The 125,536-nt window shown below is 40.3% G+C and overlaps 2 protein-coding genes across 4 annotated transcripts; one reads left to right on the forward strand and one right to left on the reverse strand.

Moving 5' to 3' along the window:
* Positions 1 to 22,042: 22,042 nt before the first annotated feature.
* On the reverse strand, positions 22,043 to 59,420 carry RNMT (RNA guanine-7 methyltransferase). 2 transcript variants are annotated; one of them, XM_054461243.2, is made up of 12 exons: positions 59,265 to 59,420; positions 55,303 to 55,431; positions 54,126 to 54,584; positions 51,470 to 51,605; positions 48,916 to 49,041; positions 45,784 to 45,896; positions 44,359 to 44,540; positions 43,405 to 43,569; positions 40,214 to 40,331; positions 34,139 to 34,240; positions 32,446 to 32,479; positions 22,043 to 26,656 (listed from the first exon to the last, which is right to left on the reverse strand). In XM_054461243.2, exons 3-12 carry the CDS (start codon positions 54,540 to 54,542, stop codon positions 26,619 to 26,621), a joined length of 1,431 nt encoding a protein of 476 aa, XP_054317218.2. In that variant the 5' UTR covers positions 54,543 to 54,584; positions 55,303 to 55,431; positions 59,265 to 59,420; the 3' UTR covers positions 22,043 to 26,618. The 2 variants fall into 2 exon arrangements, with proteins under 2 accessions (XP_054317218.2, XP_054317221.2); XM_054461246.2 differs by lacking the exon at positions 55,303 to 55,431 and having other exon boundaries at positions 59,265 to 59,360.
* Positions 59,376 to 118,533, forward strand: FAM210A (family with sequence similarity 210 member A). Of its 2 annotated transcripts, XM_063653351.1 has the most exons (5): positions 59,418 to 59,665; positions 98,090 to 98,225; positions 103,895 to 104,395; positions 111,641 to 111,752; positions 116,853 to 118,533. In XM_063653351.1, exons 3-5 carry the CDS (start codon positions 103,923 to 103,925, stop codon positions 117,084 to 117,086), a joined length of 819 nt encoding a protein of 272 aa, XP_063509421.1. In that variant the 5' UTR covers positions 59,418 to 59,665; positions 98,090 to 98,225; positions 103,895 to 103,922; the 3' UTR covers positions 117,087 to 118,533. The 2 variants fall into 2 exon arrangements, with proteins under 2 accessions (XP_054317222.1, XP_063509421.1); XM_054461247.2 differs by lacking the exon at positions 98,090 to 98,225 and having other exon boundaries at positions 59,376 to 59,665.
* The last annotated feature ends 7,003 nt before the right edge of the window (positions 118,534 to 125,536 follow it).

Consider the following 125,536-nt stretch of genomic DNA (forward strand, 5'->3'; position numbering starts at 1 on the left):
TTGTTGAAGATGAGTTGGCTGTAAATACGTGACTTTATTTCTCAGTTCTCCATTCTGATCCGTTGGTCAATGTATCTATTTTTATACCAATATCCTGCTGCTTTGGTTACCAAAAACATAGAATGGATGATTACATTCATATCGCATAAACCCCTTGTGGCTTTCCATTGACTTTAGAAAAATATCCAGACTTTTTCCACCGCCTACAGGGTCTTACATTACCTGGTCCCTGCCTATCTCTATGCATCCATTATATAACATTCATCACTTTACTCAATTAACTCAAATAACTTACTCTCATTTTCTGAAATTGCTGCCTTATTGTTGACTTAAGCTTTTGCATTTGCTATTCTCCTACATTGGGGCATTCTTGCCTTATATGATTATTCGGGTCTGAGCTCAAATGCTACCTCTTGAGATCTTCTCCAACAATCAAACCTATTTTCTTTCTTTCTTTCTTCCCTCCATCCCTCCCTCCCTTCCTTCTTTTCTCTCTCTCTCTTTTTTTTTTTTTTTCCCAAGATGGAGTCTTGCTCTGTCGCCCAGAGCTGGAGTGCAATGGTGCAATCTTGGCTCACTGCAACCTCCACCTCCCCAGTTCAAGCAACTCTCCTGCCTCAGCCTCCTGAGTACCTGGGATTACAGATGCGCACCACCACGCCCAGCTAATTTTTGTATTTTTAGTAGAGACAGGGTTTCACCATGTTGGCCATGCTGATCTCAAACTTCTGACCTCATCATACACCTGCCTGAACCTCCCGAAGTGCTGGGATTACAGGCATGAGCTACCGCCCCCAGCTTCAAACCTGTTTTCTACTCCGCCTCCACTAAGTCTTTTTTATCAAATCATTCTGATGACTTTCTTTATGCGTTGTCACTATCTAAATTTACCAGTGGTCATTCTGTACCCTGGCCCACCTGCTGGGCTTGCCCGATAATAGCTGTTTTCATGAGTCCACAGGAAAAATTTATTGTTTTCATCATTCGTCTACTCAGGGTGGCACTCTCAATTTCTGATGGTTATTTTATTACTGCCCTCTCTATTTTATGTACTGTCTCCTTCTGAAACTGCTCTGGTGTAGACTCTGGAGCTATTTCTATTTACGCCACCCCAACCTCCAACTACTTCAATGGAAACTGTAGTTTATAGTATTCTGTCTCCTAGTTAAGCTGTATATGTGAGCTATGGGTAATTTTTATTTATTCTTCTTGTTAGCCTATGCGGGGGTTTTTTTGTTTGTTTCTTGTTTTGTTCTTTTTTTTTGAGACAGAGTCTCACTCTGTCGCCCAGGCTGGAGTGCAGTGATGCAATCTTGGCTCACTGCAACCTCTGCCCCCCGGGTTCAAGCGATTCTCCTGCCTCAGCCTCCCAAGTAGCTGGGATTACAGGCGCCCACCACCATGCCTGGCTAATTTTTGTATTTTTAGTAGAGACAGGGTTTCGCCATCTTGGCCAGGCTGGTCTTGAACTCCTGACCTTGTGATCCACCCGCCTCGGCCTCCCAAAATGCTGGGATTACAGGAGTGACCCACTGCACCTGGCCACCTGTGTGTTTTTTAGAACATATGTGGACAGATTGAAATTGCCATTAATTCTACAGGTTATGCCATTAACTTTAAAAATACATGTTAAGTTAATGGCCTAACCTGTAAAATATATTTTAAAAATTAAAAGTTAAATATATTTTAATATATATTTTGTACCCAAACCAAACACTGTATCATTTCAAATGATATTTAACAAATTATACTAATATTTTCATAATTTAAAATAAAGGCATTTGACTTAGTAAATGAAAAAAACTAGAAAAAAATTATCCATCTATATGTGAAAGACATTATAAACAACATTTATAGGACTTTAATATGTTGATCTAAATTAAACATACATAACTTAAAATTATATTCTATCATATAAGAAATTTGAAAGACTATATACAGTCATCCCTTAGTAAACATGGGAGATTGGTTCTAGGACTTCTCAAGTATACCAAAATTCCTGCATACTCAAGTCCCGGAGTTAACTCTGTAGAACCTGTGTACATGAAAAGTCAGCCCTTTGTATATGTGGGTTTCACATCTCGTGAATACTGTATTTTCAATCCATGTTTGGTTGAAAAAAATCTGCAGAAAAGTGGATCCTCACAGTTCAAAGCTGTGTTGTTCAAAATATTTCTGTTTAAGTTTTCTAAAAAAGAAAAATCTGGAAAAGTTCTAATACCGTTCAGTCAATACAGTGTAAAATTAATTATCTGTCATGTACTGTAAAATCCCAGAATGAGGGCTTTATGTAAATAAAAATAATTATTCTTGGAATGCCTCTTTGATAAATCATGAGTAGTTCACCAAGAGATCTCAATATCTGGTGCTAAATTTAAATCCATTTTCATCCACCTGATGCTTTAAGTGTTCACTTTCAAATGCTTCCTAGTAAAGGTGCAAGATTGTATAATTTCTAAAGGTTTCTTGGAGTTCAGATGACCATAAATACATAGTCAATACACACAATATAGTGAGGTTAGGAAATTTGGGTTTGTATTCTCACAGGTCTGGATGGAAGTTCAGCACCAACACTCATTCATTGAGTTTGGGCCATTTAGCTCCATTCAACTTTGTTTTTTTCATCAACATCATTAAAAAAATAATAATAGGCCGGGCATGGTGGCTCACGCCTGTAATCCCAGCACTTTGGGAGGCTGAGGCAGGTGGATCACGAAGTCAGGAGATCGAGACCATCCTGGCTAACACGGTGAAACTCCATCTCTACTAAAAATACAAAAAAAGAAAAAAAAATTAGCCAGGCATGGTGGCGGGCACCTGTAGTCCCAGCTACTCAGGAGGCTGAGGCAGGAGAATGGCGTGAACCTGAGAGGTGGAGCTTGCAGTGAGCCAAGATCACGCCACTGCACTCTAGCCTGGGGGACAGAGCAAGACTCCGTCTCAAAAAGAAAAAGAAAAAAAAAAGAAAATAATAATAATACAGCATTTATTTTGTATTAATGCTGGCAAGAGTTAAAAGATGATGTAATTAATGGTATATGCTTTAAAATATTAGCTATCACTATTATCATCACATAATGGAAAAGGCCTGGCACAGTGGCTTATGGCTGTAATGCCAGTGCTTTCAACTGCTGAGGTGGGAGCACAGCTTGAGGCGAGAAGTTTGCAACATGCCTGGACAACATAGCAAGACCCCTGTCTATACAAAAAATTTTTTGAATTAGCGAGGTGTGATGGCACGTGCCTTTACTCCTAGCTACTTGGAAGGCTAAGGCAAGAGGATTGCTTGAGCTGAGAAGTTCAAGACTGCAGTGATCTATGATTGTACCACTGTGCTCCAGCCTAGGTGGCAGAGAAAGACCTTATCTCTTAAAAAAAAAAAAAAAAGAATAGTGAAAAATTTTACCATGTGATTAAAAGTGATATATTCGCTTTTGTGAGAAGAGCAATGTATTTGCATATAGTGGTAACTTCATTTTATTACCAGTTTAGGAGAAGTGATACATGCCAAAAAGAAAGAAAGAAAAAAATCTTAGGAAAAAACTCTTAAAAATTCCATTCAATTTACTGGTATGAAAGGATTGCCATTGCTGGAAAAATTAATAGTTATAAATAATATGAAAAGTTGTCTGGAGAAAAGCTGCCAGACATGGTGGCTCACACCTGTAATCCCAGCACTTTGGGAGGCCAAGGCGGGCAGATCACCTGAGGTCAGAAGTTCAATACCAGCCTGGCCATGGTGAATCCCCGTCTCTGCTAAAAATACAAAAAATTAGCCAGGCGTGGTGGTGTGTGCCTGTAATTCCAGCTACTCAGGAGGCTGAGGCAGGAGAATCGCTTGAACCTGGGAGGCGGAGGGTGCAGTGAGCTGAGATCACGCCATTGCACTCAGAGCCTGAGCAACTGCAGGAGTGAAACTCCGTCTCGAAGAAAAAAAAGAGTTACAAGCCATGTTGTGACATTTCTGCCTTTACAATTCTTTCTGCAGGCTTATTACCTCCTGACAGCTAACCTTTATGTAAGTGGCCAATTGCTCTTTGCTGACTACCCACTGAGTGTTTGCTTTTACAAAGTAAATTGTATCCCACCGATAAGGGTGGTAGGCAATCTACCTTTAAATCTGAGAAGCCATGGTTGATGAGGGAAAGTGATATAGTTTGGATATTTGCCCCACCCAAATCTCATGTTGAATTGTAATCCCCAGTGTTGGAGATTGGGCCTGATGAGTGGTGACTGGATCATAAGAGCAGATCCCTCATGAATGGCTTGGGCCATCCCTTTGGTGATAAGTGAGCTCTCGTTCTAAGTTCACGTAAGATCTGGTAGTTTAAAAGTGTGGGGCACCTCCCCACCACTATCTCTCTCTTGCTCTTGCTTTTGCCATATGATGTGCCAACTCTCACTTTGCCTTCTGCCATGATTGAAAGCTCCCTGAGGTTTCCCCAGAAGCTGAGCAGATACCATTGCCATGATTTCTGTACAGTCTGCATAACTGTGAGCCAATTAAACCTCTTTTAAAATAAATTGCCCAGTCTCAGGTATTTATAGCAATTCAAGAAAGGCCTAACATAAAAAACTGGTACCAAGGAGTAGGGCATTGCTGTAAGATATCTTAAAATGTGGAAGTGACTCTGGAACTAGGTACAGGGCAGAAGTTGGAAGAGTTTGGCGGGCTCAGGAAGGTCAGGGAAAGTTTTCAACTTCTTAGAGACTGGTAAAATGGTTGTGACCAAAATGCTGATAGTGATAAGAACAGTGAACTCCAGGCTGACAAGGTCTCTTATGGAAATGGGAAATTTATTGGGAACTGGAGAAAAGGTCGTGAATGTTAGGCCTTAGCAAAGAACCTGCCTGCATTGCATTCATGCCTTAAGGATCTGTGGAAGTTTGAACTTCAAAATGATGATTTAGGGTATCTGTTGGAAGGAATTTCTCAGAGAGAGAGAGAAATTTCTGAGAGAGAGGAATTCAAGCAGATTGTGGAGCAACGACTTGCTAGAGAAATTTGCATTACTAAAAGGGAGTAAAGTGCTAATAGCCAAGAAAATAAGGAAAAGGCCTTGATGGCATTTCAGAGACCTTGGCAGCAGCACCCCCCCTCCCCATCACAAACTCTGAGGCCTAGGCGGGCTGAATGGTTTCATGGGCCAGAGCCAGGTCATTGCTGTACTGTGAAATCTCAGGACACTGCTACCTGCATCCAGGCGACTGCAGCTCCAGCAAGGGTTTAAAGGGGCCAGTTCAGGCTGCCACTTTGGAGAATGCAAGCCATAAGCCTTTACGGCTTTCATGTGGTGTTAAGCTTGCGGGTGCACAGAATGTGAGAGTGAATGAGGCTTGGCAGCCTCTACCTAGATTTCAGAGGATGTATCAAAAAGCCTAGGTGTCCAGGCAGAAGCCTGCTGCAAGGGCAGAACTATCACAGAGAACCTCTACTAGGGCAGTGACAAGGGAAAATGTGGGATTGGAGTCCCCACACTGAGATTCCACTGGGTACTGCCTAATGGAGCTGTCAGAAGGGGGCCACCATCCTCTGGACCCAAGAATCATAGATCCACCAGCAATTTGCACTCTGTGCCTGGAAAAGTCACAGACACTCAACTCCTGCCTGTGAGAGCAGCTGGGAGGGCTGCACCTTGCAAAGCCACAGGGACAGAGCTGTCCAAGGCCTGTGGAACTGATATGGTTTGGTCTGTGTCCCCACCCAAACCTCATCTTGAATTGTAATCCCAACATGTCAAGGGAGGGACCTGGTGGGAGGTGACTGGATCATGGGGGTAGTTTCCCCCCTGCTGTTCTCATCACAGTGAGTGAGCTCTCACAAGATCTGATGGCTTAAAAGTGTTTGGCAGTTCCCCCTTACGCTGTCTCTCTTGCCACTAAGTAAGATATACCTTGCTTTCCCTTCACCTTCTGCCATGATTGTAAGTTTCCTGAGGTCTCTCCAGCCATGCAGAACTGTGAGTCAATTAAAGCTCTTCCGTTTATAAATTACCCAGTCTTAGGTAGTATGTTTATAGCAGTGTAAGAAACGGACTAATACAGGAGCCCACCTCTTGCACCAGTGTGCCCTAGATGTAGGACATGGAGTCAAAGGAGATGACTTTGGAGCTTTGTGATTTAATGACTGCCCTGCTTGGTTTCAGACTTGTGTGGGGCTTGTTTTGGCCCCACACAAATCTTTTGGCCAGATCTTCCCTTTTAGAACAGGAATGTTTATCCAATGCCTATACCCCCATTGTAAATACCTTCTTTTTTATTTTACAGGCTCACTGCTGGAAGGAACTTGCTTTGTCCAAGATGAGACGTTTAACTTTGGACTTTTCAGTTAATGTTGCAGTAAGTTAAGACTTTGGGGGACTACTGGGAAGGCATAATTTTATTTTGCAATGTGAGAAGGACATGATATTTGGGAGAGGTCAGGTGCAGAATGACATAGTTTGGATATTTGTTCCTGCCCTAATCTCACGTTGAGTTGTAATCCCCAATGCTGGAGATGGAGCCTGGTGGGAGGTGTTTAGATTATGGAGGCTGATTCCTCATTACTGGTTTGGGCCATCCCCTTGGTGATAAGTGAGCTCTTCCTCTGATTTCACATGAGATGCAATTGTTTAAAAATGTGGGTCACTTCTCCCTTCACCAACTCTTTCTCATTTGCTCCTGCTGTCACTATGTGACACAGTGCCTGCTCCCACTTCACCCTCTACCATGATTTAAAGTTCCCTGAGGCTTCCTGAGAAGCCAAGAAGACACCATGCTTACCACACAGCTTGAAGAACTGTGAGCCAATTAAAACTCTGTTCTTTATCAATTACCCAGTCTTGAGTATTTTTTTACAGCCATACAAAAATGGCCTTATAAAGAAAGTATGTCTAAATTTCCTAAGTACCTATGGATTTGTGCCTCAAGAGGCTGCTTCAGTCCTGCTTGTTCATATGTTGTTAGGAAGCTTAAAATGCCTCATTTAAGTGGTTACATTTAGGGTGAAAAGAGGAATGAATTACTCTTAGTTGTCTGGTAAAAACTGTAGAGGCAGTTGAATGATGCATTTGGTGAGTGGCAGCAAATGCATATCAAGATTGCCCTGTCTATAAGTTGATTCTAAAATCATGAAGGAAATGCAAAGAACCAAGAAACAGATATGGAGGCCTTACACAATATACTATCAAGATTGATTATAAAAACATAATAATTAAGATAGTATGCTACTGGTGTAAGAAGAAACAAGCTGAACAGTGAACACAATGGAGTCCAGAAATATACCCACACATATATGATCACCTTACACATGACAAAGGTAAAACCGGTATAGCAAGGAAGGGATGATTTTTCTCAACAAATGGTGCTGGTCTGTTCTGATGTTGCTTGCAGAAAAAAAATGATGCTAGGCCAACTGGAAATTCATAAGGAAAAACTTTTAGCTTAAACCCTACCTCACACTATTAACAAAAATCAATTCAGTAAGATTTCATATTTAAATATTTAAAACAAGAGTTTAGAAGAAAACATAGAGGGCTGGGCACGGTGGTCACCCCTGTAATCCCAGCATTTTGGGAGGCCGAGGTGGGTGGATCACAAGGTCAGGAGATCGAGACCATCCTGGCTAACACACGGAAACCCCATCTCTACTAGAAATACAAAAAATTACCAGGTGTGGTGCCATGTGCCTGTAGTCCCAGTTACTCGGGAGGCTGAGGCAGGAGAATCGCTGGAACCTGGGAAGTGGAGGTTGCAGTGAGCCAAGATCATGCCAAGGCACTCCAGCCTGGGTGACAGAGCGAGACACTGTCTAAAAATAGTAATAATAGAGGACTGAGCCAAGACGGCCGAATAGGAACAGCTCCAGTCTACAGCTCCCAGTGTGAGCGACACAGAAGACGGGTGATTTCTGCATTTCCATCTGAGGTACCAGGTTCATCTCACTAGGGAGTGCCAGACAGTGGGTGCAGGACAGTGGGTGCAGTGCACCATGCGTGAGCCAAAGCAGGGAGAGGCATTGCCTCACTCGGGAAGTGCAAGGGGTCAGGGAGTTCCCTTTCCTAGTCAAAGAAAGGGGTGACAGACGGCACCTGGAAAATCGGGTCACTCCCACCCTAATACTGCGCTTTTCCGACGGGCTTAAAAAACGGCGCACCAGGAGATTATATCCCACACCTGGCTTGGAGGGTCCTATGCTCATGGAGTCTCGCTGATTGCTAGCACAGCAGTCTGAGATCAAACTGCAAGGTGGCAGCGAGGCTGGGGGAGGGGTGCCCGCCATTGCCCAGGCTTGCTTAGGTAAACAAAGCAGCCGGTAAGCTCGAACTGGGTGGAGCCCACCACAGCTCAAGGAGGCCTGCCTGCCTCTGTAGGCTCCACCTCTGGGGGCAGGGCACAGACAAACAAAAAGACAGCAGTAACCTCTGCAGACTTAAATGTCCCTGTCTGACAGCTTTGAAGAGAGCAGTGGTTCTCCCAGCATGCAGCTGGAGATCTGAGAACGGGCAGACTGCCTCCTCAAGTGGGTCCCTGACCCCTGACCCCCGAGCAGCCTAACTGGGAGGCACCCCCCCAGTAGGGGCAGACTGACACCTCACACGGCCAGGTACTCCTCTGAGACAAAACTTCCAGAGGAACAATCAGACAGCAGCATTCGCAGTTCACGAAAATCCACTGTTCTGCAGCCACCGCTGCTGATACCCAGGCAAACAGGGTCTGGAGTTGACCTCTAGCAAACTCCAACAGACCTGCAGCTGAGGGTCCTGTCTGCTAGAAGGAAAACTAACAAACAGAAAGGACATCCACACCAAAAACCCATCTGTACATCACCATCATCAAAGACCAAAAGTAGATAAAACCACAAAGATGGGGGAAAAAGAGAGCAGAAAAACTGGAAACTCTAAAAAGCAGAGTGCCTCTCCTCCTCCAAAGGAATGCAGTTCCTCACCAGCAATGGAACAAAGCTGGACGGAGAATGACTTTGACAAGTTGAGAGAAGAAGGCTTCAGATGATCAAACTACTCCGAGCTAAAGGAGGAAATTCAAACCAAAGGCAAAGAAGTTAAAAACTTTGAAAAAAATTTAGACGAATGTATAACTAGAATAACCAATACAGAGAAGTGCTTAAAGGAGCTGATGGAGCTGAAAGCCAAGGCTCGAGAACTACGTGAAGAATGCAGAAGCCTCAGGAGCTGATGCGATCAACTGGAAGAAGGGGTATCAGTGATGGAAGATCAAATGAATGAAATGAAGCGAGAAGGGAAGTTTAGAGAAAAAAGAATAAAAAGAAACGAACAAAGCCTCCAAGAAATATGGGACTATGTGAAAAGACCAAATCTACGTCTGATTGGTGTACCTGAAAGTGACGGGGAGAATGGAACCAAGTTGGAAAACACCCTGCAGGATATTATCCAGGAGAACTTCTCCAATCTAGCAAGGCAGGCCAACATTCAAATTCAGGAAATACAGAGAATGCCACAAAGATACTCCTTGAGAAGAGCAACTCCAAGACACATAACTGTCAGATTCACCAAAGTTGAAATGAAGGAAAAAATGTTAAGGGCAGTTAGAGAGAAAGGTCGGGTTACGCACAAAGGGAAGCCCATCAGACTAACAGCAGATCTCTCGGCAGAAACTCTACAAGCCAGAAGAGAGTGGGGGCCAATATTCAACATTCTTAAAGAAAAGAATTTTCAACCCAGAATTTCATATCCAGCCAAACTAAGCTTCATAAGTGAAGGAGAAATAAAATACCTTACAGACAAGTAAATGCTGAGAGAGTTTGTCACCACCAGGCCTGCCCTAAAAGAGCTCCTGAAGGAAGCACTAAACATGGAAAGGAACAACCGGTACCAGCCACTGCAAAATCATGCCAAATTGTAAAGACCATCGAGGCTAGGAAGAAACTGCATCAAATAATGAGCAAAATAACCAGCTAACATCATAATGACAGGATCAAATTCACACATAACAATATTAACTTTAAATGTAAATGGACTAAATGCTCCAATTAAAAGACACAGACTGGCAAATTGGATAAAGAGTCAAGACCCATCAGTGTGCTGTATTCAAGAAACCCATCTCATGTGCAGAGACACACATAGGCTCAAAATAAAAGGATGGAGGAAGATCTACCAAGCAAATGGAAAACACAAAAAGGCAGGGGTTGCAATCCTAGTCTCTGATAAAACAGACTTTAAACCAACAAAGATCAAAAGAGAAAAAGAATGGTAAAGGGATCAATTCAACAAGAAGAGCTAACTATCCTAAATATATATGCACCCAATACAGGAGCACCCAGATTCATAAAGCAAGTCCTGAGTGACCTACAAAGAGACTTAGACTCCCACACAATAATAATGGGAGACTTTAACACCCCACTGTCAACATTAGACAGATCAACGAGACAGAAAGTCAACAAGGATACCCAGGAATTGAACTCAGCTCTGCACCAAGCGGACCTAATGGACATCTACAAAACTCTCCACCCCAAATCAACAGAATATACATTTTTTTCAGCAGCACACCACACCTATTCCAAAATTGACCACATAGTTGGAAGTAAAGCTCTCCTCAGCAAATGTAAAAGAATAGAAATTATAACAAACTATCTCTCAGACCACAGTGCAATCAAACTAGAACTCAGGATTAAGAAACTCACTCAAAACTGCTCAACTACATGGAAACTGAACAACCTGCTCCTGAATGACTACTGGGTACATAACGAAATGAAGGCAGAAATAAAGATGTTCTTTGAAACTAATGAGAACAAAGACACAACCTACTAGAATCTCTGGGACACATTCAAAGCAGTGTGTAGAGGGAAATTTATAGCACTAAATGCCCACAAGAGAAAGCAGGAAAGATCCAAAATTGACACCCTAACATCGCAATTAAAAGAACTAGAAAAGCAAGAGCAAACACATTCAAAAGCTAGCAGAAGGCAAGAAATAACTAAAATCAGAACAGAACTGAAGGAAATAGAGACACAAAAAACCCTTCAAAAAATTAATGAATCCAGGAGCTGGTTTTTTGAAAGGATCAACAAAATTGATAGACCGCTAGCAAGACTAATAAAGAAGAAAAGAGAGAAGAATCAAATAGACGCAATAAAAAATGATAAAGGGGATATCAACACCAATCCCACAGAAATATAAACTACCATCAGAGAATACTACAAACACCTCTACGCAAATAAACTAGAAAATCTAGAAGAAATGGAAACATTCCTCGACACATACACTCTCCCAAGACTAAACCAGGAAGAAGTTGAATCTCTGAATAGACCAAACACAGGCTCTGAAATTGTGGCAATAATCAATAGCTTACCAACCAAAAAGAGTCCAGGACCAGATGGATTCACAGCCAAATTCTACCAGAGGTAAAAGGAGGAACTGGTACCATTCTTTCTGAAACTATTCCAATCAATAGAAAAAGAAGGAATCCTCCCTAACTCATTTTATGAGGCCAGCATCATCCTGATACCAAAGCCGGGCAAAGACACAACCGAAAAAGAGAATTTTAGACCAATATCCTTGATGAACATTGATGCAAAAATCCTCAATAAAATAATGGCAAACTGAATCCAGCAGCACATCAAAAAGTTTATCCACCATGATCAAGTGGGCTTCATCCCTGGGATGCAAGGCTGGTTCAATATATGCAAATCAATACATGTAATCCAGCATATAAACAGAACCAAAGACAAAAACCACATGATTATCTCAATACATGCAGAAAAGGCCTTTGACAAAATTCAACAACCCTTCATGCTAAAAACTCTCAAGAAATTAGGTATTGATGGGATGTATCTCAAAATAATAAGAGCTATCTATGACAAACCCACAGCCAATATCATACTGAATGGGCAAAACCTGGAAGCATTCCCTTTGAAAACTGGCACAAGACAGGGATGCCCTCTCTCACCACTCCTATTCAACATAGTGTTGGAAGTCCTGGCCAGGGCAATTAGGCAGGAGAAGGAAATAAAGGATATTCAATTAGGAAAAGTGGAAGTCAAATTCTCCCTGTTTGCAGATGACATGATTGTAGATTTAGAAAACCCCATGGTCTCAGCCCAAAATCTCCTTAAGCTGATAAGCAACTTCAGCAAAGTCTCAGGATACAAAATCAATGTACAAAAATCACAAGCATTCTTATACACCAATAACAGACAAACAGAGAGCCAAATCATGAGTGAACTCCCATTCACAATTGCTTCAAAGAGAATAAAATACCTAGGAATCCAACTTACAAGGGATGTGAAGGAACTCTTCAAGGAGAACTACAAACCACTGCTTAATGAAATAAAAGAGGATACAAAGAAATGGAAGAACATGCCATGCTCATGGGTAGGAAGAATCAATATCGTGAAAATGGCCATACTGCCCAAGGTAATTTAGAGATTCAATGCCATCCCCATCAAGCTACCAATGACTTTCTTCACAGAATTGGAAAAAACTACTTTAAGGTTCACATGGAACCAAAAAAGAGCCCGCATTGCCAAGTCAATCCTAAGCCAAAAGAACAAAGCTGGAGGCATCACGCTATCTGACTTCAAACTATACTACAAGGCTACAGTAACCAAAACAGCATGGTACTGGTACCAAAACAGAGATATAGATCAATGGCACAGAACAGAGCCCTCAGAAATAACGCCACTTATCTACAACTATCTGATCTTTGACAAACCTGAGAAAAACAAGCAATGGGGAAAGGATTCCCAATTTCATAAATGGTGCTGGCAAAACTGGCTAGCCATATGTAGAAGGCTGAAACTGGATCCCTTCCTTACACCTTATACAAAAATTCATTCAAGATGGATTAAAGACTTACACGTTAGACCTAAAACCATAAAAACCCTAGAAGAAAACCTAGGCATTACCATTCAGGACATAGGCATGGACAAGGACTTCATGTCTAAAACACCAAAAGCAATGGCAACAAAAGCCAAAATTGACAAATGGGATCTAATTAAACTAAAGAGCTTCTGCACAGCAAAAGAACTACCATCAGAGTGAACAGGCAACCTACAAAATGGGAGAAAATTTTCGCAACCTGCTCATCTGACAAAGGGCTAATATCCAGAATCTACAATGAACTCAAACAAATTTACAAGAAAAAAACAAACAACCCCATCAAAAAGTGGGCAAAGGACATGAACAGACACTTCTCAAAAGAAGACACTGATGCAGCCAAAAAACACATGAAAAAATGCTCACCATCACTGGCCATCAGAGAAATGCAAATCAAAACCACAATGAGATACCTTCTCACACCACTTAGAATGGCAATCATTAAAAAGTCAGGAAACAACAGGTGCTTTAGAGGATGTGGAGAAATAGGAACACTTTTACACTGTTGGTGGGACTGTAAACTAGTTCAACCATTGTGGAAGTCAGTGTGGCGATTCCTCAGGGATCTAGAACTAGAAATACCATTTGACCCAGCCATCCCATTACTGGGTACATACGCAAAGGACTATAAATCATGCTGCTATAAAGACATATGCACATGTATGTTTATTGCGGCACTATTCACAATAGCAAAGACTTGGAACCAACCCAAATGTCCAACAATGATAGACTGGATGAAGAAAATGTGGCACATATACACCATGGAATACTATGCAGCCATAAAAAATGATGAGTTCATGTCCTTTGTAGGGACATGGATGAAATTGGAAATCATCATTCTCAGTAAACTATCGCAAGAACAAGAAACCAAACACCGCATATTCTCACTCATAGGTGGGAATTGAACAATGAGAACACATGGACACAGGAAGGGGAACATCACACTCTGGGGACTGTTTTGGGGTGGGGGGAGGGGAGATGGACAGCATTAGGAGATATACCTAATGCTAAATGGAGAGTTAATGGGTGCAGCACACCAGCATGGCACATGTATACATATGTAACTAACCTGCACATTGTGCACATGTACCCTAAAACTTAAAGTATGATAATAATAAAATTTAAAAAATAAAATTAAAATTAAAAAATAAAAATAGTAATAATAAAAATTTAAAAACAGAAGAAAATACAGAACATTTCATGACCTTGGAGCAGACAAACATTTAAGCAAAATATGCTCACTATAAAGAACATCGGTAAATGTACTACCTTAAAATTAAGAGCTTTTTTCATCAAACATATTCTCACAATATATTCAACAAACGAACTGTACACAGAACACAAAAATATATTTTAAAAAATCAACATGTCAGTATAAAAAAGACAAGCAACCCTCAGCCTCCTAAAGTGAGCAAGCATTTGAACAGCTATTTCACACCAGGACAAAAACCAATAATCACCTGAAAAGTGCACAACCTCATTAATAATCAGTGAAATGAAAACTAATGCCAAAAGGTACCAGTACATGCCTACCAGAATAACATGAAAGACTGACACCACTAAGTTTGCTGAAGATGTTGGACAATTGGAACTTTGGAAAGTTGTTTGGCAGTATTCATTAAAAATGAACATGATGTATGTACTATGACCCTGCAATTCCATTCTTAATCTATCTAATGTTGCTATAAAAGAATATCTGAGGCTAGGTAATTTGTAAAGAAAAGAGGTTTATTTGGCTCATGGTTCTGCTGTCTGTACAAGATGCATGGTACAAACATTTGCTCATTTTTTTTTTCCAACTTTTATTTTAGGTTCAGGGCATACATGTACAGGTTATACGGATAAATTCCATGTCATGGGGTTTGGTGTACAGATTATTTTGTGAACCAGGTAATAAGCATAGTACCTGATAGGTAGGTTTGTTTGTTTTTTGATTTAAGAGTTGAGGTTTAGCAGGTGAAAGAAAAAGAAAAGAGAACAGCTCTCTCTCTTGCAAAAGAGAGGGGAGCCAGAATGGGACTTCCCTGATAGGTAGGTTTTTTGAGCCTCCTCCCACTCCCAACCTTAAAGTAGGCCTTGGTATGTACTGTTCCTTTCTTTGTATTCATGTGTATTCAATGTTTAACTCCCGCTTAGAAGTGAGAACATGTTTTCTGTTCCTGTGTTAATTTGCTTAAGATAATGGCCTCCACCTCTATTCATGTTGCTGCAAAGAACGTGATTTCATTCTTTGTTATAACTGCATAGTATTCCATCGTGTATATGTACTACATTTTTCTTATCCAGTCCACCATTGATGGGCATTTAGGTTATTCCAAGTCTTTGCTATTATGGATAGTGTTATGATAAACATGCACATGCATGTGTTTTTATGGTAAAACAATTTATATTTCTTTGGGCATATATCCAGTAATGGGATATACCCAGTAATGGGTCAAATGGTAGTTCTTTGAGAAATCTCAAAATTGGTTTCCACAGTGGCTGGACTGATTTACATTCCCACAAACAGTGTATAAGTGCCCCCTTTTATCTGCGGCCTCATAACATCTTTTTTTCTTTTTTAACTTTTTATCAAAAGTCATTCTGACTAGTGTGAAAATGATATATGATTGTGGTTTTGATTTGCATTTCTCTGATAACTGGTAACGATGAGCATTTTTTCATGTTTGCTGGCTTCTTGTATGTCTTCTTTTAAGAAGTGTCTGTTCATGTCTTTTGCCCATTTTTAATGGGGTTGTTTGCTTTTGCTTGTTAATTTGTGTAAGTTCCTTATAGCTCTGGATAATAGACTTTTGTTGGGTGCATATTTTGCAAATATTTTCTCCCATTCTGTAGGTTGTCTCTTCACTCTGTTGATAGTTTCATTCACTATGCAGAAAGTTTTTTGTGTAGTTACCATCTGTCAGTTTTTGGTTTTTTTTTGTAATTGCTTTTGGCATCTTCATCATGAAATCTTTGCCAGGACCTATGTCCAAAATGGTATTTCCCAGGTTTTCTTCTAGGGTTTTTGTAGGTTTGGGTTTCACATTGAAGTCTTCAATCCATCTTGAGTGGATTTTTGCATATGGTGTGAGGAAGTGGTCCAGTTTCAATCTTCTGCATATGGCTAGCCAGTTATCCCAGCACTATTTATTGAATAGGGAGTCCTGTCCAAATTACTTGTTTTTGTTAAATTTGTTGAAGATCAGGCAGTTGTAGATGTGCAACTTTGCTTCTGGGTCCTCTGTTTTGTTCTATTGCTCTATGTGTCTGTTTTTGTACCAGCACCATGGTGTTTTGGTCACTGTAGCCTTCTAGTATAAAGTTGGGTAATGTGATGCCTCTAGCTTTGTTCTCTTTATGATTGCCTTGGCTGTTCAGGCTTTTTTGTTTCCATATGAATTTTAGAATACTTTTTTTTCTAATTCTGTAAAAAATGTCGTTGGTCATTTGATAGGAATAGCACTGAACCCGTAAATTGCTTTGGGCAGTATGGCCATTTTAAGTGTTGATTTTTCCTATCCATGAGCAAGGAATGTTTCTCCATTTGTGTTGTCTCTGATTTCTTTCAGCAGTGGTTTGTACTTCTCATTGTAGCTATCTTTCACCTTCCTGGTTAGCTGCATTTCCTAGGTGTTTTAATTTTTTGTAGCTATTATGAATGGGGTTATGTTACTGATTTAGCTCTCAGTGTGGATGTTGGTGGTGCATAGAAATGCTACTGATTTTTGTACATTGACTTTGTAACCTAAAACTTTGCTGAAGTTGCTTATCAGATCAAGCAACTTTTGGGCAAAGACTATGGGCTTTTCTAGGTATAAAATCACATCATCTGAAAACAGAGATAGTTTGACTTCCTTTTATATTTGGGTCCCTTTTATTGCTTTCTCTTGCCTTATTTCTCTGGCTAGGACTTCCAGTACTATGTTGAATAAGGGTGGTGAGAGTGGACATCCTTGTCTTGTTCTGGTTCACAAGGGGAATGCTTCCAGCTTCTCCCTGTTCAGTGTGATGTTGGCTGTAGGTTTGTCATAGATGGCTCTGTTATTTTGAGGTATGCTCCTTCAGTGCCTAGTCTGTTGAGGGTTTTTAACATGAAGGTATGATGAATTTTATTGAAAGCCTCTTCTGCACCTATCGAGATGATCATAAGATTTTTGTTTTTAATTTCTGTTTATGTGATAAATCACATTTATTGATTTGTGTTCATTGAACCAACTTTGCATCCCAGGGATAAAGCCTCCATTTTTGTGGTGGATTAGCTTTTTGATGTGCTGCTGGATTTGGTTTGCTAGTATTTTGTTCGGGATTTTTGCATCTATAGTCATCAAGGATATTGGCCTAAAGTTTTTGTTGTTGTTGTGTCTCTGACAGGCTTTGGTACTGGAATGATGCTGGCCTCATAGAATGAATTAGGGAGGAGTCCCTCCTCCTCAATTTTTCTTGGAATAGCTTCAGTAGTAATGGTACCAGCCCTTCTTTTTTATTTTATTTTATTTTTTTTGAGACGGAGTCTCGCTCTGTTGCCCAGGCTGGAGTGCAGTGGCGTGATCTCGGCTCACTGTAAGCTCCGCCTCCTGGGTTCACGCCATTCCCCTGCCTCAGCCTCCTGAGTAGCTGGGACTACAGGCGCCTGCCACCATGCTGGCTAATTTTTTGTATGCGCCTGCCACCACGCCCGGCTAATTTTTTGTATTTTTAGTAGAGACAGGGTTTCACCGTGTTAGTCAGGATGGTCTTGATCTCCTGGCCTCGTGATCCGCCTGCCTCGGCCTCCCAAAGTGCTGGATTACAGGCGTGAGCCACCGCCACTCAGCCCTTCTTTATCTGTCTGGTTGAATTCATCTATGAATCCACCTGGCCCTGGACTTTCTGGTTGGCAGGCTTTTTATTACTTATTCAATTTTGTAACTTGTTATTGATCTGTTCAGTGTTTCAATTTCTTCCTGGTTCAATTTTGAAGGGTTGTGTGTTTCCAGGAATTTATCAGTTTCTTGTAGGTTTTTCAGTTTTTGTACATAGAGGTGTTTGTAACAGTCTCTGAGGATTTTTTGTATTTCTGTGGGGTCAGTGGTAATGTCCTCTTTGTCACCTATGTGTTTATTTGGATCTTCTCTTTTTCTTTATTAGTCTAGCTGGAAGTCTAACAGTCTTATTTATTCTTTCAGGGAACCAACTTCTGGTTGCATTGATCTCTTGTATGGTTTTTCACATCTCAATTTCATTCGGTTCAGCTCTGATTTTGGTTATTTCTTGTCTTTTGCTAGCTTTGGGGTTGGTTTGGCCTTGTTTCTTTAGGTCCTCTAGGTATGATGTGAGGCTGTTAATTTGAGATCTTCCTAACTTTTCAATATGGGTGTTTAGCACTGTAAACTTTCCTCTTAACACTCTTCACTGTGTCCCAGATTCTGCTATGTTATATCTTTGTTTTATCATTCATTTCAAATAATTTCTTGATTTCTGCCTTAATTTCATAGTTTCCCCAAAAGTCATTCAGGAACAGGTTAATTTCCATGCAATTGTATAGTTTTGGGTGATTTTCTTAATATTGATTTCTATTTATATTGCACTGTGGCCTCAGAGTGTAATTGATACGTTTTTGCTCTCATGTTTTTTTCTTTCTGAGAATTGTTTTATGGCCAATGTATAGTCAATTTCAGAGTATGTGCCATGTTCAAATGAGAAGAATGTATATTCTGTTGTTGTGTGGAGTGTTCTGTAGTTGTCTATTAGGTCCATTTGCTCAAGTGTTGAGTTCAGGTCTTGGAATATCTTTGTTAGTTTTCAGCCTCAAAGATCTGTTTAATACTGTTAGTGTGGTGTTGAAGTCTCCCACTTTTATTGTGTGGTTATCTAAGTCTCTTTGAAGGTCTCTAAGAACTTGTTTTATGAATCTGGTTGTTCCAGTGTTAGGTGCATATTTAAGATAGTTAACTCTTCTTGTTGATGTGAACCCTTAATCATTGTGTAATGCCCTGGCCTCTTTATGTTTGTTGGTTTAAAGTCTGTTTTGTCTGAAATTAGAATAGCAACCCCTGTTCTTTTTTAATTTGCTTCATACATTTTTCTCCATCCCTTTATTTTGAGCCTATGGGTGTCATTGCATACGAGGTGGATCTCTTGAAGACAGCATACAATTGGGTCTTGCTTCTTTATCCAATTTGACACTCTGTGTCTTTTAAGTGGGGTGTTTAGCCCATTTATGTTCAAGGTTAATATTGATATGTGCAGATTTGATCCTGTCATCATGCTGGTAGCTGGTTGTTATGCAGACTTGTGTGGTTGCTTTATAGTGTCAATGGGCTATGTCCTTAAGGGTGTTTATGTGGTGGCTGTTAACAATATTTTATTTCCATATTTAGTACTCTTTTAAGGACCTCTTGTAAGGCAGGTCTGGTGGTAATGAATTTTCTTAACATTTGTCTGTCTGAAAATAATCTTCCTTCACTTATGAAGCTTAGTTTTGCTGGATATGAAATTCTTGGTTGGAATTTCTTGTCTTTGAGAATGCTAAATATAAGGCCCTAAGCTCTTCTGACTTGCAGGGTTTCTGCTGAAAGGTCCATTGTTAGTCGGATGGAGTTTCTTTTGTAGGTGACCTGCCCCTTCTCTCTAGTGCCTTTAATATTTTTTCATCTTGACATTGGAGAATCTGATGACTATGTGTCTTGGGGATGGTTGTCTTGTATAGTACCTGGCAGGTGTTCTCTGCATTTCCTGAATTTGAATGTTGACCTCACTAGTGAGGCTGGGGAAATTTCCGTAGATGAGATCCTCAAATATGCTTTCCAAGTTACTTGCTTACTCTCTTGTCTCTTTCAGGGATGCCAATGAGCCATAGGTCTTTTAATATAATCCCATATTTCTCAGAGGTTTTGCTCATTCTTTTTTATTCCTTGTTCTCTATTTTTGTCTAAGTTTCAAACAACTGGTCTTCAAGCTCTGAGATTCTTTCCTCAGCTTATCTATTCTGCTATTAATAAATCTGATCATATTATGAAATTCTTGCAGTGAGTTTTTCAGCTCTAGCAGATCTGTTTGGTTCTTTCTTAAAATGGTTATTTATTTTGTCTTTCAGGTCTCATATTGTTTTATTGGATTCCTTCAATTCCTTGGATTGGATTTTGACTTTCTCTTAAATCCCAATGATTTTTGTTCCTATCTAAATTCTGAATTCTGTATCTGTCACTTCAGCCATTTGAGCCTGGTTAAGAAGCATTGCTCGGTTACTAGTGTGGTTGTTTGGAAGGAGGGAGACAATCTGGCTTTTTGAGTTGCCAGAATTCTTGCATTGGTTTTCTCACCTGTGTGTGCTGATGTTCCTTTAATCTTTTGAAGTTGCTGGTTTTTTTTTTTTTTTTTTTTGATAGGGTTTTTTGCTTTTATCTTTTTTTTTTTTTTTTACGGAGTCTTGCTCTGTTGCCCAGGCTGGAGTGCAGTGGCGTGATCTCAGCTCACTGCAACCTCCACCTCCCGGGTTCAAGAGATTCTCCTGCCTCAGCCTCCTGAGTAGCTAGGATTACAGGCATGCATCACCACGCTCAGCTAATTTTTGTGTTTTTAGTAGAGATGGGGTTTCACCATGTTGGTCAGGCTGGTCTCGAACTCCTGATCTTGTGATCTGCCCACCTTGGCCTCCCAAAGTGCTGGGATTATAGGTGTAAGCCACTGTGCCTGGCCTGCTTTTATCTTCTTTGATGCCCTTGAGGGTTTGACTGTGGTGTAAGTGGCAGCACAGTGGGGGTGTGCGTGTGTCAGCAGAGGTCGGGTACTGGTGGGAGCAGGATAGTGAGACCACCCGTGGATGCCGGCAAATGGTGCAGGGAGGTTGTGGTGGGAGGAGGCTGTGGGTGTGTGGGTGCCCACCGGTAGGGGCCAGTCTGCTGGAGCTCTCTAGCAGTTAGGTATGGTCTGCCTGTAAAGGAGCTTTGTTGGCCTTTACAAAGCCAACACTCTGGTTGGGCATCTGTGGCTGCGCTGCAAATGGGCACGACCAGGCAGGGACCCCCAGAGAGGCCAGCAGATTAGAGGAGCAGGGGCACTCAGGTAGACTGGCCTTGTCCCAAGGGCAAGACCACCCTGCTCTGTCCAGGTCTGACAGTTGACAAAGCCAAAGTCACCCAGAGGAGTGTGGTAAGCCCTAGAGGATGGGTGTCCTTGGTTGTGCTCTGCCGTAGCCATTCCCACGCCAAACTCTCTGGGTTTTGCAAAGGCTGGAGTCCTTTTCCTGCCACTGCTCCAAACAACTCTGTCAGCTTAAATGTCCCTAGGGGTTGTAGGGTTTCCTGCAGTTAGGATTCTGGAGGTCCATGGTGAGAGTGGGTCACTCGTCTATTTAACTCACCCCTTACCCAGGAGCCACTGGGGACCAGGAACAAATCCTAGTGCTCACCTGCCCTGGGCAGGCTTCCCAGCTTCCTTCCCCTTGAGCCCAGTGTATTTTCCTTCTACCCACTCTCAACACCTTCATTCCAAAGATCTGCTCAGAGTGTGCCAGTTTTGATGGTCTGGTCTCTTGGTGAGAGATGCTCTTCCTGGCCCCATCTAGTCAGCCATCTTAGCTCCCTCCCCAACTCTTTTAGATTTCTCCAAGCATTATTGTACTGATCTTCAATGTTCTGGTATTCCTCTGTTTCCACTTCCTGGTTCTGGAGTGTACTGGTATCTTCCCTACACATCTCCCAACACCTGCAGGTAACAGGGTGACAGAGCAAAGGCAAAGGAGCAGTAGAGAGTAACCGAGCAGCGGACATGTAGGGATAGAAGACAAAGGCCCGGTGAGATCCTGCAACACTTGCTTCTGATGAGGGCCTCAGGCTGCCTCCACTCATGGTGGAAGGCAAAGGAGAGCTGGTGTGTAGAGATCACATGGCGAGAGAAAGCAAAAAACGGGGGAGGTGCCAGGCTCTTTTAAACAACCAGGTGTCATTGTTGTTAATCGGCAACAACAATTAACTAGTCCTTGGGAACTAACTGAGCAAGAACTCACACTCCCACCACTGTAAGGCATTAATCTATCCATCAGGGATCCACCCCAATGACCCAAACACCTCCCATTAGGCCCTACCTCCAACACTGGGGATCAAATTTCAACATAAGATCTAGAAGGACAAACATTCAAATTGTAGCACATTCCTAAGCAGAAGTATGTACCTATGTGCACCAAAATTCATGCACTAGAATATCTGGATCAGTACTAGTTTCTAAATGGTAAATGAACCAAACAGCTGTCAGATAAATAGTATGTGGTTTATTTACACAGTGGAATATTATACAACCATGAGAATGAAAAACCATGTACAAATACATGCAACAAAAATCTCACAAACATAATATTGGTGAAAAGAAACCAGATACGAAGAATGCATAATTCCATTTATATATCTCCCCAAACCAGACAGAACTAATCTATGTGCTTAGAACTCAGGATAGTGGTTTCCCTTGGAGAGGTAGTTAACTGGAAGGGAATCTGACGGGGGGCTTCTGGGGGTGCCGATTGTATGCACGTACTCCATTTGTGAAAAATCATTGATGTGTTTCTATAGTCACACTTTAATAAAAAGTTAAACAAAATGATTTGCCTCTGTCTGGATACTCGACTCAAAACTGAAAAAAATGTCTCCTTCGCTCTCAGCCTCTCACTTTGGCTACACTCTCGTACTGGCATTCTCAGCTCCTGCCACTTGCAAATGGTGAGGGTGGGAAGAGAACCCCTCTCCCTGTCATGCAGGGTAAACTAGATTTGCTACAGGTTGGGCTGCTAAAGAAGGAAGTCTACCAAACTGAAATTCAAGTCTTATCTCTGCTTCCCGCCAGTGCACTCAAGTGCTGTCTTGCTCTCTCTAACCCCCTGTCAACAAAGCCCCTTACTAGAAATAAACACTCTTCCCAGGGAACATCTAAGTAAGTATCAACGTTTTGAACCAAAAGAATGCAGCTCTAACAGTTAACATCTCAAGCTGCAGGTGGTGGACGGGTGAGGAGTCATCTGGGCTGACACTCGTGGAGGTATATAACAAGCACTTCGAGGACAGGCCCGACTTGAGGAGGGGGTGTGAAAATCCTGGCTCTCCTTTGGGCAAGTCTGTATCCTCTATGACTCAGTTTCCTCATCATTAAAATGGGAATAATGGTGCTGAGATGTTATAACAATCAAAATGAGTTACCACAGGTGAAGAATTTAGCAAAGTGACTGACTTAGGTAGGAGGCTAATAAACATTAGCTGTCAGCTCAGCTTTGTCCAAGGTATGCTGCCCCCAAAAAATCACAACCCAGGAGAAGTCCAGGGAGCAGGGGACTTTAGGGCTTGCTCAAGTCTCCACAGCCAAACTGTGGAGAGTACCCTTGGGTGTCCTGCGCTTCCTCAATATCGTGGTGAGGCGCAGGCACTAAGGAGTGGAGTGACTTTAGGCCTACATGGGAGCAGAGGACAAACTGACAAGCACAAGAGGGAGGGAAGAACTGACAGTGCCCTGGGATCCAGTCCTGTATGTATCTGCTAAATATCATTACACAAGTGTAGTAGCCTTTGCACTGGTTGCCTTCAAAGAATTAGGAATGTCGTTCTGTCAGAGGGTGGGGAATGAAAACACTTGTCAAGTGTGCAGTGTTTGATATAGCAGCAACTAGGGAGGTTCTAACATCACACACTTGTACTTCCTATTTGACCAACAGGCTATCAAGTACCACAGGCATTTTGGTACAACTTCTATTATCGGGGCCTGGTCCCTGGATTTGGCCTCTATTTTGCAGACCCTAAAGACCCTCTGTGGTGACTGGCTCGAGATAACCCAAATGCACAAGGCCTGAGGTAGACAACAGAAAGTCAGTTTTTCAACAAAAAACAATGTTTGGTAGCTAGAATATTCACACTGGCATTTTCACCCTGCAGGCAGACCTATACAAGTAGCCAAACCTTCATCACAAAGATACCTGAAGAGTACTTGAATACAAATCAAAATGACATAATGGCACTAAGCTAGAAAACAGGCTGAAAAAGAAATTCCCAAGAGAGTTAACAAAACTGGATACCTGGCCATCTCATGGCTGAGCAAGCTTTGTCTTCTTTTCTATGATGCTGACCAATATACTCCCAACTCTGCTCTGATCCTCTACTAACATGTGAAGTCAGACAGCGGTCATGCTCCCTCAATTTCCAAGTGTGGATGGGGGAGCAGGCTGGGAAACTCACTGTGCTGGCAATCTACCTTTCAGTCATTTCAAGAATGCATTAACATAAGTGAGTCTCCACCCAATGTTTTCTCCGGCTGAAGGCCAATTTCTTTGGAGAGTCACCCTGGACCCAGAGAACCTGGCTGGGTACTGAACGCACAGCAGGGCCAAGCCTGATGGTGCAGTGACTCTGCCGAGAGTCACTCTCACAGAATTGCAATACTTTCCACAGGTTAGAACACGGCTCCCTCAGAAGTGGTTAAAAACTGAAAGCTCCTCTCCCTGAACACAAGCCACTAGTGCTTTCTCAAGTATATTCTAGGCCCAAAGAATTCAACATCAGCATTCTTGGTTAAATCACAATCCAGCCATGTTCCCAGATCAATCATCACAATCCCCAGTTCCATCATTCCCACCAATAGCTGGTTAGGTCTTCATTGCTAATTCCATTCTCAGAGGATAAACTGCATGGCAGGTCTGGGAGTGCCCCACTTCACTGAGCTTGTGGCAACAGGTGCTCTTCCCGGCCCAGCGGTGGAAAGCAATGCCCCCCTCATAATAGTTACCATAAGTCCTGAATAGAATACCGAACATTTAGACTGCAAGGTGTGTTGAGGAAAAGTCCTACTAGCTCCCTTCCACCTTGTTGATCCGAGAGGATAGGCAGGGGATGCCTTTTCTAGTCCTCTTCCTAACAGCTCTTAAGTCAATGTCCAGAAACTTAATTGTAACAAGGAGACACAGGGGCTTGGGGCAGGGGGGAGGAGGGTGTGGGGTGGTGGAGGAAGAACTGGTAAGGCAAGAGACAGGCAAAGCTCAAGGAGGAAGGTGGTGCCTGAACACAGTGCCTGCAGGTGTGGCTCCAGGAAGCCTCCCCGACACCAACAACGGTGGGCTCAGTCCCCAGAGCATCTTCTCAGATCTAACCTTGCTCTCTGCTCCTTTCTGTTCACTGAAGGCCTTAGGAACTCTACCTTTCTGTTCTCCCTTCTTTGTATTACCATTGGCTACTCCATCGTTTGGAGGATTCTTCTCTCCCCCAAATTACCCATGGCGTGGAAGAGGTTTCAGGCTAAAAGTACCTGTATTATTATTACCTGTTAATTAAGACCAGTAAATGTGAACAGAGGAAATAATGATGATGCTTTTCCTGTACCTACAAAGCTATCAATATACTTCCTGGCACTGCCCTAGAATGAAAACGAATCTGCATATGTGACAGGAAGACTTCCTTTCCCCCCTTCACTGACACCATTTACAAACCTTTCCTAGCTAATACAGCCACCAGAGTCAGATGCAGTATTACTTATTTCCCAAATGACTTAAGGCAAAAAGACTTATTTTTGTAAACTGGTAACACTTTGTGGAGATTCACAGGCTGCAGAAGGAACTGAAATAAGGAAACCCATATTTTCTTGCCAAAAAGTTTGCAACTCTAACACCAAGAACAGTTAATAGATGTACACTAATGAAGACACTATGTTTTTAAAACAAGTATTGTGAATTACTACAGAAAGCAATGTTTTTGTAAATCATGGCTTAATAATTTAAAAAAGAATACTCAATTGCTCTGCTTCATTCTTGAAGTTTTTCACTACATCTACATCTAAAAACTGGCAAGTTTTCCAAATGGTGGTGTAAAGTAAGGACAACAGTTCACATAAGTACCAGTTTTGGAAAAGCAGTCAATTACACAAGTGACAACTTTAACAATGGCTCCTATGGTGCAAAGTGCTGAGGTTGTAACAGAGGAACAAATATTGCTTATTTCTGAAGTGGGTACACGGCATCAGATGGTGAGAATATTCCTATTGCAGTTCCATGTATAAATTTGGAAAAAACGTGCAACATGTTTACATGGGAGGGATTTTCACTGAATTTTGAGAAAAATAACTATGGCACCATTTGTTCAATGAAGAAAGGTAAATGTGTCTAATCACAATCTTGATAACTGGAAACATTAATTGCTATGGTAGCAATTTCTCAAAAGAAAGCCCCAAAATTTCAAAATTCTATGCTGCCACTTAAAATGTTCTAACCAGCTCCTGAATTGCAGCATATTAACGATTATTTCAAAATGCAATAAATTGCTAAAATTTTAGCTAAGTAACTTTTATGAGCATCTGAAATTGAGTTTTAAACTTATAACTTTAGCAATACATATTGAACACTTACATTCAACTGTATAGACCATTAAATGTTGAAAAATGCTATATAACAAAACCATAGAAATGAGCACACTATGAAAATGATCTCTGACCAATTCTACAACTGCAATAAATTGAATACCGTAAACACACACAGGACAAATCTGAGCACTGTGGAAAGAGTTTAGTTGTTTTAACAAGTCATATTATATTTTTATGAGCTAAGATCATAGAAGCAAATGCAATTCTTAGAACATTACCTAAAAATAGATTTTTAAAGACAGAGGTCCCAACTCATTCTTATATACACATGCAAAAGTTCATCTGTCACAGACAGCAAATGTTGAATTTCTACATTGGAGTTTCTGGCAGTATCCTGCATTTAGAATTAAAATCAACAAACAGAGAAATATCAAATATATCGAGATGAGTTTTCAAATTTGTGCAGGACAGAACACGGCCCCTCTGGGACTACTGCCTATGTGCTCACTGCTGTTTCTCAAAGGCAAACACCAAGTAAATACCTAAAGAGGAAATAAATAAGAGTTTAGTTTCTCATATGATTACAATAAATAAAACAACCTGTCTTGTTCATAATTTGGTGAACATTCTTAGGCTCTCAAGCAGCTTCTGAAGAAGAAAATCCCCGTTAATTCTAAGAGCTCCTCTATTATTTGAATCATTTTTAGGCAGACATGGGATGGTATTTGTTTACTTTAAAACAATTATCTACTTACTATAATACTCAGTGACATTGCAGCCCATGGGAAAACCAGTTCAACAGCTCTAAAAATCAGTTTAAGGTAAGAAAAATAAAACTAAATTAAAAATAACAAATTAAAATTATAATAAAATTAAATTTTAAATAATAAGTATAATAAAACTAGAATTAAAAATATTAAAGATATTTTAGAAAACTAGAATTAAAGGAACATACATAACATGACATGTTAACAATTCACCCAATTATCCAATTACTGTGTTGTAGGGCCTTGTGAAGAAAGTAAGCCAAAAGTTCTACGACAATTAATACTTGAGATATTATTTCTATTTCTGCATGTATTGGCCCCAAGAGCTCTCTCCCTGAAATAAGGTTTCCTGCTTTGACTCAAAGACAGCTAAATTAATTTAGGATTCCTTGTTCTGAATCAAGTTGAAACCTATTAAAGGCATACCTAGCTTTATTTAGCTTTACCAATTGGTGTTTTTTACAAATTGTAGGTCTGTGGCAATACCATATCAAGCAAGTCTACTGGCACCATTTTTCCAACAGCACATGCTCGCTTCGGGTTTTTATGTCACATTATGGTAATTCTTGCATTATTTCAAACTTTTCCATTATTATTTGTCATGATGATCTGTAATCAGTGATCTTTGCTGTTATTCATGTAATTGTTTTGGGGTGCCACAAACTTTATAGAGGTGACTTTATAAGATGGAGAACTCATAAATGTCATGTGTGCTCTGACTGCTCCACTAATCAGCTGTTCCCTCATCTCTCTCCCTCCCTCTCCTTGGCCTCTCTGTTCCTGGAGATATAACAATATTGAAATAAGGCCAGTTAATAATCCTACAATGGTCTCCACATGTTCAAGTGAAAGGAAGACTTGCACATCTCTCACTTTAAATCAGAAGCTAGAAATGATTAAGCTTAGTGAAGAAGGCATGTAAAAAGCTAAAATAGGCAAAAAGCTAGGCTTGAAATCAGCCGTTATGAATGCAAAGGAAAAGTTCTTAAAATAAAAGTCTACTCCAACAAACATACTGGAATAAGAAAGCAAACAGCCTTACTGCTGATTTTCAGAAAAAGTCTGAGTGGTCTGCAAAGATCAACCAGCCACAACATTCCCTTTATCCAAAGCCTAATTCAGAGGCCCTAACTCTCTTCAATTCTATGAAGGACGAGAGAGGTGAGGAAACTGCACAAGAAAAGTCCGAAACTAGAAGTTGGTTCAGGAGGTTTAAGGAAAGCAGCCACCTTCATAATGTAAAAGTGCAAGATGATGCAGCAAGTGCTGATGTAGAAGCTGCATCAAGTTATGCAGAAGATCTAGCTAAGATCATTGATGAAGGTGGCTACACTAAATAAGATCTTCAATGAAGACGAGACAGTCTTCTATTAGAAGATGCCATCTAGGACTTTCATAGCTAGAGAGAAGTCAATACCTGGTTTCAAAGCTTTGAAAGACAGGGTGACTCTCCTGTTAGGGACTAATGCTGCTAGTGACTTTAAGGTGAGGCTAATGCTCATTATCCTTCCAAAAATCCCGAGGCCCTTAAGAATTATGTAAAATTTGCCCTGCTCATGCTCTATAAATGGAACAAAGCCTGGATGACAGCATATCTGTTCACATCACGGTTTACTGAGTATTTTAAGCCCACTGTTGAGACCTACTGCTCAGAAAAATAAAATTCTTTTCAAAATATTACCGCTCATTGGCAATGTACTTGGTCACCCAGGAGGTCTGATAAAGATGTACAAGGAGATTAATGTTATTTTCATGGCTGCTAATACAACATCCATTCTGCAGCCCATGGATCAAGGGGTACTTTTCATTTTTAAGTCTTATTATTTAAGAAATACATTTTGTAAGGCTATAGCTGCCATAGACAGTGATTTCTCTGATGGATCTGGATGAAGTAAATTAAAAACCTGATGGAAAGGATTCCCCATTCTAGATATCATTAAGAATTTTCATGCTTCATGGGATGAGGTCAAAATAACAACATGAACACAAGTTTAGAAGAACTGGATTCGAACCCTCATGCATGACTTCAAGGGGTTCAACACATCGGTGGAGGAAGTAGCTGCAGACGGGATGGCAACAACAAGAGAACTAGAATTAGAAGTGGAGTCTGCAGATGTGACTGAATTGCTGCAATCTCATGATCAAACTTGAATAAATGAGGAGCTGCTTCTATGGATGAGCCTGAGATAGAATCTACTTCTGGTAAACACATTGGGAACATTGTTGAAATGACAAGGATTTCGAATATTAATATTACAAAAACTTGGTTGATAAAGCACCAGTAGGGTTTCAGAGGAGAGACTCCAATTTAAAAATACGTTCTACGGTGGGTAAAACGCTATCAAACAGCACTGCATGCTACAGAGAAATCTTTTGTGAAAGAATGGTCAATCAATGAGGCAAACTTCATTGTCTTAACTGCCACAGCCACACCAATCTTCAGTAACCACCATCCATCAAGAGTATTTCCGCCATGGAGGAAAGACCCTTCGCCAGCAGAAAAGATTCAGATTCACTGAAGATTCAGATGATCATCAGCATTTTTTTTTTACCAATGAAGTATTTTTAAATTAAGGTATGTACATTGTTTTCAGACACAACACTACTGCACACTTAACAGACTACAGTAAACATAACTTTTATATGCACTGGGAAACCAAAAAATCTGAGTGACTTGCTTTATTGTGGTGGTCTAGAACTGAACTTGCAGCATCTCCAAGGTATGCCTGTATATCTTCTAACAAAATACCAATAGATTTTAGGGCAAGAAAATACCTGAAAAGGTGACAAATCCTGAAAACATCACAAGGATGTTTGGGGCATGTGCTAGGATACTCAACAGTGAGTCAAGATCAAGTCCATCTAAGCTGGAGGCCTCACTCCTTGAGATGACTTTTTTTGAAGGGAGGGTAGATGAACACAGCTAACTGCCTGATGGCCTCCCAAGACTCCAGCTTCTTGCTCTTCCAACCCAACTTGTACATTAATACCATAGCAGTTTTTCCAAAATACTACTTTGGTCATGCTACTATCTGCTCCTTATTTACCGGTTCCCAATTTCTTTTCGTTGAAATGAAATGTGGCTAGTAGCACAGTGATAGGATAGAAAACAGGCAGGGTGTTCATCAATTCTGTGGTGTTGCCAGAAGGTAAGGAGACAAAGCAGTCCCCAGCACTTCCAGCACATCAGCGTGCACAGCATGTCAGCACTCACAGCTGGCCAGTATCACTCATGCTGTCCCCCACTCTGTGTGACCTTTGTGCAGTCCAGCCCTGCCAAATCCCACCCCCCACACGCCCATACCAACTGCAAACAACCCCTCAGTCCTGTCCTGTCCTCATTTAGGGTCATTTGAAACCACTAACATGCTAGAGTCTGATTTTCAATACATAATAGCAACTTTCTTTCTAACTTGAAACTCCTAAAAAGTCCCACTTCTTGTATAAAATGCCTTTTATGGAGGCATTTCAATTGGGATTTAAAAAAATCAAATCGTGAACCACTTCCACTTCCAGAAATAAATCAATAGCAATTCTCTCCTTTCTCATTTAAAGCCATCTTCTAGAGGAGCAGTGGCTCTGGTGATAGCTTAATGATCAGACCAGTAGAAGTCTAAAATGTACCCTGGGCCTTTTAGACTCGTGATGGCATGCAAAATACACTCAACCCACGAAGCCCTCTAGCTTAGAACAGAGCAATTCATCAAACAGCCAAACAATCCTGGGGTGCCACACCCGAGGTGCAATTTGGCCACTGCTCTCTTCGCATGTCCAGCCCATCTCTTCCAATTGTCTGGGGCCATCTAATTTTTCATTTGTACATGATGACTAAAGTCCACACTTAATAATATAAAAATACAGTTCTAAGCCACAGCCAGTACCGCCATCATGACTCGTGATCAAAATTTACACTCTACTTTGGGACCAGCAGGATGTCTAAGACAGGCAACCAGTCTCCACTGCAGGGAAAAAGTAATAAAATCCACAGTTTATGCACATGCTCACCAGTGTGTCAAGCATGATCGTATGTGTATAACATCCTCCAGTCTGATTTCCAGTAATAGTACCAATGTTCAGAGACAAATAGCCTCAAAATACTGGTCTTGCTTGACTCCCTTCCTCTTCTTCTCTATCCAACTCAGGAAGTCTTACTAGATTTTCCTTTTGCCAGGCTTCCATGAAACCATAGTTAAAATGACAGATCACTTAGGTAAGCTAACCACAGGTTAGCTCTGTGATCTTAGCTAAGTTGTTAGTTTTCTCATCTGTGAAAGGAGACATAATACTCTACTCATAAAGTCATTGTGAGGATTAAATGAGTTACAACATGTGAGTTATTACAAGGATTAAAAACGTTACACGCACCTGCACGTGTTCAACACTCAGTAATATCAATATTATTACTACATCCCAGATGTCATTGGTTTAGTTTTCATTAAGCTCTCTTTCACCTTTGTTCCCCACTACAGTATCATTAGCACTTAAAAGTTTGCCTAGTAGTGTTTATTTGTGCCTGTTCCTTCCATTACAGTGTAGACTTCTAGAAGGTAGATTTAACATCTTTATTTTACTTTACCTCTCACAGAACTTCATGTAAATCAATAATGTTTATCAAATGGATTGTCCTTAATGACCACTTGTGCCTCAACATCATCAACAACCATGTAAGGGGATTCCTACAGTAACAATGAGGCTCTGCGACCTGACTTCCTCAACACCCACTGCTGAAGAATCACAGGCCTTCACAGATTTGCTGTGCTTCTGGCTTCTCTTCTGAACACAGAAACTTCACTTCAGAATATCTTCGCACCACATTTGTCCCCTATCGTGCACACCTCTAACACAACCTGCTCATGGATGTTTCATTGAATGTTCTAGTATTATTGCGCCTTCACTGTCACATCAGAGTGGCCAAATAAAAAAAAGACATGCAAGTATTCTATAAGCCAAAAGTTCCACTAGAAATCTGAGGTAAACACTTCAAATGGAGATGGCTACTTAGTAACAAATAGGCAACGAGAATGTTTACACATGCTCACTAAAGTTTATGCTGAGGAAGACCCTGTGTACAGCATATCTTCTCTTGGCACTACACAGCTGTGCAAGAAAGGAGGATTAGACATATGTAGAGATATATGTATTTGTGTGTGTGTGTAAACACAAATACAACCTAAAATGTCAGAAAAACTCAAAGTTTTCAGATTTTTTTTTGAGAGAGTCTCGCTGTGTTGCCCAGACTGGAGTGCAGTGATGTAATTACAGCTCACTGCAGCCTTGACTTCCCAGGCTCAAGGAATCCTCCCACCTCAGCCTCCTGAGTAGCTGGACTACAGGCACATGCCACCATGCCTGGCTAATTTTTTTGTATTTTTGGTAGAGACAAGCATTTGCCATGTTGCCCAGACTGGTCTCAACTCCTGGGCTCAAAGAATCTGTCTCGGCATCACAAAATACTGAGATTACTGGTGTGAGCCACAGTGCCCAGCCTTTTTTCAGGTTTTAATGACCACTTTGAAACAGGACCTTTGAAATTATCAGTTAATCTATGCTGATGATATACTCACTTGTAGCTTCCCATTCTGATTTACTTAAGGTTCCCTAAAATTACAAAAGAGAAAAAGAAAATTTTAGTTCAATATAGAAGTAAACATATGCTTATTTCTAAATAATGGGCAGAGATGGCCAAAAGACCCTAACTTCACTGTAAATACACATTCGATTCACTGTTAATCACATTGTGACCTGAGCATATAAAAGAAATCAGTGAGATTAACTTTGAAAGTCATCTTCTCACACTTTTATCCTCCTGCCAAATTCTCATCCAAAGGGTGAATGTGTGTGAAGAGGGCATAGTGTGTGTGTGTATGTGTAACTGGAAAATGCATCTATCTTGTATTCTTTTTTTTTTTTTTTTGAGACAGAGTCTTGCTCTGTCGCCCAGACTGGAGGGCAGTGGCGCGATCTCGGCTCACTGCAAGCTCTGCCTCCTGGGTTCACGCCATTCTCCTGCCTCAGCCTCCCGAGTAGCTGGGACTACAGGTGCCTGCCACCACGCCTGGCTAATTTTTTGTATTTTTAGTAGAGACGAGGTTTCACCGTGTCAGCCAGGATGCTCTCAATCTCCTGACCTTGTGATCCGCCTGCCTCAGCCTCCCAAAGTGCTGGGATTACAGGCATTGAGCCATCGCGTCCGGCCTATCTTGTATTCTTTCTTTTTTTTTTGAGACGGAGTCTGGCTCTATCGCCCAGGCTGGAATGCAGTGGCGCAATCTCGGCTCACTGCAAGCTCCGCCTCCTGGGTTCACCCCATTCTCCTGCCTCAGCCTCCCGAGTAGCTGGGACTACAGGGGTCCGCCACCACGCCCGGCTAATTTTCGTATTTTTAGTAGAGGCGGGGTTTCACTGTTAGCCAGTATGGTCTCGATCTCCTGACCTCATGATCCACCCGCCTCAGCCTCCCAAAGTGCTGGGATTACAGGCGTGAGCCACCGTACCCGGCCCTATCTTGTATTCTTAATTTGGAAAATGAAAAAATAAAAAAGGCCTATCTTGAAACATGAAACAGCACTGGTGGAAAAAATACGATTTTTGTGTTTTTTCAAAGGAATAACAAAATAAAGTACATATTACACAAAGCAAATAAATTATATTTATGTAGCTATCAAAATATTAAAGATATGTGTTGCTTTGCACACACCATTAACTATAATAACAAGATCTAGTGGCAGTTCTAGTGATGTGATTTTTCCAGACGTGATAAATGAAAACAATATTCTAAGATATTAGCAAAAATGTGCTATGAAAATATCTGTAATTTCTACTGATGACAAAGTCACAGCAGCAGCTAATACCACTGTGGTACTATTGTAGTAATCATTTTAAAAATGTAAACTTTTACACAGAAATTAGTATAAGTGAACATGTAATTTTTTCCCATTTAAATTCCTGGACTGCTGAATTCTATGTATGAAATGCTGTGATTCATTGGTGCCTACATTAGCAGGGAACTTGCACACCAAGCCTATAATTTTTTCACTATCCTCACTGCCTTAGATATAGCACTCCATTCTCAGTCCATTGAAATAAATTTTATTCCATATTCTGTGGTTATAACAAGTCAACATCACTTAGTGGAAACAACTGATTTGTAAGTCAGTGAGCCCAAGTATTGTAAACAAGTGAAATAATTTCCTGTCTCCATATAAGCATGTTATTTTTTTCATTCTCTATAAAATACTTTCATAAATTAAAACTTACCAAAGGTAACCTTACTTGACTGTTCTTCATGTACTTTGCTGCATGTTCATAGTCATCCACCTTCTCAGAGACAAGTTTAGAACTCTCATTTGCAGGATACGGCTGGGGAAACAAATGAAAGCCCTAGTTACAATAATTGAAATTTACAATTCAGAATTAAACACGCTAAATCACTGAAATAACATAATTAGGAGAATAATCCGTAAGTACTACTTCAGGAATACAAACTATACATACTTTTGAAATACAGAAAAAAACAAAAAGGAAGAATCCTCTCTTAAACCAATTTTTTATTTATTATACTAGGGTATATTATTCTAGGGTACATATGCAAAACATGCAGGTTTATTACATAGGTATATATGTGCCATGTTGGTTTCCTGCACCCATCAACTCATCATTTACATTAGGTATTTCTCCTAATGCTATACCTCCCCCAGGCCCCCACCCATGACAGGCCTCGGTGTGTGATGTTCCCCACCCTGTGTCCATGTGTTCTCATTGTTCAACTCCCACCTATGAGGGAGAACATGTGGTGTTTGTTTTTCTGTCCTTGTGTAAGTTTGCTTAGAATGATGGTTTTCAGCTTCATCCATGTCCCTACAAAGGACATGAACTCATTCTTTTATATGGCTGCATAGTATTCCATAGTGTATATGTGCCACATTTTCTTAATTCAGTCTATCATTGATGGACATCTGGGTTGGTTTCATGTCTCTGCTACTGTGAATCAGTGCCGCAATAAACATACGTGTGCATGTGTCTTTATAGCAGCATGATTTATAATCCTTTGGCTATATACCCAGTAATGGGATTGCTGGGTCAAATGGTATTTCTAGTTCTAGATCCTTGAGGAATCGCCACATTGTCTTCCACAATGGTTGAACTAGTTTACAGTCCCACCAACAGTGTAAAAGCGTTCCTATCTCTCCGCATCCTCTCCAGCATCTGTTGTTTCCTGAATTTTTAACGATCGCCATTCTAACTGGCGTGAGATGGTATCTCATTGTGGTTTTGATTTGCATTTCTCTGATGACCAGTGATGATGAGCATTTCCTCATGTGTCTGTTCGCTGCATAAATGTCTTGTTTTGAGAAGTGTCTGTTCATATCCTTTGTCCACTTTTTGATGGGGTTGTTTTTTTCTTGTAAATTTGTTTAAGTTCTTTGTAGATTCTGGATATTAGCCCTTTATCAGATGGGCAGATTGCAAAAATTTTCTCCCATTCTGTAGGTTGCCTGTTCACTCTGATGATAATTTCTTTTGCTGTGCAGAAGAGTACATCTAATTTAGTTTAATTAGATCCCATTTGTCTATTTTGACTTTTGTTGCCATTGCTTTTGGTGTTTTAGTCATAAAGTCTTTGCCCATGCCTATGTCCTGAATGGTATTGCCTAGGTTTTCTTCTAGGGTTTTTATGGTTTTATGTCTTACATTTAAGTCTTTAATCCATCTTGAGTTAATTTTTATATAAGGGGTAAGGAAGGGATCCAGTTTCAGCTTTCTACATATGGCTAGCCAGTTTTCCCAGCACCATTTATTAAACAGGGAATCCTTTCCCCATTTCTTGTTTTTGTCAGGTTTGTCAAAGATCAGATGTAAACTAGCATCTTTTTTTTTTTGAGACAGAGTCTTGCTCTGTCTCCCAGGCTGTATTGCAGTGGCAGGATCTCCACTCACTGCAACCTTGGCCTCCCGAGCTCAGGTGATCCTCCACCTCAGCCTCCTGGGTAGCTGGGACTACATACACAAGCCACTGTGCTGGCTAATTTTTAAAAAATTTTTTATAGGGACAAGGTCTCAGTATGTTGCCCAGGCAGGTCTTAAATTTCTGGTCTCAAAGAATTCTCCTACCTTAGCCTCCCAAAGTGCTGAGATCACAGGTGTGAACCACCACATCCAGCCTTATGGTCAACTTTTATCACAATCTTAGGATATTCACAGCTGGAAGAAGCTACATAATTTAATCACCACCAAGAACCATTTAGCAGCAAACACTTGCACCTTCTCTACGGTTAGCCAAAGGCTTTGTATATATAAATACAGAGCTTAAAGATGTCATAAAAAGAGCTAAATATTAAAATGATGGCAATTTAACAGCCATGAAAAGCATAAATAGCAATTACAAATAATACACAAATAAAAAAGTCAAGTCAACATAGAACCCTGTTTAATAATCCAGCCTCCAAAATACAGACACTTCCCATATTTACCTAAGACTCTGGAAAAGGGTCAGAAAAACATGCTGCGTTTTTAAGGGTATGCTGGCCAAATGTTTATCCAAGTTACTTCAAGTGCTATTTTTAATCCATTTTAAGTGATATCCCTTTATAGTATCTGCATTTTGCCTTTTAATACATGTAAATCAGGCCTGACTCGGTAGGTCATGCTGTAACCCCAGCACTTTGGGAGGCCGAGGCAGGCAGATCACTTGAGCTCAGGGGTTTGAGACTAGCCTGGGCAACATTTCAACATCCTGTCTCTACATAAAATACAAAAAGTAGCCAGGTGTGGTGGCACACGCCTGTAGTCCCAGCTACTCAGAAGGCGGGGGTGAAAGGATCACTTAGGCCGGGTTTGGGTGAGGCTGGGGGGGAGGGGTCGGGGGGAGGGGTAGCAGTGTGCCAAGATGCCAAGATGGTGTCAGTGCACTCCAGCTTGGATGACAGAGTGAGACTCTGTCTCCCCCACTCCCTCACCAAAAAACAAACCAGATACATGCAAATCAAAACACAATAAATTACATAAAACATTTAATAGAACCATCTACTCTACAAAGTTTATATTTTTAATAATTCATTTATAATTCTTTATAATTGTCTTATTGCAATAAACCAGCTAGAAAGGAAGCACTTTAAACTTACAACTCCCTAATAAACTTTTAAGAAAGTGAGCTATGAATATCTGCTTTGCAATCTTCTTTGTCTCTTTTCTTTATAAACATCCTGCAGCAAGTTTAGGCATTAGAAATTAACCTATTTATTTGCTGTTTTAAAAGTATTCAGCTATTTGGGACTGCTGTATCATTAGCATAAACCACTTTACTTTCTATCACATCCCAACACAGGGCTGTAAGACAGAACAGACTATCAATCAGTTTTTTTTGAACTTTAATTCCACATATTGTAGTTTTACCGTATCACAAAGCTTCAGAACTTCATTTTTGAATGCCTGCCAAACTATTTTGTTGTAAACTTGTTCTTCAACTTATCCTCCATGTGATTATCTGCTTATCACTGGACACCCAGTTTCTCTTCTCTACTGATCATTTTCAAAGACCAACCAATACATGAATATAAAGCTGTAAAACATCATTATTTTTTTAAATTTATTTTTTGAGACGGAGTTTCAGTTTCGTCACCCAGGCTGGAGTGCAGTGGTGTGATCTTCGCTCACTGCAACCTCCACCTCCCGGGTTCAAGCGATCCTCCTGCCTCAGCCTCCCGAGTAGCTGGGATTACAAGTATGCACCACCACACCTGGCTAATTTTGTATTTTTAGTAGAGACGGGGTTTTACCATATTGGCCAGGCTGCTCTACAACTCCTGACCTCAGGTTATCTGCCCACCTCGGCCTCCCAAAGTGCTGGGGTTACAGGCATGAGCCACCATACCAGGCCCAAAACTTATTAAAACATAATATATCTTAGTGTCTTCTCTAAAAGGAGTTACTTTTCCAGAACTGTCTCTAGAATACCTTTGCTGGTGAAAAAAAAGAAAACAGGTGTCAGGACCTACAGTTCCATGGCCTACGTCTTTTCATTTTTTCTTCTCTCTGTTCCAACGCTCCAGGAAAGCAGAAAAGTTGTACTGGTTCTAGTGCTGAACCCAGATAAAAGCTGGATGCTTCAGGAAAAGACTTTTTGGGGCAAATATCAAGAAACAGATCCATTTAAACCTCTGACCTGGTCGAAAGCAGTGGCATCCGACTGCTCTTTCCACCTCTGGCCTGGTCTCAAAGTCCCTCCAAACCGTCCCCCATTATGCCACCCAAGTAGCATCCTAACTCTTATCTGGTCATGTCCTTTCCTGCTCCAAGTCCTTTACACGCCCACCAGAGTGACTTGGTCAAGAAGTAGGAAAACCAAATGATTTTTCAAACTACATGCTATTACTGCTTCTGTCCCCAGACAGCCATGGTAATAGGTCATATCCCCAAGTGCAGTACTGGGAGAGAAGGAAGACTGCTGAAGAACTGTGAAGGCCATTAGTACTACTTCCTCAAACATCCCCTGTGCACTCCGGTTTCTCTGCCTGTCCTCTACCAATCTTCTTCCTTCCCAAAAGGCCCTTTATAAACTCACTGCACTTGGAATGCTTCAATACTGCAGTTCCCACCATGGAATGCATTATTCACTGAAATAACATGCCATAAAATTCTTGTTATCCCATACCCTACTATACCTAAGTACACTTTGACATACATTACACAAGTGAATTCATTACCCATATGCTAAGAGAAAGGCTAAATAACTGACCACTGTCATGCAAAGCACCATCAAATAAAGGCAGTATGCTAAAGATATGCTGTATATGTGGGATGGGGGGACTTATCCACACATAGTTTTGCTAGTTTTCTCCTCTTCCTTAAGACAAACAAAACAAGCCTCCCTTCCTAATATAAAGCCCATAAAAACATTCTTAGATCTAAAGTATAGGAAATATAACTAATGAGGAATATGACATTTTACTGATTATGTCTCTTAAAAGACAATTTAGAATTTACAAAAAGTCCTCCCACTCAACATTGTGGGAGTGGCTGGGTGCAGGTGCAACTTCAACAGGAGACTTGTTTGAGTATCATCTACAAAAACTGAAGAAAATCTAAAGGTTAGTATGGCCTTGAGCAAGTCATTTATCCTCTGAGCCTCAGGCTGCCCACTAAAAAAATGTGAAAACTGGCCAGGTGCAGTGGCTCACACCTGTAATCCCAGGACTTTGGGAGGCCAAGGCGGGAGGATCGCTTGATGAGGCCAGGAGTTTGAGACCAGCCTGGGCAACATGGCAATACCTCATCAGTACAAAAAGTTTAAAACTGAGACAGGTGTGGTGACACACGCTTGTAGTCAGTTACTCAGGAGGCTGAGGTGGGAGGATCACCTTCCACAAGGTGAAGGCCTCAGTGAGCTGTGATCACATCACTGCACTCCAGCCTGGGCAACAGAGCGAGATCCTGTCATTAAAAAAAAAAAAATAGGAAAAAAAAAAAAAAGTGAAGTTACCGTTCTGCCTACTTCATGGAGGTAATTATAAGGATAAATAAGTCAGAGTATGCTTAAAGTACTTAAACTGAATAAACTCTCTAAAGAAGTTTAATGTCCATTTGATGAATATGATTCTACTGATCAGTAATAAAAATGCTCACTGAATATTTTAGGTCTGTCCAACCAAACATTGTCTGGTAAGGAGAAAAAGGAAAAACAATCAATGGCTGTGTAATTGAAGCTTATATAGATACCTTTACTGCTGCATTAGGACAGGAGAGGTCTCAGCAACAACACAGTCTAAAAGACTGGAACCCTGCTAAAGAATTACCATACAATAAAATTATGTATGGTTTGAGCTTGTCTGGACACTGGCGAGGAAGGTTCTAAATTACTGTCATAACCAAAAGACACTGTTGTAAAGAACTGGTTCTCACCTTGGGGCAATTTTGCCCACCAGGGGACATTTGGCAATGTCTGAAGAGTTTTCTGCTTATCATAACTGGGGACAAGAGTGTTACTGGAAGGCATCTAGTGCGTAGAAGCCAGGAATGCTACTGAATATTCTACAATGCACAGCATCCCACGAGCAAGGAATTATCCAGAACAAAATGTCAACAGTCCTGAGGCTGAGAAATCCTATTTTAAAGCAGTACTATCTAGAAAACAGAATTTGGTAACAGCAGTACTCATTCTTTCATCAAGTATTTACTGAGCACTCACCATGCAGTTTCTGTATCAAGCTCCGTCCTAGGTGCTGAAGAGCGTAATACACATAACTATTTCATGTTCAGATGGCCTTGCAAGGATCTCAAGAACAGCCAAACAAGTTCACCATGACTGGAATTTGTACATCTTTTCTAAATACTCACCTCCAAGGCCTGCATTCGTTTTAACAGCATTTTATTTTCATTGTTCTTAATCTTTTCTTCGTAGAATTCCAGAAATGTTTTTTTGTAGACTAGTTTCATATTGTATTTCTTTGCCATTCTGTCCAAAAAAGAATACTTAATGAAAAAGCTTCCACATGTTTGTAATTCCTCAACTTACTTTTGTACAGCAATGACATCTTCTGGACTTAACTAAAAAAGCTATCACTTCCTTGATAAATTCACAATAGAGTAACACAAAATGAATCAAGGGTAACATATCACACCTAAAAGAAACACGCATTCTAAATCTCAGGGGTTTCAGAAGGCTCTGTTAGTAAAACATAAAGGTCAGGAAGCAAATGAGAGTCTCCGGAGCTATGAGATGCGGAAGAAGTGTAGGAAACTCCTTTCTACTGATTCCATTTCACTTTACTTGATCTCTCACAGCTGCACTGCAAACAGCTGCCGACTTCCTTCTTAAAGATTCACTTTCATCTCTTGACTTCTCTGGCAAGATAAACTCTTAATTTTTCCCCTACATCATGAACTGCTTCTTTGCAGGTTTTTCTTTTTTCCTTTTTACTTACACGGTTTTTTTTTACCCAACTTCTAAACTTCAAGGTTCTGAAGAGTACAGTCCAGAGCCCTACTCACTTCCACCCCCCAGCTATTGGTAGTTCAGCTGTCTCTCATCACTCATGGATTCTACTGCTTATTAGAAATCTTCACCTGCATGTGTCACTAGCACTCTCTAACTTCCCACATCTAAAGGTGAACATCACTGCTCTTTTTCTGCCAATCTTTGCCATTTCAGTAAATCCATCTAGTGATCCATGCCATCTCCCCTTCTCTTTTACCCACTGTGCTCAATACACATCACTAAGTCCTTTCTATTTTACCTAGAAAACATCAATTTCAAGTAGGTCCACTTCTTACCTCCTGCATTTGGCACCATCCTGCTGCTTCAGTCACCATCACCATTCAGTGGTACCAGTCCATAAACTCACTTTGCTTGTCCCCTGCTTCCATTCTTACTCTCCCTCAATGAATTTTCCAATCGCAGCCAGATTAAGCTTTCAGAAATGCAGACCTGAGTCATGTCACTACCTTCCTTAACACGCTCCACTGGGCTCCAGTGCACTTAGGACACAGAACATGGTCTCGAAGACATTCATCTGTAAAGGAATGCTGCCTCATTTTGAGACAGCCCCCGCTATCAGTCAGGATGGGCCTTCTTTCAACATCTTGGACTAGCCTAGCTTTCCCACTGCTGGGCCCTCACACACGCTGTCCTCTTGTCAGGAGCGTTCTTCCCTCCAGTCCTCAGCTGCCCACCTACTTTTCCATCCTTTAGATCCTGACTCAAACATCACTTCTTTACAGGTACCTTCCTTAAATCTTCAATTATATTAGGTCCCTCTGTTAGACTCTCAGGTATTTTTTTTCCTCACTGCATTTGCCAAGTTTATAATTATGTATCTATAGACAACAAGAGGGAGGCTGGAGATGACTTCAGGCAGCAGTTAAAGGAAGAGTGGAAGGAAGGGGAGAAACCCTGAAAATTAGGTGGGAGGGCTCGTGTACAGGGTGGCATTTGAGGGGATAGGGTAAGGGCAAACACTAGAGGGCCACTGAGGTTTCTATGTAAGAGGTATATGTAAGGCAGGATTCTGTTACTTCAATTAATCCTCCTTGGAAAGGCAACATGAGCAAAATTAAGTCTTTTATTCCAGGCAGTTCATTTTCTTTTGTAGATCTCTAAAATAAGCCTTTAGAAATGAAATCAAGTTTTACACCTAAAAAAAATCATGATTCAAAGAATTGAGGCCCGATTTGAATAAGTTTTGCCACACAAAAAGCTTATTTCTGTTAAATTTCTTAATGAAATGGCAAAAAGGCATCTCAAAACCCCCACACATTTTCAGATTCTATTTCATCCAATACTGTTTCAATAAATAATCTTTTAAAAAGTTAGATATTAAACTGATGACTTAGGTTTACTATCATTAGGCAATTAAAAAAAAAAAAAGACCGCTAGGTCTTGTTTAGCATTTAAAACAAATCTTTTGTTTTATTATCTTTTTGATTATACTAAAATCACCAAACTGTTAACTAAAATCTCAAGCTAACATATTAAACATACTCAATAACATTCCACAATTAATTTCTTTTTTAAATAAAGTTGAAGAGCAGTAACATTTCCCCAGTTTATTAGTTTTAAAAATTAAAAAGCAAAATGTAATTGATATTTTTAAATTTTGTAAACGGTTTATATTTATAAAATTATGCACAGTATTTTCCTCATGTTCAGTCACAGTGCTACTTGGCTTTCTTATATTATTGAATAAGCTATTACAGAACTCCTGAAAATACTGTAACCCTAATTTTACAGACTGACTGAGTTACAATTAAAATAATCACCAAGCAGAAGTAAGCAAACGATATACCTCTTCTTTTTCTCAGTTAATATTCAAAACAAAAGATTTTTGTTTCTAAAAAGTAGAAAATCAAGTTCAATCAATCATGACATGGCCTACATTTAAGCTGACTTTAATTATACTCTCCCCACCAGGGAAACTCTGGAAACCAAGGTGTATCACAAGGCCTTGAAGCCTTACCTGGTAAGGCCCAGTTACCCCCACCTTTTCCTGTGTCTACAGTTTGCGAGGACTCCTAGGAATTCAGGCACATGGGAGAATACATTCCTGAATCAGGATTTTATCATCAACATTGCCTGTGAGACATAGGCAATTTCAAAGTTATAGTGAAATGCAAACAACTTTTAATACTCATCTCTGTCAATAGGAGGATCTTTGATTTATGAAGACTCATTGTTTATCATCAAAGTTACCAGCAGTCACTAAAAAAAAAAAAACTTTTGCTATTTGCAGTGTCAGGCATTTTGTGCCATAAGCTGAAGGCAACTGGTTCCCTTTTTCACCCATAGGATTAAAAAATTCCAGGAATGAGAGAAAACTAAGTTAGGCTATATGAGACCCATGGCAATAATCCCCTAGATGTGAGGCTCGTCTTTTTTGTTTATTTTTTTTAAAAAAACACACAAAAAAAACAAGATTATACTTTTTCTTTGGCCCTTATTTAAAATAAAGAGTAAAATAAATATTGCTTTTCCCCCATTTTCTTTCCCTTAAGACAAAAAGAAAAGAGTGAACAGATTAATGACTTCTTACTCATTTAGCAATGGAAAATAGACCAAGAATTCAGGAACATCCACAACACCTTCCAAGTTGAAGTCATATTTGCAGCCAAATAAAGGATAATCTCCTTTCTTCTGAAATTTCACAGTATATATTTCATTTCCAAATGATTCTGTTTCTGAAGCTTCAAGGCGTCTTCTATCAAGGTTATCCCCCAAACAAAATAAAAAGATTAAAATTGTGATTAGTGTAGACTTATTTTGATCAGATTATGCATGTGAAAAACTACATGATGCACACTTGATTAGCTTTTTAATTAGATCTGGGCTACCTTTTTTTTTTTTTTTAAAGTGACAAGGTCTTAATCTGTCATTCAGGCTGGAGTGTGGTGGTGTGATCATAGCTCACTACAGCCACCAACTCCTGGGCTCAAGTGATCCTCCTGCCTCAGCCTCCTGAGCAAGGACTAGAGGGGCGTGCCACCATGCTGGCTAATTTGTAAATTTTTTGTAAAGACAAGGTCTCACTATGTTGTCCAGGCTGGTCTCAAACTCCTGGCCTCAAGCAATCCTCCTGCCTTGGCCTCCCAAAGTGCTAGGATTATAGGCATGAGCCACTGCACTGATTTGAGCTACTTTAAGAAGCAATATACTAAAAGATCACCAACAGTCACACCAATAAAATTAAGCTGGAAGTAGGTATCACTCTCATGACAGCTGGTTAATCTCTGTGCCTGTCTATCTGACCTGCAGTTTGTCTATCACTATAACTTCAGTCTCTAACTTACACATAAAGATGAACTTTTAAAAGTTCATCTGTAAATTTGTCTATTGAATTTAAATTTTGAATGTCTACTCAAATATCTTATGAAAGTGTTCAACACTTATAAAATTAAAATAGCGTATTTTAATAAAATCTACCTCTGATAAACATTTGCTACTTAATACTGAATATTTTATAAACCACAATATATTTAAAAGTACTTACATCAATTCAAAGCTATTGGGAGTAGTACCAATAAAATAGCCCCCAGGGCTAAGTCTCTCACACGCATTTCTCAGCATCATGTCAGCCTGCTCATACGACTCAAATGAGTAATGACAGACAAACTGACAACTGCAGATGTCAAAACACATTTGTGGGTCACGAAATTTGTCAATCAGAAGTTCCTGAAACAAATTAAAATGAGTTAAGATTATGAGGGAACTACAACAAAGATTAAAAACTTTTCAGTAAATTAACTTCTAGAATGTAAGGTTCTTCCTTTCCCTCACAATCTTCAACCTATCCTTTCCCTTGTACAATAAAGGACACATAGAAATCATGCATATATTCTAGTTTAACAGAATAATTTGATTCCCACTTTCACAGTATTTAAAAACTGAGGAATTCTGAAATCATGTTTAAAATATATTAGTCAATTATGACATTTCAAGTTGATCCTTTCATCAGTTTACTTGACAGCTAAAATAAAATGACATTCAACAATAACTTGAGTTAAAAAACATCTGGCGTTTGGCATTTTTTACAAAATGCAAAAATGTTTGAAAGGTATTACAACTTTCTGGCAGTATACTCCCACTTATCTTTTTCACTTTCAAATTTCAAACAAAATGTGTATGATTAAAGGTATCTGTAACAGTTCAATGAGCCAGCAAGTCAATGAAGAACAAAAAGTTCATGGTGAGACTTTCACTCTTGAAGCAGTTCTTTTTAAGAAATTCAGAAACAGGTGGAAGGTAGGAAAAAACCAAACAGGCTCTGATATGTTGGGAAACTAATAAATTACAAGGTGAACAAAACATAGGATAAGTTCAGTTCTATTTCAAAATACTGGAAAATAAATGATGTCCACACAGAAAAGCAACAGCTAATTTCAATTCAAATTATTAAAAGCAAAAAATTACAAGTATTCAGTGAGTCATTCAAGGGAATTTATCACAATAGAATTTCCAGTCGAAAGTGAAAATGCATGTCCCAAGGTTTTTAAAGTTTCAAAACACATTTTAAAAAATGAGTGTCCAGGCACCATGGCTCATGCCTGTAATCTCAGCACTATGGGATGTAGGCAGATCACCTGAGCTCAGGAGTTTGAGGCCAGCCTTGGCAACATGGCAAAACCCCATCTTTACAAAATATATAAAAATTAGCTGGGTGTGGTGGCATGTGCCTGTAGTCCCAGCTACTCAGGAGGCTGGGAGGCAGGAGAATCACTTGAGCCTGGGAGGCGGAGGTTGCAGTGAGCTGAGATCGCGCCACTGTGCTCCAGCCTAGGTGACAGAGTGAGACCCTGTCTCAAAAAAATAGAATAAATTTTTTTTAAAAAGTAAAAATTGAGTTGATTTTTAAAACAAATTATTTACCCAAACTAAAAAATGTAAAAAATACGTTGACCAAAGAAAGAAACTGTACCTTTGAGCTGTCAGCAGTTATAAATTCTGCACTGAAAATATATTCACTATCACGACGATTTTTCATGTCCTCATACCGCTGCTGACACTGTTTGACAGAAACATCGGCAATATCTGGAAGGATGGAAGGGTATTAGTAAGTATCAATACAGAATGCCAGAAATCTAGACATTGATCTCAACTGACAAACTCTGGCATAAAAGTCGGCCTCAGTACCAGTGAAAAGGTTTTATTTCCTTTAAAAGAAAAGAAAAGGGCTTTGTTCCGACGCAAATACCCTATCAGTTTTCAAGAGGAACTAAAAGCGTCTTGATAGGTACGGATGCTAGAAAAGTTCTATCATGATTTTTAAATGCTTATTCAAAGTAAAAAGGAGAAAGTTTTATTCCAATCTGAATTATAAAACCTAACACTATCAATAAGCCCAGTTTTGGAAATACCAAGGGTATATTTTTATAATAAAATGTTATTTGCCCTTTTCTTTTTTGAGACAGTCTTGCTGTATTGCCCAGGCTGGAGTGCAGTGGTGCGATCTTCACTCACTGCAACCTCTGCCTCCAGGGTTCAAGTGATTCTCATACCTCAGCCTCCCGAGTAGCTAGGATTATAGGTTGTGTGCCACCATGCCCAGCTAATTTTTTGTATTTTTGGTAGAGGATGGGGTTTCACCACATTGGCCAGGCTGGTCTCTAACTTCTGGCCTCAAGTGATCCACCCTCCTTTGCCTCCCAAAGTGCTGGGGATTATAGGCATGAACCACTGTGCCCAGCCTGCCCTTTTCCCTGTTTAAAGATTCACACTGATAATACAAAGGCAATGGGATCTTATCACAAATACAAAGTAGCAGCACTAAATGGTACTGGCGGTACTTCATGTATTCTTCACCACTATACAATATGCAGGGGGAGAAAAGCAGTTTCATTTAAGAATGCCCTTGATAAAATGGTGACAGTTAATTTTATTAAACCTGGGCTTTTGAATACACACTTTTTAAAATGTTGTGTGATGAAATGGGAAGTAACAAAACATTTCTGCTACCTAACAAAGTTTGATGGTCATCTTCAAGAACAGTACCGACATGACTGTTCTGAGTTTTGAGCTGTACTGGCCACTTTTTTTCTGAGAAAATCATTTTGACTTGAATGACTGACAAACTACGGTTATGCAGACTTGAGTACCCGGCACATATTTTCTTGAAAATGAACAAAGTGAATCTGTCACTTAAAGTTCCCCAACCCTTGGGCCACAAACCAGTACAGGTCCATGGCCTGTTAGGAACCAGGCTGCACAGCAGGAGGTGAGTCGCAGGCAAGCTAGGTTGCATACTCCTCATGAGAATCTAACACCTGATGATCTGAGGTAGAATTCCATCCCCCCCGCTCCTGTGGAAAAACAGTCTTCCATGAAACTGGCCCCTGGTGCCAAAAAGGTTAGGGACCACTGATTTAAAGGGAGACAAGGGACAGTGTATTTGTTGCCAAAAATAAAATTGACTTTCAAATAAGAATTACAACCCTGAAAAACTCGTATTGATCACTGTGGGCTGGACTTCTTCCCAATACTTTTCTGATTGGCAGTGATATTAAACACGTGATTTTTTGATTCTCAACAATTAGATCTGCATAACTTTAGTGAACAGTATTTTCCAAGTACTATAAAATCATGCAGGAAGTGCAAGACAGATTAATGGATTTTAATGTTATACAGTATAAAAAGTTCATCAGTAAGGTTTCAGATTCCATTGTAACTACTCTTTAAGAAACTACCACTTATTGAGTTTTGATGTAGTAACAGACGAATATCTACAATTACCAAAAAAGGCTATTAAAATACTTCTTTATTTTACAGCTACTTATCAACCAAAATAAAATCACAACATATTGGATGCAGAAACAGGTGTGAGAATCCAGTTGTCTCCTGTAATTTCAAACTCTAAAGGGATTTACAAAAATGTAAAAGCCAGCCTTGTTACTTTCACTTTAATGAACTAAAAAATATTTTCAAAATTCTCAGCTTTAATTTCTAATATAGTAAATATCAGTAGCTACTTACCATAATTACATACAAAAAAGCTTTCTGGGGTCCTCAATAGTTTTTAAGTGTACAGGGCTCATAAAACCAAAAAATCTGAGAACTGCTAATTTGGGCAGTACTTCAGAAGTGGGAGTATGTATCTCTTTTAACTCACCACATCAGAAAGACGCTGACGTCTGCTTGTCCCACTTCAGTGTTAAGACTAACCACTGGACTAAGGTGATTGATTGATTCATTATGTTACTATCGACTTTTCCCTTAATGGCTTCAGTAGCAAAAAAAAAATGATTGCCTAGATCTATTATTTCATAAATGAAAAAAATAATGATTTTCTAATTCTATAAATCCTCTTTGATTTATCTGATTAAAAAAAAATGAACTGCCCTTTTCAACCATCTGATTACAAATGTTTGATTTCCTCCCCTTAATTTATAAGTTTCAGAATAGTTTCTTAGCAACCTTCAAGGGTGAACAATGTGTTTTTCTGATTTGATGTGTCCAACTGCTATTTTTTTTTTTTAATGTTAAAATTATCCTATTTTTGCCAATGGAAACCTTTTCAAGTCTGCCCTTTAGACATGACTCCAACCATCTTTGATAGCTTCCTTCCTTTTGGGAAGGAAACGTTATCCCAGGCTTATTAATCTTAGTATGAAACTATCAGGAAAGTCTTGTAACTAATTTTTTTTTTGAGATGGAGTCTTGCTCTGTCACTCAGGCTGGTGTGCAGTGGTGCGATCTTGTCTTACTATAACCTTCCCCTCCAAGGTAAAAGTGATTCTCCTGCCTCAGCTTCCTGAGTAGCTGGGATTACAGGTGTGCACCACCATGCGCAGCTAATTTTTTGTATTTTTAGTAGAGACAGGGTTTCACAATGTTGGCCAGGCTGGTCTCAAACTCCTGACCTCAAGTGATCCACCCACCTCAGCCTTCCAAAATGTTGGGATTACAGGCATGAGCCACCGCGTCGGGCCGTAATTAATTTTTAAAAAACCCATCTCATGCACAGTCCCAGATATCTTGCAATTAGAGACAATCCTTCTTATTTTCCATTTATCTGACTACAAATTATTCTTTCCCATACCATTATTTATCTTACCAGTACAAACTAGCTTGTTAATTCTTCCTTTTTTCCATTTCAGCAAATCTCCACCTTTACCACATCCCAGGTCCAAAACAGTGATATCACGTTTTTTCTTCTGTCGTACCTTTTCCAAAAATTCTCCTAAAAGAGAGAAATCAGTCACAATAAACTACCTCTTCTTCAATTTTACTGAAGTATAAACTGTTACCTCTAATAACCTACTATCTTTTGCCCAATATGTAACATAAACTATTACACATCCATTTATGTAATTTGTAACTTTTGATAAGTAACTAAAAATATGACTAAGAGTTGATTAATCTGATCCTCTATCATTGAAGAGTATGTGTCTGGTGTTTTGGAAAATAAAGGCAGCATTTTGAATGTTACTTTCAAAAATGAATTTTAAATAGCAGATATTTAAAATTCTAATATAAGACAACACAACACTTGTTCAGGATGAGATAAAAAGCTAAGTAAGGATGAGAAAAACTAATTATTCATAATTTTTTTTGTAGCTTTCTCTTTCCATAGCTAGGTGTTTAACAGTAGACACGTAAGTAAATCAAAGTTGTTATGCAATGATAAAAGAGCCTGATTATCAAAGATGTCAGGCTTACCACCAAGAGAAATATAAAAACTAGAAAAAAAAAAAAGCACTATGTCTTTTAGTTTTAGCATCATCAGAATTTGGTAGACCCCAGTCTACTAAATGACGTTAACAGCCAACAGATAACATCAGTAGGCACCCAAACATCAATAGGCAAATTGTTCAAACGTCAATTAAAAGCATATTAATATTCTCAGGCAAGTTAAGTATTCAACAGTTCTAAAACTTGATACAATACTGAATCCTAGATACATTCTCCTTGTCTTTATTACTGAGCTGGATACTTTCAGGTGTGTATTATTTTGATGGCTGAAATATCCTGTACAAGTACTTTCACCTTCTGCAGGAACTTAAAGTAACTTCAACAGAAGCACAAGTGTTCCACAATATTTAACTTTCTGCCATGAATCTTAATAGCATAAAAATACTGAAAGAGCGAAAAACAACAATTATAAAATCTCTGCATTTATATACAGTAAGACTAACAAGAGAGGAAATCATCAAGAAACAATTTCAAAAAAGCCTTTATCACATTCAAGAACTATACTCAACTGTTTACTTACCAAGCTACAAGCACCAAGAAGAAAGAGAAAATGAGTGACAAAGAATGAGTGTTGAGAAAGGAAAAAGCCAGAGAGAAAGCTTGGCACAGATCACGCTGATTGTATTAGGACGTTAAAGACAGGTGCAAAGCACACATCAAGAGAGCTGCTAGAACAGCTGAAGAAGGAAAGAATACCCTGTATATGCTGAGAGACAATTTTGCCAACTCTGACTTCAGTCCTTTAAAAAAAATACCTCTTTTCTGATTATAGAAATAATACATGTAACAATGTGGAAAATATGGACTCAAAAAAGTTATTCAATAAAAAAATACATGAATAAATAAGAATTCATAAAAAATCCAATAAGTTATCTGCATCATTGAGGATAATGAAGGAAGAGAAAGGCTGAAAAGAAATTAGGACTGGGGTAGAGAGAGAACCTTGTGAGTAGAGGCTGAAAATGCCATTACATTAATCTTAAAAAAAAAAAGAAAAAAAAAGTGAACACTCATTTAGCCTAAGCTGACACATGGCAGAGTCAAATATTTTTGTAACAGAACATGAATATTAAAAACAAGTGATATACAAAATATTAAAATGTGTTCAAAGTAAGCCTAGTTAGTTCCTACTGCTAATACTTCTCAGAATAGGTAATTTATCTTTGAAAATTAGTAAATTATCATCAAAACTAGTACGAAGTACCCCTAATTGGCACTTTATTCTTTCTAGCATAATTAAGAAGGCATTCTCACTTCTTCGACTGGCTTGAAAAAAAATCTTTATTATGAAAAATTTTAAAACAAACCACTTTTTAAAGTTCTCTAAATTTATCTAAGAGTCTACTTAATGCACTAAATGCACTAAATAATTAGTGCATAACAGAGCAATAATTATATTCTTTTTTTTACCCTATCTTATGGTGCTGACAAGAATTGTATTCTGAATCATATTTTCTCTGCTCACTTTCATTTTAATTTCAAAGGTGAGTTCCCAATAGATAAAATTTTGGCTCAAAAAAGTTGAATGTCTTCATCTATCCTCAATGTAATACACATGATCTTTATCAATTAATTGAAGGCCTCAACAAATCAAGACACTGCCTATTTCTTGACTTAATGAAACCTGAATGTTTAACCAACAATATGCAGTTGCTCCAAAACTATTAGAGTGAAATAGAATCATTACTTAATAGTAGTAGGTAACCTTAATTCTGTGCATTAAAAAAATATTGCCTTCTGAAAGCCTGATTAACATAATAATTAAACACTCATTAAAATTTTACACAGTCAACCAAAAGTAAATATTAGAAGAATTTGTCTTCAAGACCTAGTCTTGGTTCTAGCTTTATAAAGTCAAGGTTTGATAATTAAACGAACAGGAATTAAAGACTCAGTAGCTTGGTGTTGGATCATACCAATGAGAACACTTTTCATCCAATTATTAAAGTTTCTTAGGTAAAAAATACGACTTTGACTACGCTTCTCCAAACCAACTTCCTGAAGTTCATTGTAATGGGCAGCCACTGCTGAGCTGTGTCCTTCTTCCAGATTCTGAAAATAAAAGAGAATAGAAAAATATCAAGGATCAGAACATGGTAAAAATAAGCCTCAGAACATTTGACCTGTGAACGGATAAAATACTATTAGAATTGGTAAACTTCACTAAACAATGGCAATTAACCACAGAAGTCTCACTAATTATCATTAGACCTAAGATTTGTTTTCTGTGTCTCTGTGTATCAGTCCATTTTAATGTTGCTGATAAAGACATACCCGAGACTGGGTAATTTATAAAGAAAAAGAGGTTCAATGGACTCACAGTTCCTCATGGCTAGGGAGGCCTCACAATCATGGTGGAAGGTGAAAGGCAGGTCTTACATGGCGGCAGGCAAGAGACAATAAGAGCCAAGTAAAAGGGGAAACCCCTTATAAAACCATCAGATCTCGTGAGACTTATTCACTACCATGAGAACAGTATGGGGGAACTGTGCTCATGATTCAATTATCTCACATCAGGTCCCTCCCACACATGTGGGAATTATGAGAGCTATAATTCAAGATGAGATCTAGGTAGGGACACACCCAAACCATATCACCTTATTTTGAAAAACATCTCTAGGTTTAAAATTTTCATTGTGATATTTCATCTGCATAATTTTAGTGTCAATGTCTTAATAAACCCAGTACTCTTCCAGAGTTCTGATTTATTCAGTTCAATAAATGACAGTCAATGTTTGGTGTTACTACAAAGGAATAAATTAGGAATAAGCTATAATTACATTATTATTATAAAGCTGTTGTGAAAATTAAATAAGATAATGTATATAAAGAGATTAGGCCTGGGTAAGGTGGCTCATACCTATAATCCCAGCACTGTGGGAGGCCCAGGTGGGAAGATCACTTGAAGTCAGGAGTTTGAGACCAGCCTGGCCAACATGGTGAAACCCTATCTCTACTAAAAATACAAAAATTAGCTGGGCATGGTGGTGCACACCTGTAATTCCAGCTACTCAGGAGTCTGAGGCAGGAGAATCGCTTGAACCCAGGAGGTGGAGGTTGCGGTGAGCCGAGATCAGGCCACTGCACTCCAGCGTGGGCAACAGAGCGAGACTATCTCAAAAAAAAAAAGAGAGATTAGAATTCAGTAGGCTATGTGCAGTGTTAGTGATTTCTATTATAATAATGCTATTATATATGTTATATGTAACCCAACAGTTTTCAATTTGTGCTTCCTGAGGCCCTAGGAATCCTGTAAAAATGCCATGATAGGTAAAGGGCTTCGGATCCTCCTACCTCCCTTTTCAGCCGAAGTGCTGAATTTCACTGATGTGCTGAAAGGCCTTTCAGCAAATCCTTGACCTATTTTACATAACAGGTTTAAGTGTAAGATTTTCAGTTGAAAAAGGGGTTCTGGGGCTAGTAAAAGTTTGAAAACTATGTTTAAAATACAAGCTCCCAGCTGGGCGCAGTGGCTCATGCCTGTAATCCCAGCACTTTGGGAGGCCGAGGTGGGCAGATCACAAGGTCAGGAGTTCAAGACCAGCCTGGCCAATATGGTGAAATCCCATCTCTACTAAAAATACAAAAATTAGCCGGGCATGGTGGTGGGCACCTGTAGTCCCAGCTACTCGGGAGGCTGAGGCAGGAGAATCGCTTGAATCCAGGAGGTAGAGGTCCCGGGAGGTGGAGGTTGCAGTGAGCCGAGTTTACACCACTGCACTCTAGCCTAGGAGACAGAGCGAGACTCTGTCTCAAAAAAAAAAAAAGCTCCCCTCTGTTACAAGAATTCACATTCCATTGATGACAAAAGCCTCACTACCAGTCACTTTCCTCATAAGGGCCAATGGCAGAATTTTATTTACTCATTAAAGTACTCTTTTCCTCTAACTCCAGATTCTGCCTCAAATTCCTTTCTAATGTGGTATTTCCAGATGAAAACAACTTGCCCTATAATATCTTTGCTAAATATTAGGCATTTGCATTCACTTAACTAAAACAGTATGTAAAATACATTAATAAGAAGTTGAAAACAGTTTAAGGAATTACATTAATAAAGGGATGTAAAGCTAGGTATAATTTTAAAAGTTATCCCTTTAAGTGATAACTTCTGACAAAAAAACTGGAGCTGAACACCTAATAAAAAAGAAAAATAGGTAAATCATTTGGATCTCATACTCTAGTCTTTTTAAAAACGCTGGAGGACTGCTTATGCCCAGGAGGTTGTGGCTGCAGTGAGCTTTGATTACACCATTGCACTCCAGCCTGGGCGACAGTGCAAGACTACGTCTCGGAAAAAAAAGTTTCTAGTTAAATAGTATTCTAAAATAAGATAAAGATTATCTCATTAGAAAATAAAAACAAACAAAAACTAAAAAATCTCTCTCATTAGCAGGAGACATTTCACCTTAACAGAAATCATAAGAGGTAAAAGCCTACTTTGTCTTAAAACCGTATCTATTAAAAATAGAACATTCTTAAGCTATTATGTAAAAACCAGTATGAATCCACGGGTGTTCCACATTTCAAACTTACATATTCTATTATGAATAAAAGAAAATACACTGAACATACTTTCTGCTTTTCAGGAACATCTTCAAGTGTTATTTTTCTCTTATTTTGAGTGCCATCTCCAGTAGAAGATGCATCTTTTGGAACATCCTCAGTTTCTCTTTTTCTTTTCTTTGAATTGCCTTCAGCATCACCACAATCTTTTTCCTCTGGGACAATTTCGGGATCAAGTTTTCTCTTCTTGGATGGAGTGTCTTCCCCACAACTAGAACTTTCCTTTACAAGATCATCTTCAAACTCTTTTCTCTTTCTTGCTGTGTCTACTTGCCTACAGACAGAAGTCTTTTCAGAAAGCCCAGTCCCAGAAGCTGTTGTGTTTTCATTAATACTGAATGAAGACTCTGTTTCAGAATTCACTGACGCTTTTGCCTGTTCAAGAGACATCTTTTCATACTCCTCTGCTTTTGTAGAATTTGCCATTTATGATTACTTGAATTGATGGTAAAACTTCATGAACCAACACTAGAATGGGAAAAAATTGGTATTACTTGTAAACACTAAGACTTTAAAACAATTTTTCTTTTCTTGAGACGGAGTTTCACTCTTGTCACCCAGGCCGGAGTGCAATGGCATGATCTCGGCTCACTGCAAGCTCCACCTCTGGGGTTCAAGTGATTCTCCTGCCTCTGCCTCCCAAGTAGCTGGGATTACAGGCACCTGCCACCACGCCCGGCTTATTTTTTGTATATTTAGTAGAGACCCGATTTCCCCACATTGGGCAGGCTGGTCTCTAACTCCTGACCCCAGGTGATCCGCCTGCCTCGGCCTCCCAAAGTGCTGGGATTACAGGCGTAAGCCACTGCGCCTGGCCTAAAATAATTTTAACTAGAATTTGATCAACGAGGAGTTTAAAAAAATCTAATTGTAGAGAGAATATTAAAAAATGTTAATTGATATTATGTATGAATTTCTGAATATGGCAGTACTAATTATAATCCCCCCAAAATTCTATAATCTTATTCATAAAAGTCACTGTTGGCATTAAAGCTGACAAAGGAAGTGGGGATACACATGCACTAGCTCCATTTCGGTTCTGATCCTTACTCTATAACCCTGGTTCCCAAACTGCATGGTTGGCACCATAACAAACAGGCACCATAGAACCTAATGTGGAAGATATCACAGAAACTACCAGCTTTAAGTACAGCACAGTTCCAGCTAAATAGATTGCACTACATACCTTTCAATGACTTTGTGAAGCTGAGATTTTGATATCACAGAAAATCAAGGTGAAACAGGAAATGAGGTTGGTGGTGCCTATCTGATTTCGAGGCTTGAAGTTGTACAGTACCCAATAGGTTCACACATCCTGTAAGGGATTGTGATTAATCAAGAATAAAACAGAAACATTACCTTTCCCCCCAATTTATGTGTGTTAATTTTTTAAACAGACATAAAGTTGTTAGACCATAAATACTTTTAAATTCTTTGGGGTAAACTACTTAATAAATGGAACTGTTATATTTCTTTTGGCCTATGGACACTAAGGGCATCAAGAACAGAAAAAGTTTGGGATTCTACAGCAAGATTTCTGAAATCATATTTCATAATGGGTGTTCCAATTAGGTAGAAAGTGAAGAGAGTAGAAATGGCTTTAGACAAGTTTCAGGACTCAGCCTGCAGTTTGATGACCATTAAGTCTCTTTCAAATATGTTTTTAGACCTACATTAAGACGGGAAAGTGAGAGAAATAACTGAACTATCTTTTGGGCAAGAATTATGGTGGTTCATTTATTAAGCCATTCAACAAATTTAGTGACCTCCTACTATGGAGAAGCTCAATGTAAATCATATTTTCAAGATGTTTATACCTTATATACCACTATTAAAATGTTAAGCTTTCGCTGGGCACAGTGGCTCACACCTGTAATCCCACCACTTTGGGGGAACGAGGTGGGCAGACTGCTTGAGCTCTGGAGTTCGAGACCAGCTTGGGCAACATGGTAAAATCCCGTCTCTACAAAAAATAGCTGGGCATGGTGGCACATGCCTTAGTCCCAGTTACTCAGGAGGCTGAAGTAGGAGGATCACCTGAGCCCAGGAAGTCCAGGCTGCAGTGAGCCGTGATTGTGCCACTGCGCTCCAGCCTAGGCAACAAAGTGAGACCCCACTTAAAAAAAAAAGCTTTTTCATGAAAGAAGTGTTTGTGCTTAAAAAAAAAAATAAGTAAATAAATAAAAAGCCTTTTGGATAATGAAAAAGAATAAGAAATCAAGTTGCTTAAAGGAATGGGTAACAAGTCACTATGAATAATGGGTAAGGGTTTCAATGGTTATTAGTTTTCATGACCTACCATTTGAGGTAACAAAATACCAAGAGGTACCAAATAGAATTGAATCAGAGAACAACAACAAATCAGAAAAGTAATTTTCAGAATACTTAAAATGATTATCTAGAAAAACTGGCTACCAACTTATCAAATTCCTATTTCTCCTCCTCTGCCATTGATTTCCTAATGGACATTGGCTTTAAATTCAAATAAAGAAATGTGACTTATCTTTAGCTATATTTATTACCTAAAATTAATATTGAGATTTAAGCATGAATTTTATTTATGTCACTTTCATGATATCACAGATGTGACACCATAAAAACATAATTAGGTCAGAAGAAATGACACAGCATTCCAGATGACCACAAAAATGAGTAAGAATGTTTAAAACCAAGCATCATGTTTACAGCCAACTTGTTTTCAACAAAGGTGCCAAGAACGTACACAGTGAAAAGACAGTCTCTTCAAAAAATGGTGCTGGGAAATCTAGACCACTCTCTGTCACCATATGCAAAAATAAAATCAAAATGGACTGAAAAATTTAATACCCAAAAGTGTGAAACTACTTGAAGAAAACATTGTGGAAATGCTTCAAGACACTGGTCTGGGCAAAGATTTTTATGGTAAGACCTCAAAAGCACAGGCAACAAAAGCAAAAACAGACAAATGGGATTACATCAAGCTAAAAACTCCCGCACAGTAAAGGAAATAAGAGTGAAGAGATAACCTACAGAATGGGAGAAAATATCTGCAAAACCATTCATCTGACAGGGGATTCACAACAGGAATAAGAAGAAACTCAACTCAATAGCAAAAAAAAAGCAATCCTACTACAAATGGGCAAAAGATCTGAACAGACATTTCTTAAAAGACACACAAATGGCCAACAGGTATATATGTAAAAAATGCTCAATATCAGTAACATCAGGGAAATGCAAGTCAAAACCGCAATGAGATACCATCTCATCTCGGTTAAAAAGGCTTTTATCAAAAAGATTTTTAAAAAATGGATGCTGAGGCCGTCACGGTGGCTCACACCTGTAATCCCAGCACTTTGGGAGGTGGAGGTGGGCAGATCACTTGAGGTCAGGAGTTCAAGACCAGCCTGGCCAACATAGTGAAACCCCGTCTCTACCAAAAATACAAAAATCAGCCAGGCATGGTGATGTGCGCCTGTAATCCCAGCTACTCGGGAGGCTGAGGCATGAGAATCGCTTGAAGCCGGGAGGTGGAGGTTGCAGTGAGCTGAGATCAAGCCACTGCACTCCGGCCTGGGCGACAGAGCAAGGCTCCGTCACAAAAAAAAAAAAAAAAAAAAAAAAAAAGATGCTGATGAGGATGCAGAAAAGGGGGAACACTTGTACACTGTTAGGGGGAATGTAAATTAGCATAGCCACTAATTTACATACTGGGAAAAGTATGATGGAGGTTCTTCAAAAAACAAAAAATAGAACTAGTGCTATTGAGATGAGTTTCTTCTATATTCTGGTTGTTAATCACCTGTCCGATGAATAGTTTTGCAAATCTGGGTACAGATCCAAAAGAAGGGAAATCAGTATATCTAAGAAATATCTGCAGTCTCAAGTTTATTCACAACAGTCAAGCTATGGAATCAACCTAAGCGTCCATCAACAGACGAATAAAGATAATGTAGCATATATACACAATGGAATATTAGTCATTAAAAAGAATGAAATCCTGTCATTTGCAACAACATGGATGAAACCGGATGTCATTATGTTAAGTGAAATAAGCCAGGCACATGAAGACAATATCATGTTGTCACTCATGTGGGAGCTAAAAATGTGGACCTGATGGAGGTAAAGAGTGGATTGGTGGTAACCACAGACTAGGAAGAGTAGCAGGAAGAGGGGGATGAAGAAGAGAAATTGGTTAATGGGTACAAAAAACCCCAGAAGAAATAAAATCTAGTGCCTGATAGTACAGTGGGGTGGACACAGTTAACAATAACTTATTGTGTATTTCAAAATAGCTAAAAGAAAAATTGGAATGTTCCCAATATAAAGATAAATGTTTGAGATGACAAATATCCCAACTGCCCTGATTTAGTCGTTACACACTGTATGCATGTATCAAAATATCACCTGTACCTGCAAATATGTGCAACTTCTATGTATCAATTTAACAAACGGGGGGAAAAAACCCCAAACCAAACTCAAAGTGGAGTAATGAAAACACTCCAAAGAGAAGAGAGCTGTCCCTCAAAATCTTCGAGAAGAAACCTTCGAGAGGTGGTCGACTGACATGGAGATGGACACGCGATAAGTAACCACACGGACATTTCGACCCGGCTTTCCAGTCACACCTCCGAAGCAAGCTATGTCTCTGCGTCATTTCAGCTCCTCAGGGTACGACCGAGCAGGCCGCCAGGGCCGCCGGGATAAAGCCCAAGCGGGATAAGCTCTAAGCCCCGACCCGCCCGCTTGACCCTCTACTACGGGGACCGAGAGGACGCACAGAGGCGAGAAGGGACTTCTCCAGCCAAGTTCACCCCCTCCATCATTCGCGCAGCCTGTTACTCAACCTCTGGTTCAGGTTTCCGAGGAGCCGCTGAAGACAAACCTGCGGACCCCACGCCCCTCCCCAGCACGGCCCTGGGGCGCGAGCTGCTTCTCCCACCCGGGCTCGCCCAGTCTGGAGGAGGAACAGCGCCCGCCCACCCCAAGGAGTTCCCATTTTGCTTGGGACTGAGGACACAAGGCAATACACCCACGCGTTGGGCAGTGAACCACAGGGCTAATGCGAAGTGAGCCCATGTCAGGGATGGGAGTGCCACTTCCACCCCTCCACGACGGCGGAGGGATAAACACAAAGAAAGGAAGGGCCGGAGTTCCAGCCGTCACACTCACCAGCACAGCCAAACGCGATTCTGTTTGCGGAAACGGCGGTCCGCGCCACGCGTGTCTGCTTACGTCACTTCCGGAGGTGCGAGCGTCACGTGAAGACGCTCAGGGGAGGGTGCCGCGACGCACGTCCTCCGCGCCGGAACTACGAGTCCCGACGTGCCGCGCGCGGCATGCAGAAGCTTCGCTGAGTGGGCACTGGCGGTCGCGAGCACGTTGCTAGTGGGCGCGGCTGGTGGGGCCGCGGGCGGTAGGGGGCTAGCGTCCGGCTGAGCCCCGCGGGTTCCAGCACGCGGCTCCACGCTCTGTCGGGCTGCTCTGCTGAGTGACACCGCCGTGGCATCCAAGGAGCTGTGGTCCAGCCTGCGCGGCGGGAAGCGGCGGCGGCGGCTGCAGCGTCCTAAGAGGTAGCATGGGCCCCAGGCCTCTGTGGGGCAGCGGGAGGGGTCTAGAGGGCACCTTCAACCCTGGGCGTGTGTCCGGGAGCTGACTCGCGGCGCGAACCCGGCAACTGCTTCGCGTGCGCCGCTCTTCCGACTGTGGCAGTGTACTACCGCCAGACTGGGGTCGTCCACAGTCGCCGACCCCACAGACCCCGGCGGCCGAGAGAGGTCCTCCCGCCCTTCCGGGTCGAGCCAGTGTCCTGGCAAATCTTGCTTTGGGACTGTTTTTCAGCCTCCTCTGCTGTAACCCTTCACCGTGTTCTCTTCCCTTCCTCGGAAGCCAGTTGAAGAGGGGCCTGGAAGCGCCCGCGGTCGGAATGGTTTTAAAAATTAGCAATTTCTTATTAGGGACTGGCAGATTGGTCCTTACCACCGTATTTGGGAAGCCACAAGAGACCATTCTTACCTGTTAGATTCTGAGAAAAGGGACAGCCTATACCTCTTCTTGACAAATACCTAAGGATGCATTAGTCTGCGTTGGCTCAACTTGGCATGGTGTAGTTTGGGGGAGACAACACACTTTTTTTGGCCATCACCCCAGATTTCTACTGGGGAGTGAAAGCGCCTACTGTACTGAAACTCGAAAGCTCCATAGTTGAGGACTTTCAACCTGAGATCAGGGTCAAAACTACCTGTGGATAGATTATTGAAGCATGTGCATATTAACGTCGTGCGTCAAGTCCCCACCTTCCAAGGTTGTAAAACTGATCAGATTTACAATCCGTCTTGAATTACTCTTTACCAAAATTGATTCATTTAAAACAGCTTTGAAAATGTGCTTTACCAGCCTGCCTTCTTGTCAGTAGGCAGAGGTATATTAATGAGTAGATCTGGCTTTGGGGAAGGCTGCATTTGCAGCGTTGTACTTTCCAATCTAATCACTTCTAAATTGTGAGCATTAGCCCATCTGAGGTTGTTGACCCCTTACAAACTTTGAACCAAGAATGAGGCCTATTTTTCACAAATAAGGATAAGCCATCAATTTCTGATGACTGCTTGTATTTGTTATTATATGAAATGAGCTAAGTTGAGAATTAATCTCATTTCATGAATATTGACAACTGCAAAGGTGTAGGTCTTAGAGATCGAATGCATTATAGGCACATACAAGCATTAGAACCAGGCAGTTACATTCCCTGGTCCTGATGCTTAAGTTTCTTGAGATAATTGCTGTTGTCATTTTACAGAAAATGAGTGTAAATTTTGACTTTTGAAAACATGTTTTAATGTTTTTAAACACCGGGCGCAGTGGCTCACTCCTGTAATCCCAGCACGTTGGGAGGCCGAGGCGGTTGGATCACGAGGTCAGGAGTTTGAGACCAGCCTGGCCAACATGGTGAAACCCCGTCTCTACTAAAAATACAAAAATTAGCCGGGCGTGGTGGCACATGCCTGTAATCTCAGCTACTCAGGAGGCTGAGGCAGGAGAATCGCTTAAACCCAGGAGGTGGAGGTTGCAGTGAGCCGAGATTGCGCCGTTGCACTCTAGCCTGGGCGACAGAGCGAGACTCTGTCTCAAAAAAAACTAAACAAAACAAAAAAATGTTATTAGATTAAAAGCCTCTTAACTATGTGTTTATGAAAACTCCACGATGATGGGATATATAGAGATTACATTTTTTAGTTTTTATAAAACTTAACTAGAAGTCGTGTAAATTCATTTGAGAATAGAGGGGAAGGATTCTTGAAAGCAGTTAATGTAAGAAGTAAATGAGCCAGATAAAAATGATTTTAAAGTTACCATTGGTGTTATTTTTTCCTCATTATTACCTGAGTAATCTCTGGTTTTCTGGACATCAAAATAATAATAGCTAATACTTGAGTACCTTTTAGGTGCCAAGGTTAGTGCTTTATTCATTTGCACTCGTTTGATTCTAACCGAACCCAGTGGTATAGTTATGAGTGTTTGTTTTACAGATGAGGGTTAAGTAACTTGGCCAAGATCATGCAGCTTGTTAAGTAGTGGGATCAGGATTTGGACCCAGGCAGTCTGGCTGATTGACCAGACTCTGCTAATAATGAAACAGTGCCGGCTAGAAGGCCATACTCAGAACTGGACGTTGCCTAGCAAATAGTAGATTTTCAGAAAGTGTTTTGATACTTCTTAATGCCTGGTTATGATGTGCCGAGAGAAAACAGTTAGATAAGGATGTTATCTTGCTGGAATGTGAGCTCCACCAAGACAAGGAAAGGACATGCAGGATTTATTTCAACCCATTTGTAAGAAAGTGAGAGCACTTCTCTCAGAGGTATAATTTTAAAGTGTGATTTCTGTTGTAGAGTTGAGTATTATATTTTTGAAACATAGAGATTATTTAAAAAATGTAGAAACAATGTTATAGTTTCCTAAGATAGTGTTCTGTGAAGAGAGGTGGTTCGTGGAAGCTTTGTTCCTCCAAATAGTTTTGGATGAAGGACTTTTCCTCTGTTCCACTCAGGGAAGTGTTCCTACTGAAATTTCATTGTCTTTCAGGAACAAATAAAATATTATTGTTTAAAAGGTTTTTCCTTCAGTTGAAAATAAGATTTTGTGAGTAATACTGTGTGTGGTGATTAGTTTTATTATGTCAGTTTAGCTAGGCTATAATACCTAGTTATTTAATCAGATACTAGTTTGATTGATGCTATGATGGTATTCTGAAGACGTGGTTAACATCTATAATCAGTTGACCTAAACTAAAGGATATTACCCTAAATAATGTGGGTGGTCCTCATTCAATCAATTGAAGGCTAAAAAAGCCAAGACTGAGGTGTCCTGAAGAAGACAGTATTTTCCTCAAAACTGCAGCATCAATTCCTAAGTTTCCTGTCTGTAGATCTACCCTACACATTTTGAAGTTGCTAGCCCCTACAGTTGTGTGAGCCAGTTCCTTAAAAAACCAATATCTCTGTATCTGTCTATATGTAGATGAAGATATTTGTTTTTATCTACATCTATATATTTTTTCTTATCAGTTCTGTGTCTCTGTAGAGCCCTGACTGATTCAAATTTGGGTGCTGAGAGTGCTTCTAGTGAGCAGAATCTTAAGGATGAGTTTTCTGAATTGATTATAGTGTTTCTGGAATTGGTTTTCTAAACTGATCAAATTCAAAGGCAATAATGAGTATTCCCAGTAGAAAAGAGGGCACTGATAGTCCCTGGTGTGATATGGCAACAGAGATATGCAAAAGATCACTATTAGATACTCCCACTCATGCTTATAGACAAGATTCAGAATGATCAGGTATTTGATACCTTAGAACATTTTAATCAAATTAATGAGTATAATAAGATAGGCTGGTTGCTTTTAACTGTGCTGGGTAAAGTGAGAAAAGAAAAGGGTGATCCCAGCTACTCGGGAGGCTGAGGCAGTAGAATCGCTTGAACCCAGGAGGTGGAGGTTGCAGTGAGCCGAGATCGCACCACTGCACTCCAACCTGAGTGACAGAGTGAGACTGTCTCAAAAAAAAAAAAAAAAAAGAAAAGAAAAGAAAGAAAAGGGGAGCTTAAGGCTTCAAATTCCCGATTGAAGCTCCACATAAGTGACCTGAAAAGTTTCTCTGTCTGCCCTGAAGAAACCCGTATCTCTTGTAGCTGCAGAGCTGAGGTTGGTGAAAACCAAATCCAGAGTCTCATCCTGTAGGTAGGTGGCTGAATTACAGTGCTAACTGAATTCCCTTCTTCACCTTGGTCTGCTATTAAAATGAGGGCATTGATTGGGAAGGAATGGGATCCGCACATTTGGAATAGGGCCATATGGGAACATCCTGATGAAGTTGGGGATGTTAAACTCCTAAATTTGACTCACTCTTTTTTGCCAGTAGAAGCAATTCTTCCATCTCTGTTTGAGGACGTTAACTCTGCTTTGCCTGAAGAACCTGTAATGACCTCCCTTGAGGTAGTTACCTTGCAAGACATTGCCGGTTCTCCTCAGGAATCCGTGAAGAGCTCTGGGGTTGCTTTTTCTCTTCAGGTCAGAGATTGCAGTGGGAGCTGTTGCCACTGACTGGGGGTCTTTAGCTGCAGCAGGGATGGTTGGATCTAGGATGGCAGGGGCCATGTGATCACCAAAGAGTAAGTGGGTGTGTTGCCATCATGGGGGACAGCGGAGTCAAAGCAACAATCTGAACAGCCTGACTTGGGGGTCCTAATTGGGTGGGTGGTCATGGTGTCCATAGGAGAGAACTCGATGGGCGGTCTACTGAATTCTGACTTGGTCTCTATAAGCAGAAGAGTTCTAGGTCAAGTGAATGGAAGCCTTACTTTAATTACCAAAGAAAGAGTCATGGTCCCTCAGTCGATTCCCAGATTTGAGTCACTTTACAGACCCAGAACCCCTTGACTGAGGGGAGGCTGGATCTTTTTGAGGAAGGACCCCATTGCGCTGCCAAGAATTTATACCGTTAATTTTTTTCTCAGCTTTTCCCAAAGGGACCTATGGTTTATCAGGGTAAGTGTGCATTGGAGAAGAGGAAATAATTAGACTTCTCACGGATTACTGAACTCTTAACTCTGAACTGACACTAATTCCAGGACGCTCAAAGTGTCATTTTGGCCCGCCATTCAGAGTAGGGACTTGTTGAGGTTGGGTGGTCAATGGAAGTTTAACCCAGGTCCTCCTCACAGTGGGTCCCCATATTCATCCTGTGGTTACTTTGCCAGTTCCAGGATGCATAACTGGTATAGACATACTCAGCAACTGGCAGAATCCCCACGCTGGTTCCCCGACCTGTGGAGTGAGGGCGATTGTGGTAGGAAAAGCCAAGTAGAAGCCACTAGAGCTGCCTCTTCCTGGAATAATAGTGAGCCAAAAGCAATACCTCATTCCCGGAGGAATTGCAGAGATTAGTGCACTTAAGGATGCAGGGGTGATGATTCCTGACATATTCGCATTCAACCCTCCTATTTGGCCTGTGCAGAAAACAGATTGATCTTGGAAAATGACAGTGGATTATCATAAACTTAGTGGTGACTAATTGCAGCTGCTGTTCCAGATGTCATTTCATTACTTGAGAACCTATCCCCTAGTAACTGGCATACAGTTATTGATCTGCTGAATACTTTGTCTTAGTATCTGTTAGTAAAGATCACCAAAAGCAGTTTTCTTTCAACTAGCAAAGCCAAAAATACACCTTCACTGTCCTACCTCGGGAATGTCAACTCTCCAACACTATGTCATAACAAGATCTCTGTGATCTTGTTATGAGTTGAATTGTGTCTTCTAAAAATTTATGTATTGGATTCCTAGCCCTTAGTACCTCAGGGTATGACCTTATTTGGGAATAGGGTAGTTAAAAATGTAATTAGATAAGATGAGGTCATACTGGAGTAGGCTGGGCCCCTAATCCAACACAACTGGTGTCCTTATAAACAGGAGGAATTTGAACACAGACATTCACACAGGGAGAATGCCGTGTGAAACTGAAGTAGAGGAACACCAAGAAATGTCACACATTTCCAGTAAACCATCAGGAGCAAGGGGGGAGGCATGAAACAGATTCTTCCTCACCCCCTTTGAAGGAACAAACCCTACTGACACCTTGATCTTGGACTTCTAACCCCAGAGCTGGAGACAGTACGTTTCTGTTTTGTGAGCTCCTCAGTTTGTAGTTCTCTATTACAGTAGCTGTAGCAAACAAATAGAGACCCTGATTGCCCTTCCCTTCCACAAGACATCATACTGGCCCATCACATTGATGACATTATGCTGATTGGACCTGGTGGGCAAGAAGGAACAACTACTCTAGACTTACTGGTATGACATCTGCATGTCAGAGGGTGGGAAATCCACAAATATTCAGGGGCCTTCCACCTGTGAAATTTCTAGGGGTCCACTGGCGTGGTGTAGGGCATGTTCCCACCTATAACAAAAAGAGAGAAGCAAGGTTTAGTGGGCCTCTTTGGATTTTGGAGATGACAAATTCTTCATTTGGGTGTGCTACTTCAGGTTGTTTACTGACTGACTCAAAATGCTGCTAGTTTTGAGTGGATCCCAGAACAAAAGGCGCCTCTACAACAGGTACAGGCTGCTGTGCAAACTGCTCTGCCACTCAGGCCGTATGACCCAGCAGATCTTCTGGTGCTTGAAATGTCAGTGGCAGATTGAAATGCTGTTAGGAACCTTTGGCAGGCCCTATAGGAGATAATTACAGTGTATAACCTTAGGATTTTGGAGCAAAGCCTTTCCATCCTTTGCAGGTAACCACTCTTTTAAGAAACAGCTTTTGGGCTTGCTACTGGGCTTAATAGAAACTCTACGCTTAAACATGGGCCACCAAGTTATGCAACCTGACTAGGAGGATGACTAGAATATTTCAGCAGTTAAGAGCACAAAGAGATGGCATGTGTTCAAATCCTGGTTATGTTATATTTACTAAGTATGTCATCCTTGAGTAAGTGACCAAACTTTGTGTTTTAATTTCCTCATGGAGTGATTTTATAGAATAAATGAGATGATACAGTGCTTAGCACAGAACCTGCTAATTTTTAGCTTCTCTTAACACAACTGAAACTGCTACTGCAATGTCTTGTGAAGTCATTAGTCCATGCCTTTAAATGTGATTGTAGAATTTTTTTGCCTTGATACAGCAGAAAAAATAGAGTGATTTTTTTTTTTAATTCATGTAAACCAGAGCAGAAGTTTGAAATAGTGAACAGTCTTGTAGGCATTATGTGCTTTCAGGTTCTGAGTTTATTACTTCTGAGAATTAACCATGGTAGCAGTGGTCTGTGACCTCTGTGGGTGAAAGGGTGGCGGACTTTAAGCATGTGCAGCAGTGGGCAAAGAATGGAGGTGAGGGAAGAGGCATCAGACATTAGGAAGGGATCCTCCTGGAGAAGTGGAGGTGGGTGGTTAGATTTTGTGGATGCCAATGGCAAGATGAGTCCTATTAGAAAGTCTCATTGATAAGAAAAAATTGTTTTCAAGGCAGACTTAAAAATTAGGGCTTCCCCATTTTTACTTACTTCTTCTACATTGCCTTTGTAACTTCTTGGACTTGATAAATTGAATTAAACATGGTATTTTATTTGGATTCCTTGATTTTTAATGTAAGCATGAATCATAGTAACTCTTCCTTGCTATTTGAAATACTGCAATTCTTGTTCTAGTTTGAGTTGCTTAGTAAGCTGCATTGTAATTTGAGTCATTTCTTAAAATTAGAGGAATTAGATAAACAGTGATGGGTTTGCAATGTAGTGTTTGCCAAATGAATGTCATATATAATGTTAAGAAAAATTTTATTTGTGTGGCACACTGTATAAAATAAAGCAGACCTATGTCAAGTTCTAAATGCAAGTTTTTATTTTACTTTTCTTGCCATCTTCATCGCTGTAAATGCAAGTTTTTAAAAAGATATTTTAAAATTGGACCCAGAATACAAGAGCTCTTTATTGCAACATGGCTTCTGATACTCTGATGATCAAATGACATTTTCTGAAATATGCTTGATACAGTAAACACTGACAAAACTAGTTAACCCCACAGAGAAGGTTACTAGTATTTTTCACCAAAGCCAAGCCGAAACAGGTTCTATTGCGATTTAGTTGGTGTAAAATATATGTATAATTTCTCATGTGTCTTTTTTTGGTTTAACAAACAATAGGCCTTATTTATCAAGTAAATTCCTATTGCTAAGCATGTTTTAGTTAACTAGTAACAATAAATTTGTGTTAAAACTGATTTTCATGATAGAAGATAGAAATGAAATTTATATAGTTTGGCTCTCAATCCTTTATTTTCAGGGAAAAGACACAATTTATACATATGAGCAATTTGTGAAGATGTGGGAAATTCACTAGATTAGCAGTTCTTTTTTCTTTTTCTTTTGGCCTTTAATCCGCTATGTGATCAGGAACAAGTTATGAAATATTACATGTCCTTGCATTCCTTATCTGTAAACGTAAAAGATGGTACTAAGGGGCCTCTCAGTTTCCTTCCAGGTCTTAGCATTCTGTAGTTCTAATGCAGACAACTATGACTAAACCTAAGGTTGCTGCTTTTATACAGTTGTACTCAGGGTCTGTGTGGCCTTCCATTTTTGTAGTCCCCGTGACAAAGACTTTGAGAAGATGAAAATAATCCTTACTCATGCAGTGGTTGGGAAGTTTTCTTAAGGAGAGTAGGCTTGTATTTTCTATTGCTGTGTGACAAATTACCCCCACATTTAGCAGCTTAAAACAACGCAGGTTTATTATCTTGCAGTTTTTCTGGGTCAGGAGTATGGGCACATCTTAGCTGGTTTGCTGCTTAGCATCTCAAAGTGTCAAGCAGGCTCCATTCTCATCTGGAGGTTCAACTATGGAAGAATCTGTTTGCAAACTCATTCAGGTTGTAGGCAGAGTTCATCTTTTGTGCCTTTGTGAGTGAGGGCGCTATCTTCTTCCTGTTGACTGGTGGCCTCCCTCAGGGACTAGAGGCTGTTCCCTGTATGCCGCCCTGTCCGTAGGCAGTTCATCATATGGTACTTTGTTTCCTTGAGGCCAGCAGAAGACTCTCTCTCCAGTCTGCTAAGGTGGAGTCCTTTCCATCTTTTCTACCATTTAGTCTATTATACCATAAGTCTTTTCTCGAGCCTGTTAGACTGCTTTTTAAACCTGACATTCTGGTGCATTGGGCCCTTGCAGTTTTCTTGCAAATTGATTAACCTTTATGTTACCAAATGACTCACTGGAGTATGCTTTTTGCCCTCTAATCCATAATTCAAAATGTATCTTCCTCTTATTCACCTCTCTGTACTTTATTTTTTTGGCAGACTTTTGATAGTAGATTTCTAAACATTCTGTATTTTTCCTTTCTTTTCACAGTCTGTCACGCAGCTGACCAACATAAGTCCAAAGTGCTTTAGAATTCAAATAATTCTGCAAACCCTGCTTTGTAGTTAGCAGTGCAGTGGTAAATTTCAAAACTTAGACTTGGGCTGGGCACAGTGGGTCACAACTGTAATCCCAGCACTTTGGGAGGCTAGGGTGGGAGGATCACTTGAGCCCCGGAGTTCGAGACTAGCCTGGGCAACAGAGTGACACTCTGTCTCTAAAAAATAAACAAAAAGCTTAGACTTGAATGTAGGTGATAGGTGGCACTAACCTCGGGCACTAATCTCTAGTTTAAAATGATCCTTTATCAGTTCAAGTATGAAAGACTTCATATAGTAAACATTGCTTGGGGGATTAACATGTAATGTGAGAAAGGGCAGATGGTATTTCCTGCGTTCTGGAGAGCCTTAGAGTATTGGATGCTGTCTATCCACCCCCACCTTGCTTCATCAGTAAGCTGCTTTCAGCTGCAAGTAACAGAAACTGGATTCAAGTTGGCATTAACAATAAAGAGGGACATAGTAACAAGAAGTCTGCAAGCAGAGCACACTCCAGTGCCTCAGTTCAGAGCTCCCGCTCTGCCTTGTCCGTGTCAGCTTTGTCCTTAGGCGGGCTCCCTGTGTTAGTCCATTCTCACACTGCTGTAAAAATACTACCCAAGACTAGGTAATTTATAAACAAAAGAGGTTTAATTGACTCACAGTTCATCATGGCTGGAGAGGCCTCAGGAAACTTACAATCGTAGTGGAAGGCAAAGGGGGAGCAGGCACCTTCTTCACAAGGCAGCAGCAGGAGGCAGGGAGAGGGCAAGGGGGAGAGTACCATTTTTAAAACCATTAGATCTCGTGAGAACTCCCTATCATGAGATCAGCAAGGGGGAAACTGCCCCCTGATCCAATTACTCCCACCAGGTCCATCGCTTAACACGTGGGGATTACAATTTGAGATGAGATTTGAGTGGGGACACAGCCAAACCGTGTCACTTTAAGGTTACAGAGTGGCTGCTAGAACCCCCAGAATCCATGTTTCCTTGCTCACCCCCAGTTTAGGAGAAAGAATTAGGTCCCCAAACCATGGAATGTAAGTTCTCAAAATCCTTAGACTTCCCTAAGTCACATGCCCGTCCCTGGACCAATAACAGTCAGCCAGCCACACAATGCTGTGAGCCCTATCCTTTTGATCGGGATCCATCATTGGAGCTGGGGGCGCTGGTAGACAGCTACCTGAGCAGAACAGGGCCTCTGAAGAGGGAAGAGAGGAGTGGATGCTTAGTAGGCAGCCAACACTTTCCATTACCTTATCTAACCAGTAATTTAGTTAACACTGTTTTATCTATTGTTCTTTTTTGTAACTATAGAAAATTTTAAAGTGGAAGTCTTTCTGTATACTATGAAGCCATGTTGTCTAATACAGTAGCCATCAGCTGCTTGTTACTATTGTAACTTAAAGTAATTAAAATTAAATTAAATAGAAAAATTAGTACTTAAGTCACACTAGTTACACTTCGGGTGTTGAGTAGGCAGCTGTGCGCAGTGGCTACCTTATTGAACAGCACAGATATAGAGCATTTTCATCATTTCAGAAAAATCTGTTGAACAGAGCTGCTCTAAACTGTTTCAGGTAAAGTTTTTGTGTAAGCGTTGAGCCACAGTAGAAAGAAGGATAGCACCTACTTTACTAGGTTTTCATCTTATGTTGGGGATTATAGGATCTGAAATTTAGCCAAAATGGGAAATAGGAATTCATTCATGTTGAGGTGATTGAATATGTTTGATAGTACTTAGGACTTAAAAATATCAGAGCTGTTTTTAAAAATATACTTTTTTCCATTAAGAAAGTACAAATTATTTTTTGTTGTATAAATAACTCTGTGCAACTTTGGTGATAGCTTGAAGTTCAGAATATGGAAAATGTTGTAATGTGAACAACTTTATGTGGTGGTAACATACCCATGATAATGATTCTCACCGTATAATGAAAGTGACTGCCCAGTTTGTCATTCTAGCAGAGTATGCTAAACTTTTCAGGGAATATAGAAGAATATGTATTAGTGCAATCACAGATGTGCTTGATATAATCCTGTCTCCACTATTCTGAGGCCATATCTGTCAAACCAGAATCAGGGCTAAAGAATTGTTATATTAAGTATCTTAAAAATAGTTATGTCCCCCTGTAGTCTCAGCTAGTGGGGAAGTGGGAGGATCACTTGAGCCCAGGAGTTCTGGGCTGTAGTGTGCAGTGCTGATCAGGTGTCTGCACTAAGTTTGGTATCAATATGGTGACCTCCCTGGAGCAGAGGACCACCAGAGTGCCTAAAGAGAGGTGAACTAGCCCAGTCTAGAAACTGAGCAGGTCAAAACTTTCATCTGATCAGTAGTGGGATCACACGTGTGAATAGCCACTGAACTCCAGCTTGGGCAAAATAGCAAGACCCTGTCTCTAAAAAAATAAATAAATATTTATATATGAGATGATATATATGTACGTTACATAACTAGGTTGTTGGAGATGTACATATATATATGTGTATATATATATATATCTCCAGTAACCTATATATCTTCAATAACCTAGTAATACTACTCCTAGGAATTTCTTAAAGAACTTAAAATACGGACAAAAATGTTATATATGAGGATGCTATTTATAGTGCATTAAAACTGGGGACAATCTAAGCTTCTAAGAGTAAGAGAATAACCAAATCAATTATGGAGTGTTAAATCCCCCAAGATAATGAATTATTTCTTATCCAGCTGTTCAGACTCATATTTTTGGTAACTCTTTAATGGTGTATGCATAAGGTAATGGTAAAGAATGCAAAATTATATGTAATACGGAAAGCGGTAATCCAGGATCTAAATTAAGTTCATGCAGTTCTCAGCTGGCTCCTGTGTACCAAATCCAAGGTCAAAGAAGACTGAACAGCCAGATAATTGTTTTGAGCAGATTTCTCTGTAAAGTAAAATACAGTTTCAGAAGCAACTGAGTTCACTTTATGCTTCTTGCTGTATATTAACCTGCTTTTATCATATCACTTTCTTGCTCAAAACTTCAGTTACTCCTTAGGAATAAAAAAATCCTCTAGAATTCCAGCCTTATTTCTCATTACCCTGAAAAGGCCCATCTTTACATATTGACACTCTGTGCCTTTCCAAGTACCATTTCCACTTTAACCTAGAATGACTTTCCATCTTCTTTTCCAATGCTCTGAAGTTTTTCTTTCAAAGGTATCCTGCAGCCTTCAACTGACCACTGCAGTTCAGTTAGCCTTTTCTTTTTTCCCCTAATACATAGTATGTTTATAAACTTGTAACTCATGTCTGACATGTCTCCTATCTTGGAATATTTAATTACCCTTTTATAACTAGATTGTAAACTACCTAAAGACAGTGAAAACATATTTGTACTAATTTGTTCTAGGTGCCAAAAGGGTTACAGTTCTGTGTAATGTCCACCCTTTGGTAGGGGGTCAGTGAAAAGCTCCACTGTTAAGTTCTTTTGTAACTGTTTTACGTTGGTAGATTTTAGGTACTCTGAAGATATAGAAGAAAATCCCCTGGTTCATACCCCTGGAGGAGTTATAATTTAGTTGAGAAAACTAAGAGTTAAATTTCCTGGAGTAATGTTGGGCAACTGGGAGATGCTTAGTAAATATTTCAGGCCAGGAGCTGTGGTATGCCACCTGAGAGGCAGAGGCAGGAGGATCGCTTGAGTCAGGTGTTAGAGGTTTTGATGAGCTATGATCGTGCTACCGCACTACAGCCTAAGTGACAGAGCAAGACCCTGTCTCTAAACGTGTGTGTGTTTGTGTGTTATAGTGAAGTACTTCCCCGCTACTAATCACGGAAGCAGTGGAAGATGGAATGACTGTAGAGGAATCATTGTCCTTTCACTGTGATGATAGGAAAGAGGTGGAACTGCTTCCTCTGTCCTCAGACATCGTTTGATGGTCTGTGCTCACTCACCAGGCATTACCTTCAGAAACTGCAAATATATTTTTGTTAATTCACATGTTTAAATTTATTCAAGATGATTTATATATATGTACACATGGGGTGATTTTAGTATTGGTGTGAATTTTACCTAGTTTAAGAAGTACTCTGAAGGTTGAGAGATTTTAAATCAGTAGTAGGAAGAGGGGGACTAAGAGTAGAAGAAATATATCATGCTAACTTGGACAAAAGGCCATAAAGGATGATAGTGGCAGAACATAAAATCTTATCTCAGGTATGGAAATTGTAAGTTATGTTGTTAAGTTATATTGAATGTGTGTATCAACATACAAACATACATTCTAGATTTAGGCAAGAACAGCAAAAGTTAATTTGTGCTTTAAGGACAAGGTAATTTGGTTTTAACATCAAAAAGTTAAATTTTTTATTGGTAAAAAAAAGTTGTGCTGTAAGGAAAGAGGCTTTCTCATAGATGTATAGTTCAAACTTGTAAGTAGAGGTAAGAGTATCTCCAAGTCATCCCTTCAGGATCTGAGCATCTTAGCTGTTAACATCTCCGGGGTTTGTAACAACGAAACATAGAGCTGGGCTGGAGGAAAGCCAGGGCGGCAAATGAGCTACTTCAGTAGTTGACCTGTCTGTTCCAAGTCAACAAGCACTATCTGTCCTTTTTCAGGTTAGCACACTGCTATCAGTCTTTGTATACCGCAGCTTTCATGTTTTGAAGTACTTAGTTTTGAGTCCTTCTATCGATGGAATTTCTCAGGAAGGATATGTGGTGTCTGAGTCTGTTCAGGCTGCTGTAGCAAAATACTGTAAACTGGGTGGCTCATAAACAATGGAAATTTATTTTTCATGGTTCTGGAGGCAGGAAAGTCTAAGAGCAAGGTACTGGCAGATAAAGGTGTTTGGTGTGGGCCCACTTGCTGGCTCACAGACAGCCCTCTTTTCACTGTAACCTCGCATGATGGAGGGTCCGTGAGCTCTCTTGAGTCTCTTTTTATAAGGCCACTATTCTCATTCAGGAGTGCTCTGCCCTCATGACCTAATCACCTCCTCGAAAGCCCTACCTCCTAATGTCATAATTTGGAGGTTAGGACTTCCTATGTGGAGGGACACAAATATTCAGATCATAGCATGTGTGCAGGATTTGGGAGCTTTTAAATATTTGAAAATGTCTTTAACATGACTGTCAAATTGAATTTTCTTACCATTTTTAGGTCACATGCTTTTCTCTTTAAGTTCTGCAATTAATTGCTCTGTTGTTTTCTGGTTCGTAATAAAGCTGAAAAGTCTAAGGCCAGCATGATAGTTAGGTCTATGAAGACAAGCTGTTTTTCCCTGTGTCTTAATAGTATATTTTTCTTGTAATTTAAACAAGTTCATGTAAGGAATTTAATTTGCCTTAAACATATTGAACCTGTTGATTTTGCAGTCTTGGGTCTTTTCACCATTATTTTTCTAATTACAGTTTTAGAAACCTAAGATCTCTTTTGAATCTGTGTATTTGTGAACTTTTCTTTGTCATTTTCATCTTCTTGACCATTTCTCTTTATTCTTACACAGCTTCTCTAGTTTGCACAGTACTCTCCACAGTACCAATTTTAGGAGACTTGATAAATTGCTGAGTACAAGGGAATAGGAAGATCCTTGGCTGACTTTGATACAGCTTTTTGTCTTGGACAACTTGGGCTCTAAAGAAGGCACATATTTGGGGAGTAGGAGGAAGAGGTAGTCATTGAGTACCATGTAGGAGCTTTTGTGTCCCAGATACAAAAGATGTTGAGCAATCCAGGTGGATGCTGAGAGTCAGAAAAAGATCTGGACAGGAAACATAAATTGGGGTTCATCACCTAATGGATATAAAAGTTATTGCCCAGATAAAATGTATAGAGCCTGCATTCAGATTTAAGAGAAAAAGGAGTCTATTACCAAGACCAGGAAGGAACCTCCATGATAAGAAAAGCAGAATAAAGGAGCTGGAGTTATAGAAAGGAAAGTCTGAAAGACTTTGAACAAGTAGGACGCAAGTAGTGAGGGTAATTATGTGTAACAGAATGAAAGGCCTGAAAGGTATCAATAGAAGCTCATTGCTGGTTTTAATAGGAGCATTTTGGTATGGGAGGTAGTGAAAAAGAGGAGGCTGGTTTTTTTGTTCTGTTTTGTTTTGTTTTTTTATTTGGGGGGGGTTGTTTTTTGTTTTGTTTTTGTTTTTGTTTTATTTTTGAGACTGAGCCTGTCTGTTGCCCAGGCTGGAGTGCAGTGGCACAATCCTGGCTCACTGCAACTTCTGCCTCCTGGGTTCAAGGGATTCTCCTGCCTCAGCCTCCCAAGAAGCTGGGATTACAGGCACCCACCACGATGCCCGGCTAATTTTTGTATTTTTAGTAGAGACATGGTTTCACCATGTTGGCAGACTGGTCTTGAACTCCTGACCTCAGGTGATCCGCCTGACTTAGCCTCCCAAAGTGTTGAGATAACAGGCGTGAACCTCCGTGCCAGGCCAAGGCTATTGTTTTAAGACTTTGCTGGTAACAGGAAGAAGAGAAATTGGGCAAACATCACATAAAGACCTACTTTCTTGATGGCATATCTATACAACAATGAAGGAAAGAAGCCAGTGGTGTAATTGCCCAATGGGTTCTTCCTGCCTGCTGCATGGAAAACAGTTTCCTGAGACTGTGCTATTGGAGTACACAAAGAATTTTATTAATGTCGTGCTGGCCATACAGGAGACAGAGTTATTACTCAAATCATTCTCCCTGAAGGCTCAGAGGTTAGGGTTTTTCAAGGATAGTTTGGTGGGCAGAGGACTAGGGGATGGGTGCTGCTGATTGCTTTGAGGATGAAATCATAGGGTGTGGAAAACGGTCTTTGTGTGCCCAGGCTGTCTCTGGATGGACTGGTTGAGTCCTGAGTCACAAGTCCAGGTGGAGTCAGTATAAAAAATATTTAGGAAGACCAGTCTTAGGTTTTACAATAATGATGTTATCCATAGGAACCATTAGGGAAGTCACACATCTTGTGACCGCTGGCCCCATGACTCCTGAACAGTAAGGGATTATAGAAACTATGCCTACATTTAGGCCAGGCACGGTGGCTCATGCCTGTAATCCCAGCACTCTGAGAGGCTGAGGTGAGCAGATCACCTGAGCTCAGGAGTTCAAGACCAGCCTGGGCAACATGGTGAAACCCTGTCTCTACAAAAAATACAAAAATTAGCTGGGCACGATGGCACACATCTGTAGTCCCAGCTACTCGAGAGGCTGAGGCAGGAGAGTTGCTTGAACCTGGGAGGTGGAGGTTGCAGTGAGCTGAGATCGCACCATTGTACTCCAGCCTGGGCAACAGAGTGAGACCTTGTTTCAAAAAAAAAAAAAAAAGAAAAAAGAAACTGTGCCTACATTTAATCAGAATTTAGGCCCTTCCCATAATTCTAATCTTGTGGCCTTTCATTAGTTTTACAAAGGCAATTTCAGTCCCCAAACGAGGAGGACATTAGTTTTAGGGAGGGATATTATCTTGGCTTCAAAGTTAAACTGTCAACTAAATTCTTCCACTGGTTAGCTTGCTCTACACCCAGGAACGAGTGAAGATAGCCAGCTAGTAAGGCTAGCAGCAAGATGGAGTCAGCCATGCTAGATTTCTCTCGCTGACATAATCTTTGCACAGGCACTTTTGATGGAGTGAGCAGTTGAAGGGACAGGAAAGAGAATGGCAGTAGAAAAATACAAGGAAAATGGGGTCAATAACTTGGGTTCACTTTCAAAGGGGGGAGGGAATAGTTTCATCTAATTATTTATTCCCTCAACGAACATTTATTGAGTGCCTCCTGTGTGCCAGCAAGCCTTAGTTTTAGGCACCTGGGATGCAGTGAAAAAAACAGTGAAAAACCTCTACTCTTGGGGGACCATAAGTAGTAAACATAATAAACAAGTAAATTATATAAGAAGTTAGAAGATAAGTGGTGTAGGAAAAATGAAACCAATAGAGCAAGGTAAGGAAGACTGGGATATTGGGGCCAGAAATGAGTGGTGCTGTAGTTTTAAATAAGATGGTCAAGGTGGGCTTTACAGAGCAGGTGGCAATTGAACAAAGGCTTGCAGGAGGTGAAGGAGTTGGCCCTGTAGGTATCTGGGGAATGACTTGTTCCAAGGAGAGGGAACTGCAAAAAGTCTTAAAGCAGGCACCTTTTCAGCCTATGGGCAGAGCTGCAAGCCCAGTGTGGCTGGAGCAGAGCGAGCAAGAACACTGAGAGAGATGCCGTCATGGGTAGGGGTGTGTGGAGGGGGTACAGATTACTTAGGACCTGGTCTGACAGTTTAAGGACTTTGGCTCTTACTCGAAGAAAAATGGGAAAGTTTTAAAAAGAGGAGAATCATGATCTGACTTAGATGCCATATATACGGTCAGCTTATATATGAGGCTTGAAGAGATTTGGAAAGGTATGGAATAGTTTCTGAGTGGAATGTGAGAGGAATCTGATCAAAAATTGTCATGGACTGTCACGGAGCAGACAGAGCCAGTCTGAGATATGATGATGTACTATCATGTATGCTGGCGTTATTTTACTCTGTTGTTTTGTTAGCAGTGATTCGTTATTGAGATGTGGCTGTGGAAGAAACAGATAATAGGACTGGCTGAAGGTTGGATTTTGCTGAAGGGCAAGGTAGTAATTCAAGTAATGTGCTGTAGAATCTAGGCTGGTTAAAGATTTCAGCGTGAAGCCAGGAGAAACTGTTAGATTTGAACTAGGAAAAGGACAGGGTTGGGCAAGGTGCTAGTACTAGGCTCTGGAGAAAAGAAGGGAATGGAGGCTGGTAGCTGAAAGTGAGATAGTGTAGTTTTCAGAATTTCACTTGTGGAGCAGTATCAGATGATTTCAAGGCCAAGGACATGACCAGTGAAATGAATTGCTGAAGAAGCTAGGTATAGTATAATATGAAATATATTTGGTCTTTTTCCCCCATGCTTGTCTCAGAGCTCCTAAAACCCTTGGGAATTTCCTGAGTGATGAGTACGTTTTATTAATAATGATCCCCTTAACAGGTTATACTAATGAGCTAACTTAGGGTAGGGCCTCTGTAGCTTCAGAATGGGGCGACTCACTAGAAATACAGAGGATTAGAGTGGTGGAACTTTGAGACTCACCCCCACCATCCTCCAGGAAAGGCTAGGGCTGGAGATTAGTCTCTACAAAAAACTCTTGAACAACAGACTTGATAAACTTCTATGTTGCTAAGCACATGGAGGTGCCAAAAGGGTGGCACACCCAGAGAGGGCATGGACATCCAGACACCACCCTAATACCTTACCCTCTGCATCTCTTCCATCTGGCTGTTCATCTGTATCCTCTGCAATATTTTTTATAATAATCCAGTAAATCCTTCTTAGCAAATTAATCAAACCCAGTGTTAAAGGACTACCAGGTTCTATTGCCCATTGCAAGGCGACAACCAATATGCAGAAACAATGGGAACCGCAGCAGAGAAAGAGTTCAATAATTGTAGGGCAGCAAAATGAGAAGATGAAACCTTGTTAAAAGAAAAACTTCAGCTGAATTAAATGTAAAGGAGTTTAACTGAGCAATGAACTATTCGCAAATTGGGCAGCTCCCAGAATCCCAGCAGATTCAGAGAGACTCCTGTGCAGCCACGTGGTGGAAGAAGATTTATAGACCAAAAAAAAAGGGAAATGATGTACAGGAATCGGAAGTGAGATATAGAAACAGCTGGATTGGTTACAGGTTGGCGTTTGCCTTATTTGAACACAGTTTGAGCACTTAGCAGTCTATGAGTGGTTGAAGTATGGCCACTGGGATTGGCCAAGACTCAACTGTTGTTACAGGCCCATACTCCTAAGTTAGGTTTTCAATCTTTTCTGCCTATTAAGCTAGGCTTCAGTTCATCCACAAGGACTCAAATGTAGAAGTACAGAGTCTTTCTCAGGCCATGTTTAGTTTGCTTTAACAGTTCCCCTCTTTTGGTCATTCTTTCAATTTTGAGAGATTGACCAAAACTTTAGTCCTTGATGTCACTATTACCATCGTAAATATACTTATTTGGTTTTGAAAACCACTGGGAAACAGTAGAACTGAGTTTTGCAAAGGCAGGAACAAGGACTGAGTAGAGGGTACCTCCTTATGCCGGAATGTCCTGTTTATAGGAGAAAAACAAAACCTGGTCTGTTCTGGTCTAGGATCTATGTGTTTCCTTAAAGTTTTAGTTTTATTATGTCAGATTTAACAGGAGTGGCTCCACTTTTGTTTGGTTTGGTCTGTTGGGGCCTAGTGCATGAGCTCAGTCCAAAACAATGGCCTCCTGTAATTAAAAAAATTCCCCCTTCTGTTCTGGTTCTCACTTAGGTGAGAGTATGACTAAAACTTAGGGCCTTAGTGCCACTCTCAGTTACCATTATTTTGGGTTTCCAGTTTCAGCATGTCATTTAGAGGTTATGGTGTCCTCATGGCTGCACATTTCTTTCAGCTCTTGTCATTCCAGTTGAAGAGAGACCATGTGATGTTTTAGAGATGGTTGCATGCAAACATTTAAAACCTCTGAGAGAATACAGCACACCAGGGAGACTGTTATCATGACTGTCGGGAGGATAATACCAAGAGTTTGGAGTAGCTTCTTACCCAGGGTCCCAGTAAACCAAACCACCTAAAATCAAATAGATCAAAGAATGAGCTAAATGAAGAGTCTGCTGGCTTAACTAAGTGATTTTTTGTTAATCCCCTACGACTGAATTTTTATAATCTACATTTGATGTATTTCTTCATAGGCCACAAGTGCCAGCAGCTGCACAGATACTTTTCTGTTTAGCCAATTCTATTTTTTAGCATAACCTTCACAAGAGAATTTAAAGTCTATTGTGCAACCATAGCCTTTACAGTAGAAACTGCTATAAAGCCTATCATGAAGGATACATTTTAAATCATTCCCTCTTTTATTCCAAACCATGAAAAAAGGACCTAACAAATGATGCCCTTCTAGAAGAGTGAAGGCCTCCTGGCAATGTTCTCTTTAACCTATGTGGGTTAAAAGGAGTGAATCAATGTGCTGTTTCTGACTGATTATGAGGCAACATATGTACCATTAAAGTTTCTTACCTACATTGGGGCTTCATGTTTTATCTATGAAGGTATAAGGTTATCCATATATAAGGCTGGCTGCAAAATCATTTTCAAATAAAAGTATACCCCATAAGTGCACACAACAGACGACCCCCTCCCCGCTGTTTTCATTTCTGTTGTTCATAGAGGCATAAACAAGGGAAAAGTATTTAAAGATAAGAGTCTCATGGTAGTAGAACTCTTGATCTGTGATCTTGGGAAAAGCTGTTCACATCAAGGATGCCATCTTTTTCTGGGGAGAAATTTCCCTGGTTAGCTTTACCTTGAGGGTTGCAATGGGTGTACAGTTCCAAGATTGTGGAGGGACCCTTCTCTATTGTGAGATTATGAAGCCAAAATACAAGGTCCTGAAGTTTTGCTGCAGTATGGATAGCAAGGACAATCTTTCTCTGATGTTCTCAGAATATTCAGTCTTTGGGTTCTAGATTGTGAAAGAGTTGATTTTCCTCAGTGAACTGTAAAAATACACTGTGGCATAATAACTTAGTGTTATAACATCAGTCCTCTTGCATGGGAAAGCTTTTATACAACCAGAAAACATGCGTTGAAAATGACAATTGAATGAAATCCCTCTACAAATGTTTAAATGACCCATCAGGTAGCCGAATATACCTGAAGCTTTCATTGTCTTCTCAGGCACGTGGGTTTGACAAACTAAACATTGGTTATGAAATTATTTTAGCAGGCTGGGCACAGTGGCTCAAGCCTGTAATCCCGGCACTTCGAGAAGCTGAGGCGGGAGGATCACCTGAGGTCAGGAGTTCGAGACCATCCTGGCCAACATGGTGAAACCCTGTCTCTACTAAAAATACAAAAATTGGCTGGGCGTGGTGGCACACGCCTGTAGTCCCAGCCACTCAGGAGGCTGAGGCAAGAGAATTGCTTGAACCCAGAAGGCAGAGGTTGCAGTGCGCTGAGATCGTGCCACTGCACTCCAGCCTGGGCGACAGAGTGAGACTCTGTCTTAAAAAGAAAAAAAAATTATTTTAGCAATGTATAAGGCACCACACCAATATATTTAATTTGAATTATTTTATCTTTTCCATGATGAGTCATGGAAAGCATAACTTTTAGTAACAAAAGCTGTAAGGACTCAGGAAGGACAAGGTGGCTATCCTGGTTCTCCATGTGTCCATGCTTAATTAACGTTAGACTTATGTCCTCTTGAATGTCAGTTGTTTTTCCAAATTAGGTACATAGCACTGATAACTGATGGGTTATCATAAGCAATTTGACTTAGACTATGGAGTTCATTTAAATTGTATATTTAAACAATTTCAGCACCAGCTGATTTAACGTGAAAATCTGGCAAAGTATTTTCTTGGTGTTCAATTAATTTCTGTCTACTTGGGTTAGCAGTTTTATGAACCAGTCAGTCTTTTTATTAAAGTTCCAGCAATTCTTACCCAGATTAAATGATATGATTCTAAGGTTATTAGAAACCTGTATTCAAGAGTGCTTTTTAGGGTCCTTTCCATCCTTTCATGAATCTCCTAAAAGACACCATATTCTAGGATTTTACATGCTTATGAAGTTTTTAGAAACTGCATTAAGCAATTAACTGGAAATGACTTTAAATAGTTACAGTTAAAGACACAGTTGACAAGGAAATGTGGTTATTTCTGTGGTCTATAACAACATAATAACTGTAATTATGGATAGCATATACACAGACATGTTAATTTTAGAAATCCCATACAATTTTGGAATATATATATTAACATTCACTAAAATATAACTTGAAAGAGTTAAACATAATTTTTTTATTTTGACAGTTCTTCACATGTAACTTAACATGTCAAATAATCCTGTGCTTACCTCTCTTTTGGATGCTTCAGGGGCCCTCTGTAGTATCGCAAAGTTAGAAGTTAGAAAAGACAATTTTGAAGCTGAAATTTGATTTTTGGAAGACTATCAAATATGTTAAAGGTTTAAAACACTACATTATACTTAACCAGTTTGACCATGAGGTGAGATTTTTATAAACCTTATATAACCCTTTGCAATTTTTGTGAAAGAGTAGATCAGTGCTTTAAGAAAACCCTATTGTGCTTTTATTGCAAGGTTTAATTTATGGAATGCTGAATAACACCCCTTTAAGTTTAGTCAATATGTTCACAAACAATTTCTTTTTACAAGATTAGTTTTTATAAACCTTACACAACTTAAACCTTTAGTTTTATGTTATCTAATTAAAAAACCCCTTCAACCTCTAGGCAAAAACTTACACTCCCATGCCTTCTTATAATCTTTTATCAAAAACACATTTCACTTTCCTCACACGCCTTGCATGTAAAACTATTTTTTTAGTAGTTTTAATTACATGTTATTATGGTAACTCTTAGCAGCTTTTACTTTTGGTGCATAAATTTCTTTCATGACTTAAACCATCTATGGCATGCTTGGACTTTGACTTGTCCTAAACACGCCTCTTTTTAAACTACTAGTTATTTTACTTTGGGAAAAGAATTTACCATACAAGATTGGTTCTTATATAAAATCTCTTTTTTAAAAGTCAAAGAAGTGGTTTATGACCTTAAAGCATTTAGGAAACCTAATATCTGACCTGCACAATTTAGACCAAATGTTTTTATTTTACCAATAACCTTCCAAGCTGTTTTTATTTCCCAAAGATCACTAAAGTTATGTGAACTAAAAGATACTACAGTTTTTATTTTTCTTTCAAAATGTTTAAGTGCTTGTTTTTCTTTAAGCCAATTAATTAGAGCTTTTTTACATAAATGCTATACACACAACACATATATAACTACACAGACAGATGGAAAAAAATTAAGTAGTTGTAAGATTTTTTTATTTCATAGTTTCTAAGTTTCTTAATTGGATTACTGGCTTTAGGGTGGAGTCTTTGGAAGAACTGGCTAGGGAAACATGCAGTTTCTAGTGCCTAATAAGCAGACACAGCTGGAAGGCAAAAACAGATCCCCAAAATTAAGGGTCCCATTTTTATGGGTCCCCCAAAAGAGGGAGATACTATTGGAAAAGACAGTGCAGTGCTTTTACTGTGCATTTAATTGTATGGCAACCCAAAACCAATCAGCCCATTTGTAATTAGCCTATCTCCTACAGGAGTCTTATCTTTCAGTGGGGTTGGGGACATCTCCATACTTCCTAGGTTGCCCAGAGCATGCTTCTCTGATCCAAACGTGCAGAGCTCAGTATTTCACCATAGCTGGCACTAGACATCCCTAAAAGTATATTTCCTACCTAATTATTACATACCAAAGCTCTTTCATAATGTGAAGTAGTTGCAGATACCCCCAAAAGTAAAAAATGTTAGATATTGCAATGCAAAACAGTACAGAGCCTTAGATTTGGAAAGAAATCTATCCTCTTCCAATTCCTGGGATTTCATGAGGAAAACAAGTTTTTCCCAGAATGGGGTCTCTGGTGCCTCCTGTTTTTCCCAAGGGGTCCCATGCTGTTAGAGCTTGAGTATCTGCTTGTAATTAAGCTGACTTTTAACCACAGTGCTCTTTTTTTTAAAAGTCCTTTTAAATTTCCTATTACCCAACTTTAGCCAGGCCAAATGGCTGATATTGTTGGCATTTAAACTTTATCAAAAGTAACCTCACAGGTGCTCTTAGAAAGGAGAATTCCACAGTTCCTGGAGAGGAAGAGAATCAACAAATAGTAACAGTTATGCAGATATCAAACAAGAAAGAACTCATTCCCTAAGCCAGGTATTGGACCCAGGTTGCCACTATGAAAGAGAAAACATTAGCTACTGAGCTACAGCACTGGGCAGCCTCCATTGCCCTTTCCAAAAGGAGTCTAGAGTAGTTAATTTTGAGCTTGCAAAGGGTTTTAACTACTCAGGATGATTTTTAGAGCTACCTATGACATGAACCTTAAAATTCCTGTTCCCTGGAAGGCAGAGACCAAGAGTAAGTGTAGCCATGTGGTCACAGGATCAAGCTCCCAAGGACATAAAACACGATGCAGACCTCGTACAGTTTTTTTTGTTTGTGTGAGGGACCTGCAGCAAAGTTCGTTACTGACCAACTTGCTGGGCCGTCTTGAGCAGCGGGCTTATGGGGTTTCAAGCCCGTGTTCTATTCTACGTTAGCTGTCTTTATGACAGAATGATACAGGAAGACACATAAAGCAAGCATACCAAATTGGCTACAGCTTGAGACTAGCCTCATAAATCTTTTTTCCCATTACTCAAAACTTTACAGGAGATAAACAGTGATTTTTACCATTCATTCAACCAGTTTGCACAGGGAGAGAGAGGTAGAAGTCTGACTTGTAAGAAAGTCTTACCCTTTTGCTGGCATGCCAGGCTTCTGAGTTCCCTTCCTCTGAGTGGCCCTGTGACCTGGCTGGCTGCACCACAGCCCTGGGGGCCAAGCTGCCACACAAAGCAAAATCATCTTTTTCTGTTTTGTGGAACCACAGGTAAAAGTCTCTTGATTTTGCAAGTTGCCGCCCAACCAGCTGCATGGGGGCACCAAATTATCAAACTGGCAAGGTTCAAATTTGCCCCTGATTGGGCCCTGTCATCTTTAACCCATTTTTTATCCAAGAGAGACTTTACTGATGGGAGGGCCTCTAATCCAGTTCCATCCTTTACTCAAGTGAAATGTACCCCGTAACTTATCCAGAGTCAGCCAATTGGTACTGCAGTCTATTTCTTTTGGATCTGGATAATAACTAAGCTAAAAGGTTAGTAGATTTAATTTCTGAGAGCCCTCATTTTTAAATGCACTTCAATGCATTGTGGTTTATTCAGAACATTCTACTGTAAGTTAGCTTTAGTAAGATTTTGCCATTCTGTAAGACTTTGCTGCTTTCTGTGCCTAATATATAAGCTGGAAGGAACTTAGATTTCCGGAAATTAAGGATCCTATTTTTGCCTAAAATGTTGGCTTTAGTCTCGGGTTCCCTTGATTAACTTAGCCAATGATTTTTTTTTTCCCCTACCTAAACACAGAAGAAAAATGAAACAAAGGGGTAGAACACAAAAATCCTCGCAAATTTTTAAAAGCCAAATTTTACACCCCCTGCAATATTACCATTTACTACCAGTTTCTTTCTGACCCAGTCGGATGTAAGAGGCCTCTAACTGGATCCAAACCAGTTAATTACCACATCTAATCAGATCCTGAACCCACTTTGATTTCTGTTGCGATTTCCAAACCCAGTTTGGACCAGAAATTTGCTCAGAGAAACTCGAGAGCTCAAAACACAAATCTGTAGAGCTCCGAAATCTGAGAGAGAACTTACCGTGATCCCCAGCTGCTCTGAGAGATCAAAGGACACAAGTGGGTCCAGCAGGTACCTTGCTTGTTCATTCAGTGCTCCTGGGGATCATTAGAAGCTCTATTTGGGATCCCACTTCTGACACCATCTGTTAAAAACTTAGGCTGGATTACATTTAAAGGCGTTTAATTGAGCAATGAATGATTTGCAAATCAGGCAGCCCCCAGGCTCAAAGCAGATTCAGAGAGACTCCCATGCAGCCACGTGGTGGAAGATGTATAGACAAAAAAAGGGAAATGATATATGGAAATCAGAAGCAAGGTATAGAAACAGCTGGATTGGCTACAGGTTGGCATTTGCCTTATTCGAACACTTAGCAGTCTATGAGTGGTTGAAGAATGGCTGGCCACTGGAATTGGTCAAGACTCAGCTGTTGTACAGGTGCATACTCCTAAGTTTGATTTTCAATCTTGTCTGCCTCTTAAGCTAGGTTACAGTTCGTCCACAAGGACTCAAATATAGAAGTATGGAGTCCTTCTTAGGCCATATTTAGTTTAAGAACTTCAAATCTGCCTTCCCGAGAGGTTTGGAGATGAAGATTTTAAGGATTCTGGACAAGTGATGGGCTAAAGTGTGGGGATTGCTGATTAATCGAGAAGTGAGAGGTAAAGTCTGGTGACAGGGAGATGAAGAAACTACATTCCTTTGCTGAGTTAGTTCCTTGGTGGGGGTCTTCAGACAGTTTGGTGTCAGCTGTTTTGCTGGAATTCAGGATCTGGAAAACACCTTAACCAATTCTTAGGTTAAAAGGTCCGGTGTCGGAGATTCTGTCTATAGGAACAGTGGGGAGCAGGTGGTTCAGCATGCTATGTGACTCTCAGCAGCTACAGGGAAGTGGGCCAGAGTGCACCAGTGCATGCATCCTGGTCAGGGCCTAACTATAACTCTGCCTAAAATCTGGCTTGTAAGTCTTGTTAGTTTCTCCAATGGAAGGTTTATCAAATTAATTGAACCCAAGGTGGGAACTTGAATGTATAGCCTGTTGAGAAGTATGGGTAACAACTTACTACTTGTGATTTGCATCTGAAGTGGGGAGTAGGAGTAGTCTTGTGGGACTGAGCCCTTGATCTGTGGATTCTGACTCTTAACTCAAATAAGACTGTTAGAATTAAATTGAATTACAGGGTACCCAGTTGGTGTCCTCTGGAGTATTGCTTGATGTGTGGAGAAAACTCCTTCACATTTAGTTGTAGAGGTATTCTACATTGAGTGTGAGAGTAGAGAGAGAAAAAGAGTTTTTTTTACCCTTAGCATAGGATTTTGCATGGTCACCCAAATTAAATAATGGCAAAAGTTTAGATGAAGGAAGAACATGAGCTTGGTTTGACCAGGTCATAGATGAGAAGATGAAGAAGAGAGCTAGAACTAATAATTATTGGTAAAGCATAGTAAGTGCTAGACACTTAACCAACTCATTTATCTCATAAATACCATGCGATAAAAGGGTAACTTAATTTTACTGATAAGGAGAAGGCTAAGAAAATGTTAGCACTCAGGTCTTTCTGATGGCAAAGCCTCCGTTCTTACTGCAACCTGTCAGAAGTGAAAAGGAAAGGATGCAAGGGAACTGTGGATTCTGGGTTTATGTCACCATTACAGATAATAACCATGGCTTAGATCCTCTGAAAAGATACAAAGATATAAATATTTTGTATAAATGAATAGATTTATCTAGTGATTTTGGAAAAATCATTGATTTTTTTTTAAGTGGTGCACTTGACATTTAAGACTGCTCTGGAAATTAATGAATTATTAATGAACTTCCATAGGAATTCACTAGGGGGGCATAATTTAATTTTTTCTGAAAATTAAGAATTTGGCAGTGGCTTCATCCTTAATTCAGCTTGTTTATGTGGTTCAAATGTGGTATTAGAAAGCCCCCAAAGCAGAATAGGCTGAAGGAGATGGATTATATAGTAGAAATTAAATTGGAGCCATCAGTGCCTTAGGGAGTAGGAAAGTAATAACCCAGAAAGTACTGTCAACAAACTTGCACACCTTTTTACTTTCTCTAAGCAGCAAACTGAATTTGATTTAAAACAGCAGCCAAAGTGTGATTAAGAAAGAGATTGAGGCCAGGCGGTTGCTCACGCCTGTAATCCCAGCACTTTGGGAGGCTGAAGTGGGATTGCGTGAGGTCAGGAGTTTGAGACCAGCCTGGGCAACATAGCAAGTCCCTGTTGTTAGTATTTGAAGGGAAGACGAGAGTTAAAGAAAGACACACACACACAGAAAGAGGGCGGCTCTACAGCGACTGCAGGCATAAACCTGAGAGGTTGGGGGCCAGTTTAATGCCAGTGCTCACTGCCGCTTACAGGCTGGAGTACTTACAGGTATCGGGGGGAGGGGTCTGGGCAGTATGCGTTGCTGCCCTGGAGGATATTGATAAGATGTTTCTATGGTCTGGTGGTTTGGCCAAGGATGTTCCTTGGGCCCTTTGCCCAGTAAGATATGATAGGGATGTTCCTTCAGTTGGGCCTTTGCCTGACAGGGTATGATAAAAATGTTCCTGTGCCTTGTGGTCAGGTGGCTAGGCAGGGTGTTTCTCATGGCCTGAACCCCTGGGGAATGTTTCACTCTGACTAAGGTCTGCAAAATGGCGGGGGGCTTACAAAAGCAGTTTGGGCTAACCTGTCTCTGCAATAAATAAAAAGAAAGAGGTGGAAAGGAATGAATCTTAGGATATTTGGATATTCTTACTCTGAATTAATTCTTGATTTTAGGATCTTGATCTTAGGATCCTCGGATATTCTCAGGATCCTAGGATATTCAGATATTCTTAATCTGAATTCTTAATTTTTTTTTTTTTTCTTTGAGATGGAGTCTCACTCTGTCACCCAGGCTGGAGTGCAGTGGTGTGATCTCGGCTCACTGCAACCTCCGCCCCCTGGGTTCAAGCAATTCTTCCGCCTCAGCCTCCTGAGTAGCTGAGATTGCAGCGCCCACCATCACGCGCAGCTAATTTTTGTAGTTTTAGTAAGGACAGGGTTTCACTATGTTGGGCAGGCTGGTAATCCTGACCTCAGGTGATCCACCCGCCTCGGCTTCCCAAAGTGCTGGGATTACAGGCGTGAGCCACCATGCCCGGCCAGTGCTTAATTCTTAAGCTGGAATTACAGATGTGAGCCACTGTAGCTGACCAAAAACTGTTTTGGTGTTGTGTGAGAGTATAGAAAGTGTGTTTTCCCAGAATAACCTTTTTAAGCTGGCTTCTTTGACTTGGCAATATGCATTTAAAGTTCCTCTATGTGTTTTCATGGCTTAATAGCACATCACTGAATAATGTTCTGTTTGTATGAAGGTGCCGCAATTTGTTTATCCATTCATCTATTGAAGGACATCTTGGCTGCTTCTAAGTTTTGGCAATTATGAATAAAGCTGCTTTAAACATCCATGTGCAGGTTTTTTGGGGCGTAAGTTTTCAGTTCATGTGGGTAAATAGAACTTAACTGTTGGAATTTTTTTGGTTTTTTTTTTTTTTGAGACAGAGTCTCACTCTGCCTCCCAGGCTGCAACATCCACCTCCCAGGTTCAAGTGATTCTTGTGCCTCAGCCTCTCCAGTAGCTGGGACTACAGGTGTGTGCCAGCATGCCTGGCCAATTGTTGGATTGTATGGTAAGAGTATGTTTATCTTTTTAAGAACCTGTTAAACTCTCTTCCAAAGTGGCTGCACTATTTTGCATTCCCACCAGCAATAAGTGAGAGTTCCTGTTGCTTCACATCCTCACCAGCATTTGGTAGTGTTAATGTTTTTGGATTTTAGGCATTGTAATAAGTTTGTAGTAGTGTCTTAGTGTTTTTAATTTGCAATTTTCTAATGATGTGGCATTGAACATCTTTTTCTGTGTTTTTTTGTCATCTGTAGATCTTAATGAGGGCTCTGTTCAGATGTTTTTCCCATTTTGTAAATGGGTTGTTTTCTTATTGTTGAGTTTTAAGAGTTCTTTGTATACAGTCACACGTTGCTTAACAGAGGTGTAGTCTGAGAAATGCATAGTTAGGCAATTTTGTCATTGTGAGAACATCATAGGGTATATTTACACAAACCTAGATGGTACAGCCTATTGTTCCTAGGCCACAAACCTGTACAGCACGTTACTGTACTGAATACTGTAAGCAATTGTAACGTGTAAATATTTTTGTGTCTAAACATACCTAAATGGGGAAAAGTTACAGTAAAAATACAGTATAAAAAATGATACACCTATACCAGTGTACTTACCATGAATTGGAGCTTGCAGTATTGGAAGTTGCTCTGGGTCAGTCGGTGAGTGAATATGAAGGCCTAGGACATAACTGTATACTACTGTGGACTTTATAAATACCGTACACTTACACTACACTAAGTTTATTTTTAAAAATTTCTTTAGTAACAAATTGACCTTAGCTTACCTTTATTTTTATGCTTATAAGCTTTTGCCTATTAACATTTTTATTTTTATTTTATTTTTTAAACTTTTTGTTACAAATGAAGGCACAAACACACATTACCCTGGGCCTACCCAGGGGCAGGATCATCAGTATCACTGTCTTCTACCTCCACCATCATCACCACAAACACGTGAATATGATATCATTAAGCAATAGGAATTTTTCCGCTCTCTTATCTTATGGCACCATCTTTTATGCTGTCCATCACTGGCTGAAACTGAAGCTGTGTGATACATGACTGTATTGGATAAAAGTCCTTTATCATATAAATGTTTTACAAATATTTTCTGCTTAGTGACTTGTCTTTTCATTTTCCTAGCAGTATGTGTTTCAGAGTTGTAGATTTTTTATTTTTAGTGAAGTCCAACTTAACAATTTTTTCTTTCATAGATCCTGCTTTTTGGTGAAGTCTAATAATGTGAGTCTGCTGACAAATGTCAATCCTTGTTCTTCTCCAGTATTTTGTTGGCTATTCTGGGTATTTTGGCTTTCCATGTAAACTTTAATCAAGTTGTTGATACAAGAAACAGTTTGCTAGGATTTTGATTTGGATATTATTGTTGAATCTGTAGATCATACTGATAAAAACTGCTATCTTAACAATAATGAGTCTATCTATGAATGTAGACTATCTCTCCATTTATTTAGACCTTTGATTTCCTTCAGAGTTTTGAGGTTTTCCTTATATAGGTCTCATACATATGTTGTTTATACCACCTATTTTGGGAGAGTATATTATTATATAAATGGTATTTTTTAACTTCAAATTCTTATGTATCATTGCTAGTATCTATAAAGACAGTTAACTTTTATATATTTGATCTTGTAAAATCACTGTACTTGCGTATTAGTTCCAGGAGTCTTTTTTTTAATATATACTTTAAGTTCTAGGGTACATGTGCACAACGTACCGGTTTGTTATATATTTATACATGTGCCATGTTGGTGTGCTGCACGCATTAACTCATCATTTACATTAGGTATATCTCCTAATGCTATCCTTCCCCCTCCCCCCACCCACCACAGGACCCGGTGTGTGATGTTCCCTACCCTGTGTCCAAGTGTTCTCATTGTTCAGTTTCCACCTATGAGTGAGAATATGCGGTGTTTGGTTTTCTGTCCTTGCAATAGTTTACTCAGAATGATGGTTTCCAGCTTCATCCATGTCCCTACAAAGGACATTAACTCATCCTTTTTTATGGCTGCATAGTATTCCTTTCTTAATCCAGTCTATCATTGTTGGACATTTGGGTTGGTCCCAAGTCTTTGCTATTGTGAATAGTGCCACAATAAACATACGTGTGCATGTGTCTTTATAGCAGTATGATTTATAATCCTTTGCGTATATGCCCAGTAATGGGATGGCTGGGTCAAATGGTATTTCTGGTCCTAGATCCTTGAGGAATCGCCACGCTGACTTCCACAATGGTTGAACTAGTTTACAGTCCCACCAACAGTGTAAAAGTGTTCCTATTTCTCCACATCCTCTCCAGCATCTGTTGTTTCCTGACTTTTTAATGATCGCCATTCTAACTGGCATGAGATGGTGTCTCATTGTGGTTTTGATTTGCATTTCTCTGATGGCCAGTGATGATGAGCATTGTTTCATGTGTCTGTTGGCTGCATAAATGTCTTCTTTTGAGAAGTGTCTTTTCATATCCTTTGCCCACTTTTTGATGGGGTTGATTTTTTCTTGTAAATTTGTTTAAGTTCTTTGTAGATTCTGGATATTAGCCCTTTGTCAGATGGGTAGATTGTAAACGTTTTCTCCCATTCTGTAGGTTGCCTGTTCACTCTGATGGTAGTTTCTTTTGCTCTGCAGAAGCTCTTTAGTTTAATTAGATCCCATTTGTCAATTTTGGCTTTTGTTGCCATTGCTTTTGGTGTTTTAGTCATGAAGTCCTTGCCCATGCCTCTGGCCTGAATGGCATTGCCTAGGTTTTCTTCTAGGGTTTTTATGGTTTTAGGTCTAACGTTTAAATCTTTAATCCATCTTGAATTAATTTTTGTATAAGGTGTAAGGAAGGGATCCAGTTTCAGCTTTCTACATATGGCTAGCCAGTTTTCCCAGCACCATTTCTTAAATAGGGAATCCTTTCCCCATTTCTAGTTTTTGTCAGGTTTGTCAAAGATCAGGTGGTTGTAAATGTGTGGTATTATTTCCAAGGGCTCTATTCTGTTCCATTGGTCTATATCTCTGTTTTGGTACCAGTACCATGCTGTTTTGGTTACTATAGCCTTGTAGTATAGTTTGAAGTCAGGTAGCAGGATGCCTCCAGCTTTGTTCTTTTGGCTTAGGATTGTCTTGGCAATGCGGGCTCTTTTTTGGTTCCATATGAACTTTAAAGTAGTTTTTTCCAATTCTGTGAAGAAAGTCATTGGTAGCTTGATGGGGATGGCATTGAATCTCTAAATTACCTTGGGCAGTATGGCCATTTTCACAATATTGATTCTTTCTATCCATAAGCATGGAATGTTCTTCCATTTGTTTGTGTCCTCTTTTATTTCCTTGAGCAGTGGTTTGTAGTTCTCCTTGAAGAGGTCCTTCACATCCCTTGTAAGTTGGATTCCTAGGCATTTTATTCTCTTTGAAGCAATTTTGAATGGGAGTTCACTCATGATTTGGCATTCTGTTTGTCTGTTATTGGTGTATAGGAATGCTTGTGATTTTTGCATACTGATTTTGTATCCTGCTGAAGTTGCTTATCAGCTTAAGGAGATTTTGGGCTGAGACCATGGGGTTTTCTAAATCTACAATCATGTCATCTGCAAACAGGGAGAATTTGACTTCCTCTTTTCCTAATTGAATACCCTTTTTTTATTTCTCTTGCCTGACTGCCCTGGCCAGAACTTCCAACACTATGTTGAATAGGAGTGGTGAGAGAGGGCATCCCTGTCTTGTGCCAGTTTTCAAAGGGATTGCTTCCAGTTTTTGCTCATTCAGTATGATATTGGCTGTGGGTTTGTCATAAATAGCTCTTATTATTTTGAGAAACAGCCCATCAATACCTAGTTCATTGAGAGTTTTTAGCATAAAGGGCTGTTGAATTTTGTCGAAGGCCTTTTCCTGCATCTATTGAGATAATCATGTGGTTTCTGTCTTTGGTTCTGTTTATATGATGGATTATGTTTATTGATTTGTGTATGTTGAACCAGCCTTGCATCCCAGGGATGAAGCCAACTTGATTGTGGTGGATAAGCTGTTTGATGTGCTGCTGGATTCAGTTTGCCAGTATTTTATTGAGGATTTTTCCATCGATGTTCATCAGGGATATCGGTCTAAAATTCTCTTTTTTTGTTGTGTCTCTGGCAGGCTTTGGTATCAGGATGATGTTGGCCTCATAAAATGAATTAGGAAGGATTCCCTCTTTTTCTGTAGATTGGAATAGTTTCGGAAGGAATGGTACCAGTTCCTCTTTGTACCTCTGGTAGAATTCGGCTGTGAATCCATCTGGTCCTGGACTTTTTTTGGTTGGTGGGCTATTGTTGCCTCAATTTCAGAGCCTGTTATTGGTCTATTCAGGGATTCAGTGTCTTCCTGGTTTAGTCTTGGGAGGGTGTATGTGTCCAGGAATGTATCCATTTCTTCTAGATTTTCTAGTTTATTTGTGTAGAGGTGTTTATAGTATTCTCTGATGATAGTTTGTATTTCTGTGGGATCAGTGGTGATATCCCCTTTATCATGTTTTATTGCGTCTATTTGATTCTTCTCTCTTTTCTTCTTTATTAGTCTTGCTAGCAGTCTATCAATTTTGTTGATCTTTCCAAAAAACCACCTCCTGGATTCATTGATTTTTTGAAGGGTTTTAATTGTGATGTTATTTTAATTTAATTTTATTTTAATTGTGATGTTAGGTTGTCAATTTTAGATCTTTCCTGCTTTCTCTTGTGGGCATTTAGTGTATAAATTTCCCTCTACACACTGATTTAAATGTGTCCCAGAGATTCTGGTATTTTGTGTCTTTGTTCTCATTGGTTTCAAAGAACATCTTTATTTCTGCCTTCATTTAGTTATGTACCCAGTAGTCATTCAGGAGCAAGCTGTCCATGTAGTTGAGTGGTTTTGAGTCAGTTTCTTAATCCTGAGTTCTAGTTTGATTGCAGTGTGGTCTGAGAGACAGTTTGTTATGATTTCTGTTCTTTTACATTTGCTGAGGAGTGCTTTACTTCCAACTATGTGGTCAATTTTAGAATAAGTGCAATGAGGTGCTGAGAAGAATGTATATTCTGTTGATTTGGGGTGGAGAGTTCTGTAGATGTCTCTTATGTCCACTTGGTCCAGAGCTGAGTTCAAGTCCTGAATATCTTTGTTAATTTTCTGTCTCATTGAGCTGTCTAATATTGACAATGGGGTGCTAAAATCTTCCATTATTATTGTGTGGGAGTCTAAGTCTCTTTGAAGGTCTCTAAGAACTTGCTTTATGAATCTGAGTGCTCCTGTATTGGGTGCTTATATATTTAGGATAGTTAGCTCTTCTTGTTGCATTGATCCCTTTACCATTATGTAATGGCCTTCTTTGTCTGTTTTGATCTTTGTTGGTTTAAAGTCAATCAGAGACTAGCATTGCAATCCCTGCTTTTTTTTGTTTTCAATTTGCTTGGTATATCTTCCTCCATCCCTTTATTTTCAGTCTATGTGTGTCTCTGCATGTGAGATGGGTCTCCTGAATACAGCATACTGATGGGTCTTGACTCTTTATCCAATTTGCCAGTCTGTGTCTTTTAATTGGGGCATTTAGCCCATTTACATTTAAGGTTAATATTGTTATGTGTGAATTTGATCCTGTCATTATGATGTTAACTGGTTATTTTGCTCATTAGTTGATGCTGTTTCCTCATAGCATTGATGGTCTTTACAATTTGGCGTGTTTTTGCAGTAGCTGGTACCAGTTGTTCCTTTCCATGTTTAGTGCCTCCTTCAGGAGCTCTTGTAAGGCAGGCCTGGTGGTGACAAAATCTCTCAGCATTTGTTTGTCTGTAAAGGATTTTATTTCTCCTTCACTTATGAAGCTTAGTTTGGCTGGATATGAAATTATGGTTTGAAAATCCTTTTAAGAATGTTGAATATTGACCCCCATTCTCTTCTGGCTTGTAGAGTTTCTGCCAAGAGATCAGCTCTTAGTCTGATGGGCTTCCCTTTGTGGGTAACCCGACCTTTCTCTCTGGCTGCCCTTAACATTTTTTCCTTCATTTCAACTTTAGTGAATCTGACAATTATGTGTCTTGGAGTTGCTCTTCTTGTGGAGTATCTTTGTGGCATTCTCTGTATTTCCTGAATTTGAATGTTGGCCTGCCTTGCTAGGTTGGGGAAGTTCTCGACAATATCCTGAAGAATGTTTTCCCACTTGGTTTCATTCTCCCCATCACTTTCAGGTACACCAATCAGACTTAGATTTGGTCTTTTCACATAGTTCCATATTTCTTGGAGGATTTCTTCATTTCTTTTTATTCTTTTTTCTCTAAACTTCTCTTCTTGCTTCATTTCATTCATTTGATCTTCAATCACTGATACCCTTTCTTCCACTTGATCAAATTGGCTACTGAAGCTTGTGCACGTGTCACGTAGTTCTCGTGCTATGGTTTTCAGCGCCATCAGGTCATTTAAGGACTTCTCTACACTGTTTATTCTAGTTAGCCATTTGTCTAATCTTTTTTCAAGGTTTTTAGCTTCTTTGCGATGGGTTCGAACATCCCCCTTTAGCTTGGAGAAGTTTGTGATTACCAATCATCTGAAGCCTTCTTCTCTCAACTTGTCAAAGTCATTCTCCGTCCAGCTTTGTCCTGTTGCTGGTGAGGAGCTGTGTTCCTTTGGAGGAGAAGAGGTGCTCTGATTAGTATTTTCAGCTTTTCTGCTCTGGTTTGTCCCCTTCTTTGTTGTTTTATCTACCTTTGGTCTTGATGATGGTGATGTACAGATGGGGTTTTGGTGTGGATGTCCTTTCTGTTTGTTAGTTTTCCTTCCAACAGTCAGAACCCTCAGCTGCAGGTCTGTTGGAGTTTGCTGGAGGTCCACTCCAGACCCTATTTGCCTGGGTATCTACCCGCAGAGGCTGCAGAACAGCAAATATTGCAGAATGGCAGATGTTGCTGCCTGATCCTCCCTCTGGAAGCTTTGTCTCAGAGGGGCACCCGTCTGTATGAGGTGTCAGTCAGCCCCTACTGGGAGGTGTCTCCCAGTTAGGCTACTCGGGGATCAGGGACCCACTTGAGAAGGCAGACTGTCTGTTCTCAGATCTCAGACTCCGTGCTGGGAGAACCACTACTCTCTTCAAAGCTGTCAGACAGGGACGTTTAAGTCTGCAGAAGTTTCTGCTGCCTTTTGTTCGGCTATGCCCTGACTGCAGAGGTGGCATCTGCAGAGGCAGTCAGGCCTCCTTGAGCTGCGATGAGCTGCACCCAGTTCGAGCTTCCCTGCTGCTTTGTTTACCTACTCAAGCCTCAGCAATGGCGGATGCCCCTCCCCCAGCCTCGCTGCCACCTTGCAGTTTGATCTCAGACTGCTGTGCTAGCAGTGAGCAAGGCTCCATGGGGGTGCGACCCTCTGAGACAGGCACGGGATATAATCTGGTTTGCTGTTTGCTAAGGCCGTTGGAAAAGCGCAGTATTAGGGTGGGAGAGTCCTGATTTTCCAGGTACTGTCTGTCACAGCTTCCCTTTGCTAGAAAGGGAATTCCCTGACCCCTTGCGCTTCCCAGGTGAGGTGATGCCCTCCCCTGCTCCATGGGCTGCACCCACTGTCTGACAAGCCCCAGTGAGATGAACCCGGTACCTCAGTTGGAAATGCAGAAATCACCCGTCTTCTGCATCACTCATGCTGGGAGCTGCAGACTGGAGCTCTTCCTATTCGGCCATCTTGGAACCACAACCAATTAATTACTTCTAGGAGTCTTTTAATAGATTCTTTTGGATAGTCTACAAACACAGTCATACCATATGCAATAAAAAGTTTTACATCTTCTTTTCCAATTGGTATACTTTTTAAATTTTTTTTCTTGCCTTGTTGCACTAGCTGGGACTTGCAGTATGATGTTGAATCACGGTGGCAGTAGAGGTTGTCTGCCATCTTTGCCTTGTTCCCAGCCACGGGGGCAAGTGTCCAGCCTCCCACCGTTAAGTATGGATGAGTTTAGCAATAGGTTTGTTGTACATGTTCTTTATCAGGTTGAAGAAGTTCCTCTCCAAGTTTGCTGAGAAATTTGTTTTTAATCATGAATAGGTGTTGGGAATAGATGTTAGATTTTGTCAGGCTTTTGCTGCCCCACCAATTCATATGATCATATGATTTCTTTAGCCTGTTGATATGGTGGGTTACATTGATTGTGATAACCAAAATGAGTGACTGAGGTAGGTGTCACAGTCAGTGGAGGCTTATTGGGCCATCTCGAAGGTGTGCCCGGGAAAAACACAAGTTACAGACACATCTGTGGCTGATATTTTGGTTCTCAGGAGGTTTAGTCACAGGAATACTTGCATATTTGTGAGGTTTTAGTTAGTGCCCGGTAAATGTACGTTTTACACAAGATAAGGTGAACCTTTGAAGGAAAAGAGAACAGAGGAAGCAGATGCCTCAGGGAGGGATGAAGGAAGTGATGCAGGATATTTTCTTGACCGCTTCACAGGACTTGCGCCAGGGATGCCCTGTTTACTCAACCTGCCCCACTCAACCCCTCACAGGAGGGAGCATGTGAGCAAATGAGCATGGGAACTGGCCAGCCACTTTGGTGCCAACAGGAGCAAACTCTGCTCACTCAGGTCTGCTGTGCTCCATCCATCACAGGAGAAAGCACACAGGCAAGTGAGTGCAGGAACCAGCTGCTTTAGCACCAGCTGGAGCGAACTCTGTGCAGGCCTTGTGGCAGCATCTAGGTGGGGGTGCCTGCGACCCCAAGGCCCCAGAGGCTGTGATACAGTGCTGCCTTAGCTCCACCATCTACAGACAGCAGCGTTATCCGCTCAGTGGACCCTTTGGCTCATCACGTGGGGTGGCTGCTCTCCGCCAGTGAGGGCAAAGAGCCAGAGTGACAACCTTTTTGGGCACCCACACTTGGCACCTCCTGAATTCTTGTCCAGTGCCCAAGAGGAATGAGGTCATGCAGACGATTGAAGGATGATGAATATGGAGAATTTTATTGAGTGATGAAAGCCGCTTTCAGTGGGGAGAGGAACTGGAAAGGGGCTGAGAAGGGCAGGTTGCTCTCCCCTGAAATTAAGTTGCCTCTCTGCCTCATCCAGCCATCGTCTCTGAAGTCAAGGTGCCTCTCTTGATGTCCAGCTGTTTTTTCCTGACGCCCAGCCACTTCTCCCCTCTGTCAGCTGAGTCTGGGGTCTTTGTAGGCACAGGATGGGGCCGAGCTGTAGGTAGTTTTGGAAAAGACAACATTCGATTGGTAAAAAGACATTCAGAAAGAACAAATTGGGAGAGAGCGGGCACACACGTTTGGAAGTTCTCACTTTGGACTGTGGGTTTCAGGCTTCCTGCTCAAAGGTGGGGTTTTGCCAGGGACCTGTCCCTGTCTGCCTAGAATTTCTCTGCCTCCTGTCCCTATCATTATGTCAGAATAATTAATCTCATCTTGTCTTTATTCTGTACACGGGAAGATAAGCTAGTAATGGACATTATCAGTGTGGAGTCTTGGAGAGCCGGTTTCTGTTTATCTCCTAGGGAAGAAAGCCTAATGGAGGTTAGTGAGATGGGGTATATTGAAGGGTGTGTTACTGGTGGAAGGTATCCAAAAGTTACCAGTGACCAATTCATATGGGTCTGCAGCAATCTCATTTCTTGTCTCCTCAGAAGAAAGAATTTGACTGATGGGCATAAGGAAGAAAAAGAGCCCGAGGCAAGTTTCAGAGAAGTAGTGGAAGATTTTTCAAAAAAGCTTTAGAACAAGAAAGTATGCTTGGGAAAGACCCAAGCGGGCATGTGAAGGGTAAGTGCAGTGTTTAACCGTGATCCTAGGACTTTATAGGCTGACCCGCTTCCAGTGTCTTGCACACTTTTCCCATGATTCTCCTTAGGGTGGGCTACCTGCATGTACAGTGCCCTCCTTACACTTGGGAAGTGAGCACGAGCAGTGTGTTTAGGAAGTTGTATGCACGTCCATCTGAGGCTTTCTTCCCTTTTCCTGTGGAGTGCCCCTAGAAGGTCTTACTCTGCCATTTTGTCTCTTAATGCATGTGTCCAGCTCACTCGTCCAATACCTGAGATTTTATTGGAAGCCCTTTTTGCTTCTCCCTGGTGCCTTCATTCAATTAACACTTTAGTGTAACAGGTGTGGGCCATCAGGAAATGGCCTCTCTCTGGCCCCTGCTGCCAATTTATCACTTTTAGAAAGGTAGTGTGATAATTGCTGAACCATCACCGGACATCTCTAGTGGGTGGGAAAGAGCCCTCTCCTCCCCCCCCCATACCTGTCTAACTACTTGTAACAGGCGTGTGACCTGAACTCAGCTTCCAAGGTTTCACCAGGGTCCCCTTGGCCAAGAGAGGTTCATTCAGTCAGTTGGGAGATTACTATTTCATTTTTATTCTCAGTTGATTCTTAAATATACCTTTAAATTGATTCTTAGATATACCTTTGCATATCTGGATTAAATCCTACTGGGTCTGGGTGTATGATAGTTTTTAGACATTGTTGGATTTGACTTGCTAATATTTTGTTGAGGATTTTTACTTTCTATGTTTATAAGAAGTATTAGTCTGTAGTTTTCCTTTCTTGGATTATATGTAGCTGGTTTTGGTATTAGGGCCACTTTTGGCCTCATGGAATGAGTTAGTAAGTCTTCTCTGCCTCTGTTTTCTGAATTGTATTATTTTTTCCTTAAATGTTTGGTAGAATTCACTAGTCAATCTGAGCCTGGGTTCTTTTTTTGTTTGTTTGTTTTTGGAAAGGATATTAATTTTTTATTCCATTTTTTTAATGAATAATGAATATAGGGTTATTAAAGTCTTTTATTTCTCCTTGTGTGGGTTTTGGCAGTTTGTATTTTTGAAGACTTGGTCCATTTCATCTAAGTTATCAAATTTGTGGGTGTCAACCTGAAACAAGCTGAAGCAAAATTATTGTAAGTAAAGAGTTTATTTGGGCAAAGCCTGAGGATTGCAACCCAGGAGCATAGACTCAAGTTGCCCTGAATATACACACTTACTAGCAGCAGTTATAAGTAAGTGGATTTTTAAAGGCAAAATTGTGGGGGACAGGGAATGAACTAATAAAGAGTTGTTTGTCAGGAATTCTCACTGGTTTACAGACGTAGCATTCAGTTATTGGCTATATGTTGTTAAGCTATAGATTGTGAATTATAGCATTATTAGGTTAATTCATAGTTACTTATGGCAATAACAAGCAGTTTCAAGAGGTGAATACACAGCTCAGAGGAGGTGGGTTGGTGAGGGGAGGTAGGGCGTGATTTCGGTCTCATTTTAATGTCTCTTTGGGCCTGATAGTTAAAAAGACTTGCATTCCTCAGATAAGATCTTTTCTCACAGGCATAGAGTTAAAGTTATTCATAGTATTCCTTTATTGCTTTTTTAATATCCGTGGGATCAGTTGTTATGACTCCTCTTTTATTTCTAATATTGCTCATTTGTTTTCTCTCTTAGTTTATCTTGGCTAGAGATTTATGAATTTTATTCATTTTTTCCCCAAAGAACTAGGTTTTGGTTTTGTTGATATTTTTTGATTTCTTTTCCTCATGTTCGTTGCTTTCTGCTCTGATTTTTATTGTTTCTTTCTGCTTGCTCCTCTTTTCTAGTTTCTTAAGGAGGTAACTTAGCTTATTGAGTTTAGATCTTACTTGTTTTTTAATATGTGCATTCCTCCTGTAAGCTGATGATGAAAGAGTCAAACTCTGTGAAATGTTTAAGGAGGTTTATTTTGAACCAAATGAGTGACCAAGGTCTGAGGCAGTCTCAAGAAGTTCTGAGAACAAGTGCCTAAGGTGGTTTGGTTACAGCTTGGCTTTAAACGTTTTAGGGAGGCATAAGACATCAGTCAGTATATGTAGGGTATACACAGACATTGGTTCCACCTAGAAAAGCAGGACAATTCAAAGTGGGGGCATATGGGTCATAACTGGATTAAAAGATTTTCTGATTGGCAATTGGTTGGAAGAGTTATTATCTAAAGACCTGGAATCAATAGAAAAGAGTGTCTGAATTAAGATAAGGGGTTGTGGATACCAAGGTTCTTAATACATAGATGAAGTCTCAAAGGTGGCCACCCTTAGAGACAATAGATGGCAAATGTTTCCTATTCGGACCTTTAAAAGGTGCTAGACTCTCAGTTAACCGCTTCAGGATTGAGAGGACCTGGAAGCAGGGATCTGATTATGTTAATAGAGTCTTTACAAATACAGTTTTTCTCCACCAAAAAAAAAAAAAAAATGGCTTTGCAGGGTCATTTCAAAATATGGCAAAGAAACATGTTTTGGGGTAAAATATTTTGATTTCGTTCTCTATCTGTCATGTGATGTTATGCCAGAGTCAAGTTGAAAAGTAGCCATTTATATAGGGTTAAATAAAACCCCTCTGATGGAATTTCATGGTTTGCAGGGTGTGACTCCCCAGACCCCTTAGATAGGAATTTGGGCAAGAGGAAAAAGGTCAAAGTTTAGTCCTCAAAGCACTGCTTTGCTGTATCCCACAGATTTTGTTAAGTTGTATTTTTGTTTTCAATTACTTCAAAATATTTTTAAATTTCTTTTTAGAAGTTTGAAGATTTTTTTTTTAGAAGTATGTTGTTTAAATTCCACATAATTGGGGGTGGGGGGAGTTCCCAGCTATCTTTATGTTAATGGTTTCTAGTATCTCTTGTAGTTTGAGAACATAACTTTGCATGATTTTCATTTTTTAGAATTTGTTACAGTATATTTAATGGCCCAGCATGGGGTCTGCTTGTTGAATGTTCCATGTGAACTTGAGTGGAATGTGTATTCTGCTGTTGTTGAATGGAGTATTCTATAAATGTCAATTAGATCAAACTGATTAACATTGTTGTTTAGTTTAACTCTATCCTTACAGACATTCTGCCTGCTGGGTTTATCAAGGTTGTTGACCAGAGTATTGATGTCTCTAAGAGTGGATTTCTTTCCTCCTTTCTGTTCTGTCAGTTTTCACCTCATTTATTTTGATTCTCTCTTGTTAGGTATATACATGTTTAGGATTGTTATATCTTCTTTTCATTCTTGTTATTATACAATGCCCCTCTTTAACTCTTACAATCAAAGAATGTTTGCAGTCTGCTTTGTCTGAAATTAATCTCCAGTATCACTTTTTTTTTTTCTTTTTTTTTTGAGACAAGTCTCACTCTGTTGCCCAGGCTGGAGTGCAGTGGCACGACCTCGGCTCACTGCAACCTCTGCCTCTGGGGTTCAAATGATTCTCCTGCCTCAGCCTCCCAAATAGCTGGGATTACAGGCGTGCACCACCATGCCCAGCTAATTTTTTTTTGTATATTTAGGAGAGATGGGGTTTCACCATGTTGGCCAGACTGGTCTCGAACTCCTCACCAGGTGATGTGCCTGCCTCGGCATCCCAAAGTACTGAGATTACAGGCATGAGCCACCGCTCCCAGCCCAGTATCACTTTTTAAAAGACTTCTTGGGAGCCTGTTTATTTTGCAAGATTTGCAGTTTCCATTATCAACTCATTTGTACTGTTGTTGGATTATCTGTGAGAGTCTGTTAGGAGCTGATGTTAATTATTCATTCGGGAGGGATGAGTCAGGGGATTCATTTTTATAGGTGGATAATTACTAATGAATGTTTTTATATGATGACAGTTTTTGTTTTGCCAGCCAACTTTGTACACCAGATAAAGAATATTCGTGTAACATGGAGTATCTATATTTATTGGAGTGCTCACTTATAGGGGTGCTAATTCAGATCTCACTGTCTGTTATTTAGGGTATAGTTAAATTGTCTGTTCTCAACATGTTAGTAGTAAGGTAGAGCTGGCGTTGGGAGTGGGAAGGCATGTGTGGTACCACGTGATGTTGAAGGAAGGGGACTGATTGACTATATGGTAATGGCTACTATAATTACATTTACCACTGGGAAAACCTTTGTCTAGAGAGGCTAAGTAATTATCTGGAAGTCTCTATAATTCTTTAAAAAAAAAAAAAAAAAGGCTTGCAATCTTGCTGTATTGTCCAGGCTGGAGCGGAGTAGCTGTTCACAAATGCACTACAGCCTCAAATACCTGGGCTCAAGTGTCCTCCCATCTCAGCCTCCCGAGTAGCTGGAACCACAAGCTGAAACCACTGTGTCTCACTGTCTTGTAAATCTTTGTTCTATGCTGATGCCAGATCAAATAGTGAGACATCACTGTACACTTTTTTTTCTCTCCACCATTGATACTGGGGTGGGGAAGAAAATAAATACCAGGCAATTCTTCTCGCCATTCAATAACATAAGTGATTTATAACTTGATAACTTAGTCCGAAGGCATTATAGTGTAAATAATACTAATATCAACAATTCATCAGATCTTAACATTTGTAATCATAAATAACATTTATGATGCTCATTAGCTTACAAAAGTGTCTTTACATCAGAAATTTTGTGTAATTCCCGGTAACAATCCTGTAAAGTAATCTTCATTTTAGTAGTTGACCTGGGCTTGGAGTCTGAAAGGGAATTATGTGGAATTATATCCCCAAAGCATCAGAACCCAGATCTTATTTTTTCCCCCACTATACTACACTGCTTCTATAGAACAAGAGGCCTCAAAACATTATTCCTCATGGTGTCAGCTGGACTAGTTTACCATATCATATTTAAATGGTGTGTTTTATGAGATTTTTATTATTTTATTTTATTTTATTTTATTTTTGAAACAGAGTCTTGCTCTGTCCCCCAGGCTAGAGTACAGTGGCATGATCTCAACTCACTGCAATCTCCACCTCCTGGGTTCAAGCAATTCTCATGCCTCAGCCTCCCGAGTAGCTGGAATTAACAGGCACGTGCCACCGTACCCAGCTAATTTTTGTATTTTTAGTAGAGACAGGGTTTTGCCATGTTGGCCAGGCTGGTCTCGAACTCCTTACCTCAAGCGATCTGCCTGCCTCGGACTCCCAAAGTGCTGGGATTACAGGCGTGAGCCACCTCACCTGGCTTACTTTATTTTATTTTTCTGAGACAGAGTCTTGCTGTGTCACCCAGGTTGGAGGGCAGTGGCATGATCTCAGATCACTGCACCCTCCGCTTCCCGGGTTTAAGTGATTCTTCTGCCTCGGCCTCCTGAGTAGCTGGAATTACAGGTGCCCACCATCACACCTGGCTAATTTTTGTATTTTTAGTGGAGATGGGGTTTTGCCATGTTGGCCAGGCTGGTCTCGGAACTCCTGATCTCGGGTGATTCACCCGCCTTGGCCTCCCGAAGTGCTGGGGTTACAGGTATGAGTAACCACACCTGGCCTTTATAAGATTTTAAAATTACACTGTGCTTTAAACTCTATACCTTAACATCAGTTTTTGTGGATTATGTAGCAATGTCTGTCTTTTTACTTGCTAATGGTTAATGATTGATTTTCAAATGAATTGATTTAAAATGGAAACCTAAGTATTACCTAATTTTTTTGAAAAATTGTCTTTGTAGAAGCTGAAACCTATCAACACTCTTCAAAATGCAATGGAATGTACCACGGACTGTATCTCGACTGGCACGCAGGACATGCTTGGAACCACATAATGCTGGTCTCTTTGGACGCTGTCAAAATGTAAAGGGACCTTTACTTTTATACAATGCTGAATCCAAAGTGGTTTTGGTACAAGGCTCTCAAAAACAATGGTTGCATTTATCTGCTGCCCAGTGTGTTGCAAAGGAAAGGAGGCCATTGGATGCTCATCCACCCCAACCAGGAGTCCTTCGCCATAAGCAAGGGAAGCAACATGTTTCATTCAGGAGGGTTTTTTCATCCAATGCCACAGCTCAGGGAACTCCGGAAAAAAAGGAAGAGCCTGATCCTTTGCAAGACAAATCTATTAGTCTTTATCAACGATTCAAGAAGACATTTAGACAGTATGGAAAAGTTCTGATTCCAGTGCATCTAATAACTTCCGGTGTTTGGTTTGGAACATTTTATTATGCAGCCTTGAAGTAAGTTTTTGCTTAGTTGAATGTCTTTCCCTGTCTTACCAGAATATTAATCTTTTTAATTGTACTAATGATAGCTTTAGATTTTTAAATGCTTTAATGTTTTTCATCAATAGAGGATAACTGTTTTTCATAGCTTTTTCACATTTTAATAATAATAGCTAACATTTGCTTACTGTTTGGAGCAAGCATCTGGTGCAGTTTTTAACTGTTTCATCTTATTTAATCCTTCCAGCAACCATATAAAGCAAGTTACACAGTTACACCAATTTTATGAATGAGAAAACAAATTAGGCAAGGAGAAGTAAAAATAGTTCAGCTTTTCCCAAAATAACTCAGCTGCTAAGAAGTGGTGCCTGGACTAAAAACCCAATTAGGTGCGTCTGATCTCAAAGCACACTCTCTCCTACATGCAGATCTCATCCTGGCATTCAGGAAAGCACAGACATAAAATAATCAAATTTCAGAAATTTGGCAGCACCATGACTCCATAATTATATATTTCTTAGAATGTTCATAAATGTGAAAAGATATCTATTTTGCCATATGTATGGTTTTGGTGGGAAATTCGCAAGATTTTGCCAAAGTCCGGCTAATTTGTTTGCATTGATATTACCCAAGTCCAGTAAGTGTCAAGGAAAGGTCTTTTGTTCTGATCAGAAATTGTATGTTTTGAAACATACAATTTAAAGTGCATCTCTCTTGTTAATACTGTGCCTTCCCCTTAAGGTAAGTTATTTGCTTCACACTGCTTTAGGCGCAGGAGGACCAGTGATTTCCCATTTCTGCCACTAGTCGGCCGAGTGCCCATTGCTCGGTGTCCAGGCCTGGTGTGCATGAAGGACTTAGACACTTCAGTAAACTCTCCTAATGGGTTGAGAATTATTTTATACTTTCCAGACTTGAGTGGTTTTCAGTGTTTGATTATATTTAATGGCATGATATCAAGACATTAACAAAATATGGTTAGTGTTGTACATAAAGCTCACTCCTTAGAAGCAGCCTATTGCAGACTAAGCTATAAGTAGCTCTTCCAGGATGATGGAATAGAAACTACCTATTTTTGGGAACACAGGACCACATAGGTTTCTTGACAAAATTTCTGAAAGGATTTTTTTTCACCTTGTGTAATTGATGCTGTTCTGTTTCACTTTGTATCTTTACATTATGTTCCTGTTATTTAATTATATCCTTCTTCATTGCATATCATTTTCTTTAAGAATTGTATCTTTCCTTGCAGAAGATTCTTTAGGTGTATATTTTATGGAATTGTTTCTTGGTTTATTAATGACATTTTTAGACATGTTTATTATTTATAGAAGTCTTCAAAACTGCCCTTGGTTTTTTGACAGAAAATAAAGTTACCATTTTGACCAAAAGTTATTGTAGGCATTCAGTCCTGCTATGTAATGAATGGATTTCTACATATTAAATTTTCTTTTTTGAGTCATGGAGGATTTTTGTGATTCAGTCTGTGAAAGATGACATGAAAAATACATATGTGTTTCTTTTGCCCTTGTCAGGTTGCCCATGTGTGATAAGGCAAGGTATTCAGCCTCCTGGCTGGCCTTAGAGGGAGAAATTCAAGCTTTTAATTAATTGAATATGAGATTCTCATTTAGGCTATTAAGAATAATATTTTTGTTCCTTTTACTTTTCTTTATTCTCTGGTAAAAGTTCTATAACTGAAAAAGTAGCCCCAGAATAATCTAGTGATCTTAATAATGCTTAAGATTTCTTCAGTGCTGTGTGGCATCTAAAGCAGTTGTGGGTGATACTCTGTCATCCCCTGTAAAATGCAACTTTTTTAGTTTTATTTTCCTCCCTCTTTTTTTGCAGAATGCTTATATGGAAACATAGTGATTCAACTGTCTACTTTAAAATAATACCCTTCCCCATTACACCTTGCTTTGGGGCTATTTGTTAGCATAGGAATCGAGTTGCCAGACCACCACTACTGCCCCACCATGGCCACTGGGTCAATTCTGTCATAGCATCACATAGAGAATTTATAATGGGCAGGATGGGTTGCTTTCCAGAACAGTCCTCCTTGAGGTTTTTATTAGATCCTTCAAAATTTGAAAGTCGATTTATTCTAAATGAAGATCTTAATCACAAGTAATGCTTAAAAAAATCAAACTCATGAATGAAAGAAAAAGGAATTTGAATATTTTCACTGTAGGAAGATTGTATTTAAAAATTTAAGTTGATTATACTAAATACAGATTGTCAGTTCACCTGACAAGAGGCTAGTTATGTTTTAGTGTTGTTCGTTTGTTTGTTTTAGCTTGAAAAAGTTCTGTGTTATTTGCTTGTTGCCCACTTACTATTAAAAGAAAGGGAGAAAAATAGCTTGTAGCTGGAAAGATGGGCATTTGACATCATGCCTCATTACTGACCAGTGTTTGTCTTGGTTACTCTGGCAGCTCGCGTTACTGCCTTTCTAGGCACCATAGAGCAAAATGTCATTCTATATTTAGTTAACAGAGTGATGAAGTTCTCAGGTTTTTGAAATACTTTCTTTCAGGGAGTTCTAAATTGTGCATGCTAATAGATTTTATTTTAAACCGAGCTTTGTTGCCGCTCCTATCTGGCAAAGCCTTGCAGAGATCTGATGTCTTATGTCCAGAAGTGCTTTAGTTTGATCAAATGTGGCTCAGCAATGATGATGTGGTCCCTGCATTTAGATGCCTTGTGTTTGAGACCTCAAGTTCCTAAAGTTACAGATCCACTGTGAGGCAAAACCCTGATTGATTTCTACTGCACTTTATCCAGACGGTAAATGTACTTTTGTCCTTGTATGTTTCTTCATCTGTGGAAACAGTTGTAAAGCTGGCAATTTGAGAAGCACAGATTTCCTGACTGGCTGTGGGCACTTCAGAGTAGAAAGTGACAAACAGTAGATGTTTCTGTTTGAATCAGACCCTCATTAATACTTCGCATTCAGTAATTCCAGAGGAAATGAAAGTTATTTTTAAGAAAAGTCATCAACAGTTTAAAAATAAGTGGGGCCGGGCGCAGTGGCTCATGCCTGTAATCCCAGCCCTTTGGGAGGCTGAGGCAGGCGGATCACCTGAGGTCAGGAGTTCGAGACCAGCCCAACCAACATGGAGAAACCCCATCTCTACTAAAAATACAAAAATTAGCCAGGCATGGTGGTGCATTACACTACAGAATTACAGAGCCTGTAATCCCAGCTACTTGGGAGGCTGAGGCAGGAGAATCGCTTGAACCCAGGAGGCAGAGGTTGCCGTGAGCCGAGATCTCGCCATTGCACTCCAGCCTGGAGCGAAACTCCATCTAAGAAAAAAAAAAAAAATTGGAGCTAGATGCTTGCTTCTTTATCTGACAAAGGATGCAGGCCAGTGACAATACAGCTTGTGCTTGGAGTCTCGGTCCATTGTTTGTATGATCTTTTATTTTTAAATTTTTTGTAGAGACAAGTCTTGACACCACACCTGGCCTAAACCTTATCTTAATGAGATTTAGTTGTTATCTAGAAAGAGATTTGAAAAAGAATTGAAACTGAAGATAGAAGAAAGAATGAAGATAGAAGAAATGAGATTGGACTCATAGTTTATTTTTTAATTCATCTCTTTAAACTTTCCTTAAGTTGTTCTGGTTTCCTCTGACTTCTGATGATAAGTAATTTTAATAGTCCTTTCTTGAGGATGATCAGCCATATCTACCGAGGGTGCTCCCTGACTGCTTAGTATTATGGTGAAGTCACAGAGTGGGACATCTTTTCCCTAATTAATATTAAAAATAAATTAAGAGTTTACCACTACCATAATCATAATAGATCTAGGCAATGCTCTTTCTTAATGACATAGGGAAAGCTGCTTTTACGGTGGAGGTTACGGACCCTGCCTTCAGCAAGAGGCAAACTCAGTAATACTAATAAGGGAGGAGACCACCCCTGGAATTGTCTTATGCCCAATTTCTGCCTCCAAAGAAAGAAGTTAAAACTAAAAGGCAGAAATGAAATCCACAAGCAGACAGCCTGGCGCCACACCCTGGGCCTGGTAGTTAAAGATCGAACCTAATCTGTTATCTGTAGATTACAGACATTGTATGGAAAAGCACTGTGAAAATCCCTGTTCTGTTCTGTTCTCTTCTGTTCACCGGTGCATGCAGCCCCCAGTCACGTATCCGCTGCTTACTCAGTCGATCACGACCCTCTCACGCGGACCCCCTTAGAGTTGTAAGCCCTTAAGAAGGACAGGGGCTGGGCGCGATGGCTCACGCCTGTAATCCCAGCACTTTGGGAGGCCGAGGTGGGTGGATCACAAGGTCAGGAGATCGAGACCATCCTGGCTAACATGGTGAAACCCCGTCTCTACTAAAAACACAAAAAACTAGCTGGGCGTGGTGACGGGCGCATGTAGTCCCAGCTACTCGGGAGGCTGAGGCAGGAGAATGGCGTGAACCAGGGAGGTGGAACTTGCAGTGAGCCGAGATTGCGCCACTGCACTCCAGCCTGGGCAACAGAGCGAGACTCTGTCTCAAAAAAAAAAAAAAAACAAAGAACGGGAATTGCTCATTCGGGGAGCTCAGTTTTTGAGACGTGAGTCTTGCCGATGCTCCTGGCCAAATAAAGCCCTTCCTTCTTTAACTCAGTGTCTGAGGGGTTTTGTCTGCAGCTCATCCTGCTGCACTAAGGATGGACAGACTGGCTTTATGTGTCCCTTGTTGTGATGTGCTGGGGTGGACAGTGTCCATTCTGCCGTTTTCCTGTGGGAAAGTACTTAACGTGAATCTCATCTTGAGGAAACAATCAGACAAACCCAAGTTGAGAGATGTCCTTCCAAGTAGCCAGCCTGCATGCTGCCCTCCTCCACCATAGAATGCTGAGAAGCACTTCTAGAGAAAAGCAGACTAGAGAGACAGGAAAAATAGCCATAAGGGACATACTGGGACAATTCAGGAAACTGTAATCTAGATTATATATTAACTGTAGACTATTGTGTATGTTATAAACGTGATGCTTATGTAGGTGAATGTCTTCGTTCTGATTTAGGGGCGAAGGGTAACAGTGTCCAAAGAGAGCAAGAGCCATTGTGGCAAAATGTTAATAATCAGGAAACTGGAAATAAAGAAGCCAGGGCTCAGGAAGGTTAATAATCAGGAAACTGGAAATGAAGTCGGGGCTCAGGAATGTTAATAATCAAGAAACTGGAAATAAAGAAGTCACGGCTCAGGAATGTTAATAATCAGGAAACTGGAAATGAAGAAGCCAGGGCTCAGGAATGTTAATAACCAGGAAACTGGAAATAAAGTCGAGGCTCAGGAATGTTAATAATCAGGAAGCTGGAAATGAAGAAGCCAGGGCTCAGGAATGTTAATAATCAGGAAACTGGAAATGAAGAAGCCAGGGCTCAGGAATGTTAATAATCAGGAAACTGGAAATGAAGTCGGGGCTCAGGAATGTTAATAATCAGGAAACTGGAAATGAAGAAGCTAGGGCTCAGGAATGTTAATAATCAGGAAACTGGAAATGAAGTCGGGGCTCAGGAATGTTAATAATCAGGAAACTGGAAATAAAGAAGTCACAGCTCAGGAATGTTAATAACCAGGAAACTGGAAATAAAGAAGCCAGGGCTCAGGAATGTTAATAATCAGCAAACTGGAAATAAAGAAGTCACAGCTCAGGAATGTTAATAATCAGGAAACTGGAAATGAAGAAGCTAGGGCTCAGGAATGTTAATAATCAGGAAACTGGAAATAATTCAGGGCTCAGGAATGTTAATAATCAGGAAACTGGAAATAAAGAAGTCACGGCTCAGGAATGTTAATAATCAGGAAACTGGAAATGAAGTCAGGGCTCAGGAATGTTAATAATCAGGAAACTGGAAATAAAGAAGTCGGGGCTCAGGAATGTTAATAATCAGGAAACTGGAAATGAAGAAGCCAGGGCTCGGGAATGTTAATAATCAGGAAACTGGAAATAAGTCATGGCTCAAGACTGTTAATAATCAGGAAATTGGAAATAAAGAAGTCGGGGCTCAGGAATGTTAATAACCAGGAAACTGGAAATAAAGAAGCCGGGGCTCAGGAATGTTAATAACCAGGAAACTGGAAATAAAGAAGCCGGGGCTCAGGAATGTTAATAATCAGGAAACTGGAAATAAGTCATGGCTCAAGACTGTTAATAATCAGGAAATTGGAAATAAAGAAGTCAGAGCTCAGGAATATAACTGGAAATAAGCCAGGGCTCAGGAATGTTAATAATCAGGAAACTGGAAACGAAGAAGTCACAGCTCAGGTTGGAGACTTTCTCTGCCTTCTCTCCTGTCTCCAGAAATTTGTCGCGGTATATGTTAATTGCTCCTTCACCTGCCTTAAGTCTGTTAATAGAATAGAAGCATCCTTTTAGAGTAATTGAAGTTTTCATCAAACCCATAGTGTCATTTATTCTTTGCATAATAACACACTAAAGTGATGTTAAAATATTTCTTGCTTTTACAATGCAATTTTACACATAAAATTACATGTAATTGTCTGGGCACTGTGACTCACGCCTGTAATCCCAGCACTTTGGGAGGCTGCGGCGGGCAGATCACGAGGTCAGGAGATGGAGACTATCCTGGCCTACATGATGAAACCCTGTCTCTACTAAAAATACAAAAATTAGCTGGGCGTGGTGGTTGTGTGCCTGTAATCCCAGCTACTCAGGAGGCTAAGGCAGGAGAATCGCTTGAACTAGGGAGTCAGAGGTTGCAGTGAGCCAAGATCGTGCCACTGCACTCCAGCCTGGCAACAGAGCAAGATTCTGTCTCAAAACAAAACAAAACAAACAAACAAACAAAAAAACCATGTAATTTTAAAGGTAAAAATTTTAGGTCTTAAAATGTGAGTTGGAGCATTCTAAGGAAGTGGTATTTGGTTGAGGAAACTAAGACCAGGCAAATGATTCTGATCCTTTTCTCATAGTTTACTTAAAGCTGTTAATTTTATTCTAATAACTGCCTCTATTTTTCTAAACATACTAGGATGCCCACATGAAGCAAATAGAAGTTGTAGGCAGTAAGATACCGTGTGATGTGATGTTTGTGTGCATGTTGCATATTGTACATCAAGTAAGATGTTCTCTTAGAGTGAAGGTAAAGTGCTTGATAATGTAGAATCAACTTTTAAGCAAAATTTAATAAAACTATAGTGTGGTTTTGGTATTTTCAGATAATTTTTGAAAATATCATTAAAAGTTTGTACATATGAAAATTCCTTTTTTTTTTTTTTTTTTTGTAGAGGAGTGAATGTCGTTCCTTTTCTAGAACTCATTGGGTTACCTGACAGTGTGGTAAGCATCCTGAAAAACTCCCAGAGTGGAAATGCACTCACAGCATATGCCTTGTTTAAGGTGGGTACTGTAACAAACCCATTGCTCCTCAGAACTCACCGGTGGTGACCTGCTCACTTTCCTGTGAGACTCCATGTTAGCTTCCAATTGTATTTTGTAACTTGAAACACTGTATTTCATCTCTGATATGTCTGGTGAATAATGTAAGATAATTTTTTTTTTTTTTGGAGATGGAGTTTCGCTCTTGTTTGCCAGGCTGGAGTGCAGTGATGCCATCTCAGCTCACTGCAACCTCCGCCTCAGCCTCCCGAGTAGCTGGGAGTACAAGATAACAAAATAAAGTGGAAGTAAAAATGTGGTTTTAGGAAGAAATGCCTTAAAAATTGGTAGATCATTCATAACTTCCTGTGATCAGATAACTGTTAGACTTGTGTGATTTTCCATGGTAGTAGTCATCTGTTTGACATCGCTCCTGTTGATAAATGGAGTTATAATGATTTTAAGTATAATTGTATTTGTTTTTTCTTATTCAGTGATCTGCATGCCACCTGACTTGTTAGCAAAATTTAGCATTTATTTTACTGTTTTTTGTTTTGTGTTGTGTGTGGTTTTAAGGAGCAGAGAGTTTAATAGGCAAGAAGGAGCAAGAAGGAAGGGGAAGGAAGAAGCTCCCCTTACAGAGACAGAAGGAGGGGGGCCTCCAAAGCCAAAAGAGGAGGTCCCCCTATTTTACTGTTTTTAATAATTCATCTTTTCTTAGCAAGTAAAATAGGTTTAATCCAAATTGTCTTATATGATAAACCCTTTTCTGTTAGATTTTAACCTAACATATGTTTCATTTTAAAAGTTGATAATCTTTATAACTATTCTCTGGCTTCAGACAATTTTTTGAGGCGAAGTTTCGCTCTTGTTGCCCAGGCTGGAGTACAATGGCGCGATCTCGGCTCACCGCAACCTCTGCCTCCCAGATTCAAGCAATTCTCCTGCTTTAGCCTCCCAAGTAGCTGGGATTACAGGCATGTGCCACCATGCCTGGCTAATTTTGTGTTTTTTTAGTAGAGACGGGGTTTCTCCATGTTGGTCAGGCTGGTCTCGAACTTCTGATCTCAGGTGATCTGCCCGCCCTCGGCCTCGCAAAGTGCTGGGATTACAGACGAGAGCCACTGCACCCAGCCTGACAGCATCATCTTGATAGCTTCTATGCCTATGGGTCTTTATTTTGGAAGGGAAGACTCACTGTAAATTGTGGAGTTTAGCCATATTAATCTCATTTTCTAAACTGACAAATATTTATGAGGGTCTATGAAACTTCTACCTAAGAAAGTTGAAAACACTTAGAAACTAGATGTTTTATTTTACTTCTGTTGTATAAGAATATCTAAGAATTACAGTTTTATAGCATTACTCAAAAGTAGCATTGTTTCATTCTGTCATCCTCATTAGCATCCTCTGAAGTCTTGGTAGATTTCCTCTTTTATTATAATTTTGATGAGAGGGCTAACGTTTAATTGTTGAGTTTTTCTACATTAAAGTCTATTAAATTGAAAAATTATCAAGTTTCTAATTATGGTGGGTATAATTTTAACCCGAGTAAGTCAAACTATCATGCTGATGTAAACCTTCCCTAATTTAATTGCTCCTTATCCCACTCCCATAGCATGACAGTTGATAGCACAGTGTGTGCTAGGTGTTAAGTGTTTGTTTGATTAGGAGCTCCCAGGAATTCAGAATCATGTCTTCTTGTTTTTTTTCACTGCACCTGGTATTGTGTTCTGTAGGTGAATAAGATGCTCAGCGCATGTTTGTGGAGTTGGGATTGAAAATGAAGCTGTAGGCATCATGGTAGGGAGATGAGTGCCAGTGGTGTTTCTTCCCCTTCAGTATTCCTCTGTGAAGTAGGAGATATGGAGGGGATTCTCCTATGTATTATCTGTAACCCCCAGTTTCTCAAATAGAGCAACAGACACAGATTTATTGCTCAACAAGACAAAGTCCCCAAATGAAGTATGGCATGTATGGTCTGGTGGCAGTTGGCTGTGGGATGTAGTCACTGACTGCCTCATAATCTCTTTGAAATACACCCAGAGTTTTAGTCATCCTCTGCTGTGTGCCAGGTACCGTTCTAGGTACTGGGAATAAACGAATCAAAGAAGACAGTGCAAAATACCTGCCTCGTAGGGCTGATAGTGTAGTGAGTGGTAGTGGATTGGGGAGACAAGATAAAGTTAGAAATGCATGCACACACAAAGTATGTGTACATAGATGATGGTAACTGCTAAGAAAGGAAACCAGGGATGGGGGTATGTTTGTGGTATTTGTTTTTCAATGGGAGATGGCACACCTTGCTGAGAAGGTGAGAGAGTTGCTCCTCCAAGAGGGAGGAGCATTCCAAACGAGAAAATCAAAAGACAAAGTTCTGAGGCTGCAGGATCCTGGGAGTATTTGAGGGATGCAGGGAAGCCAGTGTGTCTGGAATCAGTGAACAGGGCAGAGAATGGCGTGTCATCAGATCAGGACAGCCTTGTTGGCCCTTAAAAGGACTTTGCTTTTTACCCTGAAGACATGGAAAGCCACTGGACAATTTTAAGCATCCTGCCTCCGTTCCATCAAAATCACTTTGGCTGCTCTATTAACAGACCATGGCAGGATCCGGGGAGAAACCAAGGGACCTGGCGTGAGATGAGGTGATTACAGTATTGTAGTTGAGAGGCATTAGTGGCCAGAACCCAGGTGGTAGCAGGAAGTAGTTGGATTCTTGATATATTTTAAAGACATGGTTGCTGGGGTTTTCTGATGGTTTGGATATGAATTATGGAAAAGAAAGAGGGGTTGAAGCTTTCTTGTAAGTTTTTGGCCCGGGCAACTGGAAGAATAGAATTGCCATTTTCTGAGATGAGTAAGACTTTGAGAGAAGCAGGTTTGAAGTAGGACAGTCGAAGATCCGAAGGTCAGTTTTGAACATGCAGTCATGTGCCACCCAACAGCATTTCGGTTAACCATGGACTGCAGACAGTGATGGTCCCATAGGTCCCATGTTTTTATGAATATCATATTTTTACTATACCTTTTCTACGTTTAGATAGTTTAGGTATACAAATACTTACTGTGGTCTTATAATTGCCTACTGTATTCGGCGCGGTAGTGTGCTGTACAGGTTTGTAGCCTAGGAGCAATAGGCTATACCTTGTAGCCTGAGTGTGCAGAGGGCTACACCATCTAGGTTTGTGTAAGTACACTCTGTGAAGTTTCACACAACAATAAAATCACCTAATGACACATTTATCAGAATGTATCCCTATTAAGTGACTCATCTGCATTAAGTTTGAGATCTTGTTAGATATGCAAATGGAGGTGGTTGTATATACTGGAATTCAGGGGAAAAGTTCAGTCTGGAGATTAAAGTTAAGAATCATCCATGTATAGATGGCACTGAAGACCAGAGAGTGAGATAGGTAGAGAAAATAAGAGGTCCAGGGATCGATTGTTGTCACACCATGTTCAGAGGTGGGTGAAAGGGGAGGAATTGGCAAAAATGAGCAGCCGCCATGAACTAGAAGGAAGCCCAGCAAGTTGAGGGCCGGCAGCCAAGTGAAGGGAAGGTGGAAGCTGTGTGGGATGGTTCCAGTGGTTCAGGGGCTGGTTCCAAATTGACAACTGGATTTAGTTTTGTAGAGGTCACTGTGACTTTGAAAGCAGTTTTGGTGAAGAGGTATGGGTGAAAGCTTGCTTAACGTGAGTTTAGGAGAGAAATTAGAGATAAAGCAGACAGCTCTTTCAGAGTTTTGTTATACAACACACCTATGCATTTTGTTTTGTTTTGAGACAGGATCTTGCCGTTTCCCAGGCTGGAGTGCAGTCGTGCAATCACAGCTCCCTGCAGCCTCGAACTCCTAGACTCGAGCACTCCTCCTGCATCAGTCTCCCAAGTAGCTGGGACTACAGGCACATGCCACTTACTCCCGGCTAAGTATTTTTCTTTTCTTTTTCTTCTTTCTTTTTCTTTTTGTTTTAAGAGACGGCAGGGTCTCATTATGTTGCCCAGACTAATCTTGAACTTCTGAGCTCAATCAGTCCTCCTGCCTGAGCCTCCCAAAGTGCTGGGATTATAGGCGTGAGCCATTGTACCTGCCAACACCTATGTTTTTTGTTTTGTTTTGTTTTGAGAGGTAGCTTCACTCTTGTCGCCCAGGCTGGAGCGCAATGGTACGATCTCGGTTCGCTGCAACCTCTGCCACTGGGTTCAAGCGATTCTCCTGCCTCAGCTTCTCAAATATCTGGGATTACAGGCGCCTGCCACCACACCCAGCTAATTTTCGTACTTTTATTAGAGACTGGGTTTCACCATGTTGGCCAGGCTGGTCTTGAACTCCTGAACTCAGGTGACCCACCCACCTAAGCCTCCCAAAGTGCTGGGATTACAGGCATGAGCCACTGCACCCAGCCTGATTTTTGACTTAGAATATGATGCAGCCTTTTTACTTTTATGGTTCTCTTTGACCAGTCATCTGCTATTTAGTATTGGTCCTAAAAGTTCCAATTAACGTTAAACCTGTGCATGTCTGCAGCAGGTGTGCCATTTTACTACTTTTGGCCTCGTGTAAATTACTGGCTAGGATTTGAGACTCAGGGTAGATTGTGATGAGAAGGTAGCATAGGTTTGGAAAAGTCAAAGGAAAGGGATTTGTAAGTGACGCTAACCTAAATCCAACAGAGAGTGGCTCCATGCTCTGCCTCTCACCATTTGAAGACATTCAGTTCTAGTTTAGCTCCAGATAGAAAGCATTTGGCAGGATGGCAGGGCTTTTAAGGAATAGAAACATGTGTTCCTCTGTTATTTTTACTGGTACTGAGTTCTCTTTCTGATTTCCAGGTTGACCTGTCCCCCAGGTTTACTAGCATGCGATTAGGGACATCAGTGCTGTGATTCTGTTATCTGGGTCAGGATTGTGTAGAGGACAAACATTCATAAAATGAGTTTACAGAAGAAATATCTCTTGTTAGGAGGGAAAACTGTATAGGATATTACTACATTAGCTTTGTGAAACAATGAGGCAATTTATTCTGATGGGTTATACCAAGAATTTTAATTTTAACTTGTTTTTGCTTAAGATGACAGTAATAACCAGGTTTTGATTTGCCTCTGTTTGCTTTTTGCTTAAGATTGCAACACCTGCTCGGTATACCGTGACTTTGGGAGGAACATCTGTCACTGTGAAGTATCTGCGCAGTCATGGCTACATGTCCACACCGCCACCCGTCAAGGAGTATCTGCAGGACAGGATGGAAGAGACAAAGGAGCTTATCACAGAGAAAATGGAAGAAACAAAAGATAGACTCACTGAAAAGTTACAAGAAACCAAAGAAAAAGTTTCCTTTAAGAAAAAGGTGGAATAAGGTGCCTTATATAGCAGTATAGGAAATTCCTGCACTTTAACCCTTTGGAAACTATGGGCAAAGGATACATGTGTCTGATTATTTTTTTGGTTAGTTGCCGAAATATACTAGTTCTCTGAGGGTTAAAGAAGTAAAATACCTTTTTAAAGTTAAATATCACTAGAAAAATCAGTGTTATTACAAGGGAAGAAATGAACCCAGTGTAAGAATTTCCCATCAGTAGCAGTATTAAGCAGTGGTTAATGTCTTAGAAGTCAGACTTCTTTTTCAAGGTCTTCAGAACCACACTTGATTTCTGTTTTGTTGCAGCTGTAATTGACACACACTAGACAGCTGACTCCTTGAATATCCAGTGTGACCCATAAAATAGGCTGTTAATACCGGATCTTAATTTTTATGTTATTCATTAAGATTTTAACTATATCCAGTACATAATTTGGAGACAAACTAGCATCATCAAAACTGCCTGTAAATAAGAAGGTATTTAGTCTTTCTATAAAAACAGAATAGAGCAATTACCTACCAGTTAAAATATCTTATATGAAGAAAATAGAATATTCAGTCATATATGTAAATAAGATGTATTGATTGTACGTAAATGAAAAATGGACCCTTTAAAAATTATTTTTACCTGAAGCTTGTCATAATTTTTTTAAAGCAAATATATATATGGTGATGGTACTTTTCAAAGTGTGTATTGGTGGTGATCACCTCAAACATAAACCTCTGTTGTGAATCATTTGTGTCCTTTTCAACTAATCTTTCAGAGGAAAGGTAAAAAATCATTAAACCTTAAGTTCATTGTTAAAATCAAATATTTGTCAGCAGTAACTCAAGCTCATGGTTCTCAAGCAGAAAAAGGTTTGGGAGACTAAAAATGGAGTCAGGTTGTCATGGAGACTGCTAACTCCTTGGGGTAGACATGGGCCTTGCCTCAGCAAACCAGTGCAATTTCCCAATGTCTTAGTTTCAGAATTCATGCTGATTTCATTATGGAGTAAAATTTTAAATTGTGGCTGCTGCTTTTTGTCTTACATTGAAGGGAAATATCCTTGTTTGAGCATTCTACTTGATTTTTTTTTTTTTTTTTTTTTTTTTTTTTGAGACGGAGCCTCCCTCTCTCTCTCCCAGACTGGAGTGCAGTGGTGCGATCTCGGCTCACTGCATCCTCTGCCTCCCAGGTTCAAGTGATCCTCCTGCCTCAGCTTTCCAAGTAGATGGGAGTATAAGCGTGTGCCACCACACTCAGCTAATTTTTGTATTTTTAGTGGAGGTGGAGTTTCACCATGTTAGCCAGGCTAGTCTCCAACTCCTGACCTCAGCCTCCCGAGTAGCTGGGACTAGAGGCGCCCACCACCACGCCCGGCTAATTTTTTTGTATTTTTAGTAGAGATGGGGTTTCACCGTCTTAACAAAGCTATCATTAAATCATTTGCTTGTAATGAAATTCAGCCGTTGTCATCTGTGAGCGTTGCGGGGCTGGTGGGGTGTGTTTGAGTATGTATGTGTCTGTTTCCTATGCTCTAACAGTGATTATTTCAGTTCTAACCCTTCAGTTGCTAATTGGATGAGGGAATGGCCTCTTCTTAGATTGTCCTTGTTTTGACTTATCTGCTAAGGCAAGAGAATGTCTGGGTTTGCCACACAGTCCCGCAGGGACCCCTGTTCTTTGCCAGGATTTTTGTATCAAATACTTAGTTTGGCCAAATTTAGAGAATAGTTTAAAGGGGGAAAAAAGTTTGTATTTGATGAGTCTAATTACTATATTAGAATACTTTTTAAATGAATATGCTGTGATTGGAATCTTTCTTCCTGGGGACCGGGGAGAGTGCTGAGAGATGCAGCTGTGTCTGCTCTCTGCAGTCTTGGGCAGACAGCACCTCTGTCTCCTGATACAGAGGATTGAATGCACTGCTTCACATTGATGCTACATTTTCAAATCTAAACATGATTAACATGTTTTTTAAGTATTTATCAAATAATTCACATTTTTGCAAGTTTAAGTGCTATTTTTTAAGATTAAACACGTTCCTTGTTTCTTTTTTCTTTTTAACCACTGGAGACTATGTGAAAATCTTGTGTTATATGGAATTTTTCTAAAACAATATCCTTTTACTTTTCATGTTGCATATTTTCCAGTGGGGATAAATTGGAGGTTCTTATTACTAATAATCCTGAAACTAAAATTTGCTTTTCTTGCATAGACATCTTTTGTTAGTCCATTTGAGTTTTGTTGCCATCCAGTTTCATGATCATGTTGTGTTTATCTAATAGACAATGAGTTACTGCTTGAATGATATGAAATTCTCTAGTAAAAAATTCTCTGAAGATGTGAGAAGTTCTGTTGTATTACTTGGCACCAGGAATGTTACAAAAATGTTGTTGCTAGCATATTGCTAACCTAGTCCTTAAGTTTCAGGGACCCCTGTAATATGTTGAGTTTGGAGTATTAATAGCAGGCTAACAGAATATAGTACCAATATGCCAAGTTAAATAATTGAGAACATATACAGTATAGTTTGCTGTGTATAATAGACCTCATTTCATTTACAGTACACCTTACACTTGGGATTAATTCACCTATAACCTCTGTGAACTGCGAGCGCTCGGCAGAAGCAGCCCTGTGTCTTATATGTCTACATTTATATTTATATTTATATTTATATTTATATTTATTTTTATTTTTTTGAGACAGAGTCTCACTCTGTCACCCAGGCTAGAGTGCAGTGGCATGATCATAGCTCACTTGCAGTTTTGAACTCCTGGCTCAAGTGATCCTCCCACCTCAGCCTGCTGAGTAGCTAGGACTACAGGTGCACACCACCATGCCTGGCTAAAGGCATGTCTGCATTTATGCAAGGTGTGTTGACCGGGTGGGGAGGGAGCTAGGACTGAGATTGGCCTATGTAAAATGCACAAAAAGGGTTTGCTAAGCAAATTGATATTTGAAATGAAAGATGGATTAGGTGAGAGACTTAGTTTATTCAGGAATAAGAGCAAAACCAACCACATCAAAAAATGTATTTTACTGAGACAGCCTTTTGTACATACAACAGGGTGCTGTTTACAGATTTCAAGAAAGGAGAAAAAGAATGCTTATATTGAGATTACCTACCTCCCAGTAGTGAAAATAATAAATTTATCCCTTGAAATATAATCGTGTGTTTATTTGTCACAGAATCTACACTTATTTACAAATGCTTTATGCTCAGGGTGAAATGGAGGTACTGGCTCTCTTGTTTCAATTATCTTAGAAAATAATTCCAGGAATTTTAAAGATTTTTTTTTTTTTTTTTTTTTTTTGACACAGAGTCTCGCTCTGTCGCCCAGGCTGGAGTGCAGTGGTGCGATCTCGGCTCACTGCAAGCTCCACCTCCCGGGTTCACGCCATTCTCCTGCCTCAGCCTCCCGAGTAGCTGGGACTACAGGCACCCGCGACCACACCCGGCTAATTTTTTGTGTTTTTAGTAGAGACAGGGTTTTACCATGTTAGCCAGGATGGTCTTGATCTCATGACCTCGTGATCCGCCCGCCTTGGCCTCCCAAGGGGCTGGGATTACAGGCGTGAGCCACCATGCCCGGCCTTAAAGATCTTAATAGTATAAGCAGAAAGGTGTTTGAAGAAAAGAAGAAAATTGTATATTTGATACATTGAGCTTCTTTCTGTGTTCTTAGTGTTAGGTTTGGGTCATTCAGGATTTCTTAACCAATTCAGACATGAATCAGGCTGCTGTAGAAGATAGTAATTATAATGGAATGGACAGAAGATGATTTTTAGCCAATAAGGCAAAAAAAGTCATCTTTCCTGCTTTTTCTGAAATATGTTGAGAAGATGTTTTTGTGAGATACGCATTTCTGAATTAAAGGATTCCTTCTGAAAATATAACTTGTTAGGTAATGAGGACATATTTTTTCTATTGGCCAAAGTTCATTTTTTGAAATGGGGGCCTTCATTTATTTTTTATTTTCAAAATTGAGTTTCTATAAGGCCTAAAATAAAATAGATTAAATGTTATCAAAGTTGCTTGTACCTGTTTAAATATCTTTTTTGCAAGTCACTTATATTTTTTGGTACTGAAAGCTCACTACTCAGTTGTCCTTATGAGCATGGAGGTGTCTCAGTGCGTCAGATCATACTGGCCCGGATGCCTGAGTAGCACATGTGCACTCAGAGAAGTGGGAGCCTCTTCGCTGCCTGCCTTGGAATTCAACCACCTGAGCCAGAAATCTATAGAACCAGAGGTGGGGAATTTTACCTATTCATTCTGCAGATGTTAACGTTGTTCTCTTTTGGATCATTTGTTTGTTATGTAGTATTAAGTTAGTATTAAATGAGATTGCAGAACGTACTGCATCATGTTCCCTGAGGACAATGGGAGTCAAGACCTCATTCTTCCTTTCTGGACTTGAATGGTCTGGGGGACCACACCTTCTTCCCAGAATTCATCTGCAATCATGAATTTTGGCCTGACCTTCTGGTTCTTGAAAGATCTTTCCCCTGCACTTGGCACTTGTAACTTGTATTTGAGAAATGCTGAGTCAGGCCAATTGATGATATTTTCCCTCTGTAGAATTTTTCCTTTGTGACTTTTGTGTCAAGTTTGTTCATTTTAACTAGTCAAAACAAGCTTTTAATTGTCTTGCTTCTTCAGGGTTAGGCTTTGAAAATCAAGCTGTATTCTTCTTTATGCATCATTGACAGCCACCAACAATAATAATTACAGATCATAATTATCTCGTGGCAATTATGATAAGAATTATTTTCTTAGTAGAAAGAATGCATCCTGATTTCAGAAACCTCCAGGGCAGTGTATAACATGAAGCCTGTTCTTTATTCCAATGACTTGATTGGACAGTCATAGTGGAGAGATGCACAGGCCGCCAGAGGCATTCTCAGAGTATCAAGTCTCTACAGATGAAGGGCGCTTGTGGAGAAGCAGGTTTCAGTGCGTTTTCTCTGGAACAACGTGCCCCATAAGAAAAGTTGAATACAATAGACACGTCCTGCCTGCAGCCAAAGCAGATTTTCACTGTCCTTGAAAGTGAGCGTTGAACACAACCTCTCTTCCTTCCCTCTCTCTCCCTCTGTCCAGCTTCTTCTCTTTTGGATTTTGAACAATGTAAATGTTAGAAAAACTTTGAAGTGAGAAAGAAAAAGACAAATTTGCCCTGAGCGTGTCGGGTACACGTTCTGCTTGACGTTTCTGTGTGGGCCTCCCTGTTGCAGTCTCTAGGGGAGGATAGGCACGCTGTCTCCAGAAAGACAGTGAACTTCCAGCTGCATTTGACTGATACTAGGCCATTTTTAGTTCTTAGAGAAACAACATTAAAACCTAAACTTCATCCTTTTTATTTTGATAAAATGAACTTCCCCTCATTTTTTAATCAAATACATGGCAAAAGTCAGCCTTATCCTCTATTTTGATAGTTCCATAAAGGCTATTCTAAGCATGTGATAAGAAATCATGGCAATTCTGTATCTTCTGTGATACTCTAGAACCTGTGATTTTTTTTTTTAATGAACACATGGCATTTTCTCATACACATGTATTTCAGCCTTACTGTCTGTGCTCCTCTATGTACAAGATTTGTGACTTTATAATGGCTGAAGCATATTTTGACTAGTGTGTATTTTATTCCATTTGAGTCAGTATTTTCTTTGGACACTTAATATGGTGACTTAATTAGTGCAGTTGCTTTGCTTCTCTAAGAATAGTGGCGACTCTGGTTCTCTTACTTATGATAAGGGTGCCAAAAGTCCTCACGTGCTCAGCTGCAGCCTGGAGCTGGAATTAACAGGGCTTTGTTGCCATAGTGTTGCATCAACATGCACTTCTTATCCTCTCATTATTCAAGAAGATGCAGGATACAATGGGTCGCAGTTTGCATTCCTCACTTCTTTTGGTCCCGAAATAAAAGTCTCATATTCCAACAAAAAGTTGAGAATATTATTGAACAAATATGTCCACAAAACCTAATGCAATTTTTGTTGAGAAACATTCATTAATTGCATTTCAAACACATTTTAGATTAATAGTTTTCTGCAACATAAATCAAACCCTACGCCTATAGAACCAATGAATTTGACATTTCATGGGTCACATTAGAACCAGTATTTTTAATTGAAGAAAGAAATACAAAAGAACTGGATTTAAAATTGGGATCTCAACTTCCAGTTTAGTGCTTTCCTTTGGTGCCAATTATTCAGGTAAGAGACCAGACTTTGGGACTTCTGAAATCCCTTGTATTTTTGGAGACAGAAGCTTGAGTCAATTTATTATAAATATTCCTTACCTTCCTCCTCTGCTGGTGCTTTCATCTTCTTTGGCTTTCAGCTTCTTTTAGATCTCTTTTCATCTTTTTGTCCTTAAAGTGATAGGATGGGACGATAGTCACTTCTGTGACCTCAGTTTCTGACTGCAGGAAGGAAACGTATTTATTAAAATTTCTCATGCTCCAGCTTCATTTTCTCCTTCACCTGGGATGGACTGTGAGATGGGAGACTTATGTGAGCCAGTTCAGTGATGTCTGTCACTTTCTGGGTGGGCTTGCTGTTGGCAAAGCCATTAGGTAGCTATTTTCATATATAAATTACATATATATATATAAATTACATATATATATAAATTACATATATATATATTTTTTTTTTTTTTTTCTTTTTTTTTGAGATGGAGTCTTGCTCTGTCGCCCAGGCTGGAGTGCAGTGGCGGGCGCGATCTCAGCTCACTGCAACTTCCGCTTCCCAGGTTCAAGTAGTTCTCTGCCTCAGCCTCCCGAGTAGCTGGGATTACAGGTGCCTGCCATCGTGCCTGGCTAATTTTTGTATTTTTAGTAAAGACAGGGTTTCACCATCTTGGCCAGGCTGGTCTTGAACTCCTGACCTCGTGATCCACCCGCCTCAGCCTCCCAAAGTGCTGGGATTATAGGTGTGAGCCACTGCACCCAGCCCCTTTTCTTTTTTTTTTAATTGATTATTTATTTTTTTAGAGACAGGGTCTGGCTCTCTTGCCCAGGCCGGAGCACAGTGGCAGGATCGTAACTCACTGCAACCTCAAATTCCTGGGCTCAAACAGTCCTCCCACCCCAGCCTCCCAAGTAGCTAGGATTACAGGTGCACACCACCAAGCCCAGCTAATTTCAGTTTTGTTGTTTGTTTCTTTGCTCGCTTTTTGTAGAGCCGGTGGTCTCACTATGTTGCCCAGGCTGGTCTTGAACTCCTGGCCTCAAGCAGTCCTCCCATCTTGGCCTCCCTAAGATTACAGGTGTGAACCGCTGTGCTTGGCCACTATTTTGAAACATCCAAATCCGTACTAGAAGGCAAGTAATGGCAACAGTTATTAAATCTAGTTTCTTTGCGTCTAAGCTTAAATATTTCACACATCCAAGGAGGATTTGACCTCAGGAAATTCTCCATTGCCCCGTTGGTACAAACTGAGTTTGCTGTTTCCTGCTTTGCTGCTGTGAGGAGGGTCAGACAGTGGTCATAGCTTCTGATCCTGTACTTGTGGCATACTTGAGCCAGCTCAGATTGGAATTTTCCATTTAATTGCTACCAATCACTGGAACATCTGAAGTGATCAGAAGCTGAGATTTGTGGAAAATTTTAGTGCTGAGTAGTTCAGATTAAGAACTGTTAGTTTTCACCAAAATATAGAGGTTGGCCTCTGAATTCCATGAAAATTACCAACCTTAAAACAAAACCTGTACTGTATTATATGCTTAAAAATGTGGTAAGAGGGTAGCTCTCATGTTAAGTATTTTTACCACAATAAAATGCAAATCAAACAAAAATCCTGGCCCCTCATACACTGTTTGGGCAGTTCTGCACTGCAGTGCCTGCTACACAGCCAGGCTGTGCCCTCCGCAGTGTCTGTGAGCAGTGTTTGTTGTCTCATGCACCTGATGGGCTTAGAATTGCTGTGTGGCATTTGCCTTTGTCACTCATGGTGGTTAAACAGCAAGTGTGGTGAAAACCCTGTAGGAGCGGTGGCCCCTCCATCAGGCTGCTGAGGACCCAGCAGATTGAGGCACCCTGCCTCTCCCATCTCCGGTTCTCCTTGGCTGGAACCCTCGCAGAGGGAGACCAGCAGATGGTGAAAGAAGTATCAGAGCGAGAGACAGGAAGACTGTGTTCTGGGGTTTAGAGTGGAACTGTCAGTAAGGTACAAGGCTAAGTGCTTGCACATATCATTCCTGAAGGAGGTGGGTCGGCCAGTGTCAGCAGAGGGAACGCAGAACGAGAAGGCCCGTCAACAGGAGAGGCTGCCCGAGGACCCTGGGTGCATCCAGGGCTGCTTCAGGACTGAGCTAGGCAAGTGGAGAGAATGGTGAGTGACAGTGTCCAGATCCATGTGGGCTTTCCCTGAATCCTTCAGACAAGGAAAGCCAGAGGAAAGGAGGAAGGGCAGGAGAGGGTGTCGGGGAAGCAAGGCAAGAAGCCAAATGAT

Source organism: Pongo pygmaeus, chromosome 17, assembly GCF_028885625.2.
Source record: "Pongo pygmaeus isolate AG05252 chromosome 17, NHGRI_mPonPyg2-v2.0_pri, whole genome shotgun sequence".
Lineage (NCBI taxonomy): Eukaryota > Metazoa > Chordata > Mammalia > Primates > Hominidae > Pongo > Pongo pygmaeus.

Bases quoted from the DNA above. Each gene is read 5' to 3' on its own strand.
- RNMT (XM_054461243.2), bottom strand. From the start codon at position 54,542: ATGGCAAATTCTACAAAAGCAGAGGAGTATGAAAAGATGTCTCTTGAA. The intron at 51,606-54,125 runs GTATGTTCAGTG...TTTTATTTTCAG, and splicing joins ATGTTCCTGAAAAGCAGAAA to AATCTGGAAGAAGGACACAG. The intron at 40,332-43,404 runs GTAAGAAGTCAT...TTTTTTGGACAG, and splicing joins TATTTTCCATTGCTAAATGA to AATGGCAAAGAAATACAATA.
- FAM210A (XM_054461247.2), top strand. From the start codon at position 103,923: ATGCAATGGAATGTACCACGGACTGTATCTCGACTGGCACGCAGGACA. The intron at 104,396-111,640 runs GTAAGTTTTTGC...TTTTTTTTGTAG, and splicing joins TTTTATTATGCAGCCTTGAA to AGGAGTGAATGTCGTTCCTT. The intron at 111,753-116,852 runs GTGGGTACTGTA...TTTTTGCTTAAG, and splicing joins CAGCATATGCCTTGTTTAAG to ATTGCAACACCTGCTCGGTA.